The 144,179-nt window shown below is 38.7% G+C and overlaps 1 protein-coding gene across 21 annotated transcripts; it reads left to right on the forward strand.

Annotated features, from left to right (window-relative positions):
* The first annotated feature begins 24,369 nt into the window (after positions 1-24,369).
* On the forward strand, positions 24,370-93,344 carry LOC131080019 (transcription factor bHLH130). 21 transcript variants are annotated; one of them, XM_059218320.1, is made up of 12 exons: positions 24,372-24,520; positions 24,628-24,892; positions 25,154-25,203; positions 25,324-25,488; positions 74,401-74,537; positions 85,995-86,154; positions 87,788-91,344; positions 91,434-91,858; positions 91,963-92,133; positions 92,260-92,325; positions 92,439-92,510; positions 92,633-93,344. In XM_059218320.1, the coding sequence occupies exons 7-12, from the start codon at positions 90,627-90,629 to the stop codon at positions 92,696-92,698; spliced, it is 1,518 nt and encodes a 505-aa protein (XP_059074303.1). In that variant the 5' UTR covers positions 24,372-24,520; positions 24,628-24,892; positions 25,154-25,203; positions 25,324-25,488; positions 74,401-74,537; positions 85,995-86,154; positions 87,788-90,626; the 3' UTR covers positions 92,699-93,344. The 21 variants fall into 21 exon arrangements, with proteins under 21 accessions (XP_059074313.1, XP_059074311.1, XP_059074312.1 ...); XM_059218328.1 differs by lacking the exons at positions 74,401-74,537; positions 85,995-86,154 and having other exon boundaries at positions 24,371-24,520; positions 91,434-91,481; positions 91,584-91,858; XM_059218329.1 differs by lacking the exons at positions 74,401-74,537; positions 85,995-86,154 and having other exon boundaries at positions 24,371-24,520; positions 87,788-91,329; positions 91,434-91,481; positions 91,584-91,858.
* The last annotated feature ends 50,835 nt before the right edge of the window (positions 93,345-144,179 follow it).

Raw genomic sequence — 144,179 nt, forward strand, 5'->3', positions numbered from 1 at the left:
AACTGTCTTCTTTTCCTCTTTTCGGAGGAAGAACCTCTGGAACCGGAAACAAGGGATATCAGGCCAACAAACTTCCTCTTTACTATCCAAACTATTCAAATACCTAAATATCTACCTCACAATCGGAACACCAAATCCCCATATAACATTGTCTTTTACCAAAAGTGATCCCAAACAATACATGACCAAACTCACAACCAATGAACCAAACCGGAAAGGATAATTCTTCTCTTTTGACATCTTAACATTTTTCAACAACAATTATCTCAACAATTCACACAAGTTGAATGATTTGTTTTCTATTACAAGCATATGTGCCATATATACTGCAATTGTTGAAGTGACACATTTCCTATTCCTAAAATAAATTCTATAAGAAATGTCATAGGCAACATACCTCACCCTAGGGTTAATAATATTGTCAATGATCGATTCTCGCTGATCACCCTTCACACTGGTTAGGGCTTCTACTTCTTTGTTTAAAATTAACTTCTTAGCCAGAACCTCTCCATTATCGCACAAACCGGTGATTGCAGAGATAACCTCCTTCATGATTGGATATGGTTTATCCAACGCAATGTTGTCATCCCATACATGGCTAAGGATCATCCTAATCTCCTACGCATTGTCAAACCAAGGGAATTTTGTCCATAGATTCAGACATTTGCTCTCCAATTCCTTAATTCTTTGCAACTCAACATTATTCAAACCAACTTCAACATTTGTTAATTTCTCCAGGTCGAATTCATCTAGAAATACCTTGTCTAGAACCTAAAACTAGTTGCTACATTCCTTGACGATCATATTGCCTTCCATGAATGCTCACACTGCTCTCTTGCTTTGTTGTTTCTCTATTGTTCACAATATTCTTAAGCACAAATGAATTAAAAAAATCGATACTTATCTCGTCTAAAACTTCCTTTTAGGGTTTTGCCACCAGGAACTGTCTCATCAACGATGTCAACAAAATAACTTCTGTAGTCACACAAATCTGTCCAGCTTAATTAAATAAATAAATGCTATTTATTTGATTAAAAAATCCACTAGCCATCGGTTAATTAAATTAATATTTAATTAATTCATCTCCAAACATTCTTCTATTAATTAAATAAATTATTCAATTTATTTTAATTCATTCATTAAATCAAATTCAAATCAATTAAATAAATAAAATCTATTTATTTAATTAAATCCCCCTATTCCTCTTTTAAATAAATTAAATTAAACATTTATTTAAATCATTATCCCCCCCCACTTGCATTTTCCTACAAATGCAACTTGCACACATTTATTGAAATAAATGAATTTTTATTTTTAATAAAATCCTATTTTCCTTCACCCACCAAATCCACTTGCAAAATCTAATCCTCTTCTAGATTCTTCTAACCCCTTCCTAATTAGCCTAATCCATCCCCTAATTATTGTCACATTCCTAAGCAAAATGGAGTCACTTCTCAAAGACTTCAAAAGTCTTTGAAAAGCATTTAATGCTTTGTGTGTTCAACAAATTAACCCCCAAAGTCTTCCAAGACCACTAATGGCTCTTACATGACCATTTATGGCTCTTACATAACCATTTATGGTTATTTCAAACTTGTCCCCCCAAACATTTATTGTTTTGACCATATTCATCCATTTCACATTTGCACAAGAATTTATCCATTGGATAAAAGCTTTATTCTTTGAATAAAGAGTTTATTCATTCAACCAACCTTGACTTTAACTCCCAAAGTCATATCAAGCATTTAATGCTTATTCCCTCTCCTCTCAACCTATCTCACATTGACACTTGTCATCCTGGGATTGGATTGAAAGCCCTCACATGGATTTGAAATCATTCAATCCTGACCCTTGTTGAGATTGCTCAATCTCAACCATCCATTGCTCCATTTTTCCTATAAATAGAGCCCATTTCTTCATAATCCAGATCCTGAAAAACTTGTATGCATTTAAGCTATAGGCATTTTAAGAGAGCATTTTAGCATAATTAACTAATATCTTGTCATTTTGGATAAAATCAATCATTTTATTATCATCTAGTATTTTAGCTTTTCATTTTACATTTGAAGCAAAATACTCAAATCTCAATCCTCCATAAGCATCCATAGTGCAAAAAGTTGCTGAGAGCTACACTATTTTGGAACTTGGAGAGGAGAGGAACAAGGGAGAAGGAATTAAGAGCATGCTAAGAGGCATTTGGAGATGCCTCATTATCTTTGTTTCATTAGTTAGATATATTAGCATGATTTTAGTGTCTCTTTTGATATGCCTGTTTAGATTAGTTTTTGATTGAATAACACTAACGATGTTCTTGTGTGTCTTGTGTTGTTTATCTTAGACTAACCTTGTCCATTTTGCAGGGCATCATTTGGTGAACCCGACGTGAATCCAAGCACCAAAAATATCATTTTTAAAAAAAAATAACATGTTTGAATGTTGAAAATGTCACACAGGTTGCGCTTTGGCGCTATTGAACTCGTTCTAGCGCTCTTGACACTTATGCTTTTAGCGCTATTGTTCTTACAATAGCGCTATTGTTCTTACAATAGCGCTATTGTCTCAAGTTCAGCGTTTTTGGTACCGTTTTGGCGCGTTTGACATTATTTTAGCGTTATTAACCCCGTTTCAGCGCTTTTGCCTCTTTGTCCTTCCCTTTCTTTTAGCGCTTTTGAGTTAAATAGCGCTTCTGTTCAAACACAGACTAGCGCTATTGTAACAGAATGTCGTAAAAATCACCTTGTAACCAAAAAAAAATTGAAAATTTTAGGCTTGTGGAAGCCCCCCTTGGAAATAGATTTTACTAACAATTTGTTGTTTGTGCAGGTTTAAAAATCACCATAAAAAAAAAAAAAAAAAATCACAAACTTGTCTTTTTGGTGCTTTTAAAACTTGAACAAAAACAAATCTTCCTTGTTTTCTAGTTAGGGTCACTCATCTTTTGGTGCATTAAAAATTGAACAAAAGAAACATTTGCTTTCATTGCAAGTTAGGACTCATTTTCTTTTGGGGCTTAAAATCAACAATTTGATTTCCTTGCATCAAACTAAAGAATTTACAAGCCACACTTCAAATTTTGGTGCAATTAAAAACTTACAATCCACTTGTTCCAATTCTTACAAGCGATTTACTTCAAGCAAAACGTGCTTTTTGTTAAGTTGACCAGGACTTCCCATTTCTAGATTACAACATATTGTCTTTCAAGTTAAAAAGAACATCATGATTGTTGGAGCAACATCTCCAAATAGTTAGAACACTTTGCAATGGCAAGTTAAAAAGAACAAGTGTTTTCGTGCTTGGCACACTTGTGCAAAAAGTTGGTCGAGTGGTCCTACTTCTAAACACACACTATCCTCTCCCTTGGCTTTCGTGGTCCTAGGTGCAAGAGAAAAGTGTTAGTAACACTCAAAATTTATCTTTTTAAGAGAGGCCTGCCAAGGGATCGATACTCTTGGGAATGACCTCGAGCAGTAAATCCTTCGAGCCGCTATAGAAATCAGGTGAGAGTGAAAGCTGTAGCCTTGGGTATAGTTGTTCTTACAGTGTAACTGGCCGAAAGGACAAATGGGCCCCACCACCAGTTACAAGGCTCTTAAGTGAGTCACTGCAGAATGAACTTATGTCCAAAAACATCGAACATGACTAAACACCTTTAAGTAGTAGCCCACCTGTTCTATTGATTGAGGATATTTGTGATATAATTTAGTGCAAGAGCATAGATGGTTTTGCTCCCAAGATACTCACCATACATATTTCCTTGAGTATAAACATAGCTTTTTGAAAAGTCACTTGTGGCTTGATAAAAGTGGTGACTCCCCCATCATAGGGATCATCTATTTGTTATGCTCATGCAAGACTTAGTATATCACATCCTTACCTGCCACGACGGAATTCATAAGGTATGTAGTACCAAAGTCGAAGAAATATCAAGATGTGGGCTAAATTTATCACAATTGGCCATTTGACCTTAGGGATAAAAAGTGTTTGAAGTGTGTTCGTTTAGTCAAGACCAAGTGCAAATTGAGCCGACTTCAGGCTTTGGAAATACACCTTAAAATACATCTAAAGGAAGGGTCATACACAAGTCCAAGGATTGGGTTGATCTAGACCCATACTCATTTGTGCCTTTAAGGCAACATTCTTGTGTTTGTGTGCTTGCTTTGTTTTCTTGTCAAAGGAACATCAAAAGAAAATCACTTTCAAAACAAAGTATTCATCCAACCAAACATTTTTCAAAACAAACAAACACATCAAAAACAAAGTGCAAACAACAAAGAGTCAAAATTTTATGACCATTCTTCACATCTTGCGAAAGAAGAAGCGTCATCAGAATATCAACTTGAAAAGAAGACCATTAAGCTCAAAGGCTTTGATCAAAAGGAGGAAATTCTTTTATATAAATAGACAAATCTTTGTCTCACATAGAGTCTTTTTGCGTCACATGCGTCTCTACCTTCAAGGCAAAACAAACGAATTTCATTTAGAATCATTGAACCGCAGAGCTTTTATGCAATATAGAGCTCTAAGTTATCACAAAAACCAAGGAGGTAAGATTAATCCCAACTTTTTCCCAAACATCTGTATCACATACAACACAACTCGAGAAATACCACCAACACCTAAAAGGGAAGAGGTAGAGTTTGTCCCATTTGTAACACAAAGCTTTTATTGAAGTTGAAAACATTTCATCCATCATCTTATTCATCCATCATCACTTCATCATCAATTCATTCCAAACTCTCAAAACATTAAGCGGTTCTTGTCCCAAAGTTCTCTTTTAGATATTGCTTGAATCAAACACTTCACATCACTTCTTAGATTGTTTCTACATCTAGGATAAGCTCATCCTAAGAGACACATCTACGCAGGTTAAAACTAGTTCATGAGTGAATCCTCTCATTACTAGGTAGTTAAATATGTAACACATCTCAGATTTCTCTACACCTTATCACATCAAAATCTTATCAAACAAGCAAGCAATTCAAAGAAGGAATTTCGGTTACATCTACCTTAAAAGTGCTAGAGATCCACATGCAACACAATTCACCAATCATCAATCTCTCATTTCATCAAAAACTCATCATCATTTTCACTCAACTTCAACAAAGACTCATAAACAAAATGGCTCAAACCTGATCACAATCAAGGCAACGAGAAATGGAAATGGAAGAAGAAGAAGAAGAAAATCTCAATGAATTTCAAGAAGCACTTGGAGGAAATGCAAATGACGAAAACCCAAGTACTCCTACTCTTGCAACAATAGAAAGGGCTCAGCATAACCCTCTCTTTAACAGACTGTTTGACGAAATACTCAGGAGCAATGCGGATGGTCACTTCTTAAAACTTGCTCGAGAAGGAGCAAAACTCCCCTCTGACTTTGATCTTGCCCAATTAAGACAAGCATCAGAAAGACAAAGTCGCCATGAAGAGGAAAGAAGTAGAGATCCCATTAGATATAACATTCCTCCAGGTAACCCACCACCTCCTCCTCCAAATGAAATGGAGATGTTGCGGCAACAAGTCGAGAATCTCGCCCAACAACTTCATAGCGGTGTCAAGACTAACCAATTCTCACTCAATGACATATGTCCCTATCCTTTTGATAGGAATCTTTATATGCCACCCTTTCCACGAGGATTCAAAACACCCAAATTTGAAAAATATAGAGGAAAGGGGGATCCCCGTGATCATGTCAGAGAATTTCATTCCGCTTGCCTCGAAGTGGCATATGAAGACACCTACCTAATGCGCCTTTTTCCCCAAAGCTTGGGAGGAACAACCACATCATGGTTTTCCCGACTACCAGGTGGCATTAGAACATTTGAGGAACTTATCCAAAAATTCCTCGCTCATTACTCTCATAACATTGAGCGCGACATTACCATGGCTAATCTGTGCAACACTAAAGAAAAACCAGGTGAACTATTCTCAGTATTCCTGCAACGATGGCGTCAAATGTCTAGCAGACGTTCTCTTCAGTTACCTGAACGAGAACTAGTGGAAATATTCATTTCCAACTTAAACGAAGAAATGGAATTTCACCTGGATGTCAAAGACACAGACTCTTTTAATGATATGATCACCAAGGGTTTGAAATGTGAAAGGGCACTCATCAAGAAAGGACTCATCAAAATCTTTAATGAACCAAAAGATGGTCCTCGCCCACGCTTCAATAGTGATAAACCAAGCTTCTGGAACAAAAACAAGAATATCGTCAACGATGGGGTTGTGGATGCCCGGACTATCCAAAATGTACAACCTGTGGTTCGGTTTGCAGGACAAAATCCTCCACCTCAGAACAACACAAATGTTCCTTCCAATCAAGGTCGCATCACATCTCATGATGAACCAAGACCTCGTCAGCAAAAACAGAAACACACATACACTCCCTTAGGGGAACCCATTGAAACAATATTGCGACAACTCATTTCTCAAAATTTGGTCACTCTACCTAAACTATCAAACTATGAGCCTCAAGTCAAACCGGCATGGTGGAGAGATACTGAACACTGTGAATTCCATCAAGGAAGAGGACACAAGACAAGTAATTGTCACCGATTAAAAGATCTTATTCAGGATCTTATTGACCGAGGAGAAATTGAAATTGAAGGACATGACCCAAAAACAACAAATAATGATCATCTGATGTTCAAAAATCCACTTCCATCACAAGATCAAAGGGGTTCTTCCACTTCCCGGCGAGGCACTGATACCACAGATTATATGCAGGCTGCGTATAATTACACTGTAAATCATCTGTATGATGCCAGTGAACAAGTTGCAACCATAACCTTCAAAAATCCCAACTCAAATTTCAATGTTGTTACACGTCGCGGTAAGGTTACCATTAAGGCAGCTCCACAAGGCACCACCTCCATCCCAAAGCAGTACAATCTTGTGGAACAATTAGATAAAACGCCTGCGCTTATATCCATTTTAGAGCTATTGCGCCTATCGCCATCTCATAAAACTATCTTGGATCAAGCACTCCAAGAGGCATCAGTCCCTGCAAATTTGAATATAGACCAATTTCAAGCCATGGTTGGAAGTCTAAGTCATCACCTTGTCTCACTTTTTCCGAAAGTGACAACTCTTCCTTCCAGCAACCTCATAACGCTTCGCTACACATCGAAGGATTTATTAACCAGCATAGGATCAAGCGAGTCTTGATCGATAATGGAGCAGGCCTAAATATTTGTACACTATAGTTGGTCACAGCATTGGGATATGCGGTAGAATCAATGGATCCTCGTAAGAAGATCACAATCAAAGCCTATGACGATGCAGAGCGGTCATCCAAAGGAGCTGTGGTACTACCAATCTGAGTGGGCCCTGTGGTAAAGCACATCATCTGTTAGGTTCTGGACCTTCCTTTTCCATATAACCTATTGTTAGGGAGACCCTGGATACATGCCATGCAAGTCGTTCCATCTACCTACCATCAATGTATCAAGTTCCCACATAACGGTGTAGAGATCACAATCCTGGGCGATGCAAATCCCTTTGCATATTGCCATAATATCAACCATCAACCAGAGATTACCATTCCTAATAATAGAGAAGCCATTTCTTCCACATCATATATAAGTCCCGCCTCTCTTGCCAGTTCAAACACCACTATACCAAAGCAAGAAAAGCTTAAAATGAAAATAGCAGAGGAAGGTCCTGGGGAATACAACTTGAGTCAACTCTTTTATGTGGGACAAATGCCCACTTCTCCTAGAACACATGGTAAACCACAACAGGTACTCCAGCAACCACTAGTCACGCCAGCATGTGCTTTGACACCTTTCATCCTTGGAAAGAGTCAAGAAGAAGAAACCCAAGAGGAGGACTTAGCGGACTGGACCTATAAAGATCCCATCACCACCGATATACCACAAGTTAGACTTCCCACGGATCAGTATGGCAAAGGTCTCCTCATTATGCAAAGAATGGGGTATGATGGTCAGAGTGCTTTGGGATATTGCAAACAAGGACGACATGAACCTCTGCTGCCGGAATTAAAGCCCAAAGGTAATACAGGCCTAGGCTTTGAAAAAGAGATTTTTCCTAAATTAAAATTCAAAGGAAAACCCAACAAACCATTATGTCAGCCTATTGCAAAAAGGACACCTTTCATTATCAAAGTAGCATCGAGCACCATCACAACTGCCCCACTGAGGCTCAGAATCCCAACACAACCGTCACCAATGCCACTCATCCCACCAAACGAACCCGTAATCCCATCAGCAGCACCATTAGCAACAACAACTATATCAGAACCCGCAGTAGCATCCATGACACCATTAGTTCTAGCAGAAGCCACTGAGTCACCATTACCGATACTCCCCATACCATATCCTTTAATCCCCATCGACCTTCCTGCAGCACCGATCACTACAAAGGTACATCAACCAATCACACCTGCAGTATTTAACTCAAAAGACATCCTAGTATGGTATAGTAATCAGATGCTGGAAAGTGACTCAGAGATCGACTCACATGAGTGGGAATTTGATTCTGTACAGCTTAACACTTCAGATGAGGAAGACACATCACCACCTCCACCACGCAAAGACATCCCTGTTTACGGAGAAGCACAGATAAAGACCACTTGGGTTCCTGAACTGGAAACATCTTCCATAGACCCTACGTCTCATCCTACGCCTGATTATGACAGGGAGAGTACCATTAACGACCTTCACCATAACGTCTTAACCCTCACTGATACATCTAACGCACTTAACCTAATCGGTGAAGTAATGCCCATTATCCACCCTGAACTCATTGAATGGAACCAACCAAATCCCCCATGTCTTGACTTCTTCCAAAACGATGAGGCCATCATTGACTTTTTGGAATTAAGGGATAACCTACCAAGCGGGGATCACAAAGCTGGATTCGCCATTGAACTTAATAGCACAGCATACTTCGGGGCGGATGCCAAACCTTTCAGCTACAAAAATATAACAATAAAACATGGATCTTCCAGTGAAAACCACACTGTGGCACTGTTTGATTCAACAAAAGTAAAAAGAAAGAGCGTATCCAATGGTGAAAATCTCTCTGAGGCGCTTGAGGATGAAGGGTTTGACATTCTCCCTGCTAGTACACAACAGGAATGATCAATGATTCTCATCGAGGAAACCAAAGAATACAATGTGGGGACTCCTGAAAATCCTCATCTCCTACATCTGGCGTCTCTTCTCACTCCAGAGGAACAACCTAAATTTATAGAATTCTTCCAGAAGCGCCAAATCAACTTTGCATGGTCATATGCAGACATGCCTAGGCTTGATCCCGATTTAGTCATGCATCACCTCACTGTCGCAGAAGGAGCCAAACCTGTCAAGCAAAAACTTCGTAAGATGCATCCTTAGATTGCAGTACTAGTCAAAATAGAACTCAAGAAACTCCTAGATGTTGGTTTCATTAGACCAATTGATTATGCAGAATGGATCTCCAATATTGTGCCTATCAGCAAACCAAAAGGGGGCATCCACATTTGTACTGAATTTAGAGATCTGAATAAGGCCTGTCCTAAGGATGACTTCCCCCTACCAAATATCGACATCATAGTGGATCTGACAGCAGGACATGCCATGCTTTCACTCATGGATGGCTTTTCCGGATACAATCAGATAAAGATCGCACCAGAAGATCAACATAAGACAGCCTTCACTTGTCCATGGGGCACATATTGTTGGAATGTAATGCCTTTCGGTCTCAAGAATGCAAGAGCAACCTATCAAAGAGCAATGACCACCATCTTCCATGACATGATGCATACTATGATGGAAGATTATGTTGATGACTTACTAGCAAAATCACTCACCAGAGAAGGGCATCTCCACGTCTTAGATAAAATCTTTGATAGATTGGAACAATACCATGTTCGACTCAACTCAAAGAAATGTGTCTTTGGAGTAACCTCCAGGAAACTTCTAGGATACATTGTCTCAAGCAAAGGCATTGAGGTCGATCCAACAAAGGTTAAGACAATCATGGACATGCCACCACCAAAGAATATCAGTCAGCTAAGGACATTACAAGGGTGACTTCAATCCATCCGAAGATTCATTGCACAATTGGCTGATAAGTGTCACCCATTTACACACCTGCTACACAAGAACATCCGCTTTCAGTGGGATGCCTGATGCCAACAAGCATTTCAGACGCTTAAAAGCTATCTCATGAATCCACCATTGCCAATGCCACCAGATCCAAGTAGACCGTTGTTACTCTATATCTCAGCAACAAGTACAGCATTGGGTGTACTACTGGCACAACATAATGAAGAAGGAGAATAGTGTGTTGTTTACTACATCTCTTGCACACTAGTGGGCTATGAACTCAATTACACACTTATTGAGCGAGCTTGCTTAGCAGTAATCTTAGCAGCCACTAAACTAAGGCACTATCTGTTAACACACAAGGTACAACTCATTGCAAAGATTGATCCACTCAAGTATTTACTCAGCAAAGCAGCATTGACAGGTCGCTTGGCCAAATGGGTAATGATTCTAAGTGAATTTGACATCAAGTACATGGACCGTAAAGCTATCAAAGGTCAAGTTATTGCAGATCAGTTGGCTGATGCACCTCTCATAGGTGATCATCCTCTCATTTCCAATTTTCCAGACGAAGAGATATTCATGATCACAACAACACAACCATGGAAACTTTACTTTGATGGTTCATACACTAGACATGGCTCGGGGGCAGGCATCCTATTTATCACACCCCAAGGTGACAACATCCCGAAGTCTTATAGGCTCACATTTCCATGCACCAACAACATCGTAGAGTATGAGGCCTTGATCACAGGACTCAGGTTAGCCGTACAATGGAAATTACAAGAACTACAAGTATATGGCAACTCCCAACTGGTCATTCGACAAGCAATTGATGAATATCAAACCAAGGATGATAAACTCATGCCATATAAGCAAATGGTGGACACTCTAAAAACATCATTTACTACTATCACTTTTGAGCAGATACCAAGAGATCAGAATCGAGCTGCTGACACTATGGCTACCATCGCATCTCTCCTAGATCTTCCACATAATTCAACACGCTACGAGTTCTTGGTAGAACAACTTTGGATTCCCGCTTATGATATCCCTGAATCCGAAATGATATGTCATCTTGTCGGTTCTGAATCCCCATGGTATGGTGAATTCTACACCTATCTCCGTGATCACACCCTTCCTCCCAACCAATCAAATAACCAACGTAAAACCTTCATTCGCCAAGACGCGGTCTTGATGGTACTCTCCTTCGATGTCTGGAACAAGATGAGATAACAAAGGTCTTGGAAGAAGTCCATGAGGGAATTTGCGGGACTCACTCAAGTGGTCCGTCACTAGCCAAGAAACTCCTGTGCAATGGATACTATTGGCTATCTATGGAAAAGGATTCCTACTACTTTGTCAGAAAATGCAAGAAATGTCAAGTTCATGGAGACCTAATACATGCACTAGCACAGGAACTGCAACCAATCACAACACCATGGCCTTTTTGTCAATGGGGTCTTGACCTTGTGGGTAAGATTCATCCATCTTCATCTAATGGCCATAAATTCATTATTATCGCCACCGAATATTTCACAAAGTGGATCGAAGCTGTTCCACTTACCCAAGTCACCGGCAAGCAGATCGCCTCATTTATCCTCAACTACATCATTTGTCGGTATGGTGTGCCCATGTCCATCATCACAGATAACGGTCTTCCTTTCAAAAATCAGGATGTCTGCGAACTTTGTGAGAAATTTCATATCCAACACCACTTTTTCACTCCCTACTACCCACAAGGCAATGGTCAGGCCAAAGCATCCAATAAAAACATATTGAGGATCCTAAAGAAGACAGTCAATGATGTCGGTCGTGATTGGCATGTTCAATTGAATCCAACACTATGGGCATATTGAACTAGCATTCGAACCCCTACAGGCGCAACTCCCTACTCATTGGTCTATGGTGTCGAAGCTATTCTACCTATTGAGGTTGAGATACCATCACTACGGGTTTCCTTGCATAATCTGATAGATGATGAAGCTTACAGAGTCTCACGCCTCCAAGAATTAGAGTTACTTGATGAGAAGCGACAAGCTGCATACAATCACATCAAAGTCTATCAGCAACGCATGAGCAGAAGCTATCATCACCAAGTTAGATCTCGTACATTTGAGGTAGGTGATCTTTATCTCTGAGAGAATCCTCGCAACCAACCAAACAGAGAACATCAGGGTAAGTTTGAATCAAACTGGCTGGGCCCATATGTTGTCACTGCTGTATTCGGGTCTGGGGCATATCAGTTGGCTACCTCAGAAGGAGAACCGCTTGCAGATCCAATCAACAGCATGCACCTAAAATGGTTTTATACCTAAGCTGTACAAAGCATCAGGCTCCCTTGCATACCAGCAAATACCAAAAACATTCAGAAAAATGTCCTGAAAATACAAAAACATTCAAAAAAGTAAAGAAAAATCATGCATCCAAACGGTGAACAACCACTCTGGTGGCACCTTGGGTAAGTACGATGGTGAAAACCTGGCAAACAGGCACCACTCGTAAAGGCTATGGTTCCATTGTCTTTCAGACTTGTTGCGATCACATCTACTTCATACGTACATCCATCCGTCCAAAACCATGGCTTGTTATTTATCTGCAATTATGATAGTACTCCATACGTTTTGCATCCCGCTTTTTCATAGTCATGTCTAAAATTGGGGGCAATACCCTTAACCTATTGATGGAAGTGGATTCTACATTGTCTTATGATTCATTAAGTTCTTCATTCAAGCAATCATCAAAATACCAAAAACATTCAAAACAATTCAAAATCCAAAAACATCGACAAAAAATTGAAAAATCCAACAAAAACATGGCAACACTTTGTACATACTCATCCGCGCAGATACCAAAACAAACATTGACAAACTACTCACACGATGACCATTTATCAATCAAACCACACAATCAACATCAACACTCAAGAAACTGTCTTCAACAAGGATGCATCCTTCCTTACCAAAAACAAAGACAAAAAGTGACGTTTTCTTTGACAAGAAAATTATGTTAAGCTATCAAATACTTGGTTGATTTGTGAGTGCAATCATTCATTTATCTGTATCGGGATCTTTTAGCATTGTTTTGTATTGTTTGCGCATTATTTCCGATGAAGTTCTGGGGCATGTACTACTGGTGTCTACGTGGGAAGTTCACCAAGCTACGTGATCTTATGCTAAATGTAGTCATAGATCATTACGGCTTGCTGACTACAGCGTATACCTCGACCATATGGGCATGAACCATTACCAAGGATCCATATTCTTTATTCTTTATGTATATACTGTTTGTTTGCAGGTACAATGCTCATTCTTTGGTTCCTCCTACCTCATCCAAACTGGATAAAGGTTTTTATCTCTTAGTACGGTATGCACTTGTCTCGGGATATGATCAGCCTAAGATCAAGGAGGACGATCCAAGTCATGCATGAACGGAGATAATCCTTGTCTGTTCTGCAAGCAATACTCTGGTCGACTTGGCCCTTATATCAAGTCGTTTGTATTAACTTGCTATATAAAATCCATGTAAGGAATACTCAGGTCATCTTGAATCATTATGTCAAGATGCTTGTATTCTCTTCCAACATTTTAAAGCTCAATGATGAAAATAGAGCACTATGGATCATCATCTCATCTCATATGTATATATTGCATTTCGTTGCATTCCACCCATCCATACATTCATAATAGCTGCATATCATGCATACATAGTCATAATAATGCATACTCTATTTTACTCATCTTCTTCCATAGGACTTGGTCCTAGTCCTCCATATCTTCTATCTAACATCAAATCCCCCCTCACCCTCCCTATCTTGATCATCAACATCATCCTAATCCCTTCATCGCTTCCCATCCACACTCATCCACAAAATTAAGCCAGTTACTCTGTCTACACAGATACATTGACTCCCACACACCTAGACTATCAACAGATACTCTGATCAAGTATCTTCGGTTCTCAACAGGTAATCGATCATGGTAATCCTAGACTACATCAGGCATTTATTATAATGACCTAGTCTCAACGGGGTTGCCATGATTCCCCACAACCATCCATCACACACACACACTATCAATTGATCAACCAATCAAACACAATCCAACTGACAATTACATCAATTGTCTACGTCTCAACGAGTATTTTGCTTCATATACCTTGACTTCATCGGACAATTACATCAATGGTCTAAGTCACATCAGGTCACTTTGATTCACTTACTCAGACTTTATCATGTCCAAGCGACCAACTGACATCAACTGTCACGCTTTGACTTGACTGGGGCAATTAAACCGATTGCACCAGATTGTCCAACCAATTTTGATCAATTGTATAGCATCAATCCAAACCCCGCACTACATTTGCTATGTATCTCTTGCATGACCTCAGGGTACTCGCTGGCTTGTTGTTTCTTCATATTCACTCCATTTTCTCCCATTCTTTCATCATTAGTTCTAACTTTTTTTCTTTTAAAACCCTGCCAATTTTCATTCTTTTTCGAGAGATCGCCCGATTTTTCAAAAAAATTCGGCCCATCTCTCGAGGGGGCATACCACCCATTAAATTTACATTTTATGGGGCATTTCTTCACACCTATTTTTCTTTCTTTGAAACGACGCGATAAACCGCACCGTCTCAAAGAGGGGCAAATGTAGTCACACAAATATGTCCAGCTTAATTAAATAAATAAACGCTATTTATTTGATTAAAAAATCCACTAGCCATCGGTTAATTAAATTAATATTTAATTAATTCATCTCCAAACATTCTTCTATTAATTAAATAAATTATTGAATTTATTTTAATTCATTCATTAAATCAAATTCAAATCAATTAAATAAATAAAATCTATTTATTTAATTAAATCCCCCTATTCCTCTTTTAAATAAATTAAATTAAACATTTATTTAAATCATTATTCCCCCCCACTTGCATTTTCCTACAAATGCAACTTGCACACATTTATTGAAATAAATGAATTTTTATTTTTAATAAAATCCTATTTTCCCTCACCCACCAAATCCACTTGCAAAATCTAATCCTCTTCTAGATTCTTCTAACCCCTTCCTAATTAGCCTAATCCATCCCCTAATTATTGTCACATTCCTAAGCAAAATGGAGTCACTTCTCAAAGACTTCAAAAGTCTTTGAAAAACATTTAATGCTTTGTGTGTTCAACAAATTAACCCCAAAGTCTTCCAAGACCACTAATGGCTCTTACATGACCATTTATGGCTCTTACATAACCATTTATGTTTATTTCAAACTTGTCCCCCCAAACATTTATTGTTTTGACCATATTCATCCATTTCACATTTGCACAAGAATTTATCCATTGGATAAAAGCTTTATTCTTTGAATAAAGAGTTTATTCATTCAACCAACCTTGACTTTAACTCCCAAAGTCATATCAAGCATTTAATGCTTATTCCCTCTCATTTCAACCTATCTCACATTGACACTTGTCATCCTGGGATTGGATTGAAAGCCCTCACATGGATTTGAAATCATTCAATCCTGACCCTTGTTGAGATTGCTCAATCTCAACCATCCATTGCTCCATTTTTCTTATAAATAGAGCCCATTTCTTCATAATCCAGATCATGAAAAACTTGTATGCATTTAAGCTATAGGCATTTTAAGAGAGCATTTTAGCATAATTAACTAATATCTTGTCATTTTGGATAAAATCAATCATTTTATTATCATCTAGTATTTTAGCTTTTCATTTTACATTTGAAGCAAAATACTCAAATCTCAATCCTCCATAAGCATCCATAGTGCAAAAAGCTGCTGAGAGCTACACTATTTTGGAACTTGGAGAGGAGAGGAACAAGGGAGAAGGAATTAAGAGCATGCTAAGAGGCATTTGGAGATGCCTCATTATCTTTATTTCATTAGTTAGATATATTAGCATGATTTTAGTGTCTCTCTTGATATGCTTGTTTAGATTAGTTTTTGATTGAATAACACTAACGATGTTCTTGTGTGTCTTGTGTTGTTTATCTTAGACTAACCTTGTCCATTTTGTATTTGAAACAACTGATAACATTTCTTGTAGAGTTTACTGGATGAGATCTATATCTGCATGGATTAGCTTTATGACCATAGGCATTGCAAGTATAACAATAACTATGAAAGTTTTAATTCATCTTGTTTGCTTCAATCGAATTATAATTCTGACTCACAATATGATTTCTACAGTGATTTGCTTTATGACCAAACCACTTGCAAGTATAACAACAAATGCTTCTATAGTTTGTAGCCTTATGTCCAAATTTATTGCATTGAAAACAATAACCATTAAAATATGAGTACCTTTGTGCATTAGGTTGACAAATTGGTGGTCTTCTTGCATTAGAATTCCGATTCCAAGATTTTCCTTCATCTTTTAACTTCTTCTCAACTTCAACTTTGACCTCTTTGCTTTTGTCTTGACCATTCTGATCTGAACATCCACCGGGTTGAAAACCAAGTCCAGTCTTGTCCAAATTAACTTTTTGTATGCTGATCAAATCTTCCAAGAGCTTTCTACTATCAAGGACCTTGTTTTCTGCCTTCAGATTCTTCACTTATTGCTCTAGCTTTCCACATTCTTCAGATTTCAACTTGATTGTTTCTTTCTGGAATTTATTTGTCTTGTCTTTCTCCTCAATCTGCTGTATCAGATCTTTGATAGTCTCATTCGTCTGCTTCAACTGATTGTTAACCTCCTTATGCCTCAATTTGAATTTTTGGATTTTCTCTCTCATCTTCTGCACACATTCATTTGCTACTTTCACATTCTCTTTTAATTCCTCATTCTCTGATTCAACAATTTCTAAATCTTCAAGAGTTGCCTGCAAGTCTTCATTCAATTGAAATTCTCTGGTCATGCATATGGGTGCCATGATTCAACCAACAAAGATCTCCCTCAAGTGGTTTAGCTTTTAAGTAATGGACCAAAGCTCTGATACCAATTGTTGACTTGGTTGAAGGGACCAGAATACTAAGAGGGGGGGGGTGAATTAGTATTCCCACAAATATTAAAACTTTTAACAAACTTAAACTTTCCAATCAATTAACCAAATATACTTAACCCACATGAAACAAAAAATGTAAAACAAACATGAAAAATACAACCACAAAAGGAACGCTGAATTTTATACATGGAAAACCCAAATGGGAAAAACCATGGAGAGTGTTAACTCTCTGAAGAATATACCTAGTTATCTGGTGTTTTACAAAAGGGTGGCTCATTGCTAGATTAAAAAAACGGCTCATAGTCGGATTGCTCATTGCAAAGATACAAAAGATGACTTACTTTTAGAATGCTCACTATAATAGGTAGGATTGAACTGAAGAGAATTGCATTTCCAAATGCATGAGATCAGTTCCAAGATTAAGCTCAAATTACAATTCACAAACTCTACAACAAATCTGGTGAAAGATCTCTTTACAATTGTCCTGTAGCAAGTTTGGTGAAGGACTACTGTAACACTAACTACACTCTGACTCTACACCAACTGCTTTCGCTATCCGCAACTCACACTTCACACTCTTTTGCTATCTTCATTGCAATGTCTCTTTCACATACACACACCTTCATACCTCATACACACAATCACCATGTGTGTGTGTGTGTGTGTGTGTGTGTATACAAACACGAGATAGTGTGTTGGCCTAACTCAACACGTTATCCAATAGATCATAAACAAGACAACCACGTCAGCCTCTGCAAGATCTTTACACGCTTCCTTTTTCACACTTCATTTGCTAATGCATATACTGAGATTATTAGAATGGGAGAATGTCATTGAGACCCAAATATACTGACCCATTATCACAAAATTCAGTCACAACGTTTCCAAGCTCTAAAGATACAGATTCCACACATACCAAGAATACCTCGACATGAAACTTGAAGAGATACAACTGACATGACCAAAATAGCTTATACCAGAACATGTAATTGATATCAAGACCAGTTTAACCACAACATAGGAATCTAGAGGAAAGGATCTTTTGAAAATCACTACACTATATCAACTCCATCTTACTACACATCATAACATATAGGCATACCAAAACGCACATCACTTGCTCATATTGAAAAATGCACATATCGACTACATACAACATCCAGACAAACCGGGTAACATTGAACTGCATATATTGTCTAGTCCAACCCAGATAGTTGGTTTGACATTAATGACAACAATATTCACACCATTCCAAAACTATCAACAAGTTTTGAATAGTGCATAGATTTACTCGCTCTTGAAAAAAAGGGGTAACCAAAAATCTACTTGGGATCTTGCCAACCCAAATGCTAAGAATCCTACAGATTTCTCTCTGATTGTCTAGTTTAGTATTGAAAAATAAAACTTTTGATTTGTTCTAGTTAACCTTTTATCCAGATACCAAACAATATTTGTCTAGAGTGGATTTGATGCATCTTGCCTCCTGAAAAGAGGATTTCCCAAAGAGAAATGCATCATCAAAAAATTACTAATGTGCGGTGGCATCCATTCTTGGAGAAATTTTCACCCCTTTCTATTTCCCTTCAATTTGCATCTTATATATGCATTGTCTCAATGTTTTGGCCATAATAATGAACAAGAATGGAGATAAAGGGTTTCCCTGGTGAAGCCACCTAGAAGCTTAAAAAAACCGTGCATACTACCATTAACCGAAATAGAGAAATGGGGTGTGAAGATACAACTTTGTATCCAAGAAATCCATTCTTTGCAAAACACAAATCTATCAAAAACTTTTAGTAGAAAATTTCTATCCACCTAATCATAAGATTTTTGAATGTCCAATTTCACCATCATCCTATCTGTGTTTTCTCTCTTGATCGAATGTATGGCTCCATGTGTAATGATATGCAATGATAATACCTTCGACAAAGGATCTCTAAGGGACAAATTCACTTTGTTCTTCCGAAATAATAAGAGTGAGAATCTTCATCATCCTATTGATCATGACCTTTGCGATAACTTTGTAGATTGTGTTACATATTGAAATGGGTCTAAAGTCATCAAAAGTACCTATTTCAAACTTCTTAGGGATCAACGTCACTAGTGTGTTATTAAAATCCTTGAGAATGCAGGCCTTTGACAAGGATTCCTCCACCACCTCCTAAAGCTCATTTTGAATCCCCCAAAAACTTTTGAAAAAAGAACGCTTAATCCATCTAGTCCTGGAGCATAATCACCCTCCATGGAGAAGATTGTCGATTTGATTTTTGAAACCAAGATAGGTTTTAGAAGCATTTAGTTATGTTTTGTAGTTAATATTTTAAGGATTACCTCCAAGAGTTCTTCTACTAGGTTGTCATTACAATGTGGCCTTGTTGTCAAAAGACATTTAAAGAAACTCTCAACCTCCTTGTTTATCTCCTCCCTTCTAGACAACAAAACCCCATCACTGTTTTTAATGTAGAGAATCTTGTTAATAGATCATTTATCTTTTATTGAATTGTGAAAATATTTGGTGTTTCTATTCCCTTCCTTTAGCCAATATCCTCTAGATTTTTGTCTCCAATATGTCTCCTCCCTCGCTAAAATTTTAATATATGCCACATTTAACTTTTTTTCTTCAACAAATTCAATTTTATACATCCCCTGATCTATGATTCTACAAGGCATCTAATTTTGCTTCCAGATTTAGCTTTGCTTTAAATATATTTTTAAAGTGTTTCAAGTCGCATTCTTTTAGTTTGGATTTCAAGAATTGCAATTTATAAAAGAATATGGAATCTTTCTTACCCTCTACTAGGGGAGCATTGGTCCACCAGTGTTCAACAAATTTATACATCTTAGCATCCCAAAGCCACATCTTTTCAAATTTCAAAGGACATCAAATGGGAACTGCATCCATTTGAATAATGAGAGACACCAGATAATGATCTCATCCCATAACGGGTACAATATTTAATTCAAATATCCAATCAGGTTCAACCCATTTGCCTGTCACAAAAAAACCTATCTAACTTCTCAACAATATTTGCAAATCCAAATCTTCTCTTAGTCCATGTGTATTTCCCATTTTTGGCAACAATTTCCATCAACCCATTCTTGCTAGTGAAACTTTGGAAGTCCCTTTGAATAGTTCCCATCTGCCCAACCCCACCTTTTTTATCATGTACCAAAGTAGCGTTGAAGTCACCTCCAAGAACAACCGTAACCTCTTCTAATTTGTGAAAAACCTCCATTATTTGATCCCAAGTTTTTCTCTTCCTCCTTGTATTGGTAGGCCCATAAACATTCAATAACTACGAACCTTTGTGGTTATTTTCCGCATGTACATTCATCAACAACCAGCTACTCATACTTAAGATCTCTTCAATTTTAATTTTATTTAGGTTCTATAGGATACCTAGGCCCCCTAAAGTGCTACGTGCCTCTGAAAAATAGCCCTGCCACATTTTTCATTTGGACAATAAGGATTACCTTGTTACCTTATTAAGGTCCATTTCCTGCAAAAGAATTATATCCAAATTGGTTTGATCAAAGCCTCTTTTGATCAGCCAATGCTTGTCAATGACATTACAACCCATTACATTCCATGTCAATATTTTCATGGCCCCTTGGGAAGGGTAAAGCCCTTCTAAGAACTCAATTTTCTTCGTCCTTTGGCACATCCTGCCATTTCCAACATGACCTTGGCTCATTTTCTACCCCTAGTTTTGTGTTCCCCTAAATGGATATTTTAAGAAGTTGACAGGAACTTGTTGATAGTCTTGGTGTCCAAAATGTCCTCCTTCTCATCCCAAACCAAATATTTCCCAACATCCTATTCTTCTGACTTTGACACCTCTGAGTTGTTGTGATCCATGTCCTGGGTGGATATGTCTCATGAAAATCTAGTTTTATTGGAGTTATTTTTAGAGGGTGAAACATGGATATCTTTGGAATGATCTACATCCATGTCTTCATGCCTTCTATCCTCTTTTTGCATGAGGCTTTCCATATCATTTTGACACTACTATGTTGAGTGATTCATAATTGAAATAACTACTTCCATTTTTTCCAAAGCAACACCCACCAGATTTTTAATCTCAGTTCTACCATTAGGGTTTAGATTAAATCCTTCTAGATCCAATTTTGACAAACTCATGGAACCTCCCATACTTGTTTGCTTTTCTAAATAAGAGATATCCTTTTGTGCATCCAGTAGATCCTCCAACACTCTCTAGTCTCTTCTAGAGTAGTCCTTGTGCATGCTATTTACCAACACATTAGAAAAGTTTAGGAGAATGTTGTTGATTTGTTCAGTCCCCAAATGCTTTGAGATGTCGTTACCTCCTTCTAACTCTATATTCCTATTTGCCTCCTTACTGAACATTCTGTCATTAAACAAAGCCTCGAGTTTCCTTTCAATCCCTGCTTGCTCTGCCACTTTACCTTTTTTATTAACCACACAGTCTTTATTCAACCGCCCTATTGACTTATAGAGCTTGGATTGTTCCAAAACTTCCTTAACTTTTATTTGCTACCACCACACACCCTCCTTCGACTAGATCTTAATGGCCTTAGGATGGGGTGTTTGTGGTCTCCATTTAATGCATATTCTTGCATACATACTGAAATCCTTCTTTTGAATGGTTTCATTCGCTTTTACGAAGATCCCTATTTTGTTACCTATGATTTTGAGGGTTTGGACCATGTCCTAATATTCTCTAGATAAGTTATAAAGATAGATCCACATCGATATTTCTTTAATAGATGCTTTGGCAAGGTTAAAATTGGGGACCTAATACTTAATGTAGAAACCCATACCCCCCTGAAAGAAGGGCCATTATACAAAATCCTCTGCTTGTTTCTAGCATTATCTGCTATGACTAAGAAAAACCCAATTAGCATTATTTTTAACTCAAAGAAAGACCCCCAATCTCATCAAACCATTTTCTAACCCTATTGAAAGAGGGCCAATCTCTAGCCCATTTCAAGATAAAAGATTTCTCTCTCAAAAGGGATATCGTGTCCATATATTCAACATTTTCCAGATTAAAGAGACAACTTGGTTTTGAGCGATTTGAACACTTACCTTTGGCGTTTTCTCTACTGCACTCGACTCCTCCAGTTTCCAAAACTTTCTTGCCACTTTTTCATCCATTCTACCCAAATCTTTCACCGTTGTTTCATACCCTTTCCACCTGCTATGTTTACCACCACAAACCTGAGGGTGTTTCAATTATATTATCTTTGAATGTTCTAATCCTCCCAAGCCCAACTTGAGGGGGCAACATGTTGTCATCCTGCCACCACAACCAAACCCACCACAACCTCTGCCCAAATTTGATCTACCTCCATGTCTGCGATGAAACCCTAACTCCCCTCTCTACATCTTCATTAACATCAAATTGATAACTTCAACCCATTGGTCTTATTACTTACGACATAATGATGTCATTTGAACTATAATTAAACTCTCCCTAGTTGGTGACATCCCTACCATTGCATAATTTGGGGGAATTAATGTATTATGACCATCATAGCCTGACACAAGCTCTAGTTACTACCCTTTCTAGTTATTTTTCTCTTCCATTATGAATTTGACATTATCTTTATTGATTTTATTTTTGCAATAACATTTCTTATTAAAAAAAGTTAGCATTGGAAGATCAACAAACTAGAGCCTATATAAGTTTATCATTTATGGTTATGTAATTTCTCAACATCCTACTTTCCATTCAAAGCAAACATGTAGTTAGTAGGGTGTTCAAATGAATGAAATGACATGTGACTATAGTATTTTTGATATTTATAGATGACACATCTCTCATGGAAGATGAGTTGTAGGCATACATGTGTAGAGAAAATAAGCTAGTTTAAACATAATAATAGTTAGCTAGTTATTACGCCTAAAAAGAAGTTATTATGCCAAAACAACTAAATGCAACCTAATTAATTTTAGTTGTATTGATTTGCGCTATGGTTTATGTTTTATTTTGGTTTCTAGATAGTGTAAATATTGGTGATTGATAAGGAATGCATGGTTGTTGTTGGGTGATTTAGGTTTTATACACAAATAATTGCTTTAAGTGGCTCAAATAACTTTATATGAGATGATGTACATGCACTCCAAGCTCTCAAGGATGTGTATATATCTTATGCAATATTGATTATTTGAGCTCCTTTAATGAACAACAAAAAAAAGTGCTCATTGTTTATATTTTTAATGTTACTTCATTTGTTAGTATGCCATGATTCACCATCTCTCTCCATTTAAAATACATTCTTTCAATGTTCCGCTCCAACATATTTTTCCAATGATAACATTAGCAAACAAGTTGAGTACTAATGAAAAACTATCCTTGAGGTAGACTTCTTTGTAGCCATCAGTTTATCCAACCGCCTACAAAACAATTGGTTACATTGATTATAACTTAAACATTTTATTTATGGGCTATTAAAGTTTTGTTACAATTGATTAAGGATGTTTCTTTAACAAAATTATTTTACATTCATTTAAGATATAAAGACAAGAACATTTGGTATTTAAGATTTTGTGTGATCCAATAAAGGTGTAGAGTAAAAATTCCATTTATGATCTCTAGAATGATAATTATCTCCTTGAGTATCCTAGGCTAAACAATTTTTTTATTTTAGTGATAGTTGAAATAATAATGAGAACTAAATACATGACATTTTTATAATCGATTAATGTGAATTGGAGAGCTTTTGGGGGACAACAAAGATATAATTTTTTTTTAACACAATTTTCTACTATAAACACTCCAATTCAGATAAAGAGAACAACATTTGATAAAACAATGTAGGCATTGAATGAACACAATAAATAATAATATATTTGAGTGGTTCAACTCCTCTTTCTAGTGTGTCATGGTAATAAAAATAAGCAAGACAAGTTTGACCATGATCAAAATTGTTGAACCAATACAATAATATTAAAATACATTGCAATGACTTAGAATAACTAACTATTAGTGCATACAATTGTAATTGTCTTCTTTAATAACAACTATTTCACTATTATAATTCTTTGCATAACTTTTATGAGCTTACAAGATTCATATTTCAATATGAAAACTAATTTAAAAATATAATGCAACAATAAACAGATTATTAACAACACTTATTACCAACTTTAATTTCAAATATGTTGCAATGACAAAGATTAATCCTTTAGCTATACATTTACTTTTATATTTAAAAAATTACAAATTGGAAAATACATAAATTTTATTCCCAATATTACAACTCAAATTAAAAAAAAAATAAAATCAAATTTTAAAACACAATAATAAAAAAATCAATTAGAGAGATTAGATTTGGACAGACCATGATAATTCATATATTCTCTGGTGGATTTAGCTGTGTAGAACACTCTGTAATTCATCATTCTCCTGCAGCTCTTTCATTCTGATGTAGAATCACACGTGTCATTAGAATTGTTGAAGCAAAAGAATATATTAAAAAGAATTCAATTTTTTTTTTCTATACTGATTGACAATTTAGGTTTGTTCTTCCTGTCCGTCCTTATTATTAATTTTTTAATACATTTGAATTTCTATATTCAAATTTGTTTTTTTATTTTTAAATTAAATTTCAAGGAGTGCCTGTAGGGTCCTCTGTCAAGCAAAAGGAATAAATTCATGGGTTGAATTGAGGCCACGTGAAGAACATCCAATATCTTCTTCATGATTACAGTACTCCATAAATGGGATCCTTGCCAACCGTTGGATGAAATCGAGTGTGTTTAAAGGAAGCACGCAACACCTATTTACGCCTAATCAGTAACAGACATTCAATAAGGGTTTGTTAATGGTACTGGAATCCTGATTATCCCATTTGTTGCTCTTCACGACATTTTGCGCAGAACCGGACGATGTGTGTATTACGTCGTACCTATAGAAGCTTTGGTAGTCTGTTTTTGTTGTAGAGGGGCTGTTATTTTGGATGATTCAGGCTTTTAGAAGTTATATTTGTTAAGTGGGTTTAAATCTATTCCTTGAAATTTTCGATATTGTGTTTCAAAAATAGTTTTAAAGTTAAAGATGGGTTTGCTCATGGCCGGGGATGATATTCTTTTCGGTTTTTCTTTTCTATTATTCTGCAGTCAAACACCATATTGGTTTGGTTTTTGTGCAGGTGAGTAAAATAATTCGCAGGTTTTAGAGAGGATGCTTGCTTCTATGGAGGTGAATACCTGCAAATCCGTTTTCTTTAAAATCCTATTTGTTTCTATTCCGGAAAACGGCTGTAGTATAAAGGAAGTCACTCAATTCTTAAAACTATTTATATATTTTGCTTCTCAACAGCAAAGAAGGCAATTCTAGTGTTTCTAGTGATGACCTAGAGAGGTCTATTCCTTGGATCATGTCGCAAGAAAGCACTGGAATAATTGCCGACATATACAGTGCCTGGATTGTTTTGTAAGAAAACATTGGAAATAATGGCTGACGACTACAATCATAAATATTTTTGTAAGAACTATTCTTTATTTTGAAGTGCTTTATGTATTTCACATGTATCTCTCATCCAGTTTCTCTTATCTCAGAAGTTTTTATCCGTAAACAATTTTAATTATTACTGATACTTGGCAGGTTAACTAATCTACTAGCGACCTACTGGTCCAATAGAGAGCAGATTAGCAAATTAGCTTATCAGTGTGCCCTGTTCTTGTAAAATTGCAAATGCATGTAAATTGTCGTAAAATTGTATTTGCTTACTTTTCAAGCATGTATTTTGCTTGATGGTTGTTTTCAGTAATTGGTTTTATGAGAAATCACATAAAACTTGCTACTACAGCAAATGGAAAGAGTTCGCATCTTTCCCACAATTACATACAATTACATGTAAGAGCTGAAGATAAAGCTCAACACCCCAGACCACCTGCAAAAACACAAGAAACCTTCTACAAAAGAGTATGCAAGAAATGAGCTTGCTTGATGTTAAGATCTATGAGATATGATACGAAGTGTACATGAACTTTTTAATATAAACAAGGTGAGTGATAAAATTATATAAGACGTCGACATGTTTCTTAATCCTATGTTATGAGACTACCATTTAGAACAAATATTAAATGACCTAGGACACACGAAGTAAATGAGATACGTGATCCCATTATAATTAACTTCTAGAAAAGACACTTAGGACCTAAGTTAACTTAAGTTGTGAATAGGTCTATACTAAGTAAATGTCTCTCAAGTGCGCAACTTAGGGAGGAACAAAAGCAATGCAAACATGGGTCCCGGCTAGGAGGCTATTTTAGGTACCCACGTACAAAAGATGGCTCACAAATGGAATAAAGGAGAAAAACAATTTGGGAAAAGAAAAAAACCCTTGTCCAAAAGAGAGAATGCAAATGGGCAATCATGTACAAATGATGAAATGAGTGATGTATGGAGGAGTCATCAGTAACCCCTAAGAATAAAATCCATCACAAAGATATGATACAAAAGTCCCTCCATAGGAGAGAAAGATAGAGACTACACAGCCCTCCCATAATGAAGTATCTCCAAAGCCACTAAAGAATGTAGGAAGGCAAAAGAGAATCCAGTGCCTACCAAACAAGTAGTCTCCCCTTGGGAAGAAAGAAGTGCACTGTTGGATGTTGAAGAAACTCCATCTTCTTGAAGAAGCAAGAGGGAAGAAGCCTCCAAAAGTGAAACTCTGAAAAATGATCAAGTACAAATGCAGGAATACTTCCCATAGCAGATAAGAATTGAAATAGAAGCATGAAAAAGTATGATGATGGTGTCTGTGCAAGCTGCTCTAGTGTTTCCTTGTCTATGAAGGATGAAGATGCTGTCATGTCCTTTTCGTTGGGCTTAAATAAATATATAGTTTTTAAATAAACTAAGAGTGTTTTTAAACACTAGATTATAAAATAATACTAATGACAATTATTTTTTAATAATAATGTTTTGGGCCAATTTCTTGTTTTTTTTGGTGCCAAAGGAGGACATTCAAACTCCCAGGCTGACTTACTCTTGGTTTGGAATGTTGTATATATGTAGCTTCATTCTTCTTGTTTTAGGGAGGAGAGGTTATAAGTTTGTAGATGCTTTGCAACTTGCTGGATTGGGACTAAACCCCCACTACAATGGCCTTGGGTAGGATGGAAACCTGCCTCAAGTTCTTATATTTCTCCAAAGTTCATTTTGGGAGGATTGTACTGGATCTAACTGCATTCTCTTAATGCCCAGGTCTGCAAATTGTTATGCACATTGAGCAATATTGAATCACAGCCCAACTTAAGTCTGAGCGACCAGCATCATCCACTGGCTTCACCCTTCGTTGGACACCCAGTTTCAGAGGTCTACATTAAGAAAGAAGAGATGAACTGCATTAATTGAAGCCACCTTATATAGTAAAAGCAAAGGAGATGTCCTTGACACAAAACAATATCAAATGAGTAGCAGCGCAACACTTGTGAATTGAAGAAGTTGAAGAAATACAACTTCAGAGATCCCAAGAACACCTGCATGCAAATATCCGTCACAAGAGAAGAATGGAGGCACATAAAGCAAAAAAACATAAATGCTTTGAAGAAGAAGATTATCATTCAGAGAGGGAATCAATTTAATGAACAAGTACAATACAATCCTTATAAAAAGATAATAGCAACCCTAAAGAAACTCTAAAGGGATAATGTGTATTTAATAATACCTACAATATTTATTAAATGCCTAAGTTTAGCTTAAGCGTAGAGTTTAATAGACTAATAATTAAATAAATAATTATTAGCTAATAATTGTTTACATGGAATCTTGCACCTCTTGTGCCTTATTGCATGCACTACTTATAAAGTGCCATGAGGGGGTTGATGTTTGCCATCTTCCTTTGTCTAGTGAGTGTTCCTTCCACGACATTCACCTCATGATGTGTGTCAAGTGAGTGTTCCTTCCACGACACCATGTACTTTTCTCATATCTCTAACATGAATTCCGAGGTCACTCCAAAAACAACAAGTTGATTGGCGTTATCATTGTTACAAGCTGTAGGCCAAAAACTCTGTAAACTGAAAAATGATTAGAACTGATATCACCTAGTGCTACAGCGTTTAATCAAGGTCAGACAATAACCAAATAATTATTGGGTTTCTCCTGTGTACTTTCTGCACTATTGTTTAAATCTATAATGCACAATAGGGTGATCATGAGATGTTACAAGTTGATGTCGATTCAATGCTGTGGTTTCAATTTTGAGTTGTTAATTTTAAGTATGTATCTGTAAATTGATAAAATTATGTAATGTCACCTACTGGAAGGCTACCTATTTCCCAATAATTATTAAACATTATTATGTCTTAAATTAAGTTGTTGAGATTAGAAAACATCTAATTCCTCACAATACAATAAATACTAGTTATTTTAAGGGTTTGCCCTCAATTCTTCCCTAACCCTGACGGAGGATGGTGGAATTACTGTGGAATTACTGTGCTAGGGCGCTTGGAAACTGTCTACAAGTAGGCTCCCTCAAGGTTTCAGGAAGACCTGTTCATGCCCATCTTGGGACTCTCCCTCAAGGCTTTAGAAATATATGTCCTTACCCCATCTTGGGACTCTCCCTCAAGGCTTTAGAAATATATGTCCTTACCCCATCTTGGGACTTATCTGTCTTGTGACAGAATTACTCCACCTCTCCCTACACAAACCCCCTATCCCTACGTAGGCATTAGCGGAAGACTAAGGACTAGAGCATTAATATATTAATTGCTTTATGTATTATAGATGTTAATGCATACAATTGAAATTAAGTAAAAAAATATGAATATGCAAATAGTTGACAAGAATCCTAATATGTGATATAAATATAATTATAATATTTTAACTAATTATTTCTTATTATTGATATTTCAGATAATATATTTGCAGCTATTCCCTTAATGCATATTTGAGATACATCATACCGATATATCAATTTGCTGTCACTGGATTATAATGCCTGATCATCTTCTTTTAGTGTTATTCCTTAATCCCATTCCATGATGTCCTTGGATTACTGAGATGGCCTCCTTATATCCCCTTCTTCTTGGATAGTCATGTTCTTTCATTGGCTGGCTGTTGTGGAGTGTCGTCTCCCTCTATCTGACCGTTGCCCATTCATGTTTCACTTTGACCAATCGTTTCTCTTAACCTCTACTAATCTATAGTTTACAAATAAAATTGTGGCACATCTTTGATTACATGCTCTTTGCCTCTAACTAATCATTAAGGTGACCACACCACTCCAATGATTAATAACAACATTAATTAAAGTACACTTAACTCTTACCATTTCCTTAATTTATTCGATATTATGCTAGGATCGTTGCATTGTTGCTGATGTAGATTTTGAGAGGATCGCTGGCCTGCATCTCCTTTCATGAGAAAATCATAAGTCTCATAAATGAGACGATTTTCTGATTAATGGTATCCTACTGTAAGACCATTTCATGTGATGGGGTCACTGTCAAATCGGGGGCATGACAAATAATATTTGTCCATTGAAAGAAAAGTACTACCCTAGGGTTGGTATCACATTGGGGTTCTTACATTGACATCAAAGCCTGAATCCTGACAGCTTGTGAATCATTAGAAGTTTATCATTTTATGGTAGATTATATTCATTACATGTCATTCTTCTGTTGCTGCATATTGGAGTTTGATTTTTGCAGGCTAGGAAGATGAAGACAATTCAAGAATCCATGCTAGAAATGTTAGAAATATTACAGGAATTGCATGAATATTTGAGGATTCATTGTAAGGGTGGAGTATCAAGAGACAAAGAGAATGTTTTTGCAGGAAGAAAGAACAGATTTGAAGGAGATGGCTAGGATAGCAACCAACTGGTAGGAAGAACAACCTATGCACCCACGACAAGAGGATGAAATGGGGAGATATGACATTGATTTATTTTTGTGTATTTTGCCATCGATCGTGACATGTGTTTTGAGGAGTATTATGATATGAAAATAAGAAATGGGTGGAGGAGGTGAAGGTCTAGAGGATAGGAGCCAAAAGAATCTTTCTTGAAAGAGGGCGAACCTGAGATGATGGAACCTAAAACAGTGAAGGATACATTGGAGCCAAAATTGTAAGAAGTGGTCAAGAAAGAAGTGGTGATAATAGAGCAAGAAGGAAAATCGAGGCTAGAAAATACTATGGAGGAAGAACAATATAAAGAAGTTAAGGTTGCAAAACAACTTCCTACACTAATCTTGAGAGGGGGGTAATGAAAAAACTTCCAAATCTTTACAATAATTACAAAAATTAAACATAAACAACATAAATGGCATCCATACCATTACACAGTGAGTTATGTGGGGAAAATCCTTTCGGGATAAAAATCCCGCACTCCAAAAGCCACCCAATATATTACTCAGAAAACAACAACAAAATACAATATATTTGCAAAGCAAACTTTTTTGTAGGAGTATCACCAACCAAAAATTCCGGGGTAACTCAACAGCTAAGACTCTTACACACAACCTCCATCTCACACACCTAATATATAGGAGATACAATACATGAAACCGTCAAACGATATTACATAACCATGAGCTAAAACCACCCAAAAAATGGCGCTCAACTTATTTCCAGTTCAAAGATGCCCTATGATGTGTCAAAACCAACACTAACACATGTAACTTCCTTTTTACAACTCATTTATGTGTCCAACATGTTTTTATATTTCCTATTTCAGGAGACCCAACTTCCAGAGTCCATAACTTTTGAACCGGGTGTTTGATTGAAAATTATTTTGAAGTGTCGGAAAGCTTGCGATTTGCTCTATCAAGCTATAGCCTGCTACATTAGTTATGGACACTTTGAGGCTGTTTTGGAGCCTCTAAGGCCTTCAAAATTGACTTCGAAACTTTCGTTTGCAACTTTCAAAAACGAAAACTTTAATATCTCCAAATCTATACATGATCATGCAACAAAAATTTATGGCATGCTTATCTAGCAGAGCCGTAGCTTTGGGAAAAATTCAGACCAATTCGTGCTCAAATGTAAACTTACTACAAATAGTAACATTATGCAAATGCAAGGTTGAAACACCATTTTCCTAACATTCTCCCACTTGTTGAACACCTTGCAAAAGCAAAGGGAGTATTTACACCACAATTTAGTTGTTAGGGCCCATGAAGCCCATATACTCTGTTGGTGTACGTTTTTGTCATTCACCGAACATAAAATGGCGCTAGAAGGAGGGCCTAGAATAACAAGAAGATTATTCACAAATTGAGGTAGTAGACATGAAGCAGTATGGTGTTGCCACACGAGTTTCCTTTTGGTCTGCCGTTTGAGCAACCAAAACCAGGACAAACAAACATCACTGATCAGTTGTGTTTGCTTGCTTGGAAATCTCAGATAGATTCTGCTGAATTTAGACAAGTGAGTCGTGTTATTGCTAGAGAAGAGGAAAAGGGTCAACAAGTTGACGCAACAATTGAAAGAAAATTGGAAGAACAAAGATTCTTGGCCCTTTAGCAACAAATTCTTGAGGATATACAAAGACAAGTTCGTGAAGCTGCCTATCAATCACCAACTGTCCATTCCCAATAGATTTGAGTTCTGTTAACATGATGCGAAATGTGACTTCCAATCATTCCTCCTGAATCAGGTTGTAGTACAACCAGACTTGAGTTTCGACGATGAGCAAGAAAACGTCATTACAGAATTATACACTCTGGTGTGGAAAGTAAAAAGAAACTATCCTGATTGGCATCGAATGTGCTTCATTCTTGAGGAAGAGGAAGAAATAGTAGGGAACGCATAGTTGAAAGAAATCGAGCGAATCCTCAGCGAGCTTCTGTACAACCTCAGCTAGCCCCTGTGGACCCATAGCCAATACTTGCAAATCCTCACAAAATTGAGCAAAGTCACGCTGGATCGCATAAACTCTTTCTCCCCAGACAAATTCCGAAGAGTCCTAAGATCAGCTCCGAGCTCGTCCAAAGAATTTGTAGAACTAGAATCTTCCACTCGAACCAAGCAAAGGAAAAGAATAGTTGTGGCAAGTGCAGAAGAACGTCCATCAAATAAAGAGGTACCTATTGAAGAAGATATTTCCAACTTATTCCACATTTTAAGTCTGTTTCAAACCCCTACCACAAATGTTTCAATCCCAAGAGTTATCTCGGAAATCCCAGTGCTAGATACCCCAGTCCAAGAAACACCAATTCAAGTAGTTCCGCCATCAGTTATCCCATAGACTGCAGTCAGACAGGAGTACATCACACAAATGTTCCAATGGCGTGGCGCCCAGCTAATGCATCACCTATGACCTTTACTGTTTACCGTGACATGCCTAAGAACTCAGAACAATTTTGTTCCAAGTTTCATAGTGGTGACTTGACCCGCACTGTGGACGAGCATATTAAATTTTTTGAAGATCTCCTTCATAATAGAGATATCCAAGAAGAAGATGTCGCTTGTAGGTTGTTCCCATACACTTTTGATGAGGAAGCCTCGTATTGGTATATCCATCTGCCAACCGACTCTATCCGCAATTGGTAGAACTTCAAGGATGCCTTCTTAGAAAAGTTCAATGCACCAATTACTCCAACAGATTTATATTGGCAATTTGTGGAAGTTAAGAGGGAACAACATGAGCCAATCAACGCGTTCAATAACAGGTTCCACAAGGCCTACACGAGGTTGCGAGATCCTTACAACTTGGACAATGCAGCAACACTACCAATATATTACGCATCCTTGGATCGCCTTACCGCTATGTTTGTAAAATAAAAAAATCCAGCCCCAACCACCTTAGTGGACGTGTATGCTGCAACAGTTACAATCAACAACGATCTAGGAGTAGGTATTACTTCAGGGCCACTCAACTATTTGGGAAACCCCGTTCTTCATAACCAAATTCAAGATATCAATCAGGCATTGGCTCAGCATAAACTTGTGATGAATCCAGTTCCTACCCCAAGTAATCAATTGGTTCTCCATCCAGGGGCACCCGTTTCTCAAGTACCCCCACCACAGCCTATGTATCTTCAAAATGCAACGACTTCAGTCCGAACCCAAGAAGGAAAGGATGAAATGAAAGAATTGATTAACCAAGTCAAGAAGTTGTCAACTGAAGTTACATATCTGAGAAACCAAAACAATCAAATACAAGGTATGCAGAGGAACTATCAGTCACATCAAGGGAATTACCAAGGTCGATGTTCTTCCGGATACCAAAGAGATAATCAAAACTTTCAAAAGGACAATCAAAACTATCAGGGGAATAATCAAGGTTTTCGAAATAACAATCAAGGTTCCTAGAAGAAGGTATGGAAAACCGCGCCCAACAACGGCTCTGTATCGTCTCCCTTGGATAATCAACCTGCTGTTGACAATCATCTTGCAGACAAGGTGTTCTTAGTTGAAGTCGTGCTATCAGGATGGTGCAGATTGCACAATACAGACCAGCACTTTGAGCTGCATTGCCATGAGTTCCAAGTAGCAGTAGACATTTTCCGGAGTGAGAAGAGGAATTTAGAATCAGAAGATTCCTCAGTAATAGGGTATGAATTGGTTTCTGTATCAAGATATGATCAAGCCCTTGTTATTGAGAATGACAAGTTTTCACCCCAAAAGTGCTCGCCATACCAACCCAATCAAAGATTCCCACCCGCATTTGCAAATGGCCCAGTGGAGGCGCCGCAATGTCAGACAAGGCCAGAAACTCAAATTCCACCGGACCAACCAGTTACAATTAATGGCTACAATTTCCCTCCATTGTACAACAATGTGTTGGTAGAAGGAACCAGAGAAGTACAAGCATTCCAACAGACGTCCGGAAATCAACCTAGGGTATACTAGAGGAACACCCGCTATAATGAACCCTTAACCACATCCATTCCTCCAAATAATTTCCAGACCCCACCAAATCCCAATGCTACCAATACACCAACTATTTCCAGAGATTCTCCTGAGTACTGTCAACAAAATATCCAATCTAATGGGACAAGACCAACTACTGTACCACAAGTGGAGCAAAGGCGACCAACAATCCCTTAGCGAGAACAAGTTCAAGCGCAAACAAAGGATCGTCCCATAGAAGAGTTGAAAAGTTTAAGTTCATTTGTGCTGGAGGAATTTAAAAGGATAAAGGTTAGTTTGCCCTTGATTGAACTGATGAAAGTTCCCGAGATTCGGGAAACACTTTTGGGTAGTCTAACTGAAATTGTCGCTTCAATGACCCCCCACAAAACACAACAAACAAAGAAGTACTCAATGCCCCTGCAAATACCAATGTTGTTCAAGGCGAATCAGAAATGCCCTGCAACGCGTTAAATGTTACACAACAACCTCCTAATTTTGTGGGAATGATCCAGACATTCTTTGAAAATCAAAGAGATATGACACTAGAAGAAGTCCTCATGGACACACATATATTCCAAGAGGAAATTTTAACAAATGAGCTACCACAGGCTTCACAGAAGAAAGGACTTCCCTCTAGGACACACGAAGAAGGGAATCGAGAAAAACACCTAGTAGTCTTTTACTTAGGGTAAAGATGAACCTGCCCCATTCTTGTTGTCAGCTAGAATATTTGGCAAAATGTTACACAATTGCCTAGTAGACTTTGGTGCCTCTAGCAACGTGATGCCACTAGCCGTCTGCCAAAGGTTAGGGCTTGTTCCTGCAAGGACTAATAAGAATGTCACACAATTAGACAAAACATGAGTCCTTGTTATGGGAGAATTGAATAATATTCATATGCAGTTTGTAGCAGACCTGTGAGTACAAAGTTGTATTGACATTTCTGTCGTAGATATTCCTGATGGATACGGCATGCTATTAAGCAAAGATTGGTCGAGAAGGTAAATGGATATATTTCCACGAACTTTTCTCACATGTGACTGCCATGGAAAGGAGTTCCTAACCAAATAAAAGTTGATAGCACGCCAAGGCTCAAGCTAATGATTACAAAGTATAGAGAAAAAATGAAATATTGTTTCTCGAAACAAACTTAGGTTCCTACACACCTAGGGTGAATGAAGTCTTGATGTCGCATGCATCATCCATCGGAAAGGGCACTGAAGAACGATCAATAATAGAAGATCAAAATAATGATAAGAAACTATTTGAAAGTTTTAGGGACTTCATCTGGACAAGTATAAGCCAGAGAGTTGAATTGAAAAGCAGAATTCATGAATTGTTGTTGACCAACTGGTGTCGGATCCATGGCACCTCCCATTCAGAGCTCACTTGCAAAATCTGCCACAAAGCAATCAAGGAAGCCCGTCAGATGCATCTACAATTTGTAGATCCTGAAGAAGTTAAAGAAGAAAGCAATTTTGAGAGTAAGGAGGACTATCAAAAAAATGCTAAAGCAAAAACCAGACACATAATAGATGTGATCAAGATACTACTAATACACGGGCTCAATTATCTTCTCAGTCAATAGAACAAGTTTGGACCCTAAGGTTTGATGGATCCCGTTCGAAGAAAGGAGTAGGAGCCGGTTTCGAATTAACCAATCCTAATGGAGAAGCATACCTTGCAGCCCACATACTCTAGTTTCCTTGCACGGATAATGTCGCAGAATATGAATCACTGATTCATGGGTTATTGCAAGCCATAAGTAAAGGAGCCAAATTCCTGCATGCTTTTGGAGATCAGAGATAGTGGTGAAACAAGTAAGAAAACAGTACATCTGCCATGATAAGAGGTTGTTTCATTATCGTAAGAGGGTCTGGGATCTCATTGAGAGTTATGAGGCTTTCAATATTTAGTCGGTGAGCTGGTCAAACAATCAAGTTGCAAATTCTTTGGTGCAAGCAGCTAGTTCATTAGAGCCCCTTGCCATGGATGGCATGAACCAATTTACTGTGGAATTATCATCAATACCGTCAATCCCAGACAATATCACAAATTTTTCAGGTGTTTGATGATGATGACCATATTCGTGAATTTTTGACAAGTTCAAATGTCTTCGCAACATAGATAATTGACGAGGATGAAATAACAGAGGAAGCTGAGTTTGATGATGATGACATCATGAATTTGAAGACAAATGTCATTCCCAGAGGGATGATACAACTAGAGAGAATGTTCGATCAGGACTAGCTCAATGAAATAAAGAATCAAAAGACCGATGGTGACCAATATGAAAAGGTGAATGTGGGAACCAAAGATGAGATTAGAAATGTGTGCATAGGTAAAGTCTGTACACCAGAGGAAAAGGCTGGAATAATTCAAAGCTTGAAGGAATTTGCTGATGTCATAGCATGGAGTTATGAAGATATGAGAACTTGTGACACTTCTATCATCATGCATACAATTCCTCTCAAGCAGGAAAGTAGACCATTCAGACAACGCCAAAGGCTGGTCAACCCACTATTGGAACCCCTTATCTACTAGGAAGTAAAGAAATTGTTATCAGCAAGGATCATATTCCCAATGTGCCATTCAACGTGGGTCGCCAACCTGGTCCCTGTCAAAGAAAAATGGAGAAATCAGATTATGTGTTGATTTCCGAAATTTAAATAGAGCCTCAGAAAAAGATAATTATCCCTTGCCATCACTTGATGAAGTATTGCAAATTGTGAATGGATCACAAATGATATCCTTTTTGGACAGATATTTAGGGTACAATCAAGTGCTTGTTGAATATGAGGATAGGTTGAAGACAACATTCACAACAAAATGGGGGACATTTGCCTACAAAAGGATGCTCTTTGGGTTAATCAATGTAGGGGCCACATTTCAAAGGGCCATGGACATTGCTTTCAGGGACCTGATTGGAAAATGTATAATCATCTATATGGATGATCTGACTGTGTTCTCAAAGAGGAGAGAAGATCATATTGAAGACCTAAGGAAGGTATTCTAGAGATGTCGGAGGTATGGGATTTCCTTAATCCAAAGAAATGCATATTTGGGGTTACCGAAGGCAAATTGCTGGGGCACCTGATCACCAAGAAAGGTATATGGATTGATCCTAAGTGTATAGAGGCAATTTCATAATCAATTTACCAACCAATCAAAAGGAGTTGAGATCTTTCTTCGGGAAGATCAATTTTGTCTGAGAATTTATCACCGGTTTTGCTGAAATAGTAAAACCTTTAAATGAAATGTTGAAAAAGAATGCAAAGATGAAGTGGACACCACCGACGAGGAGAGCCTCTGAAGAAATTAAGCAAGCCATAGTTGATGCTCCTGTCCTGGTCAGTCCAGATTACACAAGACCATTTTACCTATATTCCTTTGCGTCAGAGCATTCTTGTGCTGCAATACTCACATAACGAACAGAGGAGAAGGATGAGCATCCTATAGATTTGATGAGCTCACCCCTCAAGGATGCATAATTGAGATACCCCAGCATTGAAAAACAGGGCTATGCATTGGTGAAGGCCATCAAAAAATTTAGGCACTATATTCTAAGAAGCAAAATTTTTGCCATCGTTCCTAATGCTGCTGTTAAAACACTCCTAATGCAAAATGAGCTAGGAGAAAGACAAGGAAAGTGGGTTGCAACTATCCATGAATATGATATTGAGCTACAACCAATGAAGCTAGTTCGCGGACAGGCATTGATGCAAACTATGGCTTTTGAAGGACCGGGCTTAGTCCAACAAACGTATGTTTTGATCGATACCTCGCCTGAGGAATGGTACCATGATATAATGTCATACCTGTTAAATCACAGATATCTTGTTCCAATGAACCCAATGCAGAAACGATCTTTTAGACTCAAGTGTCAACGTTATATGCTTCAAGGTTTGGTACTTTACAGGAAAAATCATGAAGGAGTCTACTTAAGATGTGTGGGAAATGATGAAGCTAAAAGAATCATGGAGCATTTCCACTCCAAATTCGGGACAGGCCACGAAGGAAGTCAGGCAACTGCTTTCTAGATCCTAAGAACAAGATACTATTGGCCTGCTATTTTTAAAGATGCTTATGAGAATGTAAAGACATGCCACACCTGTCAAGTTGCTGAAACACGAGAAAAGAATCCTGCTATGCCCTTATGACCAATTACCGAGGTGAAACCATTTGCTATGTGGGGACTCAATTTTATTGGCGCAATAAACCCACCGTCATCAACACAACATAGATTTATTCTGACTGCAATTGATTACTGCACTAGATGGTCTAAAGCTTAAGCCTTGAAGAATTGCACGACGGATGTAGTAACTAAGTTCCTAGAAGAACACATTATCACGAGATTTGGATGCACTAATGCTCTAGTGTGTGATAATGGTTTTGCTTTCACCTCTTTGAGATTTTCAAACTGGGCATTCGATTATGGGATCACCTTGAAGTTTTCCCTGAATTATTACTCCCAAGGTAATGGGTTGGCAGAGTCCACAAACAAGAATTTACTCAATGTCATCAAGAAATTGTTAAAGAAAAATCCGAAAGATTGGCATACTTAGTTTAGGTTTGCTTTATGGGCAGACAAAACAAGAGCCAAGAGGTCCTTGGGAACTTCTTTGTATCATTTAGTTTATGGACAGGACTCAGTCTTTCCAATCCAACTGAGGATTCCAACGCTAAAATTCATGCAAGAATACTTAGACCCAAAAGAAAGAGTTCAGATTTGTCTATCACAGTTACTATTACTAGAGAAACAAAGAGATCAGCCCCTCGAGAATTTTGCAAAACATCAGGGGTTAGTCAAACGATGGTTTGACAGTCGTGCTACGATGAAGGCTTTCAAAATCTCCGATTTGGTCCTTTGTTGGGACAAAGCCCATGAATGGAAGGGAGATCATGACAAGCTCGATTGCCTGTGGGAAGGACCATATCAAATTGTAGAGATATTGGGAGAGAATGCATTCAAGTTGAAAACTCTGACAGGAGATGACATTCCGTTGCTCGGTAACGGGCAGTTTCTGAAGCATTATTTCAAACCTTAAGTTCCGTGGAGGTGTTGGAGTAAATAATTCATACATTAATTACTCACTTAATACATTAATTCACTAAATAATCTATGCCTTAATTAGTAATTAATTATTGGCATTTATTATTTAGTTAATTAATTAATTAATTATATTTATCTCCATGCATAATGCAAACTAGGAAAAGCAAACTATGTTTATATTTCAAGAGTTTCATGCATTTAATTAGTCTATTATGCTATTTGTGCGTACATGACTGATTCTTGTATTCTTGTAAACTCCATTTACGGTTTCTATCTTTAGAGTTATATTTCTTTACAAGGATGTCATATCCTTCTCTGTAACTCAAGCAATTTCAAAGCAATTCAATCAATTTCGTTGTTATTGTCTTCAATTATTTTGTTGTTCAATTCTCTCTTTATGTGTGACAAGTATTCTTGCAAAAGATAACTGGGCTTGTGGGATCCACATTTCATGAATTCTAACATGGTATCAAAGCTCCATATCTAAAGATTCTTGTTCGCTTTTTTTGGAGATTATTTGCATACACAACAAATCTTTCATCTTGGGTTAATTTGGAGCACACCATTAGATCCAGAAGGCTTGAAAAAGTCAGAATCGCCGTTTGTTTCGTTGGAATCGGATACACGGAGTCCATTTTGCAAGGGTTCGAAGTTCAAGGGTTTTCTTTGTTCCAGAGGGTACCTGAAAATTCAGAGCGTTTTGGGCCCAAACAAACCTCTCCATTGTTTTCAGAAGGCCTTTTAGACGAATTTTGATATATAATTTGCCTATTTTTGGTGATGGGAGCATTAGTGGCAAAATTCTTCCCTTCTTAGGTCGTACAACACGAAGCTACAAAATTTTAATTTTTAAAAATTGTCAAAAAAAAAAATATTTTTTTTGGCTTTTTTAACGCCGACGGTTTCTAAAACTGCCAGTGGTCTACTAGCCGCTAGCGGCCCCACAGAGCCACAACGACACCGTCGCCTGCGGTCACCGCAACGGCTTGTGCACAAACCGCCAGCGGTTTATTTAAATTGTTGACGACTTTGCTACCACACAACCCTGCTCCGCCAGCTGCGTTGCCTCAGAGCCGCCCACGGTCCTCCGCCAACTCCGCTGGGCCGCTTAGCCAGGGAGCCACCGCCTTGCCACCAGGGGGGGTATATTTTTTTTCTCCAAGGCTTTTTGACAGGGGGGTGTTTATTTTCGCGATATCTTAAGCATACGGAGACGAAATTGGACAAACCATATATCGTTGGAAAGCTCTTTTTGAGCCCGATCTAGAGGTGTAGGTATTTTTTTCTGTTTTTTTTCATTTTGCAGGCTTTTTTGCTAGTTGAAGTCAGAAGTTGCTGTTTGCACTCCCGGGGGCATATCTTGTGCATTCAGACTCTGTTTTTTGCAAACGAAATATTGCCGGAAAGCTGATTCAGAGTTCTATCCAGATCTTAGGTCCTTTTTTGCAAATTTTTTACCAGATTTCTGTCTCTTCCTTCCGAAGTCAGTAGTGCATGTTTTGGTCCTATTCTGCCTTCCTGTGATCCGAGCTTCGCCATTCTTGTTCTTAGAGGAATTTTGTTCTGATTTTTCTTATTTCAGATCTGTACTCTTTCCAGCATCATGGAGAAAAGCAACATTCCTCTTCTTACCACTTCTAATTTTCTTGAGTGGAAGTCTCACATTGAGATCACTCTTAAGAAGTTGGGGTTATATCGAGTCACCATGGGTATAGAACTTGAACCAACAGGTGCTGCAGAAAAGAGGAAATGGTTCAACAGATGTGATGAGGCCTTTGACACTCTTTGCATGAGTATCTCTTCTGATCTCTTGTTTCATGTTAAGTACACCGCAGGAAGTTTGGGCACAACTTGAGCTTCTATTTGGTAACACACTCAGGAGTTATCAGTTGGAGAATGAGTTGATATGTCTTAATCCTTCTGATTTTGACACGATCCAGGACCTCTTCACAAAGCTTAAGTCCTTGAGGCTTCAGCTAAAACAGTCAGGTATCAAGAAGAAAGATGACTAGTTGATCCTTTCTATTCTTGCAAAGCTTGGTCCAAATTATTCTGTCTTTGTTTCTGCCTTCTATGCTACAAAGGATGCTATGGGCTCCAAGTACACAATGCCTTCTCTTGATGAGTTTGCCATTCAACTCATATGAGAATAGTCCAAGTTGATTCAAATGGGTACATTGAAGCCTTCAAAAGCTTCAGCTCTTATTACTACTCCACCTCAGACGGACACAAAGGCCCCATCTAGCAAAGGAAAGAAACAAAATCCAAAGACCACAGGGAAAGGAAAGGATTTGAGTTCACGGAACACCTCTGGTTCACCTTCTCCTAAGGGAGAATCATCGAAGAGAGAAAGACCTATTTGTGCTTATTGCAAAAAGCCATGGCTTGATGAGTCAATTTGCCATCAGAAGAAGTTTGATGGATATGAGAAACAAATTTCAGATTTGACTACTCTTCTTGCAAAGAGCAATATTCCTACTTCTTCTGACAGGTCTTCTTCTTCTCCTTCATTCCAGATAGATGGACAGTCCAATGGAAAGGGTCATGCATTATGTGCAACCATTAGTCCACCCTCGATGGCTACTAGATTCAAGTGTTTCACACCATATGGCATCTTCTCAGGATATTTTCTCATCTTTTTAGGCTTCTCCTACACCACACATCTTGATGGGCAACAACACTGTTATGATAGTATGTGGGAAGGGTTCTATCGACATTGATGACGGTACTTTCAGTGATGTACTTTGTGTACCATCTTTGTCTACTAACCTTCTCTCTATTTATCAGATTGCTCACAGTAGGACAGCGAAGACAGTTGAGTTTACATGAGATTCAGTGCACATCAAAGACAATGAGACTGGAGACATTGTTGCCATAGGAACAGTTGATCATTCTTCCCACTTGTACTCCTTTTCTCATTTTGGTCCACCTTCTTCATTGTCTGAGAATCACTCTTTTTTTTCAAGAGAGCATGTTGAGGTGAAGTCAGGTCACTTGAACTTATGTGTTGTTCCTGAGACCAGTGTTGTGACTTCTACACCTCTGTTAGCCGCATTATTGTATACGGGAATACGAATAGTTAATTAAGTCGTAATTGGGTTTGTTAGTTGGCAACCGAGGGGTGGCAGTTGCGGTGCGACGGTTGGCGCTCGCACCCCCTCGGTATCTTTATATACTCCTTATTGTAACTTGTAAAGGACACGAATTATGAATGGAATAACACATTTGATACTTGTCTAATATCTATGGCATTGTTCTGCACTACGTACTTCATGCTTTAAGTATTCACCTGAGAGGGCAAACATTTGGCGCCGTTGCCTAGACGTACTCGGGAACGGAAGACACGGATGGCGCACAAACACAATGGGCCTACCAGTTGGTGAAATAAACCCAGAGGCGGACGACGCGCAAACGGAACTTTACACAGGAGAAGACATGACAACGAGAGAATTTTCAATTCTACTCCAGGTAGCCATCCAGACCTACGTCCGACGAGAGGCGGCGGAGGCGGAAATCCCACCAAGTGCCGTGTGGACAGCTCTGGAGGTTAGCCCGGCAGTAAACCGGTTGATGAACCACCCACCCGGTTGCTTGCACAAGCATCGCTGGCACAACAGGCTCACCTGGAGGAGATTGCCCAGGAAGAGCAACGCCAATAGATCCTTTGCAACTACGAAGAAAACAGCCAACGGGAAACGGAACGGGATGGCGCCTGGCCAGGAGGGAATTGAACGTTGAACTTTTTATTTTTCAAATAAAAGTGTCATTGACACGAGTTGTATTTGAGCAGATGAATTAATAAAGACAGTTTTGATTTATGAATTGTGAGCTATGGAAATGTGCGACAATTAATGCCAAACCTATTGAATAAAGATAGAAATAAAAAAGCAGAAACGGACGAGTGGGAGGCCGCGCAGAGGGCCTTGATTCTGGAGCAGCAAGTAGAACGTAGATGGAGGCTGAGGCAACTTGCCGAAGGACGACCTTCCGAAGGGGGGCCTGAGGGGAACCAAGGAGGTGTCACGGAGGGTGCAGAGGCCGATGGAAATTTCTACGCGTCGCCAGATCATCGTAGGACGCGGAGCCACGAAGAGTTTCTGGAAGAAACAAGGTTACGGCGAAATCTAGTTGAGGAGACTTGGGATCAGTTCAGAAACTTATCCCTTACGCCACGGAGTGAAGATCACCAACGGGAACCAAGAGTGGGCGCGTGTGAGAGCGAAGGGGAGGGTAACCGTATGGGTGTAGGTGCCACACACGACAGGCAAAACACCGTACCTCCAGTCGCCCACGCAGGACACACCACCAACGCCACCAGAGGAAGCAGCACAAGGCCACAGACACAGACACAACCGCCCCCAAGAAGACGACCCAGGATGGCCAGTAAACAAAAATTACCAAAGTTCACAGGGGATGGCAAGGAAGACCCCTTATGGCACTGCCATACATGTGAAACCATTTGGTCTGCCAACGGAGTGACAGACCAGAATGACTGGGTACAGCAGTTCCCAGCCACGTTACATGGAGTTGCCATAGATTGGTACTCCGATGTAGATAAGCAAAAAGTGGCCACGTGGGCCAACCTACAGAAGGAATTCACGGAAGAGTTTCGGTTGCTCCGTGATGACAACGAAATTGTAAAAGAGATATACAGTACCAAACAAGGTACCAAGGAGACAGTATGGGCATACAACAAGAGACTGAAGGAATTGTTGGGTAAAATGGAAAGCCAATCGACTAAGGGCTTGAAAAAACGATGGTTTGTGGAAGGATTGAAATCCTCCCTACGGAAAAAAATGAAAATTGTACCCCCGACGTCATATGATGACACCTATAATAGGGCGATGGACCTAGAGAGCGAATACAAAACATCAAGGAAGAAGAAAAGGAATAAATATTCATCTGACAATGATAAAGATTCTGACGGGGAAAGCAGTAGCGGTGGCGAATTGAGTAAAAAGGTGCACGCTCTCCAAAAGGACATGGAATGAATGCTGAAATAATTCAAAGCCATGAAAGGGAGTACAAGTAAGACGAAAGAAAATGATGTGTGGTGTACCGACTGTAGGAGTGACGGACACACCAAGGGGTCCTGTCCCAAGAAGGCTTTCTGCGACATTTGTCAGATTGCAAGACATTTGACAAAGGAATGTCCCTACAATATGAAAACCAGGAACCAACAAGTCCTCTTCATGCAAGAGCAGCCGGCCGTCGGAACTTCGCAAACCGCCAACAATAATGCATCACTTGGCGGATACCGGAACAACCGGCGAGGGGGGAGGACTAATAATAATAATAGGAGCCGAATCCAATATGATGCAAAGGGACGGCCAGTGATCCAGTGCCGAGCCTGCAATCAATGGGGCCACTTTGCTAGAGAATGCACCTCAGAAGAAACTCCACAAAAATTATGCAAATGGTGTAGGCCTGGAGACCACGATGATGGAACTTGCCCAAAGTCTGGAGTGAACCTGGTCAACATCGACAGGACGGAGGAACGGGTATTGGCAATCACACGGTCACAGGCAAAGAAGGCCACATACTCGGACCCTCGCACGGAGAAGCAGCGGGCGCTGGAGGCCAAGGTGGAAGTGGCGAATGAAATGTTGGCACAAAGGAGCACCTAGGAAGCGGTAAGTACTTCCCGATTTGAGGTGGAGGAAAATATCTTGAAGCAAATGCTGCAGATTGAAGTGCCGGTGAAAATGAAGGACCTCCTGAAAACGATGCCGCAATTACGTACGACACTCCTACGTGCGGTCCAAGTAACCCCGCACAGTCAGGCAACCTGGAATACGGATGGTTCCGACAGGACACCTACAGACCCATTGGTCCTGACACTATACAGTGGCCGGCACCTGACGGTGGTAGAAATGGGAATACTGGGCACCATTTTGACTGACACTATCGTCGACGGCGGGTCCGGAGTGAATGTGCTTCCGGAAGAAACCTGGAAGCAGCTTGGCAGACCAACCTTATGGCCTTCAACCTTCAACTTACTGGGAGCGGATCAACATGGTATCAAATCCCTTGGAACGCTCATGGCGCAACAAGTGACCATCAGGACACAACCATTTGTCCTCGACTTCGTGGTGATTCCGCTAGCCAAGAAAGGATACGACGCCATTCTGGGCAGAGGGTGGTTGGTGGCAGCTAGAGTGAATCACAACTGGAAGCGTAACACGTTGTCAATGGAGAAAGCCGGGAGAAAATTTATTATCGACCTGAAAACACAACTTGTGAGTGAAGAACTCGCGTCAGAGTCGGAATCAGACGGCGAAGGCGGAGTTGACGGAGGAAAGTACGGAAGGGAACCGAACGAGGAAGGCGTTCTCGGAATCCAAGGATGTTCTGAGGACGAGACCGATTCCCTTAATGGGCTTTTCCACTGGCAAATGGAGGACTACGAGTTGCTGTATGGGTGTAACAAGTTGCAGGTAGACGAGGATCGGGACGAGAACGAATTTCCACCAGTGTACGGGGAATACACCGAAGGGGATGCCCCGGTCAACGAAGTACCAGCACAGGTTTGACATGACAAAACCAATCCGGTACGAAGAATCCGTAAAACCTACAAACCTCGGCACGGAAGCAGAGCCAAGAAACATCCTGGTTGGCGACGACTGGAACCCAGTCCTGAAAGCCGCTGCGTTTAAAATATTCATGGAATACAAGGATGTATTCGCTTGGACGTATAAGGACCTCAAAGGGGTGTCGCTAGAACTGTGCGTACACCAAATTTCACTCGTACCTGGGGCCGTACGTGTACGGAAGAGGCCATACAGAATGAACAAAAACTATGCGGCAAGAGTGAATGATGAAATTGAATGTATGCTCGAAGCTGGGATTATTTTTAAAGTGCAGACTAGTGAGTGGGTATCGCCCATAGTGATATCCCTTAAAAGGAGGCAAACCAGATATGAATCTGCATGGATTTTAGATGCCTTAACGCGGTCACCATAAAAGACCCGTTTCCAATACCATTTACGGATAGCATCTTGGAAGAAGTGGCCGGTCATGAAATTTATTCATTCATGGATGGATTTTCTGGGTATAACCAGATATCCATCGCCGAAGAAGACAAATTAAAAACCACCTTCATAGTGGAGGATGGCGTGTACGCGTATAATCGAATGCCGTTCGGATTATGCAATGCACTAGCGACCTTTCAACGGATAATCCTTCACATATTTGAAAAGATGTTAGTAGGGAACTTCAAGGTGTTCCTGGACGACAGGTCCATCTATAGTAACCAAGATACACATTTGGCCGCACTTGGCGAATGCATGGAGAGATGCAGGCGAGCTCGCCTAGCACTCAACCCCCCAAAATGCAGATTCATGGTGCCTCAAGGGAAGCTGTTAGGACACATAGTGTGTAAGGCTGGACTCAAGACTGACCCAGACAAGATTCAGGTGATAGTGGAAATGGAGGCACCCATAGATGTCACGGGAGTCAAATCCTTCCTAGGACACATAGGGTATTACAGGCAATTTATCAAAAATTTTGTTCGAGTATCCTGCCCTTTGGACAAGCTAACAAGGAAAGATGAACGGTATATATGGGGGACGGCTCAGGAGGAGGCCTTCCAAGAACTGAAGTCACGGTTGGTGGGTACGCCAATCCTAACATATCCTGACCGGGACAAAGAGTTCCACGTACACGTTGACGCATCCAACTTTGCCATAGGGGCCACACTGGCGTAGGTTGGCGACCACGGGCTAGATCACCCAGTCTACTTTGCAAGCAGACTCCTGTCGAAGGCAGAGAAAAATTATAGCACCACAGAAAGGGAAGCCCTCGGGATGGTGTACTCCGTCCAGAAATTTCGACATTACTTGCTAGCCACCCCGTTCACATTTTATGTGCACCATCAGGCTTTAATGTATCTGGTAAACAAGCCAATTATCCAAGGACGAATCAGCCGATGGCTGCTATTGCTACAGGAATTTACATTCAACATTATAGTAAGACCTGGGAAGAGCCATGTGATAGCTAACCAGCTGTCGAGAATCCAGTCAAGAGAACCAGCCGAAGGAGTGAACGAAGATTTTCCAGATGCTCACTTATTTCGCATTGCGGTTCTCCCTGCCTGGTACAAAAGCGTGGGCGAATATTTGTCGACATCACGGTTCCCGAGGGAGATGCCACCAGGAGAAAGAAGGAAACTTGTACTGAGGAGCAGGACATTCCAACTCATTAATGGCCTATTGTATAAAATGGGGCCCGATCAGATCCTACGGCGATGTGTCCTAAAAGAGGAAACTTCGGGCATCCTAAGGGAAGCACATGAAGGGCCCGCAGGTGGACACATGGGGCCCGACACCATGGTGAGGAAAGTTCTGTTGGCAGGACTGTGGTGGCCGACACTACATAATGACGCCAGGGAGTGGGTAACAAGCTGTGATTCATGCCAACGGGTCGTACGGCCATTAAAAAGGGATTTTATGCCCCTCAACCCATCGAATGCCCAGGAACTGTTTGAGAGATGGGGATTGGATTTCGTCGGACCATTAAAACCAAGTAGAGCTTGACGATGCAGATACATTGTAGTGGCAACAAAATACTTGACCAAGTGGGTGGAGGCACGGGCCTTACCCGACAATTCGGCGGTCAATACAGCAAAATTCATCTATGAACACATCATTACGCGGTATGTGATTCCAATCCAACTGACGAGTGACAGAGGAGGCCATTTTGTAAATCACATAATCTGACTGTTAACAACGGAGTTTAAAATCTTCCACTCCTTATCAAGCCCCTACTATCCACGGGCGAATGGGCAGGTCGAGGGGACCAATAAAATAATAATGTCGGTGATATATAAGTCTTGCGGAGTGGAGAAGGATGACTGGGAGGAGCGCCTACCGTTAGTACTTTGGGCATACCGAACAACTTACAAGGTAACTACTGGACAGACTCCCTTCCAGCTAATGTATGGACAAGAAGCCGTGGTGCCAGTTGAATTCATGGTGCCGAGTCTCCGGATTGCCATTGATAATCGACTTGGCGACATGGAAAGCCTGAGGGAGAGATTGTACGCTTTGAACAAATTGGATGAACGAAGGATGATGGCTCAATGGGCGACAGAGACAGCCCAGCAAAGACGGAAGGTTTGGCACGACAAGCATCTCCGGCAAATGAAGTTTACTCCTGGGCAGTTGGTATTGAAATTCAACGGAAGGAACGAAATCAAACCTGGGAAATTCAAAGTGTGTTGGCTAGGACCATTCAAGGTACGCGAGGTCAATACCAACGGGGCAATTAAGTTGTGGACGCTGGACGGGGAAGAGATACCAGATGCCGTCAACGGGTTGAAATTAAAAATTTACCATGAACAGAGGGAGCCCGGACCATGACGGATGCTTAAAAAAGACTCAAAAAAATTTAAAAATAAAATAAAAAATAAAAATAAAAAATATTTAAAAAAAAAAAAGTGGGCCCATTGTACGGTGGAACCACCGTGCGGTGGGGCCACCGGCGGTGGATGCCACCGTGCGGTGGTCACCGCACACCGCCAACTGCCAACCGCACAATAAAACCCCGTGGCACAATGGCAAAAAAAAAAAAAAAACTCCCGTAGCCTGCACACTCACGTGTCAAACACCCCCGCAGCCCGCACACTCCCGCGCCGCACACGCGCAACCGACACGCGCAACCGACATTCGCAACCGACACAAGTCCGCACGCACCAAGCCACACAAGTCTGTGCCGCTACGGCAGCCAAGTTTTAGTTTTGAAAAAAAGGATTATAAAAGCAGGATTGAAGAAGCAATCTGGTACTCATGGACATAAATAGGAACAAGGCAGATTGGCGGAAATGGTTGCAGTCGTTAGAAGACAAGTTGCAGGGAGGGCAAAAAGGAACCAGTGCAGACACAGGCAAACGAATTTTACCATCTGGGGTGCGCATTGCAGGTAGTCTCAGTATGACCACCAGTCAAAAAAGCAAGAAGCATCGTCCCAAACCCTTGGTGACAAAGGACAAAGATGAAATAACAGTAGATAATATTATGTTCGAGGGTTTGAATGGAATCGACTGTCAGAACTAGTGGGCAAAGACACCTCAGGATGATTTAATAAAGAAAAGCCTTCGCCAGGCACAGGTACACTGGGCCGTCCAGATGCCCGTTTTTCGATAAAAGACTTTGAGGTGGTTTTGCGTGCCATGATTGGCAGCTATGACAGACATCGCCACCAGTCGGTATTTGATTATCAACATCAGAGGATAACAGTGTCATTCACGGCAGGCGAGTTCACTAGGGTATTTGGCATATTAGGGATAAAAGGAAAGAAAATAGACACTTCACAGAAAATATCCCCAGAGAATCGTGCCACATTGCTCTAGTTGATGTCGCGCGATAACCTTACCCAAGGCGAGAAAGATAGCCTCAAGAGTGCAGGCAAGAGTCAGGGAGTGAAGAAACAATTTTTTGCCAAGGGAGTATGGCGATACCTGTTGTCGGTGGTGAAGAGTCGCCTCACAGGTGCCACCCGCGTGTCGGACATAGCCATTGCACAGATAGTGCTGATGAACGGGCTGCACAATGGAGTGGTATACGATTGGGCGTCACTATTGGCGGATAGGATGGACGAGTTCATGACGCTGCAATACAAGAAGTTCTACATGCCGCATCACGCCATTGGATTATTCCTGGACGCAGTCCGCACGCAGATCACCCCGGGCTCACAGCCATTGGAGCCACAGGGCCGTGTTGCACCAGACCAGCCACCCATATTCTATTGGTCACACTTAGACGTCTTGGCACATGGCACGGAGGCACGTTTGGGCACAAAAAGAAAGAAGGCTGCCATGTCCGATACGGAGTCTGACACGGAAGAGTCCGAGGCTGAGGATGCAGAAAGTGGCAGGGAGGAATCCGCAGACACCTCCCAGCTAAGCGGAGGGAGTTTCCGACTAGCAGGGAGAAGGGGCGACCAGTTGCCTGAAGAGGGGGTAGTGGAGTCTGCAGGTACAGTAGGGTCTACTGTAGCATCACAGGTGCAGGTCCACTTTACACCAGTCGGCTTACTAGAGACTTGTTAGTTGGCAGTGCCGCGGTCCTTCGGGATAGTGAGTGTAGTCACCACGGTACCAGTTCCTAGTTTCGGGCAGCCTCGGGCGACAATAGCCATGACACCACCACGGGTGGAGACCTTGGAGAGTGCAGAGGCTTCCATGGTGCACGGAGTGCTGGATGTGACAGGACAGAATGTGCCAGGGTTACTCGGATATATGCGGGAGGCAATGACGGCAACAGGCACTCTTCATGATGACCTCACTAGCTAGTTGAGCCGCTACCAGATGGCACCCATGGCACCGGGAGAGGCCACTCTATCCCCAGGGCGGACCACGTATTCCTTGGATGTCATTGATCTCGAGGAAGGGAGTTCCCCGAGCAGCAGGGCAGTTCGGAGGGTTGCTTCACCCCCTGCGGTGGTAGTAACCAGTCCGTACAGAGCAGAGGAGGTTCCAGTGGGAAGTCAGCAGGGTGGAGAGTTGGAGCAGTTTATTACTGAGATGACTTTGGGAGCACAGTGGCTTGTGTCATCTGCCATGCTCTAGGCCGATGCGACCATATGGTTGAGCGGATGGAAGGGTTGTTGACCTTTGCCCGCACGGGATGCCGAGTTGAGTTTGAGAGGTGTTTTGAGTGTGCTGGGTGGCCGGACACGGAGAGCTTGGCGATGCTGGAGGTTTGGCGCCTCACTGAGGGGGTTGGCAAAACCCAGATGCAGTCGTTGGTGAGAGAGGTAGAGCAGGCCTTCCGTGAAGGTTATCTGGAGCTTCGGAGGTCACAACAGACGACAACTACAGTTGAGGCTTTGAGGGTGGTAGCAGTAACAGCTCGGGAGGAGTTGGCTACCAGGTTTCGCGAGCTCGAGGCTACCATGGCACAGAACCAGGCAGCGGTGGACATTTTAGTAGCAGAGAAGTCTGCCTTGCTGATACAGTTGGAAGAGGAGAGGGCCTCGAGGGAGCTGTTGGAGACTCGGTTGGCCAGTGCCCTGGAAAATGTGGACAAGAAGGATAAGGAGGTGCTGGAGGCAGCCTATATGGTAAAGACTGCTATGGAGCGGCAGATGGTCGCAGAACGGGATCTCAAGAGGAGGACGAAGCAGGTGTATGAGCTCCGTTGGCGCTTGGCGTCCACTGCTACACCACCACCGGCGCCTTCTTCATTAGGGATGCCTTCTGCACTTAGTTTTTTTTTCTTCTTTTGGATTTTTGCGAGCTCCATGTATTCTCCATTTTGTTGTAAGTCGCCTGGAGACGACTTTTCTTTTTGGGGGGGATGATGTTAGCCGCATTATTGTATACGGGAATACGAATAGTTAATTAAGTCGTAATTGGGTTTGTTAGTTGGCAACCGAGGGGTGGTAGTTGCGGTGCGACGGTTGGCGCTCGCACCCCCTCGGTATCTTTATATACTCCTTATTGTAACTTGTAAAGGACACGAATTATGAATGGAATAACACATCTGATACTTGTCTAATATCTATCGCATTGTTCTGCACTACGTACTTCATGCTTTAAGTATTCACCCGAGAGGGCAAACAACCTCCATCTCCTATTGAGTTTGCATCTGTTCAGCAGGATTCCTCTTCAGCACTGCCTGACATTGTAGCTCCATACATTGAGCCCACTACTGCTGTTGTTGAGGACATATCAGAGGATGTTCATTCCCTCTCAGATGACAGATTCAACACATCGGTTATCCCACCATCATTGGAGCTTCCTTTACAAGATCATCATGTGTTCTCCTTTGATCAGCATCCATGCCTTCCAGCTTTGCCTTACATATAGGTTTTTCCTCTTCTTTGCCAATTGACTTTGTTTCCTCCACATTGGAGCCACATCGGTTTGATCATCGACACAGGGGTTCTATCATTCTGGGGGGGCTTTGGAGCCTCTATCCTCTCTCATGTGGGGGTTGGTTGTACATATGTTCTTGAGAGAGTCTCTTGAGACATTGGTTTTGTACTTTCTTTTTTGTTTCTCTTTTGGAGAGGAGTTTTGGTCCCACCGGGTTTTCTCCTTTGCTCCGTTTTTGAGAAACTTGCATGTTTGTTCATGGGTACCTCATTAGGCTTTATGCCGGGACCCATCTTGCATTCATCTTTGCATGCTTTTTTCCTACATCTTTTTTGCCTCTCCCCAATTGTGCATTCAGGGGGGGTGTTGGAGTAAATAGTTCATACATTAATTATTCACTTAATTGCATTAATTCACTAAATAATCTATGCCTTAATTAGTAATTAATTATTGGCATTTATTATTTAGTTAATTAATTAATTAATTAATATTTATGTCCATGCATAATGCAAACTAGGAAAATAAAACTATGTTTAGATTTTCGAGAGTTTCATGCATTTAATTAATCTATTATGCTATTTGTGCAAACATGACTGATTCATGCATTCTTGTAAACTCCACCATTTAGGGTTTCTATCTTTAGAGTTATATTTCTTTATAAGGATGTCATATCCTTCTTTGTAACTCAAGCAATTTCAAAGCAATTCAATCAATTTCATTGTTATTGTCTTCAATTATTTTTCTGTTCAATATTCTCTTTATGTGTGACAGGTATTTTTGCAGAAGATAACTGGGCTTGTGGGATTCGCATTTCATGAATTCTAACAGGAGGAACTTGTTTGTACATAGTTAGAGTAGTTTCTTTAGCTGTTTTTGTTTTCTTAGATTAGTTTGATTTCGTGTGTTCTCATTTGCTTTAGGTTAGTTTTGAATAAAGAGGATTCCCATTAGTGAAAGGGTGACGTTGCTTGCACACACACTCTGGATTGATCCTGCTAAGTTATGTTTGGAGTATTCCTTTGGTAAATATTTGTGGAAAACGTTTGAACTCTAGATTAATTATTTCTAAAGTATCTTAAAGTTAGGATTAGTACTTGAATAGAAAGGGAATCATCTATTGTATCTTGACACTGAATCTTTCAATCATTATATCATACACACTTAATAAATTCTCAGTCATTATGGTTTCCTAGGTGAAGTCATGGCAAATATGATAACAGAAAATCATCAAGAGTCTTACTTCAACACCACTATAAAGCTCAAGCCCATTGTGAGCTTCATTGCTTATGAGCCAAAGTGTGGAAATATGTGGAAAGAAAAGAATATCCAAAGAAAAGAAGAAAAGAATAAAAGATCAAAACACTTGGCTTTGGGTGTTTGGAAATCTCTATAGGTGTACCCTCAAGTAACCAAGAATGATAAATTGCCGGAAGTAGAGCAATCTCCGTGAGATTATAGAGATAACCTTGCCGGGGCTATGAACGTTTGCTGGCAGCAAGTCTCTATCCAAGGATGCTTTGGGAGTTAAGACAAAACACTTAAAACTACATAACTTGCCATGATGGAACCAAAGAGTCATCTTGTTCTTTTGAGACGGAAGTGAATTCATCTACACACACTTGTAATTGAAGGATGAAAGATCTTGATACAGTTTAGGATTCATCTTCCTTTTTGAGTACCCTTCTTGACCAGTGGGTAAGTTAGCTAGAATTAATCTCAGATTCCAGGTTGGAAATAGGTTTTATCTGAGGAATGTTTAGGAACATTCCCCACGCGGGTTGTGACCTTTTTCACACATCACCCCATTGAGAACGGGGACCCTCCTTTCTTTTTCTTTTTAGGGTTTTGTTAGAGTCTTGCAACCTTCCCGACATCAATTTTGTCAATTTTGAAAGGTCCAAGTTTTGAAGAGTCATAAGTTAGTTTGTGCAAACCATGGTTAGATCAGAGTCTTGACGTTGTTAGTGTGCCTAGAAAGTCCAAAAGACGAAGATTGCAATTGATTTGGGTCAATTTGGACAACTTTCTATTTTTGGAAAGTTTTGCTTTTTTGCTTTTTCCTAATTTTAGGGAGTTTCGTTTTTGGCACTTTGAGAACGATCCCCAAAATGGCTATTTTTAGAAAGTTTTCCTATTTTTTAGGGAACCTTGCTTTTTCTATTTTTTGGAAAGGGAATCTAGGGTTTGCACTTGTGACTCTGAGTTATATTGAAAATGATCGAGAATTTCACCCAAAATTCAAATTTTGTCCGAAAAAGCCAAGTTCCTAAATTTGTGGAGACCAGAGAAATCCAAAGGCATAATGGTGTGTGGTTTCAAAATTTCAAGATGATTCGAGTAAAATTGGATAAGATATAAAGGTTTCAAATCTGGCTTTCATGGAGAACAACCCTCTCCAAGTCCGCCTAGCAAGGATGGTCTTGATGCTCACGTGGTCAAGGTATCAATGAACTCCGCCTTGGAGAAGATTTAGCGTGGTCATGGTCCTAATCAAGTCCGCCCACCCTAGGAATACCTTCTATGAAGTCCTCTTGGCATGGTGCACAACTTCGATCAAGTTCGCCATGTAGATTGAGAAGAAGTTCTATGAAGTCCGCCCCCATGCCATGAAAAGAGGGAGGGAAGCAAGTGAAGTCCGCCTTAAAGAGATATACATGGTGCAAGGGTGAGATCAAGTCTGCCCAAGGGTTAAGAAAATAACAAGCAAAGAAGTGCAATGTGTTAATGAAGTCCGCTCTACAATATCACTTCATCAACTTGGCACAAGGAAAGAAGTTCTATGAAGTCTGCCCTCATTGGGGAGTGAATGTGACCAAGTCCGCCCTCTCACTTGCAATATGGATTGAAAAGCATAAAGTCCGCCCAAGTTACAAGGGAATGAAAACTACCAAGTCCGCCCAAGGAAACATACTAAAGCTTGAAGTGAAAGAATATTCTCATGAAATCTGCCTTGTTGTCAAAAGATTTGTCCAAGTTCGAACTAGGAAATCATCTTAGAAAGTTTTCAAATTGGAAGAAATTGAAGATTGAGTTCGATTCATGAATCAAATTAGAAACTTTCTGATTAGACTGAAATTCATAATCAGAACTTTCCTAAAGGATTTCAATTCAACTAAAACTGAAAATAGTAACTTTCTTTTTGAATTCGAAGACTGAAGCAAAGTTGGAAACAAAACAAGTTCGAACTTGGATTGATTTTCTGTGTTTCTAAATTGAAAATTCGAAATTCTTGAGGTTTTGTACAAATAACCTTTCATTCTCTCATTTTATTCATAATGAAGTTCGAACTTGAGAGAGAATTTGGATAAGTTTTGAAGAGTTTTATGCAGGTTTTAAAGGTTTTCAACAAGGTTTTGAAGAGTTTCACATAGATTTGAAGCGGTTTTTGAAGGTTTTGAAGAGTATTTCAACAATATTTCAAGTGCAATCACAGATTTTCTAAGGCAAACAACACCTTCTTTCTTCTTTCTTGTCTTATTTCTGAAGGTAAAATGGGTTTCTAAGGCAGATTATCAGGGTTTTTGACCTGATTTTTCAAAGTTTTAGAGAGAAAGAACTTGTCTCAATTTTATTCCTTTCTCTCTCATTTTCTGCCCTTTCAATTGGATTTTAATGCATACTTAGTGGAATTTGGGACTAGAATTTTCATTTTCAGGTCTGATTTTGATTAAAATCAATCCCAAAGTTCCAAGTTGATCCACATTTTCAGGTTTGTCTAAGAGTTTTCAGAAAAATCCAAGTGTTGAGAACCTGTCCAAATCACTAAGCATTGAAAAATTTGAAAATCAGAATTTTCTTAGTTGTCAAAACCCCTAGATACACACTTAAAACGAAGATTTTAACTTAATCTTTTTGATTTTTTTTGCAGATTTGGATGACCTCGGGGGGCCGGATCGTCAAGAAAAGTTCAGATGAAGTTTCAAGTAGACAAGGATTCCCCTCTGGAATCCAAGATGAACTCAAAGTGGAAGCAGGTTGGAGACACCAACCTTGGACATATCAACCTCCATGAATTCAAGAAAAGAATGCATGGCACAGATTCACAATTACCCACTCCAATTGCTCAGAGAATGATGAGGAACAAAATTGTGCAAGCTGCTGGTTTTCTTCCAGCAGTCCAGTGTAATGAGATGATCGCTGAGTGTTGCAAACACTACAACCCTGTGGAGAGAGAGATCGTAGCTCTTGATGGAAGAGTGCTGCCTAATATAGGAGAAGTAGCAATGAGAGAAGCCTTCTGTATCCCCAAATACCACAACACAGTTTATATGACAAGGGAGGAGGCTACTAAATTATATGAGGACAACACTGAAGAGTATGAAGCCAACATCAACCATTCATGGTTGGAGAAGCCAAGGAAGAGTGTGTCAAAAATGCCTAAGACCCTACTTCAAGGAAGACTATGGCGATCTAATTGTTTTGCTAAATAGAGTAATGGGCAGCCAGCAGGGTGCTCCATTTGAGCCATGGATGTACTACTTTATCCATGAGATTACAACAGGCGTGAAAATGATCAACTGGGCTAAGATCATCAGTGATAACTTCGATTATCAACTTTGAAACTTGGAGAGGAATAGGACCTTTTACATGAGTTCCTACCTGATATATTCCTTGGCCAGAACGTATAGATACAAAGGCCTATTTTGCAGAGGAGAAGTGGGGAACAAGGAGAACCAGTTCAGTGTATATGATTGCTACCCACAGTTGCACCTAGAAGAGAAGTTGCACTTCAAAAGGGTCAATGACGCCTTTCTTATGCACATCACAAGGACCCTTCAGGGAGGCATTCATGAGAGACTCTCTCAGGAGTCCAAGGATTTGATTAGCAGATTCAAATATTGGTATATCCTATTCCAAGGTGTGCACCCTTGGTCTCCTTGTGCTGTGTAGCGCAACGCTTGGGTTTGTGACATGGCTTAACCGCCTCTTGTGGATTCTATAAGTCTAGTGGCTGTATCAGGCATTGACTAGTCGATCTTTTGGTACAACAACAACCACACTTGTAACAAATGGTATCAGAGCTTGGTCATAGGTACAAATTCCTCGCTTGCGTTGGGGGGGATTGTTGCAAGGTGTGCGCCCTTGGTCTCCTTGCGCTGTGCATCGTAACGCTCGGGTTTGTGACATGGCTTAACCGCCTCTTGTGGATTCTATAAGTCTAGTGGTTGTATCGAGCATTAATAGGTCGATCTTTTGGTGCAACGACAACCACACTTGTAACAAGCAATACCCCAGATTTACATATTTGCAAATCCAAGGATACGCTGGACCCCCATACAAGCTTCCCATGTTTCCCACAAACAGGGTGATTTTGCTCGAAGTGATAAGGCAGTTGGAAACTTTCATGGTTGTGTAGAGAGGAAAGCAGAAGACAGGAGCATCTTTTCCCCTCAATATTGGAAAAGGTTTGGAGTCTTGTCCATCTGCTCAAGCTGCCACACATGCAAATAAAGAGATTTAGTGGTACCCATTCTTGCAGTATCAAGCAAGGAGCTATTTTGATCCGTTTCACCGAATGGGAATGGTGAATGGAGTGAAGTTTGAGCATAGGCCGGACCTTGAAGACTATTGGGCCAACGCTGTGGACAACTTCGATTTGAGAAGGAGACTGTGGTCCAAAATTCCACTCAGTTTGATCAGGTCATTTGAAGTCTTCCATATAGTAGATCAACTTGAGGAAGATAATGAATATGAGCAACCACACTATGCCAACCTGAAGAACGAGCCTCTTGCCCTAGTGGACTAGACAGATTCTGAGAGATCCAACTTGGGTGGTTTAATGAGACCCGTGATTGAATACTCTAAGTGGTGGGCAGCACAGAAGACAAAGGAGCTCAAAGTGAGGAATATCTCCTTCACTTACGATCTTATGGGGACTGATGAGTCCTTATCTTCTAATCATGGTGTGACATCCAACAATCCAAGGAACCCAGAAAGTGTTGGATCAAGGAAAAGGAAAGAACCCACTGAGAATTCAGTAAGGGCAAAGGGAAAGAAAGTCACTGGAGAGGAAGATGTAAGCAGGTGACAAAAGTCCAATGAAGGCCATTCAACTATTAGTGCTTCATCCACAGTTCCAGTCAGAATTTTGATTGATGAACATGAACTAGACAGTGAAATGGGAGGCAATGAGATGGAGATCCCTTCTCCCATCATTGAGGAACCAATTCAAGAGCCCATCCCCACTAAAGTTGTAGAGGCAGAGAATCCCGAACTTGAAGGAGGATTCCTGGATGGTATAATTTCTGCACTAAAAGTAATTGAGGATATTTTTGATGATAGCGGCACAGAGCAGTCAACCATCCCTGACTGGTTGAAAGAAAGGATGAAAGTTAATTTTCCTGAAGAAGTTCATCAAGAAGATAATACAACATCACTCTTGGCTAAGTTGAATAAGCCAAACGAAAAGAGACCATCTAAGCCAGCCAAGAAGTTTTCTTTGATCCAAAGGAACAATGCGGGATTCAGGTCTGTCTAGGTGGCCGTGCCTAAAGTAGATAAAGCTCAGGATAGCATCACTCCTAAGGAATATGCAATCACCACCATAAGCTTGGGTAAGACTACCAAAATTCAGGAAGTCCAGGAGTTTGATGATTCCTGCAACGCACTCAAGATGAGATTGAACAGGGAAGTCGAGAAGAGAAAGAAGCTGGAAGCTGAAAATGAGTAGCGGAAGAGGTATGTCCAGCATTTGACAAACCCCATTGATCAAGAGGAGGTAGCAGTTACTCCACCCTTGCCCCTTCCACAGGAGTCCATGAAAGATTACGAGGACATGAGAACAACTTTCAGAGAAGTCAAAAGATGGACTTCTAATGCCACAGAGCGTGCTGATATACTTGTTGAGAATTTAGTATCAACATATGACTCCACCTCATCCCTCTTGAGCAGAATCCAGGATATATCTACAGCTTGGGAGGATATTGAAAACATTCGGAACAGAGTAATCCCGTGCTTGAAATCCATTAGGGGGCTTCCCCAACAGGATTTAATTGATGGAAAGGTTATTCAGCCTGGTGACATATATGACTTCAACACTTGGCACTTTGCCTTGACTACTAGGGTTGAATCTCTTAAGAAATTAGAAGCTAAGTGTGTGGAGATAGAGAAGATTATCTAGGGTATTCAGGATAACGTCTTCCTTGTAGCAGTTGAGGTATTGAGGCAGGATGAGGTGCACAAAAAGCATTTATGTGTAGAGAATCTGAAGGCCAAGATTCAAGGAAATTTCTTTAACTTCACAAGGCCGATTCTCAAAGATGATCTCACCAAAGTTTCAAGCTTCTTGCTCATTGATGAGAACTTCTTAACCCAGACCGCTAACTGGGAAGGCACTCTCGCCACATGTATTGATGACATGGATATGATTGATTATCAAATTGGCAACTTTCCACATGTCACCATGGAGGAGTTTCAGCCACTTGCGTCCAGATACATTGAATTTGCAGCTTCCGGAAGGGAAAGTGGACGCTCACTTCCTTGAAAATAGCAACTTGTGCCACTTGTCTTGTTCTCTTTTGTTTGAACTAGTTGAGTTTTGGGAAACCCTAATTAGGGTTTTGTTTATTCGATCTGGGCCCTTGATCAATATTTGATCTCATCTGTTCAAAACTTTTGTGTGCCTATATAAGGTCTCCTCCTCTCAGTTGGAGTGTGTGAGGTTTTTGATAAATTGTTGCAAGATGTCATTTTGGATAATAAATTGCTTGTGTGCTTCTAGGTTTTGTAATCTCTATTATCTAAGTGATTAGCATGGTTTACAATTTCTTCAACACAATAGATTATAATTTGCTTTAAGTTGTTAAATGTAATGCGAGATTTTATGAGTGTTGATTCAAGGTGAAGCTATTTGCTCATACTTTTGATGAGTGGATGATTTTAATTCATCCTGCAAAGTTAGTCTGAGCTTGTCTATGTGGATGCTTAACTTCTATCTAAGTATATATTACTCAAATTGATGATATTTACTTTAGATGTGAAAATTACAAACACAAACCCTTGAAGATTGCACCCTGCTTTGTCTAGTTGATTTGGCGAACCAAAGTAAGGTTTCCTTTGCCTTAATCAACACCGTCTCTCAAATTTCCTAGGAGTAGAATAGAACCTCTAAACCCTTATCCTTTTTATCCTTTTTGAGGAAGTCTAAATCTGAAAATCACAAAAAAGAGAGAGCAATTATTGTTAAATCCATCTAAGTCAAAGCTTGTGAATGATATTTTTGAGCGTAAGTCCCCCTTGTATTTCAGCATACATAACCAAGGAAGCTACCCCACACAAAGTCACTTGTTCGCATACAAAAGCCTTGGAGTCGCGGTGTGGTCTTACATACTCCAAGCACCATTTGAACTTCTATGTGCTCACAATCTTAGTTAAAGAATTTGCAACATTACCCTAACCAGCTTCTCCTTGCCATCCTCGACCATATCTCTTACAAAATGATACTCAACATCAATGTGCTTTGTCTTGGCATGAAAAGTCAGGTTCTTAGCTAGGTAGATTGGACTCTAACTGTCACAATAAACTATTATTGTACCTTGTTTTATTCTAATATCTGAACACAGTTTTTTAAGCCAATTGTTTTCTTTACAAGCACGAGTAGTTGTCATATACTCAACATCAGTACTGGACAAAACAACCACAACCTATTGCTTACTCATCCAACTGATTGCACCACCAAATAAAGTAAACATAGAAGCACTGGTGGATCTTCTGCTATCAATATCACCTGCTTAGTGTGAATCCTCATACCATGAATATCAAGGGAAATTTCATGTCCTGTCAAATTATCACGATAACACAAAGAATACACAAAGAATACTCAGAGGTACCCTTCAAATATTTGAAGACTCTTTTAACTGCATCCCAATGAACTCTCCCAAGATTAGAGATATATTTGGGAAGAACTCCCATTGGTTGGGCAATGTTTGGTCTAGTATAGACCATAGCATACATCAAACTTCCAACTGCACTTTGGTAAGGTACTCTAATCATGTCTTCCATCTCTGATGGGGATGTAAGACAATTTGAAATAGATCACTTCGTTCCAACTATAAAAGGAACAGATAATGGTCTACGTTCTTGCATATTGAACCTCTGTAAAATTGAGTTTAGATACTTGCCTTGGCCTAGCCATAGCTTTCTGTTCACTCTATCTCTTCTAATTTCCATCCCAAGAATGTGTTTAGCTACACCAAGATATTTCATTTCAAATTTTAAAGTTTAGGAACGTGTTGAGACTTTAGTTCTGACCCTACTATTCTACTGTGTCTACCTTTCTGCTAACACCTATTTTTGTTTGCTAATTTTCTCTGTCCATGCATGTGAATAGAGTTTCTACCATAAATTTCAGATTTTTTTGCACATTGTTCTAAGCGCTCCATGCATTTGACTAGGGTTTTCTACCCCAAATTTCAGGCTTTTCTACCCTATGTTTTGTGCGCCCTAGGGTCTCTACACTTTTGGTACCCTCTGCCCATTGTACAGAGGGTTTCTAACTACTTTCAACCCACACGATTTAGAAATAGAGAGAGAGAGAGAGCGAGCAACACTGAAGTCGGAGTTTCCGAGCTACAATTGATTGGCTTGAGCTAGATTAATGTTCAAATGAAGAAAACTTTACTATTTTAGTTCAATCCATTGAGTAGGGAAGTGATTGGCTTTACCTCTAACCATTGATACTAGTGAATGTGAAAGACCTCACGACCTCATGCCCCCGCCACCAACACTAATTTACAACCTTCAGAACCCCACGAAAGTCCATGGCGCGCATCATTTCTGTGATATTTTATGATGTTAAAACCCTTCTTCTACACTCCAATATTTTCAGTGTCCAGGCTCCAGATGTCATCGAATCATTTTTCAATCCGTCGTCCTTTTTTTTTTAGGCATTGTAATGTCCCTGATGGCACCCCGACCATACAACCTCCCTGTACGATCAACAACAGCACTGGCACCTCCAATCGTGCGGCCACCTTCCCGTGCGGTCGACACCCTTCTTATCGTACGGACACACCTCCGGTCAACAACAGCACTGGCACCTCCAATCGTGCGGCTGCTTGGTCTACCTGTGGCGGTCGTTTTGCCCTTACGTGGCTGTGTGGATTGTGCGGGCTTGGTCTCTTTTTTTCTTTTTCCTTTTGCGGCTGCTGCGCATTGGTGTGCATAACCCTTGCTGTGCGTGTTGATCGGGCCGTGCGGTGCGTCTTCCTCCTCCTCTATCCCTTGCTGTGCGGCGGTGTTCGGTGTTGTGCGGTGGTCGGGTTGTGCTGTGGTGGGTTCATGTCTCGGCAACAACCTTCGGTGGCTCCCACCGCACGGTGTGACCGTTGCATGATGGTGTCACCGTCGGTGGTTTCACCGCACGGTGGTGTCACCGTCGGTGATTCCATCGCACGGTGGTGTCATCGTCGGTGGTTCCACCGCACGGTGGTGTCACCTTGGTCCCACTGCACAGTGGCCATTTTCCCTTTTTTTTTTTTTTTTTGACCGTACGGTCGCTGTCGTACGACCGTGCAATTTTTTTCAAAATTTTTTTTTTTAATAAATTTTTGATCGTATGGTCGCCTGTCATACGACCGTACGTTTCTTTCTTTCTTTCTTCCAACCGTACTGTCATCTGCCATACGGCCCCGTACGGTGGTGTTTTTTTTTTTCACAATTTTTTTTTTTTTTTTTTAAAGTTGTCTAGAGAGTCTTCGGCTCGGGTCCCCTGTCTCTGGGATCGCCCTTCATCCTTCTCGGTTTTCCTCGCCCAAAAGTCTCCTGCTTTTGTCCCGTGCCTCTCGAGTCGCCTGCCCGGCCTCTTAGGTCCCCTTCCATCCTCTCGGGTCCCCCTCTGGCCTCTCGGGTGTCTGTCCGGCCTCTCGGGTCCCCTACGCGCTTCGCGTGGTAGGGTTTCAATTTGGGCCTATTGGTGGCAAGTTTATTTTCCATGGCCATCCGAAGACCTGGAACCACAAATTCTACAGGGACCACGGTCTCCTTCCCGTACATAAGAAGAAGAATAATAAAGATTTTGAAGACTGCGGTCTTCCACACAGGGTTCCAATCATTGCCAACACTCTTCAGATTATCTACGTCGCCAGGGTTTGGGGCGTCTCCCTTCCAATATTCTTTGTATTCCGGCAAGTACACCTCTGTTGGTTGCTCTGGTTCCTCTACTTCGAGCCTATAGCTTTGGAACATTTCGTAATCCTCCATTTGCCAGTGGAAGAGCCCGTTAAGTGAGCATACCTCATCTTCAGAACATCCCTTCAATTCGAGCATCCCTTCACTGTTCGGCTCCATCGCGTTCTTGCCCTTGCTTTCATCGGGACCCCCTTCCCCTTTATTAGAGTCCTCTGAGTCCGAGTCTGAAGAGGCGAGCTTTTCGCCAACATCTTGGGTGTGTAGGTCAATGGTATATTTCCGCCCTCCCTTCTCCATGGAAAGTGTATTTTTCTTCCAGTTGTGGTTTACCCTCGCGTTGATCAACCACGCTCTCCCCAGGATGGCGTCATAGCCTTTCTTCTTCAAGGGAATAACCACGAAATCTAACAAGAATGGTTGCGTACCAATTGTCACTTGCTGGGCCATCAACAGGCCGAGTGGCTTAATGCCGTGTTGGTCCGCTCCCACCAGGTTGAATGTGGGTGGCCACAGGGTGGGCTTCCCTAGCCGCTTCCATGTTTCTTTTGGTAGTACATTCACCCTAGATCCCCCGTCCACAATGGTGTCCTTTAGAATGGTCCCACGGATACCCATTTCTACCACAGCTGGGTGTCTACCACTGCTCACGGCTAGTAACATCGGGTCAGTCGAAGGGCTGACGGAAACGTCCACCTGTGGTGTACTCTTCGAAGCGGTGGCGGGAACCCCTACCTGTGGTGCACTCGACGATGCGGTGGCGGGAACCCCTACCTGTGGTGTACTCGATAATGCAGTGCTTTGTACATTGGTGAGGATGGCAGTCCTCAATTGTGGCATAGAGTCTAGAAGGTCTTTTACCTTTATCGGCCGGCACCTCCATCTGCAAGATTTGCCCAATGATGTTATTTTTCGCTTCCGTACAGGATGATGTACTCGCCACCTCGTTGTCCCGTCGTTCGGTCATCATCTCACGTTCAATATTGGCCTTTGCCTCCCGTAATCTCTCCTTCTCCATACGGGGGTCGGGATAAGTGGCTTTTTTCGTCTGGGCGTGGGTGATCGCCAGTACTTCTTTCTCACCAGTCTTCTTAGCCTTCTCAATGTTGAGGAGATTAACCCCTGCCTGCGGGCAATTTGCGTCCTCATGGTCGCCTGGCCCACACCAACGGCAGAGGTGCTGAGGGGTGGCTTCCTTTGTGCAATCACGGGCGAAGTGCCCCCACTGATTACAGGCCCTACATTGGATAATTGGCCGGCCCTTGGTGTCATACTGGATACGGCTTCTGTTATTGTTATTGTTGCTATTCCTTCCGCCGCCGCGTCTGTTGTCCCGGTATCCTCCAGATGATGCCGTTGTGTTAGTATGTTCGCCGGTACCCGCTGGTGCGGATGTTGTGGCCTGTTCTGTGAACAACACCTGGTTCATTTGCGTACCTCGGGTTTTCATGTTGTATGGGCACTCCTTGGTGGAGTGTCCCATCACTTGGCAAATCTCGCAGAATGCCTTCTTTTGGCAAGTACCCTTTGTGTGCCCTTCCTCTTTGCACTCAGTGCACCATATGTCCCCTTCGTTCCGACCAGTGCTTCTCATTATTTTGAATTCCTTTTTCATTCGGTCCATGTCTTTTTGGAGCGCTTGCACCCGTTTGCCAGCCTCGTCATCGCTACTGCTTTCCTATGAAGAGTCATCATCCTCGGATGAGGATTTATTACTTTTCTTCTTCTTTGATGTTTTGTGTTCGCTCTCCAGGTCCATCGCCCTATTATAAGCGTCGTCATATGACGTAGGTGGTACAATTTTCATCTTCCTCCGTAGGGAGGATTTCAACCCTTCAACGAACCATCGTTTCTTCAATCCATCTGCGGGTTGGCTTTCCATTTTACCCAAGAGTTCTTTCAGCCTCCGACTGTATGCCCGTACTGTCTCCCTGGTACCTTGTTTGGTACTGTATATCTCCGTTACAATTTCATTGTCATCACGGAGCAACCGAAACTCCCCCGTGAATTCCTTTTGTAGATTGGCCCACGTGGCCACTTTTTGCTTGTCCACATCGGAGTACCAATCTATGGCAACTCCTCGTAACGTGGCTGGGAACTGCTGTACCCAGTCATCCTGGTCTGTTACTCCGTTGGCGGACCAAATGGTTTCACATGTACGGCAGTGCCGTAAGGGGTCTTCCTTGCCCTCCCCTGTGAACTTTGGCAATTTTTGTTTACTTGCCATCCCACCGCTGGGTCTCGCTCCTCTAATTCCTTGTGTGCTTGTACCTGGCGATCCTCCGCCTCCTGCAACTGAACCTCCACTCATGGGTCCTCCGGAAAAAGTTGCTGACACCGAACCAAACAAATTGCCTCCCGTACGGTACCCTTGTGCTCCCTCGGCACCTTCGGTCATATCGTCACCTTCCGTTGTCTCCCTCCGGTTGTCCTCTGAAATGGACAAATTCTTTAGCAAGTCTCTGGTAGCGTCGATCAGGTTTAGACTTCGCCTTGTTTGTTCCACCAACTCTTCACAGCTTCTTACCCTACGGTGGTATTCTGGCGAACTGTAGAGTTCTCCTTCGGCACCCTCCGTGACTCCTTCTGGCAGCCCTACAACAATGTAGACAGTGTAGTTCTCTCCGTCTATCTCTGCCTCCGCAACCTCCGTGACACCTCCTGGGTTCCCTTCGGGCAACCCCTCGGCCGGTCGCCCCTCGGCAAGCTGCCTTAGCCTACGCCTTCGTTCTATCTGCTGTCTAAGATTCAACGCGGTTTGTGCCACTTCCCATTCGTCACTCTGTATCTTTTTATTTTTGTCCTTATTTAGTCTATTGGGCATAAGTCACTTCCATACACAACAAACACACGCCATGTACACAAATAAACTTTTATTATTTTTATTTTTATTTTGCCTTTCGGCCACAATTTATATCAGCAGTGTGTCGGGATTATTACAAGGTTCAATTTCCTCCTGGCCTGGCGCCATCTCGTTCCGTTACCTGTCGGCTGTTCTCTTCGTAGCGTTGCAGGATTTGTTGTCGTCGCTCTTCCTGGGCAATCTCCTCTAGGCGGGCCTGTTGTGCCAGCGATGCCTGTGCAAGCAACCGGGGGAGGTGGTTCATCAACCGGTTTATTGCCGGGCTAACCTCCAGCGCTGTCCACACGACACTTGGTGGGATTTCTACCTTTGCCGCTTCTCGTCGAACGTATGTCTGAATGGCTACCTGGAGCAAAATTGAAAATTCTCGCGTTGCCGTGTCTTCTCCTGTATAAAGTTCTGTCCGCGCGTCGTCGGCCTTCGGGTTTACTTCACCAACGGGTAGGCCCATTGTGTCTGTGCGCCATCCGTTCTTCCGTTCCCGAGTTCGTCTAGGCAGCGGTGCCAAATGTTTGCCCTCTCAGGTAAACGGTTAAATGCAGAACGTAAATGCACAGAACATAATGGAAATATATTAAATAACCAGCCTCTGTATTAATTCCACAGTCCATGTACAATAAGTGCTTATAACATTACATCTGACACGACTAACTTGATCCTACTTCAAAGAAAAGGTACACCATATATAATACCCGAAGGGGCGCGACACAACTTTCGCGACTCCAACTACCTACCCGTCGGCCAACTAACTGACCGCCGTAACTCATTATTACCGACGACAACATAAACATAATATAACAACATAACATAATGATTATTCCCGACAATAGACCATAAGTCAATTCCTTGCCTTGGGTGATGTACCTCATCACCTAAGTCGATTAGAGGGGACCGGCTAGATCCGTCTCTTCTTGGATGAACTTGTCAACCAAGCCATTCATATATGCATATAGATCATCAGTATATATATATATATATATATATATATATACTGCCAACCAGGGATTTGCGTATCCCTCCATCAGGCTTAAGGGAGTTTTCCCCCTACGGCCTTCATTATTTAATCATATTTATATTGCATTTGACAATTTTATTATTATTTCCATTTCGTAATTCACATTATTAACATATATTCTTAACTATTCATTAATACGTATTTGTTAACATATATTTTAAATATGCCTAACTATCATCATATTGTTATTAATTTCCTTAATCAAATCTGTATTAACATGTTCATTCCCTAATGTGTTAATTTGTATATTATATTCATTAATAAAGTAAATAACATTAACATGCTAATTACCTACGTTCCTTGATATTAACACATTACTTATATTCCTTATTTAAATGAAGCCAATTGTAATAGCATACTAACCCCTATATTCCATTTACATATATTAACATATTAATAACATTACGTGAAAAACATATAACACGTACCTGTTTGTACACAGCCAATGTATCTCCCTTCCTTTCCAACGCTGGTCCTCCCTTCCTTGCCTTCTCCCTTCCCCCTTATTATTTGTATCCTGTGAGGGGTTGTACCCCTTCACGGTGCCCTTCCGCATGGAGGGGTGTGGCGGTGATCACAGCCTAGGCTGTGATTACCATCGCACCTCTTGTGCGGAGGTAATCGGGGTGGCGGTGGGGGGGGGGGGCATTAAATACTTTCGTTTAATTAACTTGCTTTATTTTATTTAGTTTTATTTGCTTTTTCTTATTCGGTTTAGTTTTTGTAAAAGAATTATTAAATATTAAATAATTCACTTTTGTCATATTTAAATGTATTAAATATTTGATTGGCATTTATTATATATTAAATATATTTTATTAATTTAATCATTTATTCATTTGGAACTTATTTAATTAATCTATAAATATATTGACATTATGTAAATACTTTTACATTATGTGATACTTTTACAATTGATTGGCTTGAGCTAGATTAATGTTCAAATGAAGAAAACTTTACTATTTTAGTTCAATCCATTGAGTAGGGAAGTGATTGGCTTTACCTCTAACCATTCATACTAGTGAATGCGAAAGACCTCATGACCTCATCATTTCAGCGCTTTGGAGACGACGAGGGCGACGATAGACGATGAGGGCGTTGCAGACAGAAGATGAGGGCGTTGCAGACGAGGGTGGTGCAGGTCTCAAGGGCGTGTGGATGGAAAAATAAAAGTGGGGCTCAGAACACAGGGTTTTTGGGATCTTGGAACCAACAGAGAAGGGCCCCATCTCCAATACGTAAGGCTTTCAAACTCCCAAGGTTTTGTTGGGCCCATGCAGTGACAAGGTGTGCCAGTATCGGTCCCCCTATTTTATTTTCTTTTCCTATCTCCCGCTTTAAACTTTTTTATTTCTGCATTTTGCTTTACTTTGGGGTAAAACAAAACTGGTCTCCAATAAAGCAACTGTACACGAAACTTCACCCGGTTTAATCAATAAAACAACAAACCATCACGGGGTCCATTAGTGGTGAACCAGAGGGAAACTTAATAGTAGTTTGTCAGCAAGCCCGTGGGCAGCAATTTTTTGTATCATCCAGGGTTAATGGTGGGGGCAGATAATAACCTACACGTTCAGTTAATGAGCTCCATGTTAAACCTTTGTTGTCATGAGGGTTGGAAACCTCCTACAACCCTACGTGAGGCTCCTCAGCCTGTGGCAAATTTCAAAGGTTTAACAAGGTCCTGGGGGTTTGTCATGGCAGATTTTCTCCAGAGACAGGCATACAACACAGATGAAAGATTGATACTAGTGAATGCAAAACAATATAAAGGTATATTAAGATGTAGGCAAACTCGAAGGTTAAGGCAATCACATAAGAAACGATTTGCAATGATTTGGCTGAGGGTGAACAATATTTCTGACAAGACTTTTCAAACCAGTATGGAACAAGAGGGGCAGAAAGAGAACGATAAGCTAAGGTTAAAAGAACAAGCAGATGTTAATGAGATTCACAAATCTAATTTGTTTCAGGCAGAAGTATACACATCAAATAAAGAGGACAGCATGGAAGATAGGCAAGATATAACGATTTTTTATAGCCCAACTTCAACACCATTATTATGGTCCTCTGAGTTATGCGAAGAGGAGCTTATAGAAGTAAAATGGAGGTTCGAGGTTCTAAAAGAAAGGAATTGGGAAGAGGAGAACAAAGTATACGAAGCAATAGAGTATACAAGCAAAATAGACAGAGAGAACAAAAACCTTAAAGAGCAAATCTCAGACATGTAGATCAAAATGGAAACAGGACAGCAAGAGTTGGAAACCATAAAACAGGAACTAGAACAACTGAAATTGATTAAAGATAGGGGATCAGAACTGATAGAAGGAGAGGACACGACACAAGTAAAAGAAATTCAACTGGCATTAGCTGACTTGGAAACGAAAGAGTCTAAATTAAGGGAGCAGATAGAAGAGGCTAAATCTTGGTCACAAGTGGTAAGTGGATCAGCAAACAAACAAAAAGGTATTATTGAGCAGCAAATCAAAATACAGATAAAGGAAGAACAAGACAATTTTGGTAAGGCTACAAATATAATTATCAAAGGAATCAAAGACATCGGAGAAAAGGAGAGAACCAACATTCTAGCTAGAGACTTTCTTAGAGATAAGTTGGAATGGACATGGGGTATTCAACAAGCAAATAGGGTAGGAAGGAAGATAGATGGAGGTAGAGATAGGCATATAAGAGTTACTTTGAGAAACATAGAGGATAAAAACATGATCCTCAGAAATAGAAGGCTACTTAGAGGTTCACAATTCTATCTAGATGAAGATCTGACTTTTGTGTAGCAGGAGGAACAAAGGAAGGAATGGGATAAAGTTAAGACAACAAGAAATGAAGGAAAGTGCGCATGGTTGAAGAATGGGAAAGCGCAGATTACGCAGCACTTCTTGAATAAGAAATAGGAAATAGGGGCCCCATGGGACTGCTTAAGTGTAGTGAGTCTGCAGAGGTTATCCTTGGAGAAGAGGTCCCGGGGTGGGGTCCATAGCAGAAGGGAAAGATATTATCATTTTTGTTGAAACACATGAGCATGACAGCTGTAAGGTTCCGAATTTTGTCAATTACTAAAAATTTTCAGTTTGGAACAAAGGGAATGGAACAGGTAAAGGGCATGGGGGAGTCATAGTACTTATAAATGAGAAATGGTATGGCATTGTTAAAGTTGAGAAAGAGGACCCAAATAAACAATACATTTGGCTGCAAATAACAGTAAATGAAACAATTTTCAGGTTGGCCGCTTGTTATTTCGCTCCTAAAAACTCCAAGCTCTACAAGAGAGGTAATTTCGACAATGAAGATCCTTACACATCATTAAAAAAAGATATCTCCTTATTCAACACCTTAGGAGAGAAATAATGCTAATAGGTGACTTTAATTCAAGGACAGCTAATAACCAATCTGTACAATTGAACAATGATGAAAAAGGAGAAAATAATCCTCTATGGATGGAAGAAGGTGAGGGTCAATCTTGGGAAAGAACTTCACAAGATTACAATGGGGATATCTCACACTTTAGGGCATAATTATTGGGGATGTGTAGTTTGTTTGGTATGGTTATTTGCAACGGAATGAGGAGCTAGCCGACATCAAGGAATATCACTTGCAAAACATACAATGGTCAGAGTGTGGTTGATTACTTGATTTTCTCTCAAAATCTTATATCTAAAGTGTTGGAGTTTGACATTGGTGACTGCCCTATATAATTGAAATCCGACCATATGCCTCTTTTTGTCCAAATGGACTTGTGCTACATGCAATCCACAAATTAAACAAGATCTTAACATACAAAAGAAAACAGTTGTTGAAGGCAAAATCCTCATAAATCAAGGAAATAGGGGCATCTTCAATGCTGTCCTTAAGCAGCAATTCTGTGAACTAAATAATATGATGGAGGGGGAAAGACTCGATAAAGAGGATGATCATGTTCATAGCAGCCTGCTGATACCTATTATACACAAAGCTTTGAGTGCTTGCAAAAGGACTTGTAGTAGAAGAGGGTCGGGAATTCTTTCCCGGCAAACCCGTGGTATGACGAAGAGTGCAAGGCAGCCAAGAGATTTTTGAAGGGTAAAAATCCGAGCAAAGAAAACAAGAAGAAATACGCAAAAAGTTGATTCAAGCAAAAAAAGAAGAGTATGTAAATGCGAGAAGGAAGGAGTTAATCTCTCTTTGGTAGAAACAACCCCAAAGATTTTTGGAAGGAATTGCAGCAATAGAGAAAACAAACTGAAAATAGTATTACTGATGCCCAATGGCTTGATTATGCAAAGCTTCTTTATGAGCGGATTCACGAGAAGCACTCTCCTCCCATAGTAACACATCGGTGGAGCTATTCACGGTAGAGGATATCAAAAAGGGGATAAAGAGTTTAGCAAATGGTAAGGCAAGTGATATTGATGGGCTTCAAGTTGAATTTCTAAAGTGGGGAGTTGAGCTCCTCGCTCCTCACATAAAGGGTATATTCAACAGTGTCATTCGAGATGGTTTCCCATCGGATTTGACAACTAGTGTGGTTATCCCTCTCTTTTAAAGTGGGGATACCAATAATCCATCTAATTACCGCACTATTATGGTCAATCCTCTTCTAGACAAACTTTTTGGGAGCATGGTAGAGCGTAGAATCAGTAGTTGGGCAAAAGGTGAAGGCATAAGGGCCAAAGGTCAGGCTGGTTTCAGACCTAGACATTCTACCATCGATCACTGCATCACTCTCCGGCATTTGATAGAGAAAATATGGGACAATCAAGGGCAAGAGGCATATTGCTGTTTTGTAGACTTTAAAAAAGCCTTTGACACGGTGCCTAGAGATAAGTTATGGAACAAAATGGAAGATTTGGGTGTCCTTGACATATATAGAGCGATTGTCCATAGGCTATACTAGAAAGTTAGAGAAAAAATTAGAACTAAGGAAGGAATGTCCGAGTGCTTTGGCAGTGACATTGGTGTTAGGCAAGGGTGCCCTCTATCCCCCATTTTATTTGGTTTATACATTGATAAACTTGAAACATGGTTAAACAATTCGGATGGGGAAGGGGTTCATCTTGCAAGATATGTGGTGAAATTACTTTTATATGCTGATGATCTCATCCTAATTTCTAAAACGGCTTAGGGTCTGATGGATCACTTAAGCGCTCTAGAGCATTTTTGTATGGAGGTTGGGATGCAAGTGAACATTTCCAATACCAAGATCATGATTTCCTCTTTAAAGAGGAAAGAAAAACAAATTACCTTTCTTTTCGAAGACAATCTGTTTGAAATTGTGAAAGAATACAAGTATCTAGGGGTTGACTTCCACTATAAGCTTAGTCGGGAGACTTGTAGAGCGAAAAGGATACAGGGAGGATGGAAAACATCATATCTACTTCAAAATAGGTGCAGAAATGCTGAATTATGGGATTGGCAACCAAAAAAACTCTTTTTGGTTTGCTGGTCACACCGGTTGTTCTCTATGGTTGCGAAGTTTGGGGAGGCAACATGTCAAAGTGTGGATGGAGACAGTTAGAAAGAATTCAAAAACACCTAATCACAAGCAATCTCAAAGTTAAAACATCCGTGCCATATGAAATCCTTTTGGCGGAAGCTGGTGCTTTTCCATTGGAGGCATCAGCTTTAACTTGGTTAATAAGTTGTCTAAAGAAGGTTGAAAACATGGATAACCATCGGTGGCCCACGATTGCGATGGAAGAGGGTCTTAACCGTAGGAAAAAAACTTGGATGAAACAAAACATAAAGTGGCTGAATAAATGGAACATCAAACTACACGATTGTCCTAATACCAACAAGGAAATAAAGAAATTTGTCATTGAAAAGCTTCAAACTGCCATGTGAAATAACCACATTGGGCGCAAAAAGGCATATTACATTAAAGAGTTTAACCCAACTGGGAACATGGAGAGAAAGCATATTTAGGGGCAGTTATTAAAGGGAAAGCTAGGCTGTTAGTGGCACAACTGAGGACTGGTTTGCATCATCTCAGGTGTGAAACGGGTAGGTGGCAAAGGCCCAAGGAGTTATGGGAAGAGAGAACTTGTTTGTTTTGTGGGATGGGAGCAATGGAGACTGAATGGCACTTTCTTACTGAATGCACAACGTATGAAGATATTCGGGCTCAGTATGAGATCATTTTGAAGGCCGACAACATGCATCAGTTATTTGACGAGGACAAGATCAACCAAACGGTTAGCTTTCTAGTCAAGATTCATAGCAGGAGATCAGACATGGAAAAATATATTTAGGGGGTTTAGTGTGTGTTTTCTTGGTCCCATAGACTGTTCAGTCTCATGGACGTCAGTAAAATCATTCATTCATTTCTTGCCCTACTTGTGCTTGATGTTTGCTGCAACAGTTGATACACTCGGTCTTCTATTGCCCCTCATAATTGTTGCCATCTGGAACAGTTGGCCTTGACCAGTCAAACATTAGGACCACAAACACACAAAAAGGGTTGAAAACATTGGAAATCCCATTGATTCGCTGTGGGTTAGTGATTTCCAGACCAGATTTGCCTGGGGGATTGCAAATCAAGAACCCTGTTTGCCTTAGGCAATTGAACCACATACTCATATCTTGAGAGAATTGGACCAGAATCCAGGGCTGCTGGTTTATAAATTGGTAACAGTGTATTTGAGTAAAGGAAAAGACATTCATTAAAGTCTAAATCTTAGTTGAAGAGTAGAAGAGCGGATGGTTGCATCTGGGCTAATATTTCAACTAGTGACAGAGGATATAAGCCCAGTAAATGCTCTAATTGTAAATTAAATGAAAATAAATTCATTCTTTGAACTTTAAGCAATGTAATCAACATCCCAGTGCTTTTGTACTTTTACTCCACACTGCATAAATGTATTCTTTGCTGATTTCCTGATGAATCAAATAAACAATGAGGAAGCAGGTCACATATTCTTTGGTGATTTTTAAGCAGCATTTAAGCCTTAGTGCTTTGTGCTTTTAACTGATTCTCAATTTGTCTTATCTGTGAGGGTGTTTTGGCATTCTTTAAATACTGACAAACTTGGTCTAGTTTTCTTCTGGCAAGTGAACAAAATAGTATAGGTTTTGGAGAGGATGTCAACTTTTGTTAGTTAAAGACCTGCAACCCTGCTTTTGAAAACATGCACTTCCACTGTTTTTTACATTATGGTTTACAGAGAGGCCTACTGATTTTGAAGTGCTCATGTTTTTGTTTCATGCTTTTTAAGATTTATTTAATGACAGTACATGCAGTACTAAATCAGTTGCCTTTGGTGACATGGTTAAAATTTTTAACACTCTAGCGGGGCAAAACATCTTTTTGGCATTTGGCTTGGTGATTAATTAACGGACCCATTGGTAGAGCTTTGCTTTCCCCAAAATAAATTTCTAATGGCAGAATTCTTCTCCAAATTTTGGGGCAAATAAAACTCCAACGACATGGCTGTGTTCTGATGCCTTTTCTGAAGTGATTTGCTTGTAGCAAGACTAGAGCACAGGTTTTTACATTTAATCTGCTCAACAAATATTGCATATTTTCTCTGCAATCAAAATACTTTGTTGATTCTCAGTTCAGTAGGTGTAGAGTAGGTCAAAAACATACATTTGATATATTGTGACATTAATATTTGTGCTAACTTTTTTATTTCCATGTTCAACAATATGTCTATCGTTTTGCTATAGTTACAAACATCAGACAAATAAATATAATTCTGAAACTCTTTTTCCTATAGGTGAATACTCTACTTGAAAGCCTTATAAGTGATCCCTTTCTAGCCTGGATGGAGGAGATACTCATGTCTCCAGTTTTCATCTCTCACATTTGCATGGGTAAATGCAAAGAGAGTATAAACCACATTTTGTTGATAGGGTAAGAGATCAAACATTTTGACATTTTGTCAAACATTCTGTGGCCTTTCTCAACACTCAATAGGGGATTACAGATATTTCGAGTAAGAGAACATTGGTAAAGATATGGAGTTACAAATCAAATTCTGATTGATTTGATCTTTGACATTTTGTATTGTTCTTTATTTCAAGTTGAATCAGGTTTGGGCATCTTTTCATTCAGAGTTAAACTTTATGCATTAAGGATTGATCCATTCCATTTGCTTTTCACATGTCATTCTATTAAATATTAATGTTTAGGTCAAACTTGAGACCAATAAACAGTGTTTAGCTGTATCTCAAAGACTGCATATGTTCTCTTTGTAGGTTCTCCTCGACATAAATTCAAAAAATGGAAAGCATTCAAGCTTAGAAGATCTTCCTCGTAGCTTTTCTTTTCAGTTATTCATAGAGTCCTCATCTTTACTAGTATGTGCAGGCACTATTATATTGGTCTTAATTATGGGTTGGATTGGTGCTACCCATGTAAGAGCACGTGTTTCTGTTTTTCCCATATTAGCTATGGAGGTCATGGTAGTTAGCCAAGAGGGCTAGTTGGACCTTGTCGAAGAACCCACATTTTCCTGTACAATAGTTGTATGAGTTATTTAGCAGTTGCTTTTAAACAGTTTTGCTGATCATTACTTATAGTATATACAGTCAATCATATTCTCTGTGGTAAAATCTAATTATAATTTGTCACAACTAACTCCATGGCACTTAATTTAAATTATTTAACTGCATAAGCAAATGCTAATGTGAAGGTATCGCCCAAACCATTTTTCTTCACATCCATGGCACTTAATTTAAATTATTTAACTGCATAAAGAAATAGGAGTTATTATTTAACTCCTATTTGTGCCCAATCAAATAATGAATTTGTGATTGTTTGATTCTTAGATGTCTGTAGTTGATTGGATATTGTCTAAAGTTACAGAGCAAAGATGTTTTTCTTTTCTTTTCTTTTGCTTATATTTTAGACATCAATTTTAGTTTTAAAATTTTCATTAAATATTATTTTACTATTAAATGTTTATGAAAACATTTAAATACTTATATTATTAATTTTTTTTTTGTAATATAAAAATGAGCATTTCAAATCATAATAAAAGTAATTTAAAAAAATTACTATTCATGGCATGGTGTGATGGTTAAATTGTGGCATTCTTGTTGGAGTCATCAAGGTTCAAACCCCCGCTCGACCATTGTTATCACAGGCATTGTGCACTCATTGATTCATTGTGCTTGCGGGTGTGAACCTTCACATTGATGCTATTGAGGTTCATATTTGTGACTTAGTGCTCCAAGGTCTCATTGTGACTTTGTGCCCCTGCCAGGCTATTGTGCTTGCAAGTTTGGATTACTTGCATTAATGCTATGTGTTGATGCTGGGGATGAGGTCCTGTTGGTTCACGTTTTATCATTTACCGAACATTAGAATAAAATATCCAAGGATACTCTACCCTCTCTTGAACAAAATCACTACGTGTGCCAAGATTGCGAGAAAGACCACACGACGACTCCAAGAACGGGCGGATGTATGTGTTGGATAGCTTCCTTGATTATGTATGCCGAAATACAAGGTGGACTTACGCTTGGCTTGTTCAATTTACAATGGAGATTTATTGTTTGAGTTTTGGATCATGGATTTCAAGAAAACTGAAAAGGGGATAAGGGTTTAGAAATTCTAATCTATTCCTAAGAATTCAAGAGACGGTAAAGATTGGGTGAAACTAATAACAACACTTTGTTTTGCCACACTTAGGACAACTACGCAAAGCATGTGCAATCTTCTAAGGTTGTGCTCAAGATTTTCACACTTACTCAAAGTATAAGTTAAGCATCCACATCAAAGCTCAGGCTAACTTTACACATTGATTGAAAATCATCCATCCAAAGAAAGTATGAGCAAAGTTTCACCAATTTAAACTATCAAATCCTTCATTCATCTAACAACTTGAAATAAAATCTAAACTATGATGAGGGATAAGAACCATGCAAACTCCAAAATAAGGGAAGTAATCACCATCAATTCGAACAATGTATTACTTATTACTTTGGCAATCATAAGCAACAATTACTTATCTCAACATGATTTGCAACATGCTCCCATGATTTACAAATGAGGGGTGAGCCAATTTATAGGCTCCCCAATTACAACTTAATGGCTAGGATTGATTTCAAATCAACGGTCAAGATTACAAAATAAAATCCTAATTAGGGTTTGGTACAACTAACTACCTCTCCACCAATGAGAAAATTACATCTGAGGACACTTGTCCTTCTTGCTAAATATAAACCAATAGTAAAATAGAGGGTTGTTGCATTGTGAAGTGTGCCTTCTTGTAGCTTCTGGATAAGTCAGGTTCATTGAACCTGGACATGTTGACTTGGAACAATCTGACTGTTGAGTGTCCTCCTTGAATTCTCCAACTTGTGCTGAAAAATTGCCCAAGTATGGAAATTTGTTTGGAATAGTCCTCTTGCCACTATCTGATCTTGATTGGGAGCTTGTCTTTGACTCTTTAGGAGATGAAATCCTTCAAGAAGTTGCCCTGGTTGCTTCAATAGGTTTGGGATTGTAAATGAAATCCTCTGAGAAGTCTGGAATTTCTTTTTATATTTTTTTTTGCCAAGTTTGAAGAATTTTCTTTCTTGATGCCTGGAGACTCTTTCAAGTGCCTAGGATTTTGGAGAAGAATTCCCTTGTGCCTTCGCCACAATGAAGGAAATTGGAACTTTTTTTGTGAAGTATCTCCCATACTTAGCCAAATTTTGGCGAGTCAATTTTATTTTGTGGCACCTTCATGTGGATCCTTCAACACCTAGCCAAGATGTTCACTATTTCTATGTTCAGACACTCTTTGCCTATGGATTTGCCTTCAATTCTGGATCTGGCTTGTGCTAAGTATAACAAACTTCGCCCTTGGACAAGGATTTTATGTTGGCATTGTGTTGTCATTGATGTCAACCGGTATAGGATGGCAACCGGTATGGGAGATGTATGCGCAGTACCGTCATTGATGCATACCAAATGTGATGTCTTTGATGTCACCTAGCTTAGCAAGTCACCGGTAAGTGAGAGAATGTCATTCAGCACAATGGCCATTGGAGTCATCGGTACACAAGTTAGTGTCTGACTTGTGTTGAAGATATGGATAGGAGACCGAAATGATATAACAACTGGTAAATGATGACATCTGTAAGGGAGCAAGATGCTAGTCGATTGATTGTGATGAAGAGGGGGAATGCTATCTAAATCACATCAACACCGGAGGTGAAGTATGTGCAGGCCACCGATATGCTATGTGGATGAGAAATAACAGGACTCCCACCGGATAAAGATGCAGTCACCAAATGAAGAGTTGATTGACAGTGAATGTGCCAACCGGATCACATGTGCCTGTTTGAAGATGTGCTGCTCAAACAGGGAAGCCACATTGGTACATTGCAAGAAGTAGATGACAAGGATCCACTCCCACCGGTAAGTGGAGCTTATCTCCTATTATGCATGGAATGCATCATAGTCCTCCGAGATAAGAGAGAAGAGTAGAAGGCAGGTAATTGAAGGCTCACACCGGATGAACTAGTGAAACACCAAATTGCCTTAGGTGCATGAGATCAAAGATATGCACTGGACCGACATAGAAGGCATGATGAGGTACTGAGACAGTTGAAGTGTGAGGGGTTTGCCACTTAGACAAATGAGTCTGTCACCTTTACAAACATGTTAAGAGGAGAACCGGTCAAATGATGACGAAGGCAAAGTTGGAACAGCTACAGACATAGGACATTGCGGATTGAAGATGGAGTTTGTTGAAGGTTGATGGCATGGTGTCATCAAGGTGGTTACCGGTAAGTATGTCCACCAGTAAAGCTGACAAAGTGCAGATGCAAAAGGCTCTCATCTGATGAAGATATGCATAAGGTAGGTTAGCAAGTGTGCTGACCGGTTGAGTGTTCCACCGGAAGAGAAGCAGAGTGCAAGGTTGAAAGCAGACCGGTTAGGGTATAACCGACAGGGTCTGCGAATCGGTAGATGAACTCGGTTATGGGGTTGGTCAGTGATCCTATCTAGACCGACACAGATGACCTAGCAAAGGTGGATGTCGACAAAGTGGCCACGTGGAGTTGAAGTGGCAAGCATGCGTGCATAGGTTGGCGTGGTATGTTGGTGAAGTGTTTGTCGGCGTGGTAGATGGTGGTAGGTCAACATTTATGTTGACTGCGTGATTCATGGGATGTGTAGCAGAGGTTTGCAGCTTGAGGTCAAACAGACAACAAAGATCCTGGATAGACTGATTGACCAGATCGAGGTAGGTGAAGGAATCCGCCAAACCATTCTTGGTGATCGACCAAGAGATCTGCCGTTAGATTAAATGCAGACTGCTAAATATGGAAGGCGTGTTTTGGAAGGCACGTCAATGGTGGTGCTGACTGATGAGTTGCAGATCATCAATCAAGGCGATCAGATTTGACGAGATCGGATTGGATTTAGTTTGCCTCGGGGTCGATGAAGAAACCCTAACCGCTTGAAGTTTGAATTGGTTTTTGGCGGGAAGACTTGTTTATAAATATGCAAGTCTAAATCGATGAAGTTGCTGCTGCTGAATGATAGTATGGTGTTGCTGGTGAAGAAGTAAAATCAGTCAAGTGCTCAACGAGAAGAAGAAGAAGAAGAGACTGAGTGTGAGAGAAAACAGGGTTGAAGAGTTCAACCGGCAACTGTGTGGCAACCGGTAGTTTGCCATTGAGTCTGAGAGAGGAGTATACCGGTGGTGATTGAACTGGCATAGAAGAGGCAAAGAGGATTGCAAAAAAGAGAAGAGCATAGTGAGAAACATAAGAGAACCGACAAGCTGAGAACCGGGAGTAATCAGATAGTGGATATCTGACTGAGTGAAGAAGACTGGTCGTGATAAGCAACAGTGTAACTAAGAGGAAGGAGAACCTGAAGAGAGCAGAATTGACAAAGAAGAAGAAGAGGCTGAATTGGTAAGGTTGCGTCAGTGAGAGGGTGAGCAAAGAACCGACAGTGAATTGGATAGAGGATCCGGTGAAGAGATTTGCAGAAGAGTTACAAAGTTCATTTGTAACAAGGCTATTACTTTTGTAATTGATTATGTTCATTAAAGATCACTGAGTTCGAGCTTGGTGCAGGGGTTGGTGCTCCTTGGGTTGGTGCCCTAAACATTGTAATCAAATTTCCATTGTGAGGCTTGATTGGAGCAGTAGATTCCAACAACATTTCTCACCGAGGTTTTTCCCATCTTAGGTTTTCCTCGTACATTTGGTGTTATGTGATGTCCCTTTTATGTGTGATTGCATTTGTGTTAGTCTCCCATCTAACCAGTAAGTTTGCATTTTGTTAGATTTGTTAACCGGTATACACACATAGGATAGAAAAGGGAAAAGTTTGTAAATCACTGATTCACCCCCCCTCTCAGTGGCACATTGTGTCAAACATTTTATTCATCTTCTCCTTACTTTCCCCTTTTATTCTTCTTCTTTCTTCCTGTTTCTTCTCCAACAGTCAATTTTTTTTTTTTTTTTTTTTGTGGAAAATTCCACACAGCCATTTTTCATGTGTCAAACTTTATTTTCCAACCCATTCGTTTGATTGACCCTTGATTTCATGTGCTTATTTTGTCAAATTTGTTTTGCCTCTAGCCATTTTCTTCCTTTGCCATGGCAAGTTGATCATCTTCATGTCTTATCCTTGAGTGATAGGCGAATTTTTTTATGTCTTGCTTAGGCATCTTCACATATTCCATTATGCCTAAGCAAACTTGGAATATCTGTGTCTATCTATCTTGGCAAACTTTGTGTAATACGTCTTGCCAACTTGTGTTTGATCAATTTAACTTGGGAAATTTCATCTTTTCTTTGGACTTTGGATAGGCACATGTTTGGATGTCCATCTTAACTTCTTTCCATGTGCATTGCTTTTCTTCTTTGCAACCTTGTCTTCATGGTGGACTTGGAGTCTTTTATGCCAAGTTGGACTTGGCCAATGTTTTGCCAACTTCAATTTCTCCTAGGCGGACTCTTGACTTCCTTGGACGTGCTTTACCTCTTGTCTTCATGGCGGACCTTCATGTGGACAAGACATGGTGGACTTGTAGAGTCTCATGCCATCTTCCATCTAGCATGGGCGGACTTTATGGATATTAAGACAATTCCCTTCTTACCATCCTTTTGTGCCTTGTCTTGGACAATTTTAACCATGCTTTTGTCTTTGCCAATGTCCTTTTGCTTTTAGCGGACTTCATCTTGCATATGCCTTGCACTTGGATGTGCTTTATCCTTTATCTCTTTGAGGGCGGACTTTGTAGAAGTTTGGACATACTTTATATGTCATGTCTTCGGTGGACTTGGACGAAGCTTGGACATGCTTCCAAGTTGATCAAGCCATCTTTGTTTAGGAAGGCGGACTTTGAGCTTGATGTGCCATGTTGCTTTATGCCATGCCTTTTTAAGTGCCTTGGTGGATTTGGAAGACTATTGGACAATTCTCTTATGCATGCTTGTCTTGCTTTTCCAAGGGCGGACTTGGACAGCCTTGTGCCAACTTTGTCTACTTGAATATTATTTTGTTTCTTCCTTAACTGTGAGTAGGGGTTAGCTTAACCCTTGCCATGCTACTTAACTGAAGGTAGGAGTTTGCCAATTGTTTGCCAACCTCTTTCCTTGGCTAGGCGGACTTGCCTCCTCTTTGGGCAAAGTGGAGTTGAAGGATACTTAGACATGATTTTTTTGAATTTTATTATTGATGAATTTGATTCAAGGTTTTCCCTTGTCGAACTCAAAAACAAATACAGACCTTGTGACTTAGGAACCAGCTACCTCATTGACATGAAAGTTGATTTGTTTATGTTACTTAAGGGCTTGGATCTTGTCATTTGATAATTTATAAAATAGAACAATTTGGGACTCTCCTACCATAAAAATTTAGTGGGTACCCCTGCTATTTGAAGCTGAGCCTATATTATGCATTTCTATTTCATTGTCCTGTTCATGTAAAATGAATATGATCATCATATAATATCGGTATCCCAAACACATGGACATGCACAGAAACATTCTATTTTTTCCCTTGAAAACAATTATTGTTAGTGAATACTACTACTGCTTACCAAATTACATGTAAAATGAATGGCAAAGATGATAGCTCTTGCAAATGGCCTCCTTGTGATCCTTATCTACATACCATTGGGCTTCTTATGCTTAAGTATTGACTCCAATTAATTTTTGCATGCAATCTTGACCGCTACATACATACTTTGGAGATAGTAAAATAGTAGCAAATACAACTCCTATTTGCTTATGCAGCTAAATAATTAAATTAAGTGCCATGGAGTTGGATATGCAGCTCCTATTTGGTAAAACCTCTCACACAACTTGGATTCTCCACATAGATTTTCTCTTTGATGTTTTGAAACAAGAGGAAATTCGACCTAACCTCCTAAGATGGCATAAGTTAAATGCATTAAAAGCCCACCTCTTTGCTTTTTTGACTACCCAAGACCATACTTTGCAAAAGGTTTATGAATTTATCAACTGATGCCTTAGGACTAAGCGTGACCTAAGACTCCCTAACACTTTGAAAGAGCAACATGATGACTTGGTATGACTATTTAGATTAATGGGCGAAAATAGGCTAATAGATCTAATGAAATTTTCCCATGTGCCTAGGTGCATTATTCATGGGATGGATACGTGGGGTCCAAAAAAATATGTTCATAGGGAGCCCAAACCAACTTTTCCCTTAGTAGTGCTCACATGGGTCATCTATCCCATTCTGGATTAGCCATAATCCACTATATAGGCTCCTACTTTTCCAGCATTCTCTCTAACAAAATTAAGTAACTTGCATTTATAGGCTTTACAAGTTTGAAGAATTCCTTGATTTTTGTTTGAAGAGAGCATTTGAGATCTAGTGGTTGTAATAAATGAATATTGAAGTATCTCTAGCTTCTACCACCACTCTCTTCACCCAATCTATCTTCCCCATGTCTTTCAATGCATTGTTTGTTACATGAACACAACACGAGATCCAAAATATGTGCTTGTAATATGCATACATGTGCCATATTGATGATTACTTGCACAACATTTGAGGCCCCAACCTCTTCAATAGCCTTTTTCAAAACCTAAAATTGAAAATTCGCATCTTTGTGCTTACGTGAACAATCAACAACTCAAAGGAAATAAGAGTTGGTTGCACATATGTCTATGATGTTGATGAGTAGTTGATGTGTAATATTGGCCTACCCAATGATAATAGAGCAACCTATTCTCAATCAAGTCTGTCTCATCTCCATCGTAACCAAATTCACCTTAGAATATGCTTTATTAAGGAGGCTAGTGCATAGTTTATGTTTTCTAGGGGGGTAAAAGAGAGGACACCATAAATTGCATCTTTGAACATTTGTTTGAAATAAGTAGAACATACCACATAGAATAGGATGGCATGGGCAATTTGGTAGTGGAATAGTTTACAACCTCTCAGTATCATTAATTGACTCTTTAGTTGTGCTTCTTTGTGGACAAACTTGAATCCCTTATCCAGTAAAAAAAGATAACTATATACCTTAGTGTAGCTTCCTCTAAAGTCTTTCTTGCAAATATGATAACCGAATTTTACTCCCCTCGACCTTTTCTCTTTTATCATTGTCTATAGCTTTTACAAATTGCAAAAGAGGTTTAGCGGCTTTGAATATCCCCTTTCAATATTTTTTTCATGAGGGTGGAAGGGCATAAAAATGGATTGTGAGATTGTCATCCTTCACCCACACCACTTCTATAACTTCATGAATCCCCAACTAGAACTCCTATTTCTACAAATCGCAAAAGAGGTTTAGAGGGTTTGAATGGGCACTTTGCATATTTTTTCAGAAGGGTGGAAGGGCATTCAAATGGTTTATGAGGTTGCCCTTCACCCAGAACACTCCCACACCCTACGAACTCTCAGCTGAAAATCTTATTTATTGTATGCCAATTGTTTCATCTTCTCACTATTATCATTCATGTTGTTTAGTGTTTTGTGACAAAAATGGAGTGCAACTTCCAAGTGTACATTGAAAATGAAAAAAAAGGAAAGTGAAAAAATATTGAGCATGAAACTTAGAAAAAATTTAGGGGAGAAAAGAAGTATTGCTACTACGAATAACACTTGCCTTTGTCCTCCTCCTTAGTCCTTCGTTGATACTTTTGCTTGAATTATTAATAAACTAAAACTCAAATTGAACTTAAGGTTTTTTGTTTTCGCTTTCAAGTGACTGTGACTACTTGTCACTAATTGGGATGAAGAATGGCATTGGAATGAATAATGGTTGTGTGTAAGGTGTTCAGAGCTGATTGTGGTGTGGAGCCTAGTGACAAACATACCATTTTATTTTTTATTCAAACTAAGGCTTTTTTTGACTTTTTGAAGGTGGTGATGGCCTTGACTAGGATGGCCAGCCATACTCTAGGTTTCTTGTTAGTTTCTAAGAAAAGGTGAGGTTTAGGGGACAATGGGAGAATATATCCAAGGCATCCTCATGTCCTTGGAACCACAATTCGTACACTTGGTGATTTGCCTAGTACACATTAAAAATTCACAATCTTGATTTTTTGCAATTTTATTAACTCACCAATTTTTTGCACTAGGTTGGTTCATTTTTTTCCTTTCTTTCAAGCATACGAATCTATAAATAATTTAAAATTTGTTAATCATGTAAAATTTACAAATTTAATTACATTTAATTGATTTAATTATGTAAATTTGTTTGCTGATTAAAATTAAATGATTTACAGTTACACAAATTTATTTGAATCAAATTTATTTTTTTTGAATAAAGGGTTTATGTTTTAGGGGTCAAAAATATTATTTTTGTCAAATTCATTAATTCAATTACTGTTCAATAACCATATCATAGTATTATATTTCAAAATTTCAAATGCATTGAAATTTGACATGATTTAAATTAAAATTGTGTGCAAATTGTTGCATTTTTTCAAACACTATTTTTTGTTAATGTTGTGGGTTATTATACAATGGCATCCAAATTTGCATTAAGTTTGGATTTAATAGGTGGGATCATCCTATTGGAACTAAAACCCTAGGAAGCTATGAGCCTTGTTTGAAGCATGCCATAATGGGATTGGTTGCATGAAGAAGCTTAGTGGAGCCATCAATTGCTTCAAATACCCTCTTGCAAGCATTTCTAATCACAATTCTAAGTCATGTATAGAGGCCCTAGAAGAGATGAAATGAGAGATGAGAGCACTTCTTGCTTTACTTGATGAAAATAAATTGGAGATGGTGAGGGCACAAGCAGCCATAGAAGTAGCCATTGCTCCTAATTTGCTAAGAGATCCAATGTAGATATGATAGGCATTGAGAGCTCTAGACATCCAATCTAGACATCAACCTCACCCAACTTGAGTAAAGCTCAATCACAAGGATTTTTTGTGACTACAAATGTACATGGAGCACAACCTTTATTGGAAGGTATAGGGTGGAATAAGGTGGTGCTCGAAGAAGTAGATAAGGCATGCACAAATTATTGGTATTGAAACAACCTTTTCTTCAATTTGGCAAAGAGTCTATATTGGGAGTATTTGGTTGCAATGTTGACAATAGTAGGGAAAGGGTATAGTGTGCCATCTCCAAAAGTTTTAAGTGGGAGGTTGCTCGAAGGTGCTATTATAGATGTAAAAATAGTTGTAGAAGATCAAAAGAACCAATGGTGAAAGTTTACACGTACAATTCTTAAAGATGGGTGGATGGATGAAGGGATCACACCCTCATCAATTTTTAGTGGTTTCAAATGGTGAGTTGATATTCTTGAACTCAATTCATGCCTCCAACAAAATAAAATTAAAAACACAAAAACTTTGAACTTGACATACAAAATGTTTTGCAAGTTGTCACTAACAATGCAACAACATACATGGCGGTTGGGAGATTGTTTCAAAAGAGGCATTCAACACTCTTTTGGTCCACTTGTGAAGCCCAATGCCTTGACCTTCTTTTGGAGGACTTAGGAAAAATTGATTATGTGAGAGTATTAGAAGGTGCAAGGAACATAGCAAAATATATTTATAATCACTCTTGTGCTTTTAATTTGATGTGTGGTTACACCAAGGGGAAAAAACTTGTGCGATTGGGTGTCAAAAGGTTTGCAACTCATTTTTTAATATTGTGTTGTATTTCTAGTTTATTGACATCTTTGAAGTAGAGGTTTGTGAGTCAAGTATGGCTAGGCTCAACATATTCAAACAAGGCTGATGGGGAAAGGACCACAAAGATAGTTTTTGATGATTTCTTTGCCAAGAGAGTTATAGAGATTGTCAAGATAACTTAAAATTTCAATTTCAAACTGAATTATCTTTTTTTAAACTTAAAAAGTATTTAGTATCATTCTAATTATAATTTCTTTGTACTTTGTAGGTATTGTAGCCATTGGTGAGGGTTATGCACTTGGTTGATGGGCACCAAAACTTAATGGGATACATTTATGAGGCCATACATAGAGCCAAAGAGGCCATTCAAAGCTATTATAAGGGGATGAAAGTAGATTTGCCCCTATGTGGGAGATAATTGATTAAAGGTGGAATAGTTGACTCTACCAACCCATTCATACAATTGTGTATTACCTCAACTCCAAGTTTTTCATCTTAAATAGCTTCACAAATGCATTATGGAGAGATTCACAACATGCATTGAGAGGTTGATACTTGAGGTTGAGGTTGAGGTGAGAGACCTCATCATTTAAAGTAGCAAAATTGTAAGCAAGCTAGGGAGAGGTTATTTTCTTCACCACTATCTCTCTAAGAAAAATCCACCCAGATACTAGGTAAGAAAAAGTGAAGTCATATATTTTGCAAATTTCAAGTTACAGTTTTAATAAATTATTGTTTATTTACAAACTCTTGAATATCTTATTTGCAGGTTCTTGGTGGGAAGACTAGGGTGTAATTACCCTGAATCTCCATAAGCTAGCCCTTTGAATTTGTAGTGCTTCTAAGTGTGATCACAATTGGAGTTTGTTTGACACCATTCACACAAATTGTAATAAATTGACTGAGCAATGCATGAATGACCTAGTTTTTGTGCAATACAACTTTTGGCTTCACACAAAAAAGGTGGAGGACAAATCAGATCAATTTATTGACTTAGATGATTGATCTCTATAATGATTAGATTGTGCAAGATGATAAGGCCTCCTTGCTTATAGAGGAAGACATTGCTGATTTTGAGAGGTAGGATATGGAGGATGTGGCTAGAGCCAAAATAGAAGAGATTGGGTTGTCACTGGATGACATCGATGTGGTGCATGAGTCATTGTCATCTAGTAGCTGCAAGGTGGAGATTGTGCTTTCAATGATGGAGTTGCACATTATTCTAAGTGATTTCTTTGGTGCACAGATTCCATGACTAACAAACACAATTTTATCTGAAGCTCCTCCCTCTGATCAATGTCTGAGTTGATGATAAAACAATGGCAAAATACCAGTGTATTTATACACCATTCCCATCAACATTTTACAATTTTCTGACAACACTGGAATAAATTTAATGCCTGCAGGGGATTTCATGGTCTCCTTGGGTTGTCATGCATATTTTGGAGACATCATGATGGCCCCCTGAGGTCTCCTCTGCGAGGAACATCCCAGGGAATGAACCCCATTGGAGAGATGTCCCCAAACCTGCATAAAAAGGGGGACATGTAGGCAATGTTATGTTCATGTGCCCCTTACTGTGGGACATTCATAACTTAGTAAAAATTCCAGGAATACAGCCCTGGTGAAGTCTTAAACTGAGTAGATTTTTTTTGTATATTTTGTTCTTAATTTTAAAAAATTACCTAATTTTGCATTAATTAAAAATAAAATTGCACTTAAAATCGAAAAAAAGAAAAATCTAAAATTTGAAGAAAACTGTTAAAGCTCAAAATATGCACAGATTTTTATTTCTGTTTTCCCATGAAACTTATTTTCAACAGTTTGCAGTCTCCACGTGCATGACCTCAGAAATAAACCCACAGAAAATAAATCAGAGCATACTTAACCCCTGATATTCTTTACAAAACTGTCTTCAAGGCACTGCTTCTCTTCACTTGCTTTTCTTTACCTTCCCTCTTATTTTCTTTGCTTCTTGCACATGAGACATACTATTTTAACTTTCTTTTGGCTAGGCGTTTGCCTGAATTCCCATACTGATTGCTGATAATAACTGCACAGGTTAACTGTCAGTGTTTACTATGCAGTGATTCTAAATGTGGTTACTGCTGGTACTATTGGAGGAGTGACATTGCGTTTGGCTGTAGACTGCTTTCCTACCATCGACTGACTAGGCAGAGACAAATGAGAGGCTATGCCAGACTGGCAGTTGCAACTGCTTTTGTTAGATGCCAGGTCAGCACACTAAATATATGCTTAATGCATTCAGAAGGGGGGTTGTCTGTTTCTTGTCTAATATGGATGTGGTGGTTTTCCCATGCTTTGTCTTGTAGGTGTTGTGGACCTAGATTTTCTTGCCTCTCTTTTAGGGAAACTGAGTTATGTCATGAAACTTAGCGAAAATATTGTGGGTAGTTTTACAAGAAAGATGGAGGGATGTTTGGATTATGATAAAAAAGTGAAGTGTAATATTGTCCAGACAGTACAAAAAGGTTTCAAGAACTTACGCCTTTCGTTATAATGCTTTATAAAAATTTGAAGATTTGTTTTTCAATAAATTGTCATTTATGATGCTTCCTAGGTTTCCATAGTAATGTGAACTTTTTGCGGGGTAAAATTGTATCTTGTATGGTGTTGATGTTTGCTTTCTGAAGAATAGCTGCAGTAGAATTCATGAGAATCTCTATTTTGTGCCTGTTAAATACCTTCTACTTTTCTTCACAAGTTTTGAAGCCATGTATTTCCTGGTCATTGTGAATCAGTTAAGGATATTTTGGTACTTAGTCTTATTATTTTAGATGGCTCAAAAGTTGAAAACAGTAAATCTGCAAGATGTATAGCTCAGATTGTATAAATAATTTAGCTTTTCCATATATTCTACAGTCTCAAGTGGGTGTTAATAAGAACTAAAAGAGGAAGCTGCTTTGCAAAAATGTGGAATAGGGACCTATGGCAGAGGAAATGTTTATTTCAAACGAAGATGATACTCCTAGTTTTCAATAGAAATGCAAACATTTTGTAGGTTAAACTTGGATTTTGTCTGATATTTGTGTTCTGTTAATGTGAAGAAGAATTGCAGAAGGCTTCAAGAATCTCTGATTATTCACCTGTACACAACCATATATGTTTTTGATCTGTGAAGATTCTAAATTTATCCGCATGTTCTTAACCTCTAAATTTATCCACATGTTCTTAACCTCTCATTTCCCCGTCTTTGGCAGTTAGCTAAGGATCTTCTAGTACTTAGGATAATGATTCTTCATTTTAGATAACTCTGTAGTTGAAATCAGTTAATCTGAAAATGCAAACATTATGGCCCAGATTGTACATGTAATTTTGTGGTACCATAAATTCTACAGGGTCTCCAGTGAATAATGTTTAGAAAATATTCATCAATTGATTTCATTTTCCAAGTGCTTGGTGTTTACTTCAAAGGCAGATTAATCTCAATTTCCACTCTATATCAGTCAGTACTCATAGAGAAGGCGATCTATAGCTTTATTGCATATATGCATGATAGAAAAATATATGTAGTTTGCAGAGTTTTATATGAAATCTGATGTTCTAAAACTATGCTGGGTTATGCAATAGAAATTTTGGATTCAATTGATCTGGATAAGTAGTTGTGAAATTTTCCTGAAGAAGTCTTTATCTTCTATGTTAAAAATTATTTTGCGCTGTGTAAAAAAAAATAGAAGAGACACATGTTTTAATTTTTAAACAAGGTCAAACTTCTAACACTATATTGCAATTTAAAAACAAACAGAACATCATAGTGAAGGAGATCAAAGTTCTGTTCTACTTGTTAAAAAATACTTCAATATTGAGAGATTTTCACTTAACAGGAATTCCAATTGTGTGTTTCTTTGGTTTCAATCAATTGTTTACCCATTTCTGTTAATGCTTACTGTTTCCTTTCTGCCGATTATGCTGTATTTCCCTTATGTCCCATTTTCCAAATCCAGCAGAGTGAAGCAAATTTTTATGGTTTGGGTAGGCAAAGTCATAATGTTTGAAGCAATACATACTGATATTGCTCTTTTCAATCTTTTTCCTTCCTTTCCACTGTAAATTTATAGAGCACAGTGATTTTGAGAGTATCTTGCTGTGTTCTAGTAATCGTTGATATTTTACTACCATCTATTTGATATAATCATTGATAATGCTCACCATCTGTGATACAATCCAATGGCGATTCATTCTGAACAACATCATGAAAAATTATTATTTGTGGAATACATTTTAAAATATCATGACAAGAGGCCTAAAGTACAATGTAAACATTCAAGTAACATAAATGATTCGACATATTTGAAATGCAATTTTCAGCACATGAAGTGAGAAGCAATACTTCTCTTTTTTTCTAGGCTCCTTTATGATTGTAGGCTACATCAGCATGAGTTTATATGGTTTTTTTCATAACTACCTGTCTGTCTCTAGAATGTATGCAAGGAGAATATGCTTCCTAGACTTCAGAAATGTTATGAGTTGTGGTCTTTACTAATGCCTGAGAATTTCATTGATTAGTACTATTAGTCTAGCTTTAAGTGAGATTATTTTAACTTACATGGTTGATGCCAATTGTAACGTCAGATAGCAGTCTTCAAAGTTCATAATAAATTGTGCACCTGCAAAAGATTAACTTTTTTGAGAGAAAACAGCCCCTAGTTTTGATTTTTTAACTGTACAGTAATTTCTTGGGATACATATAAACCAGCTCTCACATTTGCTTCAAATTTGAGCTTCAATTTGTGACAAACAGTGTGTTGTGGTCAACTGTAGGTTTTCTACGCAAAAATGTTTAACTATCAGTACAAAGCATTAAATCTTAGACATACCATCAGGGTGTCTTGGTCAATCTGATTCAGAAGGAATCTAACTACTGTTCTCCCAGCACACTATGGATTCAGATAAGATGCCTCCAATTCAGCAGGGCAGAAGTAATCTGGATTTTATAACATTTGATTATAAGCCATCAATTTGCAATGTAGCCCATGTTGATGTTATGGCATCAATGGAAACAGGCTTGTCAAACAATTTCCAGGGCTCATCGGGATTGATGCGTTATCATTCTGCACCAAGTTCATATTTCTCAAGTCTAGAAGAAGAGGAAAACAATAATATCATATCACAGTATTTCTCTAATGATTCTTCCCTTCCATCGCAATCTAATTTAAAAACAATGCAGCAACGTCAATCTAGTGTATCAACCTCTCCTCTTGGGGAGAACGAGCCAGCAAAGCAATGTGGAGAATGCAATGAATATTTGAAAGAGAGTACACATCAGCTTCCTTCCCTTAAGAGAAGTGCAGGACATGATGTTAAGGAGAATTTGGGCAAGCATCATCATCTTGTTGCAATCCTTGAGAATGTACCTGATGTATCCCATGATAGTTTTGGCACCTCTCAGATGTCATTGATGAGCCAAGCTCAAAATTCTCATCCAGTTGGACAGCAGATAAGCACATACCAAACAAACTCAGTTTCCTGTGAGCCACTGGGAGGAATGACTAATGCATCCTCCTCATTAGCCAAGAGTACACTTGTTCGACATAGTAGCTCACCAGTGGGACTACTACCGAGAATAGTTTCTGAGGCCCAAGGTTCCTTTGAAAGTGGTGTGAATCATGATGAGCTTCTTGAATGCTTTGATGATTGAAAATGAGAGATGTTTATTTCGTTTTTTGATCTTAATCATATTTTGCAGGTTATCCAGATCAAAAAATCACTAGAACCATAGGTTTAGAAAGCTCATGTGGGTATATCTTCCCTCCAAACAGGTTTCAAAGTAAATTCAGTTGTTTGCGGCAGAATAGTTCACCTCCTGGGCTGTTATCCCATCTTTGCATGGCTGTAGGTGTACCTGAAACTGGTGGCAGTCTGAACATGCCTATGATTGGCTCTTCCACTGACAATCAAGCAGGGAGCAATTCTGATGATGGTAGTTTAGTCAGTGGGAATGCACGACAAGGATATGTTGCAAATTTTTCAGTTGGGTCATGGGATAATGCAATAATGCAATCTGAAAAACATGCTGGCAAGCAAAGTTATTCAAGTTTTGCTGCAAGAAAGCATTTGAAAGAATTGGATGGGAAAAGAATACTACATGGTCTGCAAAGCACAGATGCCCAGGTATAAAATTTTTTGCTTTGATTTTTATAAAAGGTGCGTTTATTAAAGTTTTACTAAATGTACATGTTGTATGACTACTTTCTTTGCTAATATCTGTACATAAGAAAGTAGAGACAGAAAATTGGGATGCATCTGCATTAATCAATCACCCAGGGAATTTGCCAAGATCTACATCTGCTGAACTTGCAATGGAAGAACTACTTCAGGATTCTGTTCCCTGCAAGGTTCGTGCAAAGCGAGGTTGTGCAACACACCCACGAAGCATTGCAGAGAGAGTCAGTAACAAATAATTTATTATTATATTTGTTTGGTTCAGAATTAAGGTTGTGGATGGTGGTATGAAATATGCACAGAATCAGAATGTGAATTGTCATTTAATGTTTTTGTTTAACTACTACTAGGTGCGAAGAACACGAATCAGTGAACGGATGAGGAAATTGCAGGAACTTGTGCCAAACAGTGACAAGGCAAGAAATTAAATTTAAGTTCTATTGAAGTCTTTTAGTGAGATATGTGCTGAGTTCTTTGTTTTATATTCTTGCCTAATTGGAAATTTTTTATTATTGTTGACTCAATGAAGCAAACTACAAATATTGCTGACATGTTAGATGAGGCCGCTGAATATGTGAAGGCCCTTCAGAAACAGGTTCAGGTTAGTTTTAGGTAACCTAATTCTAATAAGTTATAGGCTTATTGATGAGATCTGTTGAATCTGTTTTCCATGACGTCTCTTTACAAAGCTGAAGCTTACAAAAGAGCTATGAACCTTGGCAGGAGCTTATGGAAAAGCAAGCCAAGTGCACATGCATACATAGACCAGATTGTACATTCAAAACATAATTCTTTTGTAAATACACAGTCTTTATCTCTCAAACAAAATATTTGTAATTTTGTTTTCGATACTGTTTTTGGCATATGACATTTTCCTTTGGAGTTTGTCAGTCTCTGGAGTCCATTGGGAATATCAGATGCATTAAGCACATTCTTGGGCAAGTACTGCACAGTTTTTAATTTTTGAAATATAACCTCATTTCTACAGCAGAGTTATTGAGGTGTTGCCTGGTTACACACTGTTCTGATCTGACTTTTGAGCTTATCAGGGATGTACGAGGCTGCACCGTGCATGGCTTCTCTACATCCTTTGTTGCAAAAAGTATTTGACAATCAAATCATTTGGAAAAAGAGGCCGCATCCTTGAATTTGGTTCTATTTAGCTCACTATTTTTGAAGGCAAGAAAGAGTTCACATGATTCTCTGGGAGAAACTGATGGTGCATGTGCTTTGAATTTGTCAAATTGCTGGTGTACATTAGCTTTCTGTAACCAAGTTAAATAAAAAATTAAGATGAAAGGTTTTTGTTCGTTTCTGTTTTGGGTGCTTTTGGGCCTCTTCTGTTCCTTCGAGATGCCCATAACAGAGAGGCATTCCTGTGAAGTACATTATCTTACCATTTTTCATAATGAGAAAAGAGTAACTGTTATTTTGACATCTGTGTCAAGAAGTGGCTTCTCTTAGGTTTCATGCATTCCCTGAGGAATTTGAAAACTTAGTTGAAAGCTTCTTTATGGTTGAAATTGCTATTGCAATCAGATTGCAACATCTGTATTAAGTGTTAAACCCCTGTAAAGAGTGACCTGAGATCTTTAGGTAAGCATAAATCAGTATTCTTGGCTGATGTTCATTGTCATTATAGGTGTCCTTTACCGAATGCAACTGTAAAGTTTTGATGTATTACGACTGGAATTAATCTGTAATATTTTATACGCCTGTAAAGCTGTATCAGATAGCACAAGACAAGTGAACTTTATATCTTGTTTTTTTGTTTAATTTCTAAGGTGACCATGTAATTTTACAGAATTTAGAATATTTGATACCTCTTTCATTAAACAGACAGGCAACTTCATATTTTTCATTTAAATTACATTTCCTGGCTATTGACTCTGGTCTTGATCATTCTCTCAAGGCATAACTAGTACATTTGAGTTGGCACTGGTAACGTTTTAATGGCTACATGCTTTAGTTTGATGCAAGGTAGGTGCTAGCAAAAGTATGAGCATTTTTCATATTGTACTTTCTCTTTTTTTTTATTACTTTATTATGAATTTCTTCATTGATGTAGACTTACAAGGTAATGGCAGTAAAACAATAAATAATTTATTACATTAATAAATAAATGTCAGTGTATGGAAAGAGTAAAATTGATGTCACTGTCATGACTACGCTTATTCTTGTTGACAAATTATTACAACATTTTCAAATACCTTATTCTGAGATAAATTTGTTTTTTGTATCCATATGAAATATTTCCACATAACCCCAATAGAGAAAATCATGTGAAGTTTCTAAATTCACAATGCAAAAGAATAGACAAACATAGCATCAAGTTAACACGATATACATTGGGAAAAGTAAGGAAAAATCCTAGCCTTCAAAAGTAACCACACTCAATGTATTATGCTATGAACAAAGATTACACTATATTTGTGTAGTCTCCATGAATATGACTGAAACATCACTCTTTACATGAATCCCATGTGAACAAACAAATGAGAATCATGTAACTACATATCTAAATCTATGTTTCCTTTTTTCACATGTACAATCTACAAGAGTTGTTCAAACTAGCTAACCTCAATTACTCATGTTTTCTTTTATAGAAATAAGCCTGCACAAAACCATCAAATGACATTACATAAATCATGTGACTAATACTATGAGCTTACAAAATGATTTCACCTCTCATTTATTTTTTTGTAATTTTTTTTTTTCAATATTAAACGTTTTTGTAATGTGCAAATGCACATTAAATATCTATCTTAATGTTATATACAAACCATAAAGTGGTCCCAAGTATGTCTAATCCATATGATATTCATCCCTAGATCTTTTAGGTGAATTGCAATAATATTAATCTTACCTTATAACATTGTGCAAGCTGAGTAGCACATTTTTCAACATTTTTCCATATGTTGTATACATTGCATAAGGGGTAAAATTAAACTCAAGCATCAAAGAACAATCCCTATAATCAACATGTACCATCAATACATCAAAAGGTCCATCAAGATACTTGCAATAGTAATCAAGATGACCACTATCTTAAACACAAATCCTCTTATTCTCCATCATGTCAATGCACATAAAATAAGATTTGGTCCAAAGAGATGTTACACTATAACATAAACTATAAGTCTTGTGTCAAACTGATATCAAAACATAAACATAAAATCTAATGGTAACAAAGAAGTGTCAAAAGTTGACAAGAAATCATCACCATGCTGAAATAGCAACCATAACTAGTTGCTAATGCATCCAATTAACCATACCTCAAAACCAAGGAATAAACATCATAATAGGTATACCTCGTGTCATCAACATATCCAACACAATATGTAATCACAAGTTCACTATCTTGGAACTTCAATGGAATGACTAATGTTAAATTTGAAAAATGATCAAGGCACCCAAAGTTTTACCAATAGGATTATCACATAGAAAATGTAATCAATATCATGTAGTATCAAGAAAAATCCACAAAGATATGCAAAGCTTGGAAACAAATTTACAACACTACTCTTACCACTAGTCTCTAGTCTTTTTTACTCTCCCAATTCCCAAATTCTCTGCAGGTAACAAAATAAATTGATCAAAAAAGGTCTATGCTATCACTTAAAAAAAGGGAGTACAAACATAATGGTCATCATAGCCCCACATAAACCTCAACTCCAATGCCATGTGAATATAGACATCTACAAAGAAGAACAAGACCAAAGAGAGAACTTGTGAACCAAAAGATATAACTTCGTCCTTGTAAAACCACCTCTAAATGCTCAAGCTATGAAAAAAATGACCTCCTTTACAACCCCAAAGAGAAGAGCATTATCCACATATAACCATAAGCAAAATGTAAGCCTCTCAAATAAAAGAAAAACAAAACAAGATAATCCATTCCTTAAACCAAGTGAATATGCCTAAAACATCATATACAATCCTCAAATAAGCTTTATATTCATTCCCATAAGAAGACAAAGGAACTAATGATTCATGCCAAACAATCCTCAATTAATCTTTCTAGAATCAACATCATAGCTCAAGACTCGTTCCCATGAGAAAACAAAACTCAAAACAAAATGCATTTGAAAACAAGGTGGGCAATACCTTACAAATGATTTACTCTCAAGATTACCAAGAGTGGAGAATGAGAATGCTCCTTCCAGATAACCAAGTCATCACAAGAACAAGAACAATCTCCTCTATAACTCCATGTTGAACTCACACCCAACCCATATGTTTGCTCCTTAGTCTTTTTACTGAAATCTCATCAAAGAGTATTCCTTATCAAGGTCCTCATATTAGATAGAGGAGGAAAGTATACCTCCAAATAATTTCTATATATCTATAGGAATGAAGGCATTAAGGGAGAGTTTACAACTAGCTATATTCCACAATATAATGGAATTGTAGAGAAAAATAATAGGACCATTATGGAAATGGTAAGAAGTATATTCAGCGATAAGGGGCTTCCAAATGAATATTGGGGTGACACTTTTGCAAAATTTGCATACCTACTAAATAGATGTCTTACAAAGGTTGTGCATGAAAATTTTCATAACAAGCGTGGATAAAATGTAAATGGAGTGTGGAGCACCTCAAAGTCTTTGGGAGAATTCATTAATTATCAAAGAAGAAATGGTAGAAATTAGATGATAGAGGAGAAAAGTGCATCTTCATATGCTATAATGATTGGACTTACAAATTATCTAACCCCATCACTAAGAAACTTGTAAACAGTAGGGGTGCTAAGTTCATAAAAAAAAACGTAGGATGGCATGGTGGACAACTCAGGATAGGTATATTAGCAACAATATTAATGCCCATAGATATGAAGAACAATAAAATAAATTTTAACCAGGTATATCTACAACAAATTTGAAGCCAAGTAGCTAGCTTTAGAGATTACTTATACAAAATCTAGATCCTAAAACTCTGCTCTAAAGATTATCTACAACAAATTCAAAGTCCACTAGTATATTCTCGAGATTTACATAACAATAAAGTATCTCTAACAATGAGAATTCATATCCAATACTTGTCTCTCTAACACTAAGAAAGGTAAGTAGCTTGAGGGACATTTACAAAAATGTAAGGCATGATGAATTGATAAAAATATGAATTTTGCATTATTTTTTATAGTAATATAGCATATTTTGAAGAAGCTGTAGAAGAAGAGAAATGGTGTGAGGCTATGGATGAGGAGATAGCTCTAACAAAAATGAATAAGACATGAAAGCTAATAGATGTAAGTATGGAAAAACAAGTTATTAGAGTCAAGATGGTCTACAAGATCAAGAGTAATGATGAAGGAAGAATTGAAAGGCATAAATCAAGGTTAATTATAAAACGATATAAAAAATAGCCTAGAAGATAGTATAAAGAGACATATGCTCTCGTATAAAGAATTTGGACTCTAACATTAAAGCTTGCTAGTATGGTAGTTATATTCTATGAAAGTTGCATTTTATTTATCTACGTTGAAGAGAAATTCAATCATAGAAAATATGTGTGAGATCTTAGCAATAGTAGACCAACACAAGTGGAAGGTGTACCATATGGATGTGAAATTTTTCTTTTTGAATGGGATGTTGATGGAAGAAGTTTATGCTGAACAACTACCTAACTTTGAAGTCCTAAGATACAAAAATAAAGTGTATAAGCTAAGAAAACACTTACCAACAAAGCAAGTACATTAGCTATTGTATACAAAAGTTGTCTCATATTCATTGATTAGTAGCTTTATCAAAACCAACAATGAGGCCACACTCTACATCAAGGAAATTCATGGTGAGATTTTAATCAGTGTCTTGTATATAGATGATTTATTTTTTGTGACAAGTAATAATAATTCCCCATCGGAGTTCAAGGAATCCATAAAAAGAGAGTTTGAAATAATAAACTTAGGTCTACTAAAATATTTCCTTGACATTGAGGTAAAACAATGAATCATGAAATTTTTATTTCTCAAATGAAGTATGTCATATAAAGTGTGAATTTTTTTTATAATGTTGAACAACAAGCTTGCACCAACACCAACAACTATAGGTCTAAAATTAAGAAATATTGCATCAATAATGTAAACCCAACTTTTTACAAGAGAACACATTAAAAACTTGATATATTTAACAATAAAAATTTTTGATACAATGCAAGTAGTAAGCTTAATTTATAATTTCATGGAGACACCAAACAATACACATTACCAAGTAGCTAATAAAATCATAGATCAACACCATCAAGGCTATGGTATTTTCTATACTACATCAAATGACTTTGAGTAGGTTAGATATACTAATAGTTACTGGACAAAAAATGTAGAAGACACAAAGAACACATTGGGATACGTGCTCCTATAAAGTTCAAGATTTATTTTATGGGCATCCAATAAAAACCCCATAGTTTCTCCTTTCATAGTAGAAGTTTGATTGTATTCATAGTGGATATAGCATCTTGTTAAACTATTTGGCTTAGGAAGATCCTAGCAAACATAAAGGATGAACAAGAAGATGGTACAATCACATATTGTGATGATGTATAATCAATATCCTTAACAAGGAACTCATTTTTCCATGAACAAAGCAAGCATATAAGATTTTTTATCATTTTATACAGGATCTTGTATAACATTGAAGAAATTAAATTTCAATTTCACAAATTTGAGCAATGTTTCACAAACATTTTCACTAAGGGACTCTCAAAAGATAAGTTTGACTGCCTAAGAAATAGTTTGGGGATCATAGGTATAGTGGAAAAATCTAAAGCCTTTGTGGTTATCTTTGGAAGTCGTCTACAATTAGTTATAGAGATTTTCAAGTTTCTCCAAAAAGTAATCTCTAAAAATTAGCTCTAGAAATTTAGCTTCAAAAAATCATTAATAGTCAAATTTGGAGATCTTCATGTTACTCTAGAAATTCAAATCCCAAAATCAACTCTATAGATCATATACAACTCTATAGATCTTCAAGTTAGTTCAAAACTCAAATTCAAAAAGCTTTAGAAAGTCAACTCTAAAAATTATATATAATTAGCTCCAAAAATCTCAAGGTCACTTAAAATTTTTATTTCAAGATATTTTTTCTAGAAACTTAGCTATGGGGGTCACGCTACAAAAATACAATTTTTTATCTAAAAATATACAATTAACATAAATGATAGTCAAGATTAAAAGGGTGTTAGAAATACAAAATCTTTTTCAAAGAATTTTTTTTATGATGTGTCTTTAATTCCTGCTCGACCTCTCTTGGATCTAGACACAACATCTATCAGAATTCATTTATTTTTGGGGGCTCATTCTTTTGTCCCGAATTTGAGTCAATTTTTTTAAACAAGAAGAATTTTTGGTAGGAAATCAATCATTAGTAGGTGTAAACTGAAAAGGGCATAACACAAAATATAAGAATGAAGTTGTATGAGAATAGGTTAGAGTTGAAATGCAACTACCATAGAAAATAATTGAATAGTTATAAAAAGAAGACAAAAAGAAATAGTAACAAGTCCAAGAAGATGAATACACTCGAGAACTCTAGAGTGAGCATACAAAATGCAAAATTTCCAAACTATTTATAATTTTTTTGTAATTTATTTATAATTTATTTATAGATAATATATTCCTAGAGTTTAAAGAATTGTCTCCTTTTATAGTCTCCATAATCTTTTTTTCAACATTTGGTATCAGAGCAATAGTCTTTGTGGTTGCTTTTTTAATATAATTTAACTTATTCTATTAGTAACCATATTAACTCTAATGTTTCCTTAATTTTATTTATAAGGTTGCATTTATGTGTGATTTAAATATCTATGCTACCTTAAATCTACAATAGCATGGACATAAAATATTCCCATGGACATAAAATATTCCCATGACCTACCTTTGTTAAATGGAATTCCACACCCACCTTGAAGGCACCAACCTAGTATGAAAAAGAGAATGTAGGTATATTAGTAGAGCACTTATTTACTCCTATCAATTGTAACTGCATTAAGTAATATAACATATTGATATGTTGAATTGAACACCTTTATACATTCATAAACTCCATTCAATTATAATTCATTAAAATGCTTCGATAATTTAGACCATCTCTAGTGCCCTGTGTTTCTTCTGTACCAACAATCATAGAAAAAAATAATGTTGGAAATGGCTATAAAATTTATCTTTGCATCTATAATTTATCAACACATGGACATCCGAAGCTCACTCCATTCTAGTAAATATCATTGTTGGTTTTGAAGCTCCCATTTTAGCATAGGTCATCTAAAAAATATGGTTACAAATACTAATGTATCTTATATAGCTTTATACAATTCTCTAACTTATTTCAATGTACATAATATGGAATAATGGTGTCTAAACATATCTACATATTGCGAAGTTTCTTCAGCATTTTTCTTTGAATTTAAATATTATAACGATGGAATAGTGAAATGTCCTAAGAGGTAAGATTTGTTTGTGTAAGAATTTATAGTCAATGCAAATTTTTGGATTATAAACCCTTCTAAAAATGTTATCCTAAATAGATAAAATCCATAAAAGATTTCTCTACTTTATATTTGTGTCTCATAACACTCCCCACTTTGCTTCTATAAAAAATAAGGAACCCCTTTCAGGCTTTGTCCAAATCCCTAGTAGCAATAGTTTCACAAAGCTTAAATATGATTAAAATTCTAAGAGCAATAAACATAATCAGATAAAGATGATTAAATTTTGATAAGCATGTCCTTTGGACCCAAAGGGAATTCATTTAGGTGGCAAATTTGTCATAGGAAGTGTTGAGCGCATAGTTATAGTGAGAGGGGGGTGTTCAATCAGTATAGCAATTACTTTCTCAAACTAAAATTTTATTATCACAAATATATCAACTATTCAAATGCATTGAGCACAAGAACACAATATATATGTGGAAACCCTAAAAAGGAAGAAAACCACGACAATACAATTGCTTTATATAAATAATAATTCATTTACAACTTTTAGAGGCACCAACCTTTGATTTGTGAGAACCAACTCACTAGAGGCACCAACCCCTCATTCAAATTTCCACCTTTAAACAAATGAAGGATGACCCTATTCTTCACAACTTATACTATAATTATTCCCCTCCAATTTTCTCTATAAATGTGGTATAAATCTCCAATACTTTCTTCTTCAGATTTATGTAATGGAGCTTTCTGTTTCACCTTTAAGTTCACCACAAAGTAGATTATAACCTTCTCAAAAATATGCTATAGACTCTCCGCACTCTTCTCCTTAAACCTGAAAGTACTTCTCCTATGCAATGCCTCTCTCAAATATGGTGTGCTATTTGTCCTTTTGATTTACACAAAGTATCAAACACACTCCTCAAACTCCTTTCTAGTCTCTCTCTATATATTTTATCTTTAAGGGGCACACTTTTCTGAATTAAAGAGACATATCTCTCTATTTTGTTAATGGTTTCTTTTAATAATTGTATCCTTTCAAAAATCGCAACTCTTCTCTAAACTACACCTTGGTTAATATCTCATTAAATCGTACCTTAATGTCTTTCTATCTTTTTAGTTTATGAACCGTTTCTTATTAATAATTGTTTGTTTATTGCCTTGTCTGTAATGAATCACACCTTTTAGTTATTGTGAATAAGACAAAAAGAAACCACCTTTTTGAATATTAATCAATGCCACACCTCTTGACTGATCTTAAGATCAAAGTTCCCAGACTCGGACTCGGCTCTGACTCGGCAAGGCTGACTCGACTCGTGACTCGGCTCGGACTCGACAATGACTCGGCAAAATAAGAAAACCCTTGAAATTTAGAGATTTTTAACGATTTAAAACTTGTTTCATACACCCATTATTGAATTAAGCTTAAAGACACTATAACATCATCAAATAGAAGCTAATTTGATCACATACATAAACATACATCCATCACATGCGTAGAAATGTAAATTGTAGTTGAAGGAATTAGAAAACATAGATATATAGAGTTATAAATGTTGTCCAATATATATAAAATCCATGACTTCAAATGTTCCCAAACATATATGTAACTCTAAAGTGTAAACAAAAACAAGTCTATGGCTCAGGCTCTAGCTCAGCCTCGTCTATCTACCTCCTAGAAAGGCGTCTAAGGTAGGTCCTGGATGACTGAGTAGCCATAGTCTCTACCTGTGATGTGCCAGTCTGAGTAGCCATAGGTGTTGTGCCTGATCGTGCTCTATCCTCCTCCTCTGCCATAGCCATAGCCTCAGCCTTTCTGTTTGCCTGGTCAACCCACTCAAGGTCCTCATTAGTGAAGACTGGATCGGTGGACTCAGTGAGCCAATCGGACTATAGTGTTGCCCCAATGTGATTTGTGCAAGCTTTTTACCTCTTCCTCTCAGCTGGTTGCAAAACTATGGCTTCCTATTTTTCCAGTGTTCCACGGGCGTTGGGGACGAGGGGATGCGGGGATGCGTTTCCAAGACGGGGGGACCAAGGGCCTAAGTTTGGGGACGGCAGGGGGACGACGACGAGGGGGTGGCAGGGTGGTGGTGCTGATATAGTTATACATATACATATAGTACTTGAAAAACTAGTTTTGAAAAGATGCGTGACAGTATTACAGTATAAGAATTACATTTTCAAATGAGACTATAGGAAATTTGAAATACTAAATCTAAATACCAATTACCAAGATTTCTAAGTTGTGTTGTTATATGGAGCCTAATCAGACTCGTAGGTTAGATTTTCCCTACTTCTATCGGCACGGTTTCCCCCTATATTTTTCAACGGGGGTTTGGGGGTAGCGCCCCCAAGTTGGGGTCAAGGGGCATCGCCCCTTGCGGGGTCAAGGTTTTTGTTTGTTTGTTTTACTGCACTTTTTTAAGTGACTCTGGCCGGGTCATGACCCTCAAACTCGGCGAGTCAGGGAGTGACTCGCTGACTCGGCGAGTCAGGCGAGTCACACCCCCTAACCCGTCCGAGCCCGGGTCAAGGTCACCGTGACCCGGCAGGGGTCACCCGACCCATTGACTCACGTGACTCGCCGTGAGTCACGGAACTCTGCTTAAGATAATTGATATGTCTTTTGAATGTTGTTGCTTTTATTATTATTAATTCCTGAAGTGGATCATTAAAAGACAAGTATATCTATACCCATGACATCCCTTTCATTTTGTCTTATATGTTGTGCTAGAGGTCCTTCTCTTAATCCTCTATTTTTTATTTCAAATTTGACTTTTGGCTTTTTTTTTTCTTTTTTTGTCTTTTCTTGGTGCTTTTTTTTTTGTCATTTTTTAGATTTCCTTCAAGCTATGATATTCTTCTTGCTAGAGACATGTCTTTTTAATTTTGTCTTTTCTTGGTTTGTCTTATTTGAAATTTTGACATTATTGGCCCTATTGTTCTATAAGATCTCAACATTCCATTTAAAACATAATAAAATTGCTTTTCTTTAGATCATATCCTTTTCATCATTGTCTAATAGTCTAACTCCAATTGTTGCAGTGTTTAGGCATTAATTGCATATGCTATTTGGTCTCTTAGGTTTTTCAAGTATGTTTGTTGTGCATTATTATTGTTCATAATCAGAAAGAATGTCATCATAACTAATCATAAACTGATGCAATAGTAATCTTCTTGATCATGATCTATGATCTCTATCATCTTCAAATCTAATCATAGTGATTAATGTCAACATTTCTATGACATCAATGACAAATCTCAACGAGAAGGAGAAAACTTGCCTAAGCTTTGTGCCAAGCCAGTATGATATCTGAATGAAATTTAAAATACCACAACATCTAGTTGAACTTAAAAACCCAATAGGACCTCAAAATCATTTTAAAAACTCTAAAATCAAGCTTTCATAGATCAAATCCCCAACTAGATAAATGTGTTCAAGATTGCAAAAATTTAAATTCCAACCTAATATTTTCAACCAAATATGAGACCATTTTGCATCCACATGCAAATTAAATCCTTGCAAAGTCTACAAACCTATATGTAAATGGAAATCCCTATACATTCAAAAGTAATCAAGGTTATTTATAAATAATTTTGTGCAAATTTGGTTCTCAATTAGATATTTCCAGTTGGATAAAAGGTTTCACTAAAATATATATGTAGACAGAATATCTACAAAACCCACATGCAGATGAAACCCTCATAGATTTGTAAAAAAGGAAAATATTTATAAGTAAAATTATAGAGATCTAATATATAATTGGATATTTCCACCCATATGCTTCTAAGTAAATAGTTCTTGGCATGGTATAGTAAACTGCATACAAGAACACAAAGACTTTATACATGTATGAATATAGATCTTCTATATATATATATATTAAAATATTGGTTTCAAAAATTCTTGAAGTGTATGAAATATTTCATAAGCTCAATATCAACATACACTTAACCTTCATTTTCCACTAATTTAGTTGAGTCTAAAAATCTCATAAATGTAGAAAGTTGACCTCTAACAAGATAAATATAGAGCTAATAAAGAAAATTTCAAGCAAACCTAAGTTCCACGTACAATGATGTTTTGACTTCATGAGGATAATAAAGTGATATCTTTGTTAGTCACCAATGGACTCAATCTCTCAAGATCACCTACAAAAACAAATATTACCATCTACAAGAGATCAACAAGAGTAAAATATTGCTTGATTATGGTACATAATGAATTATAATCTACCATGTTAGAGATTTGAAACAAATGAATAACCAAGATCTTCATATGAGAGAAATAAGCTATAAAAATTTAAATGAAATAACACATATATAGATTTGAGATTCCAAGAGATATGTGAATTTCAATATGACAATAATGCATTAGGAGATCAAAGAGAAACTCCAAGATAACAATTTCATGCATAAATGTACATGAATGTCAATGTTTGTAAAGGATTACAAAATTATGAAAATACAAGCTAATAATAAGTATATAGAACGAAGGAAATGATGGAGGTGGAAAATTCAAACCAATAGGGAGTGACCACCAAGTGATCTACAAATAGTAAATACTCCTCACTTTTAGGATGGCGACACCTCATAACATTTTCTACTAGTTATTAACTAATTGAAGTCACTTTTATTAATCTTAATGAAAGTCTAGGAAAAAACTAAGACTAAGGGAAAATAAATATCCCAAAAGGAAAATAAAAATATACACTAACACCCCCCTTAACCTTTACTTAGGTGGATGAAATGATGATGGATCTTGACAAATGAATCTTGATAAGGTATCCATGTACATAGAAAAACCCCCCCAAATAAGAAGGACCCCTCTCCCACAAAAAGGAAGTATGTCTTCTATAATAGAGAGAAAACATGGAAGGATTAAGAATCTCACCCCCCCACCCCCCCCACCAAAGAGAGCCTATGGTAGATGCTCAAAATAAATGTATAAGATGATCCATGATAATTAAATAACGTTCATCTCATTAGGAAGAAAATAAACCAAATATATATGAATGGTGTCTTCCCATTCTAGGAAGGGATATGTCGAAATCAAGGTAAAATGAATGAATTATTTGAACTATGTTCATGTGCCTCCATATTGATGTTGAAAGTTTCTATTACCAAGTTAGGTGTTCCAAGCCACCATAATGAATATGACAATCCAAAATCTACTCGAAATGGATGTAGAACATGATCTAAAGGTAAATATGTGTCCTCCAAATGTTGTTCAAGAATCTCCATACCAATGTCAAATTGTGACAAATGATCATGTGGAGCAAGAAGAGGAGGGTCTAAAGGTTCCTCCTTTGAATTTAGAGAAGAGGATGCAAACCCATAAGGTATAACATAAAAGATGATATGAATATCCTCAATAGTGTCCTCAAAATCTGCAATATAAGACTCCATAAACAAGTTTAAAATACTTGCAAGAAATCATCCCACAAAGTTGTATTTGAAAGACAATATATTTATTGATGTAAGAAGTCACTAAAAGCTCTCAAAGAAGAAACATTAAAATTTGAAGTAGCAAAAGATGATGGAGATGTTATCTTGATACGAGACAAAGAAGCAAAGTCTCTATTTCATCTAAACATTCAACACCTACATTATACTTAATCTCTTCTAAAGTATCATCATCAAAGGGAATGAGGAAACCTAAAGTAGTATTATCTAGGAATAGAGAGATACGAGGGTCTCTAAAGATCTCTCAAATATTAATCCAAAGTGTGTGAGGAAAATCAATGTCCAAAATAGCCCACATAGTATCTTCGTCAACATTAAAACAAATTATTCATATACATGATGAATTTTATTACTTCAAATTGATTTCCTTCTAGGTGTGTCTAGTTCAAGTATGAGCCCATAAAGGTAAGGAATTAAGCCATCTACAATGTCTTGGGATTCCTTTTTCTCCAGACTCATAATTATCCTTATCCAAGATTAACATAGAAGGGTGAATATAAAAACCCGAGATACAATCTTTAAATGATAAAATGACTCCCCTTCCCACTAGTTTTAGAAATAATCTCTTAGAGATTATAATGTTGGCACTTTATTGTTAGTGTGATTTATACAATTTTAATAGATTTGGAATGCTCTCTAGGACCATAATGTCTAAAAATGTAACTTTTGATACAAAATGAATCTGATACAAAATCTAGAAAAATATTTTGTAGATGTGCAGTTCTCTTCAATATCTTTCCAATTCCTATTTGTTTATGAAAAGTGGAGCTCTAACACAAAAGTTATGGCATGTTGAAACAAAAAGAAAAAAACCAACTTCAACATATAATATCTAGTAAAAAATGATAAAATTTATGATTAAAACAATGAAAAATTCTCGTCTTCAACTTTTTATTGATTGTGTTACATTTGTGGCAAAAGTTATACAAAATTATAAAAAAGAGACCCAATTTGGACTAGTAGGAGGGTTGCCATGGCCCTTTGGAGGCTTGTAGGTGGTGTCATTAATTGAAGAGGATGTTGCATGGAAGGGCAATAGAGAGTTAGCGGCGTGGTCAATGGTCTGAGCGAAGTTGTTGGGATTAAGATTTTTGGTCACAATTAGCAGCAATAGCTGCTTGTCGCTAGTATTTTGTAGACCAATGAATGGATTTTTAAGCCATGGTTCTACAAATCACGTGATGTCTAAATCCCTATAGATTTGATGCTTAGGTATATAAACCTTAGTGCTTAAAGTGCTCAATTTCTTTCAATTTTTTAAAAAACTGTGAACTCTTTTACTTGTGAAACTACACAAAGGGGTCATACAACCTTCCAAGAAAAGAAATTCCTCAAAAATGTCCAACACATATTCTAATGATTTGGTAGTCAATACTTATTTTTTGGTCCTTTTGAGCACAATAGTAAGGGCCCATTTGGGTTGGAAATTGCAATAAAAAGTTGTTCACCATATTTAAGCTTCAAACCTCTATATGCTATCATGTCATACAATGGATAAATTGTGTGAAACAAAATTTGAATTTGAATTTCTCAATCATATTAGGCACACTATAACAACCAAATATATTATCAATATAATCAAAATAACTACAATCATTAGGTCTCACAAAAAATACACATGCAAATATGAGATTAAATGATCTTTTAAATTCCTTTTAGATTCTCTAGATCATATGAAACACAAGATAACAACACACAGGAATTTACAAGATCTTACAAAAAAATCAATCCCTTAATCATGACTCAAGTACTCAAAACTTTCAAAACCAAATCTATATACCATGTTATAAATTTGAAAACGATAAATAACCAAGATCTTTCTATGAGAGAAATAAACTATAAAATTGTAAATAATGAGATAACACAATTAAAGATCTGATATTCCAAGAGATGTGTGAATGTCAAGATGACAATATTGCATTAGGATCTCAAAGAGAAACTGCATGATAATAACTACATACATCAATGCACATGAATGCCAATATAAGGGAGAGGATGGAGGTGGAAAATCCAACCAATAGGGAGTGACCACCAAGTGATGTAAAAATAGTAAATGATTTTCCCTTTTAGGATGGTGGTGCCTCAATATCTTATCTACTAGTTATGAACTAATTAAAATCACTTTATTAACCTAAGAAAACTTAATTAAAATGTAGAAAAAACTTAAAACTAAAGGAAACTAAAAACCCACACTAACAAATTAATTTCATATAAAATATTTTAAAATGATAAAAATATTATGTCTAGGTGCCTATTAGGATAAATCTTTTCAAAATGATAGTAGTAAATGTTTACCCACCACATTCGGTATTGAATGCACATTATAATAAAATAAAACAAACTCATTCCAAAGTAAAATTGAAAGTAATTATCAGTGTTTCTAAAGGAGAGCATGTGCTCTATAATAGTAGTGACAACTGCTTAGACATCATTGTGAAAGCCAGAGAGAAAGTTATGTAACAATTTAAGTTTCAAACACAACAAGTATCTAAAGCATCATTTTGTTCCTATTAATTTATCTGTTCCTATTAATTTATCTTTTCCTCTCTATAATAGGATAAATAAGATAAAGAAGGAAAATGGTAAATAAGATCATGATTAAAAAAAAAAAAACTAATCGAAAAAGGTAGCCCAAAACATCATAACCTAATGCAAATGTAGATACATAGAAAGTTTCCATATGCATAGGTATAAATATTTATGTTTGAATTAGAACTAAATTGACATTCCCTTTAACCATTCATCATCCACATATCTTTATCATGTTTATTTTATCATTATTATATTTTAATTTTGTTGTAATCTTAATTAAATATTAATTTATTTATATTTGTTTCTGTTTTGTTTGTATGATGATCTTAATGCTAATGCTAATAGTTATGTGTCAAAAGACAAATTGTATAAAAGACAAGACATGTGCATTAATAGTTATGTGTCAAAAGACAAATTGTATAAAAGACAAGACATGTACTAGACATGAAGTAATTTTTGAGATGCAACTTCTATGGAGCTTTGATATTTTTGAAGAATATCTAGAACTACCACAAACAATATCTCTATAGAAGGAACTAGTAGTGAATGACACCAAGATTTTAAAACTTCTAAAATTGAAATCCTCATTCTTGAATAGTTATTTCAAATAGTTAAATTATTTTTCAATTAATGCAACTCGGATTTTTAATTATGAAATTTATGTAATAGACATTTCATGAATAAGGCATTTCACCATGATGCTTGTATCTAGGGAATGGGTTTTGGTTTATAGATACCTTCTATTATTTAGGAAACACATCCCAAATTTCATTTCATATATTTACATTTATAATAATATAGAATATATATTTATGCTAGAACTTGTGAATGTTCATTTTAAGTAATGTTGCATGTTACAAGTAATTATCAGAAGATCCATCCTCTATTGGGTTGTCCACTCAAATAAGTAGTTTAATTTTTTATTAATTCCTTGTGTCAATAATTGTTTTTATGTTCAACTCATCTTGTAGTATTAATGTGTTGTATGTTATCCATATTATCAATGTATTTTTTTTCTATTCATTCTATTAACGTTTTGATATAATAATTATGTTTATCCCTCATTCTGTTGTACATGTGTTGTGAATTTTGTAGCTACAAAAGTTTAAATGATTATTATAGTTTGTTCTCTATTTTAATTAGGTTCAATTGTTATTAGAAAAATAAGAAAAGCAATCAAATCATTTGGACTTTATGTCACACCATGCTATGAGGCCAAGAGGACTTAAACAATAAAAGCAATGAAAATGCGAATATTTTTCTTTTATAGATTACATTATAACCATGCAAAGAGAGAAATTCAACAAAATAAATACAAATACACAATTAACATCTAGCAATCATCCTCAAGACCCCATAACGATGTAAGTCAAAGTAGAACATCATACAAATAACCCAACAAGGAAATGCTAACCATTTTACAGCATCGTTCAATACATAGGTACATGATACATATTACATTGCTTTGAGAATATACATAAGATCATTGATTACATTACAATGGAACCATGATGATACAATCTCCAAGGGTCCCATGATGGGATAAATACATAAATCTGGAACATAATGAAAGTCTTCAAACTTCTCACGAGCCTCCTCGAACATGATACAGAAAGAGCCAAAACCCAATGGGTGCAAATAGCACTCTACCCAACCATGTGGTACCATAAGGTCCACCCCCTGTGCTAGGAGATATCAACCAGACCCACAAGGCGTAAGCATAACATACAAGGGTACCAACATGACACACAAGAGAATCAATAAGACTACTCACAAGAAAATCAATAAAACTGCACGCACATGAGGCTCACAAGAGAAACAACAAGACATAATACACATGAAGCTCACAAAAGAAACAACAAGACTGTATACACATGAGGCTCACAAAAGTAGCATCACAGGAGTCACAAAAGTTAAACAACCAACTTCCAGAAGCTTAAAGCAAACCACACGAGGATAACAAAACATAAGTTGCCACTAGGCAACAATAAGGAAGAGTGTCATCACTAGGTTGTCAAGAGTTACCCTGGTAGGTCTTCACTAGGTCCCGACCCCTATCCTGGGTTACCCTGGTGACCTCTCCCGACCCCCGGCCCCCATACAAACACTAGTGGACCACACCAACCTTTTGAAGGGACAAGATTGGTGGATGCCATTCCAGGCCTTCTCTAATTACCCCAAACCTATACGAGCGTTTGCGGGCAAAGAGGCAACAAAATTATCTTTATTAATGTGAACTAACTACCCACCCAAGTTCATTAATTAGGTTTTCACTTTATTACAAAACTCCCATTGAGTTACCCTAGCGACCACTTTGGGTCTCGACCCCCAATGAAAGCCACTCCCCCTACACTTGCACCTAGGAATCCAAAACAAATCACAAGGCCATGACACCCAACACATAAGGTGACAAGGTTCTAACCATAGCAAGGATTAGCCCACTTGCTGTAAAATGATAATAAACAAGAGTCTAGACCTCTCTACCATAGCAAGGTTGACTGACTTGCTAGAACAAGATAACAACAAAGAGGATCAATACAACAGACATAGAGAACACACAAGACACAATTCTAATTACATTTAATGACGAAGAATGACATGCACTAGAAGAGCTCAAACATAGGCCTAGCCTCTGAAATCTAAAATCATTCAAACAACATGATCATAAAGTCCACAATGATAGACAAGAATTTTAAACAATGCCATGGTCTCAAAAAGTCAAACATAAAGGAATACAATTAATACCCAAAAGACCATATTAACTTCTATATCTTCATTAATTCAACTTTAACATTAATTTCTAATATCTCAAATTCAAATCACTACTATTCATTCTATTTCTATAAATTTTCACAATAAAGTTATCATTTCATTATTCAATCAATAGCAATAACGAAATATATTTTTACCATTTGACTATCATGATTTGATCATAAACAATTAAGGAGAGAGAGTTCATAATTGAAGATAGAGTATCTACACACACACACACACACAATTACAAATTATATACACAAATATATAAATAACAAATTACAACTAAAATGTAAACAGAGCAAGATTTGTATATAATTAACTGAAACTGCACAATACCTTAGAAAGTTATAAACCTATACATACATACATATTATAAGTTTAATGTACAGTCACAACTTAATGCACTCAAACCAATCGCAGACGACATAGGGTTAACACAAACGTGAAGCAACATATATATAAAGTGGGGTGGCTGTGGGGTTTCACTCACGGCTATGGGGATGACTCACCATAGTCGTGGGTAAGCCCATGACTGGGGGATAGGTAACCCACATCATGGGTGGACTCCCATGGATCCACCACAAAGCATAATCAAACAAAATAAGAAAATTAATATGAGCAGTACATATTCGATTAAATTTTGATTACGAATGATTCAAAGGATAAAACATCAATGTGAATGTGTGTGTGTGTGTGTGTGTGTGTGTGTGTGTGTGTGTGTGTGTGTGTGTGTGTGTGTGTGTGTGTGTGTGTACATATATGTAGTCACATAAATCTGTCCATTTTAATTAAATGAATATTTGTTATTTATTTGATTAAAAACCCACTAGCCATCAATTAATTAAATTAACATTTAATTAATTTCATCTTCAAAACATTATCCTATTAATTAAATAAATTATTCAATTTATTTTAATTAATTCATTAAACCAAATTCACAATCAATTAAATGAATAAATCTTGTTTATTTAATTTAATCCCCTTTCTTCTTTTAAATAAATAATTAAAAACATTTATTTAAAATCATTTATTCCTCCCCACTTGCATTTTCCTACAAATGCAAGTTGCAACCACAAATTGAAATAAATCAATTTTATTTTAATTAAAATCCTATTTTCCCTCACCCACCAAACCCACTTTCAATCCTAACCCCCTTCTAGATTCTTCTAAACCCTTCCTAATTAACCTAATCCATCCCCTAATTATTGTCACATTCCTAAGCAACTTGGAGTCACTTCTCAAAGACTTCAAAATCTTTGAAAAGCATTAAATGCTTTGTGTGTTCAACAAATTAACCTCTAAAGTCTTCCAAACCACTTATGGCTCTTACATGACCATTTATGGTTAACCCCTAACTCAACCCTCATGTGACTCATGTGTCTCCTCAAACATTTATTGTTTTGACCATTGTTATCCCTTTAACCTTTGCACAAGAGTTTATCCATTGGATAAAAGCTTTATTCTTTGAATAAAGAATTTATTCACTCAACCCAACCTTGACCTTAACTTCCAAGTTAACTCTCAGGTCATGTCAAGCATTTAATGCTTATTCCCTCTCCTCTCAACCTATCTCATATTGACACTTGTCATCTTGGGATTGGGTTGAAAGCCCTCACATGGATTGAATATCATTCAATCCTGACCCTTGTTGAGATTACTCAATATCAACCATTCATTGCTTCATTTTTCCTATAAATAGAGCCCATTTCTTCATACTCCAGATCCTGAAAAACTAGTATGCATCTAAGTTATAGAGAATTTTAGAGAGAGTTTTAGCATAATTAGTCATATTCACTCTTTTGGTTAAAATTAACAAATAGCATCTAGATAACTCATCTTTCTTTGGTTATTAAGCTTGCATTTGCATACTTTTCATAATCATCTACAATCTTGAACCTCCATAAGGCATCCATAGTGCAAAAAGCTGATGGGAGCTACACTAATTTGGAACTTGGAGAGGAGAGGAACAAGGGAGAAGGAGCTAAGAGCATGGGAGAAGGCATTTGGAGATGCCTTGTTGTATTTACTTCCATAGTTAAATATTTTATCATGTTTTTAGTGTCTCTTTTGGTATGCCTGCTTAGACTTGTTTTTTGTTGATTAACACTAATGTTTGTCTTTGTTTCTTTTGTTTTTGTGTGTTATACGACTACAGGCTTTTGTCTAACATTGTCCATTTTGCAGAGCATCATTTGGTGAACCTGATGTGAATCCAACAACTTTGTTTTTTAACAAACTAACTTTTTGACTGTTTAGCTTGACACACAGGTCGCGCTTTGGCGCTTTTGTTCGCGCTTTAGCGCTATTACAGTTTGATCTTTTAGCTCTATTGTTTTTAGAATAGCGCTATTGACTCAAATTTAGCACTATTGTCCATATATTAGCGCTTTTGACTCTTAAGTAGCGCTTTTGTCCATATTTTAGCGCACTTGTATTGTTGTTTAATTTTTTTACTATAGCGCTTTTGTCTATACTTTAGTGCGTTTGTGTTAAGTAGCGCTTCTGTTGTCACACAGAGTAGCGCTATTGTAACAGAACGTTGTTAAAAAATGCCTTGTAACCGATAATATTATTTTTTTAGGCTTGTGGAAGCCCACCATATTTTCGGATTTTACTAACTTTTCGTTTCGTGTGTAGGTTTTAAACTAACCCCTTTTTGTTACTTAACAATCAAAAATGCTTCTTTTGGTGCTTTAAAAAATCACAACACAATTTTGTTTACTTGCAAGTTAGGAAACAAACTTTCATTTGGTGCTCTAAAAATCACAACACAACTTTATTTCTTGCAAGTTAGGATTCATTTTTTTTTGGTGCTTAAAATCAACAACACAAAAATTTGATTTCCTTGCATCAATCTAGAATTAAAAATTCACAATCAACACTTCGATTTTGTCCAAGTAAAAAGAACAATCAACTTGTCTCATTTTGCAAAACGATTTTACTTCATACAAACATGTTTTTCATTAAGTTGACCAGGATTTCAAATTCTAGTTTACTCAAACATATTGCCTTTGAAGTTAAAAAGAACATCATGGTTGTTGGAGAAACATCTCCAATTAGATAGAACATCATTGCAATGACAAGTTAAAAAGAACAAGTGTATTTTGTGTTTGACACACTTGTGCAAAAGAGTTTGTCGAGTGGTCCCACTTCTAACACACACTATCCTCTCCCTTGGCTTTCGTGGTCCTAGGTGCAAGAGAAAAGTGTTAGTAACACTCAAAATTTTATCTTTTTAAGAGAGACCTGCCAAGAGACACATCATTCTTGGGGACGACCTCGCGCGGTAAATCCTTTGAGCCGCTATAAAAATCAGGTGAGAGCGAAAGCTGTGGCCTTGGGTATAGTTGTTCCTACAGTGTAACTTGCCGAAAGGACAAATGGGCCCCACCTCAAGTTACAAGGCTCTTAAGTGAGTCACTGCAGAATGAACTTATGTCCAAAAACATCGAAAATTACTAAACACCTTTATGTAGTAGCCCACCCATTCTATTGATTGAGGATATTTGTGATAAATTCAGTGCAAGAGCATAGAAGGTTTTGCTCCCAAGATACTCACCATACGTATTTCCTTGAGTATAAACATATCTTTTTGAAAGGTTACTTGTAGCCCGATAAAAGTGGTGACTCCCCCATCATGGGGATCATCTGTTTGTTATGCTCGTGCAAGACTTAGTATATCACATCCTTACCTGCCATGACGAGATTCATAAGGTATGTAGTACCCAAGTTGAAGAAATATCAAGATGTGGGCTAAAATTATTGCAATTGGCCATTTGACCTTAGGGATAAAAAGTGTTTGAAGTGTTTTCATTTTTGAGTCAAGACCAATGCAAATTGAGCCGACTTCAGGCTTTGGAAACAAACCTAAAATACATTTGAAGGAAAGGGTCATAAAAAGTTCAAAAGATTGGGTTGATCTAGACCCATACTTACTTGTGCCTTTTGAGGCAACATTCTTGTGTTTGTGCGCTTGCTTTGTTTTCTTGTCAAAGAAACATCATAAAACTAAATCCAAAACAAGTATTCCTCCAACACAAACATTTTCAAAAAACACAAAAGATCAAAAACAAAAAGCAAGCAATCAAAAGTATCAAACTATATGACCATTCTTCACATCTTGAGAAAGAAGAATCTTCATCAACGCATCAACTTGAAGAAAATACCATTAAGCTCAAAGGCTTTTATCAAAAGGAGGAAATTCTTCTATCTTAATAGACAAATCTTTGTCTCTCATAGAACCTTCTTTCGTCACATGCGTCTTTACCTTCAAGGGAAATCAAACGAGTTTGATCAAGAATCATTAAACCGCAGAGCTTTTACTCAATATAGAGCTTTGAGTTATCATCAAAATAAGGGAGGCAAGATCAATCCTGCCTTCTTTCCAGATATTTGTATCACATATAACTCAGCTAGGGAAGAACCACCAACCCTTGAACAAGCAGAGGAAGAGTTTGTTCCTTTTGTAACACAAAGTTTCTATTGAAGTTAAACATCTCATCCATTATCATATTCATATCTCATCAATCCATTCCAACTCTCAAACTATCAAGAGGTTTTTGTCCTAAGTTCTATTTTGATATTGCTTGAATCAAACACAAATCCATCACTTCTTAGAGTGTCTCTACATCTAGGATAAACTCATCCTAAGATACATTTCTACGCAAGTTAAAACTAGTCTCTGAGTGTATCCTCTCATTACTAGGTAGTTGAGTCTATAATACATCTCAGATTTCTCTACACCTTATCACATCAAACTTTGTCAATCCAACACAACAAGCAATTCAAGAAAGAACTTTGGTAACATCTAACTTTAGTGCTAGGGATTCGTATGCAAAGCACTTCATCAAACATCAATCTTTCATTTCATCACCATCTCATCGTCATTTTCATTAAACTTCAACAAAAACTTGTAAACAAAATGGCTCATACCAGATCCAGGTCTAGACAACAAGAAATTGAAGAGGAAGAGGAGGAAAATAGAAATGAATTCCAAGAAGCCCTTGGAGGAAATGTAAATGATGACAACCCAAGTATTCCTACTCCTGCGGTAATAGAAAGGGCACAACACAACCCTCTCTTTAATAGAATTTTTGACGAAATACTTAGGAGCAATGCTGATGCTCACTTTTTAAGACTTGCTCAAGAGGGGGCTAAACTACCCTCTGACTTTGATGTTGTAGAACTAAGACAAGCATCATAATGCCAAAGTCATAATGAGGATGAAAGAGGTCAAGATCACATCAGATATAACCCTCCTCAAGGTAATCCCCCACCTCCTCCTCCAAATGAAATAGACATGTTGCGGCAACAAGTCGAAAATCTCGCCCAACAACTTCATAGTGGTGTAAAAACTAATCAATTTTCACTCAATGACATTTGTCCCTATCCCTTTGATAGGAATCTTCATATGCCACCTTTTCCACGAGGGTTTGAAACACCCAAGTTCGAAAAGTATAGAGGAAAAGGAGATCCTCGTGATCATGTTAGAGAATTCCATTCATCTTGCCTTGAAGTGGCATACGAGGACACATACCTAATGCGACTTTTTCCCCAAAGCTTGGGAGGAACAACCACATCATGGTTTTCCCAATTACCCGGTGGCATTAGGACATTTGAAGAACTCATCCAGAAGTTCCTGGCACATTACTCACACAACATTGAACGTGATATCACAATGGTTGATCTATGTAACACTAAACAAAAACTAGGTGAGCTATTTTCAGTCTTTCTGCAACATGGCATCAAATGTCTAGCAGACGTTCTCTTCAGTTACCTGAACAAGAACTAGTGGAAATATTTATTTCCAACTTAAATGATGAAATGGAATTTCACCTAGACGTAAAAGACACAGACTCTTTCAATGACATGATCACCAAAGGCTTAAAATGTGAGCGGGCTCTCATCAAAAAAGGGCTTATCAAGATATATAATGAGCCAAAGAATGGCCCTCGCCCGCGTTTCAATAGTGACAAGCCTAACTTCTGGAACAAAAACAAAAATGTTGTCAACGATGGGGTTGTGGATGTAAGAACTATCAAAAGTGCACAACCTGTGGTTCGATTTGCAGGACATAACCCCCCACCCAAGAATAACACAGTTGCTCCTCCAAATCAAGGCCGCAACACATCTCAAGAGGAACCCAGACAACGTCAACAAAATTTTAAACCAAAATGAACATACACTCCCTTAGGGGAACCCATCGAAACCGTGTTACGTCAGTTGGTTTCTCAAAATCTGGTGACCTTGCTCAAAACATCAAATTATGAGCCTCAAGTCAAACCTTCATGGTGGAGGGATACTGAACATTGCGATTTCCATCAAGGGAAAGGGCATAAGACAAGCAATTGTCACAGATTGAAAGATCTTATTTAAGATCTTATTGACCGAGGTGAAATCAAAATCGAAGGACATGACCCAAAGACAACAAACAATGATGATCTCATGTTTAAAAATCCACTTCCATCACAAGATCAAAGGTTCCACTTCAGGGAGAAACACAGACACTACTGATTATACGCAAGCCGCGTATAATTATACTGTGAATCATCTATGCGATGTCGATGAACAAATTGCAACTATTACCATAAAAAATCCCAGCTCCACTTGCAATGTTGTTACAAGTTGTGGCAAGATCACTATAAAAGCATCTCCACAAGGCACCCCATCTATCCCAAAGCAGTATAACCTTGTGGAACAGTTAGACAAAATGCCTGCACTGATATCTATATTAGAGCTATTGCTCCTATCTCCATCCCATAAAACAATCTTGGATCAAGCTCTCCAAGAGGCGTCCGTCCCTGCAAACCTAAATATAGATCAGTTCCAAGCTATGGTTGGAAATCTAAGGTCATCACCTTGTCTCACTTTCTCTGAAGTGACAACTCATCCTTCCAGCAACCTCACAACGCCTCACTCCACATTGAAGGGTTTATCAACCAACATAGGATCAAGCAAGTCTTGATCGACAATGGACCAGACCTGAATATCTGTACACTACAATTAGTCATAGCTTTGGGATATGCAATTGAATCAGTGGATCCTCATAAGAAGATAACAATAAAATCCTATGATGATGCAGAGCGTTCATCCAAAGGGGCAGTTGTGCTACCGATCCGAGTGGGCCCAGTGGTCAAGCACACCATCTGTCAAGTTCTGGACCTTCCTCTACCATACAATTTATTGTTAGGAAGACCTTGGATACACGCCATGCAAGCCGTTCCATCCACCTACCATTAGTGTATCAAGTTCCCGCATAATGGTGTAGAAATCACAATCCTGGGCGATGCAAACCCCTTTGTATATTGTCATAATATAAGTCATCAACCAGAGATTACCATTCCCAACAATAGAGAAGCCATCTCATCCACATCATACATAAGTCCAGCCTCTCTTTCCAGCTCAAACATCACTATACCCAAGCAAGAGAAGCTCAAGATGAAAATAGCAGAGGAAGGTCTTGGGGAATACAATCTCAGCCAACTCTTTTGTGTTGGACAAATGCCCACTTCTCCTAGAACACATGGTAAAACTCAACGGTTACTTCAACAACCACTGCTCAAGCCAACATGTACTTTGATGCCATTCATCCTTGGAAAGAGTCAAGAGGAAGAGACCAGAGATGAGGACTTAGCAGAATGGATCTATAAAGATCCTATCACCACCGATATTGTACAAGCTAAGCTTCCCATAGATTAGTATGGCAAAGGCCTTGTCATTATGCAAAGAATGGGTTATGATGGTCAGAGTGCTTTGGGACCTTGCAAGCAAGGATGAAATGAACCACTGCAGTCGAAATTAAAGCCCAAAGATAACACATGACTAGGCTTTCAAAAGGAGATCTTTCCTAAACTCAGATTCAAAGGGAAACCCAACAAACCACTATATCAGCCTATTACAAAGAGGTCACCTTTGGTTATATCAGCAGCACCATGCACCACACCAACTGCCCCATTAAGGCTAAAAATCCCAGCAAAACCATCTACAACACCCATCATCCCACCAATCAAACCAGCAATCCCATCAGCAGCAACAATAACATCAATAACATGATTAGCAGCAACAACTGTATCGGAACCCACATCAGTATCTACGACACTAGTAGTTCCAGTAGAAGCAGCAGAGTCAACACTACCAATACTCCTCGTATCGTATTCATTGATCCCCATGATCCTTTCATCTACAAAGGTACGTCAACCGATCACACCTTAAGTGTTTAACTCAAAGGATATCCCCGTATGGTACAGTGATCAGCTACTGGAAAGTGACTCAAAGATTGACTCACATGAGTGGGAATTTGATTCCATCCAACTTAATACTTCAGATGAGGAAGACACATCACTACCTCCACCCCGCAAAGACATCTCTGTTTATGGAGAAGCATAGATAAAGACCTCTTGGGTTCCTGAGCTGGAAACTTCTTCCACAAACCCTACATCACATCCTAAACTTGATTCTGACAGGGAGAGTACCATCAATGACCTTCACTACAACGTCTTAACCCTCACTGACACATCTAATGAACTTAACCTAATCGATGAAGTAATGCTCATTATCCATCCTGAACTCATCGAATGGAACCAACCTAATCCCCCATGTCTAGACCATTTCCAAAACGATGAGGCGATCATTGATTTTTGGAACTACGGGATAACATGCCAAGTGGGGATCACAAAGCTGGATTCACCATAGAACTTAATAGCGCAACATACTTTGGGGCGAATGCCAAATCTTTCAGCTGCAAAAATATAACAATAAAACATGGATCTTCCAATGAAAACCACACTGTGGCACTGTTTGATCCCACAAAAGTAAAAAGAAAGAGCGTATCCAATGGTGAAAACCTCTCTGAGGCGTCGGAGGATGAAAGGTTTGACATTCTCCCTTCTAATACACAACAGGAACGATCAACAATTCTCATTGAGGAAACAAAAGAATACAACATGGGCACTCCTCAAACTCCTCACCACATACATCTGGCATCTCTTTTAACTCCAGAGGAACAACCTAAGTTTGTTGAATTCTTCAAGAAGTGCCAGATTAACTTTGCATGGTCCTATGCAGACATGCCTGGGCTTGATCCTGATTTAGTCATGCATCACCTCACCATCGCAGAAGGAGCCAAACCTGTCAAGCATAAGCTTTGTAAGATGCATCCTCAGATTGCAGTACTAGTAAAAGAAAAACTTAAGAAACTCCTAGATGTTGGTTTTATTAGACCAATTGATTATGCAAATTGGATATCCAATATTTTGCCTATTGGCAAACCAAATGGGGGCATCTGTATTTGCACTGACTTCAGAGATTTGAACAAGGCATGTCCTAAAGATGACTTCCCCCTACCAAACATCGACATCATAGTAGACCTAACAATAGGACATGCCATGCTTTCTCTCATGGATGGCTTTTTAGGATACAATCAGATAAAGATCGCACTAGAGGATCAACATAAGATGACCTTCACATGTTCATGGGGAACATACTACTGGAATGTAATGCCTTTTGGTCTAAAGAATGTAGGAGCGATCTATCAAAGAGCAATGACCACCATCTTCATGACACGATGCATACCATTATGGAAGATTATGTTGATGACTTATTGGCAAAATCACTCACAAGAGAAGGTCATCTAGACATATTAGAGAAAATCTTTGACAGACTGGAACAATATCATGTTCAACTCAACGCAAAGAAATGTGTCTTTGGAGTAACCTCTGGGAAGTTTCTAGGATACATTGTCTCAAGCAAAGGTATTGAGGTCGATCCTGCAAAGGTCAAAACAATCATGGACATGCCACCTCCAAAGAATATCAATCAGCTAAGGACATTACAAGGACCACTTCAATCCATCCAAAGATTCATTGCACAACTGGCAGATAAGTGTCACCCCTTTACACACCTGTTACACAAAAACATCCACTTTTAGTGGGACGCCATATGCTAGCAAGCATTCCAGATGCTTAAAGACTATCTCATGAATACACCATTGTTGATCCCACCAGCTCCAAGTAGGCCTTTATTACTCTATATCTCAGCAACAAATACAACATTAGGTGTACTACTGGCACAACACAATGCAGAAGGGAAAGAGTGTGTTGTTTACTACATCTCTCGCACACTGGTTGGCTATGAACTCAATTACACCCCTATTGAGCAAGCTTGCCTAGCAGTAATCTTGGCAGCTACTAAACTAAGGCACTATCTGTTGACACATAAATTACAACTCATTGCAAAGATTGATCCACTCAAGTACTTACTCAGAAAAGCAACATTGACAAGTCGCTTAGCCAAATGGGTGATGATTCTAAGTGAATTTGACATCGAGTATGTGGACCGTAAGGCTATCAAGGGTCAAGTTATTGCAGATCAGTTGGTCGATGCACCACTCATAGGTGATCATCCTCTCATTTCCAATTTTCCAAATGAAGAGCTGTTCATGATCACAACAACACAACTAGGAAACTATACTTTGATGGTTCTGTAGCGTCCTAAAATTGCGACACTTGCAATTTCGACTGCATTTCGGTCTTCACGATGGCGACGCAACACGCAACCTGAATGGAGACCCCGAAACTTGCTCACGACACTGAAAACTGTATTTTTCAAGCACCCTGGCCTGAACCTCCTTGCACCCTGCTGTCCTGGGAGGTGGGACCAGAGCGCCCAGCGCCCTGGTCCCTGGGTCCTATTTTGGGCCCGGTCTCCTAAGGGGTCTTGGGTCTTTTTGTTTGCAATTTGGAAATTAACTTTTCTGGTCGGCCTAAGGTCGGGAAAATCAGTCTATCAGCCCTAAATGACAAGTATATAAACTACATTTTTCTCTCTCATTTGGCATGAAGAGGATATATGTAAAAGCTTGGAAGCTATACTCAAGTATTCAAGCATTCAAGCATTCAAGCATTCCTTCAAGCAATTGATCATTTCAAGTCTCCATTCAAGGCTAAGTGTTGCATTCAAGACAAGGATTCAACCATTGAAGAGGAGATCACATACTACATGCTACAACATACAACATACAACATCTATACCTTCGCACATAAGGATACAAACATCCTTAGAACAAGGTATTAGTACTTGTTTTACAGTCATTTACATTTACAGCACTTGCTCATTTCTTGGTTAATTCCAAAACCGGGGTTTGACCTAAAGGCAAACCCCAATCCCTAACCCCCCAATCGTCTTCGCTTTTTTGTGTGTAGGTTGCAGGTACGCGGCTGAAATTGAAGATTTGGAATCCTTGTGCAGAGACGAACAGATCCCCCTTCGTTTCGCGGATTTTTCGGAGGACCGTGGCGCCGGGCACCATCGTCCCGACAACTTTTGCTCAAATTTGCAGGACAGCGCCGTATCGACATTTTACTGCTAATTCCAGGTCCGCAGCTTCATACTGTATTCCTATCTCAGTTTATAAGCGAATCTTTATCACTTTCTATGCATGCTTAGCTTAATTCTTCTATCAACATTCTTTACAAAAGAGGGTAGCCTTGTTGTCTTAACCCTTGAAACACATTTAGCATCCAATCTTGCATTGCGTGGGATTGGATCTTCTGGGTTTCAACCCCTCTTTTGAATGTAAAGTCTCTCCCCTAAGTGAAAACCATCGAATCCTAGCGAACCTCCCTTCTCTCTCCTCGGAGTTGGAAGAGGAGAGAACAACTAGGGTTCGATCGCGATTTTCCGCTTTACATTTTGGTGAACCCGACGTGAACATCCTTTCTGATTTTTCATGCTTAGATCTGAAAAAATTGATTACATTTCCATGTTTGATCTTTTGCAAAATTTTAGAGGTGATTGCATAAAAACCCTAAATTTTCTTTTTAGTAATTAAACTTGCGAAATGTCTAAATGTTAATGCCTGTTTCAGATCTGCCCTTCTATTACAAATTTTCAATTCATATTTGTGCTTTAATTCTGAAAATTAAGTGGTTAAGTGTCAAAACCCTAATTTTTGAAACCCTCTTGATTCAACCTTTGTCCGACAATTTCACTGATCAAAACATCTCCAAATCAGCTGTAACTTTGGATTCCGCAATAAAATCACAATATCTTTCATCCCTAAAAATTTGGAAAAAAGTTGCGAGGATCGTGGCGCCGAGCGCCATCGTCCCCGACATTTTTTCCAAAATTTCGGGAGCGAGATCTTACTGTGTTTTCCTGCTAAAATTCAGAATTTTGGCTGATTTTATCAATTATAACACCTTCAAAATTACAGTCAAAGTTGGTCTTGTGATTGCTTGGATTAAGGCTTCTAAACATTTAAAAATCATTGAAATTGAAATTTTGTGTCAAAATTGTGTTCTTACTGTCCTAAATCTGAAAAGTGTGTTATCATTCATAAAAAATTTCAGTGCTTTATTCAAATTCTTGCAATTTGTGACTTTTGAAATTAAGTGCTTAATTACAACAACTTTGATTTCCGCTTTCAAAATTGAATTTTGCGTGAAATTGAGTCAATTTTCAAATTTCAAAATTTGCATTGCTCTTGACATTCCCTCTAAAATCATAAAATTCAAAATTTCAGTTTCCCTCTCTTTTTCAAAATTCAAATTTTGCATTTTTTGACAATCTTGGTAGGGTTCAATTTCGAAATTGCAACTTTAATTTGGCCTATCTACAGATCGTAAAATCACTCAATTTTTTCAGATTAGCTCTAAAATCATCATACCTTTCATCCCTGCAAATTTCGAAAAAAGTTGCAAGGACCGTGTTGCACTCCGGGCGCCACAGTCCCGGACATTTTTTCCGAAATTTCGGGAGACTGTTGTGATTGCATTTAACAGCTTAAATCCAGAAGATTAGCTGATTTTACTGAAAATTGCTACCTCTAAATTCAAAATCTTCTCTCTCTTTCTAGTGCATGAGTTTTACAACAATAAGCCCTACTTACACTATTCCCGTTAGACGAAGCCGTAGAATTAAGTCTTTCCGAGGTTTAACTACTGAGGAGATGGAACCTAATTTGAATAGCCTTTTTAACGAGGACATGGGTAATTCCTCTAATCCTCCTAATGATGAAGAAGCTCTCCATGAGGTTTCTGTAGAACAACTTTCGAAATTGGATAACCAATTTGACGATTTTCGACAATGGATGTCTCAAGAATACCCTGATAGTCAAGCTCTTCCTTTAATTGAGGGTCTAAAACGTATGCTTCAAAGTGATAAGAATGGAATTGATATTTTGCGTGGTATTGCACACATTGTGGATTCGAATGTGATGCCTATGAAGAGTTGTGCTGAAAATTTGGGTTATACACAACCTCCTACTCAAGTCAATCATTCTGTTCCTTTGACAACTTCTATTGCTAGCGTACCTACCTTTACATCAAACATAATGGCTACTTCTACACAAGACATTCCTCCTGTGATCACCAGTCATGGGGGCAACCCTTCTTCTTCAATTAACCCTCTTCCTTCATTCAATCCGACTTCTTCATTCATTCCTTCGATGAGTGTGCCTATTATATCACCACAAATGAACATGACGCAAGGGGGCAATTCATTTAACCATTCCATCCCTCCTTGTAGTATTCCTCCTGTCCAATCATCTCCTATGACTAATTATCATAGAGTCTCACCACCTTACTCTTTACCTTCTTTCAATAACATAACACCTCCATCTCAATCTAACACATCTAATATGAATTCTTCGACTGAAGCGACCATTAATAATCTTGCACAAACTGTCTCTTCTTTACAGCAACAAATTGCCTCTATGAATCAATTTAAGTTTAGTGTGCCCACATTTGACGTTGCGAGCCCACTTTCTCTTGACATTGTTCGAGCTATCCCTCCTAAACATGTTGAAATCCCGCATTTGGAACTTTATAATGGTAAAGGAGATCCTCTAACACATGTTAAGACTTTTCAAACAATATGTACCGATTTTGCTTATGACCAAAGGTTGCTTGCAAAACTGTTTACTAGAACATTAAGAGACAAAGCCCTACAATGGTATTGCTCGTTGCCTTCTTATTCTATTACTTCTTTCGAACAACTTGCAAATGCTTTCATTCAACAATTTCAAAACAATATAAGTCCTAAAGTTACTTTGATTGATTTAATGCATTGTAAACAAGGTGTTAAAGAAAAAGTGACTGATTCATTGGTAGATATAAGCATTTGTATGCTCAAATTTCTTTTCCAGTGCCTGACAATGATATTCAAAGAATCTTTATTTCTAATTTACAAAAAGATATTCGAGACAAACTTCTGTTTTCTGAGTTTACTTCTTTCCAACAGTTGTGTGCAACTCTTCACAATTATCAACTGATTGTGAGTCAAATGGAACAATCACATCCTATGGCTCCGAGTGATAAGGGTGATAGCAGTCAACAACCATTTGGGAAGTTTAAACCGAACAGAGATTCCATCAAATTCAATGAAAACATCATCAACAACAATGTGAATGCAGCATCAGGTGTGCCTCCTATTTCTAAATTTTTCAAGAAAGAAAGAAAGTATACTCCTTTGAATGAATCACTGCATAGTATTATGAATAAGTTATTGGAACAAAATGTGCTTACTCTTCCTCCTATAAGACAAATTGATCCTGCAAAGATTACTTCACCTTATTTTGATAACAAATCTTTTTGTCAATTTCACCGTCAGCCTGGGCATGATACTGAAAAATGTTTTTCTTTAAAGGGTAAAATTCAAGATTTGATTGATAACAATACTATCTCTGTTTCTGGAGTGAATGATAAAGGCAACACATCTGTAGCTCCTCCTAACCAAAATCTTCAGATTTTCACTGATCCATTGCCTTCTCATACCTCTAATGCAATTGAGGCTAATGATTCCTCTCTCTCATCTGATGGTCTTGTGTCTATGACTCCGAATGTGATTAACTTTGTAGAGCAGCAAGAAATCCCTAAAGAATCTTCCATCACATTTGATTCTAGTGAAACCATTAGGGCACCTGATGGTCCTTTATACATAGTTGCAAAAGTTAAGAATACACCTTGCCGTGGAGTGCTTATTGATCCTTCGTGCATGATTAATGTGATTACTGAAGAATTCCTTTTTACTTTGCAATTGAATCAAGTGATATATGACAAAACAGATGTGATTGTGAAATTATTTGATGCATTTTCTTCTCCTGCAATTGGTTCTATTACTTTACCTATTGAGGTCCATAACAAATCTCTTGATGTGAACTTTGCCATTATTCCATCTTCCGAACAATTTTGTGTGAAGCTTGGCTATCCTTGGCTATCTTCCATGAAATCTATTGCTTCTCCTATTCATAAGTGTTTGAAATTTCCCCATAATGGTGAAGTTGTTACTGTCAATCATAGTCTCTTTAAACCAGCTGAAAGAACTTCTAGCGTTCCTCTTGATTACTTTTGGCCTAAACAATTCCAATCTCTTCCTCCGCGAAGTGATCATCTTTTCAAATCTTATCAAAAGTGGAAAACAGATATGATCCTATCTCTAAGTGAACCTAGAACACCTAAACTTGATATTCCTATCATTCTTGAGAAGGAAGTTCTTCCTTTGAAAGATAAAACTAATGTCTTTCCTCAAGAAGATTCCCAACCCATCCCTATGGATGTGACTATGTCTATGCCTAATAAACTTCCTAAGAGTAGACCTATACCTCCTCGTCATGATGGACTTGGGCTTCTCCCTAAACCAAAAATTCCTCCTTTATATGGAGCAGTTCCTCCTCCTTCTTTTTATAGAGAGAAGAGACCTTCTTCTTCTCCTATTATCCAGCCTAAGAGACCACAACCTAAACACCCAAGTGCTAAGGATGAGAACATTCCTCCTCCTCAATCTTCTCCACTTCCTACTAAGACTAGACGAAATCGTTCTGCACGTGAACACCGACGAAAGCGTCGTCTTAGAGCTCAAACTTTGCAATCTCCAAAAACACCTTCAACAAGCATTATTCCATTTTCTCCTCAGCCGGACATTGAGTTTAAATCTCCTAAACATTAGATGCATGATGGTCTTGATCCTGTGCGAGTTAAAGATCCTATTTTTATAAATCTTGATGATGATATAGATGAAAATGTTATTCCTGATGAAAATGTTACTCCTCTTGCTTCTGATAGTGAATATGAACTTGTTGATATTGATAACCATTTATCTAATGAATTTTCTAAAGCACTTATCCTAGCTCCTAGACAAGAACAATGTGGCTCGGAACATGAACATAGCCCTTGTTTGGATCTTGTGATAGCTCCATCTGCTGTGTTGGATGTTCCTCCTCCGGCGTGTTCCCTGCCTTCCCGAAACATTGATCAGCAAGATCGGGGGGTAGATGACGTGCTAGACTAGTTACATTAGCATAGCAGATTCTCTCCTCCTCTCTTTCGTTACTTCTTCCATATGTTATTCTCATTCTTCTATTTGTTGTCCTTAGTGTTGTTTACTTGAGGACGATGCAAAGTATTGAGATCTCTCGATCTCTCTCATGTTGACTCAAAAGACACATGTGTTCCCTTCTTCTAGGTGACCTTCCTTGATTGGGGAATGAAGAACAATTATACATACATATGATATATATACATGAATTATCATACAGCATACTGACCCCGAGGAAAGCGAAGTCACCTCGTGCTTTGTCTTTTGTGTCTATTATCCTTGGGTTTATCTCACACTAGGGGGCTAAATCCTTGCGATAACGTGCTCCTTTCCTTTCTCATTTCTTATGTGTATCACTACATTAAAACAATCACCCCCGGTGAGGCGTGTGCGATCGCTTTAACGTAGGGGGGCATACATCCCGTTCATATCTTTTCAAGATACTTGAAAATTTCTTGGTAAATTTAGCCTTGCCTTGAAATTTTTTGATATCTTTCTTGCATGACTCATAGTGAGGGAACCTTACTACTGACAGTCATGGTTCTTCCTCGTGATCTTCCCTTTTACTTTGTCAATCGAAGTCGTAAGATCCTTAGTTCACTGGGGGCTTGGTGTATCTTGCCTCCTTGACGTGGTGAAAGTCTTTCAATATTGTTTCCTTGTACTTTACCGGAAGTATGAGCATACATACTCCCGCTAAAGTGGGGGCTAAATGTAGCGTCCTAAAATTGCGACACTTGCAATTTCGATTGCATTTTGGTCTTCACGATGGCGACGCAACACGCAACCTGAATGGAGACCCCGAAACTTGCTCACGACACTGAAAACTGTATTTTTCAAGCACCCTGGCCTGAACCTCCTTGCACCCTGCTGTCCCGGGAGGTGGGACCAGAGCGCCCAGCGCCCTGGTCCCTGGGTCCTATTTTGGGCCCGGTCTCCTAAGGGGTCTTGGGTCTTTTTGTTTGCAATTTGGAAATTAACTTTTCTGGTCGGCCTAAGGTCGGGAAAATCAGTCTATCAGCCCTAAATGACAAGTATATAAACTACATTTTTCTCTCTCATTTGGCATGAAGAGGATATATGTAAAAGTGTGGAAACTATACTCAAGTATTCAAGCATTCAAGCATTCCTTCAAGCAATTGATCATTTCAAGTCTCCATTCAAGGCTAAGTGTTGCATTCAAGACAAGGATTCAACCATTGAAGAGGAGATCACATACTACATGCTACAACATACAACATACAATATCTATACCTTCGCACATAAGGATACAAACATCCTTAGAACAAGGTATTAGTACTTGTTTTACAGTCATTTACATTTACAACACTTTCTCATTTCTTGGTTAATTCCAAAACCGGGGTTTGACCTAAAGGCAAACCCCTAATCCCTAACCCCCCAATCGTCTTCGCTTTTCTGTGTGTAGGTTGCAGGTACGCGGCTGAAATTGAAGATCTGGAATCCTTGTGCAGAGACGAACAGATCCCCCTTCGTTTCGTGGATTTTTCGGAGGACCGTGGCGCCGGGCGCCATCGTCCCGACAACTTTTGCTCAAATTTGCAGGACAGCGCCGTATCGACATTTTACTGCTAATTCCAGGTCCGCAGCTTCATACTGTATTCCTATCTCAGTTTATAAGTGAATCTTTATCACTTTCTATGCATGCTTAGCTTAATTCTTCTATCAACATTCTTTACAAAAGAGGGTAGCCTTGCTGTCTTAACCCTTGAAACACATTTAGCATCCAATCTTGCATTGCGTGGGATTGGATCTTGTGGGTTTCAACCCCTCTTTTGAATGTAAAGTCTCTCCCCTAAGTGAAAACCATCGAATCCTAGCAAACCTCCCTTCTCTCTCCTCGGAGTTGGAAGAGGGGAGAACAACTAGGGTTCGATCGCGATTTTCCGCTTTACAGGTTCATACACTAGACATGGCTCGGGGGTAGGCATTCTGTTTATCACACCTCAAGTTGATAGCATCTCGAAGTCTTACAGGCTCACATTTCCATGCACAAACAACATAGCTAAATATGAGGCCTTGATCACAGGACTCAGGTTAGTCATACTATGGAAGTTACAAGAACTACAAGTATATGGCGACTCCCAACTGGTCATTCGACAAGCAACAAGACTTAGGTTAGCCATACAATGGAAGTTACAAGAACTACAAGTATATGGCGACTCCCAACTAGTCATTCAACAAGCAACAAATGAATATCAGACCAAGGATGATAAACTCATACCATACAAACAAATGGTGGACAAATTAAAGACATCATTTACTACTATCACCTTTGAACAGATACCTAGGGACTAGAATCGAGCTGCTGACACTATGGCTACCATTGCATCTCTCCTAGATCTTTCGCAGAATTCAACATGCTATGAGTTCTTGGTAGAACAACTTTGGATTCCCGCTTATGATACCCTCGAATCCGAGATGATATGTCACCTTGTCAGTTTCGAATCTCCATGGTATGGTGAGTCTACACCTACCTTCGCGATCACACCCTTCCTCCTAACTAATCGAATAACCAACGTAAAACCTTCATTCACCAAACTGCTCGATATACCATTATTGTTGAAACCCTATACCGACGCAGTCTTGATGGTACTCTCCTTTGATGTCTAGAACAAGATGAGATAATAAAGGCCTTGGAAGAGGTACATAAAGCAATTTGTGGAACTCATGCAAGCGGTCTATCACTAGCCAAGAAACTCATGCGCACTGGATACTATTGGCTATCCATGGAAAAAGACTCCTACTATTTTGTCAGAAAATGCAAAAAATGCCAAGTTCATGGAGACCTGATACGTGCACCAGCACAAGAATTGAAACCAATCACAACACCATGGCCTTTTTGTCAATGGGGACTTGACCTTGTGGGTAAAATCCATCCATCTTCATCCAACGACCATAAGTTCATTATTACCACCACCAAATACTTCACAAAGTGGATCAAAGTTGTTCCACTTACTCAAGTCACCAACAAGCAGATCACCTCATTCATCCTTAATTACATCATTTGCCAATATGGTGTACCCATGTCCATCATCACAGATAACAGTCTTCCTTTCAAAAATCAAGATGTCCGTGAGCTCTGTGAGAAGTTTCATATCCAACACCGCTTTTCCACTCCCTATTACCCACAAGGAAATGGTCAGGCTGAAGCATCAAACAAGAACATATTGAGAATCCTCAAGAAGACAGTCAATGATGCCGGCCATGATTGGCATGTTCAATTGAATCCAGCACTATGGGCATACCTAACTAGCATTCAAACCCCTACAGGCGCAACTCCCTACTCACTAGTCTATGGTGCAGAAGTTATCCTTCCTATTGAGGTTGAGATACCATCTCTATGGGTTTCCTTGCATAATCTAATAGATGATGAATCAAATAGAGTATCACATCTTCAGGACTTAGAGCTACTTGATGAGAAACGACAAGCTGCATATAATCACCTCAAGGCTTATCAGCAGCGCATGAGCCGAAGCTATAATCATTGGGTTAGACCTCGTACATTTGATGTAGGTGATCTTGTTCTTCAAGAGAATCCTCGTAACCAACCAAACCGAGAACATCAGGGGAAGTTTGAATCAAATTGGTTGGGTCCATATGTTATCACTGTTGTATTTGGGTCTGGGGCATATTAGTTGGCTACTTTAGAAGGAGAACCGCTAGCAGATCCGATCAACAACATGCACCTCAAATGGTTATATACATAAGCTATACATAGCACTAGGCTCCCCTACATACCAGCAAAAACACCAAAAACATTCAGATAAATGTCCTGAAGAAAATGCAAAAAAATCAAAATAGTAAAGAAAAATCATGCATCCAAACGGTAAGCAACCACTCCGGTGGCACCTTGGGTAAGTGCGATGGTGAAAACCTGGCAAACATGCGCCACTTGTAAAGGCTATGGCTCCATTGTCTTTTAGACTTGTTGCAATCACATTCATTTCATCCATTCATCCATCCGTCCAAACCATGGCTTGTTATTGATCTGCAATCCAGGATAGTATTTCATACGTTTCGCATCCCGCTTTTTCATGGTCATGTCTAAATTAGCGGCAATGCCCTTAATCTATTTGATGGAAGTGGATTCTACATTATTTTGTGATTCATTGAGTTCTTCATTCAAAACTATCTCACAAAATCCAAAAACATTCAAAACAATCATCAAAATACCAAAAACATTGGAAAAAATATCTCACAAAATCCAAAAACATCATAAAACATCAAATCAATAAAAAACATGGCAATGCTTTGTACATACGAATTCAAGTAGATACCAAGCAAACATTGTGAAATACTCAAACGATGACCACTTATCACATCAACCCAACAAACAACATCGACACACCAACTGTCTTAACAAGAATGCATCCTTCCTTACCAAAACAAAGACAAGATCACATTTTCTTTGACAAGAAAATTCCGTTTAAGCTATCAAATACTTGGTTGATTTGTAGGTTATTCATTCATTTATTTATATTAGGTTTTTACGCTACTCTAGGATATCTGCAAGTGATTAGAGTGGTCGGGATGGTTCCTACAGCATTGTTTGTATGTCTTCTGTGAATTATTTTGATGAAGTTCTGGGGCATGTACTAATGGTGTCTAGGTGGGAAGCTCACTAAGTTACATGATCATATGCAAAATATAGGCATAGATCACTACGGCTTGCTGACTACAACATATACCTCAACCATATGAGCATGAACCATTATTGAGGGTCCATATTCTTTATTCTTTATATATGATGTTTGCTTACAGGTACAATGCTCCATCTTTGGTTCCTACTACCTCATCCAAGCTTGATAATGGTTTATCTCTTACTACGGTATGAACTTGTCTTAGGATATGATCGGCAAAAGATCAAGGAGGATGTTCCAAGTCATGCATGAAAGGAGATAATCCTTGTCTGTTCTGCAAGCACTACTCAGGTCAACTTGATCCATTATATCAAGTTGCTTGTATTGACTTGCTATATCAAAATCCATGTAAGGAATACTCAGGTCATCTTGAATCATTATGTCAAGTTGCTTGTATTTTCTTACAACATTTTAAAGCTCGATGATGAAAATAAATCACCATGGATCGTCATTTCATCTCATTTGTTTATATTGCATTCCGTTGCATATAGCCCATCCATTTACTCATTCCTTATTCATATGCATAGTTTTGTATGGAAGTGTGAACAAAGTTAATATGAGCAGTTATGTGAAAATTGAGTTGGTCTTGGATACAATCATGACAGAGTACTCTGATTCATCATCAGTGCATCATGCAAAGTCTGTACAACCTTGCATTCATCTATCATGATCGTATCTTCATCATTACATTTAGTTGCATTTGCATCGAGTGCACTTCATATCATTTAGTTGCATTTAACTACATATAGTTCATATCATTTATTGACATTAGTCTCATTATATCATTTCATCATTGCATAATCATGACATTTTAGGTTCATTTATATATTGCCCTTGTTTGCATTAACTATCATTATTAGCCATTACTATGCATTCATTTAGTGTCAAATACCGATCATCATTTACCATTATTAAAACACTTGTGTACCCTGCATTTGTTTAGATTTCCATAGTTGCATACACTTATTTATCTATACATTAGTTAAGTGCATTCATTTATCCATTTACTATATTCTTATACTCATTCATTTCATTTCATTTAGGATTCATTACAATGCATTCATTCTCCTTTTTAATTGCATTAAGGTGCAGTTATTCATTACTCATAAGTTGCATTATCATTACATTATCATTTCACTTCGTCATATTTTTCGCCATTTAGAATCATAATAAAACCATTTGCCTCAACATTGGTTCATACATTATCCATATGCGTTCATTTAGAAATAATCATTTAAACATTTGTACTTTACATTTGTTTATTCGTATTCCACTCATCTAATAAACATCTAGATGCATTTACATATATAAATCATTCATTTAGTGCATTATATCATAACATCATTGTATATCATTATCTCATTGTCTCATCAAACAGACAATCCAAAGTACCATCATCATCATCATTTCATTATGCATATATAATCATCATAGCATTTACATACATGAGACATTAACATCATACACACATATATCAACCTGCATCCACATGTTAGCATCCCATTCATAAACAAAAATGCATATAGACATCATGTAAGAATAAATCATCATAAAACATGCATATAGGAATCATCTCATAAACACATACACATAGCAAGTACAACTATCCATCTGAGCATAACATCATAAAATCATCATCCTGCATAAGCATCCATACATGTCATCAAAATGCATATCAACACAAAATATGGGATCTCCTCATATATATCATATCATATCACCAAAAACATACATGTATCAGATTACAATGAAGTCCAAAATATCGGCTACCAAGAGCCATCTAAGACACAGTCCAAAATGAAAATGTAAAAACATGCATACAAAACGCTCTCTCAGATGCCACTCTGATCGGATGCTACACCACCATCACCACCTGCTCCCCCACTAGCCCCTGCACCACCTGATCTATCTCTCCATGGAGGACCCATCACAGCACCATTGCTCTGCATCCTCTGAGACCGCTCTGATCTCGCCCACCGCATCTGTGAATAGCTAAGTACTCGCTTACTAGCTAGCACCACCTGCTCATATAACCCCCGCCAATAGTCTATCTCCTCTTGTGCTCGTCGCATCCCCAGTAGGACCCTGCGCTCCTACTCCTGCTCCCACCCGTACTCTCTCCTGCAATGCTGCAAATCTCTCCATGGCCTCATCCCTCTCCCGCAACACTATAGTCAACTCTTACTCTCGTGCAAACAACTGCATGTCTCTCGCTTCTACCTCTTCCTCCATATCCTCAAGCCAAGTCTGCAAAAATAGTATCATATGGTCTTGTAGATCTCCACCTGTAGCTCCCTCCCCCATATCCATAGGTGCCTCTCCAGTGGCTCCCTCCCCTATATCCATAGGTGAATGTCCCTCACTTGCATCCCTGCCACCTAATCTCATACCTCCCTGCATCAAAGGTCCTTGAGATAGCCGCAAAGGCTGCCCACTTCTCCCACTCCGCTGTAATCGTCCACCACCCCCACCTCCACCTCCAAATCCACCACCCCCTCAAAAACCTCCACCCCCTCCTCCTCCTCCTCCATCCCCACCACCACCATCCCCTCTCCCTAGTCCACCTACTACTCCGTGACCTCCTCTCCTCCTCTGTCTCTGTCCCCTATCCTCCTCAAAATTTGGAATCGGCTCTGCTAGATCTAATATCCGAGGAATCAGATGTGCTGCAATATACTGCGTGTACTCCTCTGACACCCCAACATCTACTACCCTCGACTTCATCTGCCATGGTCTCACCTGTAAGGTGTGAAACTTTGCCAATGCCTGATCATATGGTAGCACTAGCCCCCATAAGTACCTCTCTTGTACCACCCGTGCATACTCTCCCGGACCACAAGGAAATCCCTGTCTCCGCCCAAACTATCTCAACACCATGTCAGGAAACTATCTCTCCACATTGTAGGTTGTCCTACCAAAGAGGTATCGTGTCATGAACACATACGACAATTCCTCCGCATCATCCTCCCATAGCTCACACTCAATATACGGCCTCCAGATCACTGTATCCAAGTCATCCAATGCCTGCTGCCACCACTCTAACTTCCCCAGGTGGGGCTGACTCATCATACCACCATACATGTATACATATGGTTGATCCACTGCTCAAAATCTCAGACTAACTGGTCGGGTAATGGGTAAGTGCTCCCACGCCCAAATATGTAGCAGTGTGATACCCACTCCCAATGAGCCCCTCCCTTGGTATGCTACCTCATGTAGATCCCGATATAAGTGTGATAGTGTAACGTCGTAAATTGTATGCACTTGCTAAAGCAGTACAATTTCACACCTAGTTTAGCACCCGCCGAGGTGCATTATGCATTTTGCATTGCATTTCTCCTTTAGCACTTAATTAATCGAATTAATTAGGTCTAAGGTTCTATTTCATCATCTTCCACATCATAAAGTTGGGCCCTTTTCATTAAAGTGTGCCCCTTTCATTTTATTCCTCCAATACATTATTTAATCAAGAACCCTAATTAGGTCCTATTTTGAACTTGGGGGCTTGATTTCAGGGGTCAAAACATCTCGAAATCACCTGTAAATTCGGGATTCTCTCTAAAATCATCATATCCGAGGACCCTGAAAATTTGGTGAAAAGTTGTCGGGACCATGGCGCCCGGAGTGCACACTGCCCCGGACATTTTTCCCCAAATTTTAGGAGAGCGATCCAATCATAAAATAAAGCTTAACCCCAAGAAATTGGTGGGAGATTCAATCTCTAGGTCGGCCAAAAGTTGAAATTAAGACCTAGGGTTTCATATATAAAGGCTCTCTTTCTTCATTTGAAAGGATCCGAACTTTGGTTTCAAGGGACCTTCTATGCAGCGAAAGAGAAGATCTTTGAAGACTTCAACAACATTCAACATCCATCCATCAAGCATTCATCAATTTCATTCATCCATTTAGGGCTTTGAAGGCATTGAAGAGCAATAAGGGATCACTGACTGAAGATTGGCTTGTACCCCTCCCTTGGGGTTGGATAGAAGTGCAGGTTTCGGGATTCGGACGATGCCGCAAGTTGCAGATCTGATGGAAGCAGACAGAGACTACACTTCACACCAAATTTCAGAGCAAAAGACCAGGACAGGGGCGCTAGGTGCCCTGGTCCCTGGGACAAGGGCACTGGGCGCCTTGGTCCTTCTGTCAGATAGCAATTCCGACAGTTTTCCAGGTTGCAAAATAGCAGTTTCAGGTGCAGTTTCAGGAGCAGAATCAGGACAGTAGCGCCCGCGCTCCCGGCCTGAACATTTTCACTCAGATTTTAACTTTGGCTATGCATCTGCATTCTTGTCTTGTCCTTGTATTTGCAGCTTTCCTTCCCTAACCCTGAGTACTTGATCAAATATTTTATTTTAATTAAGTCACACATGTATCAATTTAATCATGGAGCATTGAAAAATCAATCACATGGAAATTAAATTCAGAACACACATGTACATCTACCAAATGTATTAACTTTAATCAAAATACACATTGTTTTAGGCATTAAAGATAACACGTTTGAGACAAAGAAGCATGTGTATATATATATATATGTGTGTGTGTGTGTGTGTGTGTGTGGATCAATATACAAAAGTAGGTCACTATACATCCAAAATGTGACCTATCCTACATCATGAGATCATCTCCTATCCCTAGGGCTAGTGGCTGGAGAGTGATGACTAGACACTCCCTCCTGCTCTGACCGTGAAGGTGAACCCATGGGTGTATAGCGTGATATAGATCGCGAATGACTCCGAGAGGAACTCCTACGATCCCTATCCATAAGGATCGCACGATATGAGGTAGCCTCGGCCTGAGTTGCTGCTAGGTCACGCTGTGCCTGCTGAAGGTCCTCTGATAGAACTCTCTCTCTCTCTCCCTCCATATTTCCACCTGTACTCAAAATGGGGAAAACAAGTCATCATGCCGACCCGCGTTCCCTTGAGGTCTATAAGCAACCTATGAGGAACTAGGGATCTGTGCCGTCATGGAAATATCTATCACTGCTTGCTGGATCAAGGAGCGCCACTCCTGCACATTAGCTATAGCAGTAGAACAGATTTTGTATTAGTACCATTCTATATCATCAAAAAATTAATCAATCAATATAAACCTACTATACCTGGATCTCCCTCATGCCAGTAGGGATTGTGATATGGTAGCATCTGTGACTGGGAACTATTAGGCTCCCCGCGCTCGAATGATCTGTGCACGATGGGTACAGGTCTCTGTATCGCCTCATGTTCCCCCTTTTGGGGAATGAGAGGAGGCTCTAAGGCTATGGTATCATCTCCTGAATGGTGGGGAGCTGCATCTGACTCCTCCTCATCATCTCTATCGTCCTCCTCCTCATCATCCTCATCCTCATCTGCATCCTCATCTCTATCTGTGTTATCCTCCTCTCCTTCCTCCTCCTCCTCGGCACTAGCCTGATCTCCTATGGATGGATCAGGATCTCCTGCCTCCTCATGACCCTCTCCCTCCTCTTGCTCCTCCGATCTGGATCCTTGATCCTCATCTCGGTCTCCATGTCTCCATGGACCTGGATGGCCTGTCGAGTGATCTGGTGGAAAGATAGGCCCCGGGTATGTCCTCACAAACCATGAGAGATACCTGCGCTGCGCTCCGGGATCTGCAGCATAATCAGTGACCACATCCTGATCGGACCCCTCTATATCTGTGATCTCGATATCATCTATCGTAGGTCTCGCTACTGCTCTAGGTCTGGGAAGGACTCATGAGTGTCGAGTGTAGATGGGTACATCGGCTGGAACACACTGCTCTAGCCCAAACTACCTCCGTACTCGATCAAAGTAGAATGGGACTATGATATGTGGGTATCGTCCTCTCAGTAGGCGGTTCCTCTGTAAGCATGCTAGCTACCTCTCCATTCCATCCCATCTGTGCATCCGCAGATATGGTCTCCATACTGTCACCTCAGCTGTCAACCTATCGAATGTCACTCTCCAATATAGTAGATCCCCAAATCTCCACTCGCTGGTAAGCGGATAAGAAAACACCTTAGGTCGCTCACTAACCGCACTCATCGGATAGCCGACAAGCCTGGTGCATGTAAAGTGCTCAAATATCCACACCTGCAGAAGTGTGCATGTCATCAAGCTACAACCCTGTCCAAAAACATACTCCTCGAGGTCGTGATAGAGATGTGCAAGCATACTCCGACCCCAGGCATATACTCTCCTATGTCTCTCCATAGCCCTGATGCACCATGTGAGACCCCCATGCATGTGCGTACCTCACCCATTAGGGCAGAGAGCTAGTGCAATGATGGCAATCATAAGACGTCTCATGAGGGGCACCTCTCCTGTAGGATGTAAGAGCCAACTAACCATGATGTGACCTCTCATCTTGCTCGGCATGACTCTCCCTATGCAGTATACCTGCTCCCTCTGATGGTCCTTTGCTGATCAATCGGTCGCGTATGTCAGGGTAGCTCCTCTAATAGGTAGGCGAAGTATGCGGTACACATCCTCAAGTGTCACTATCATCTCCCCAAATGGAAGCTGGAATGTACATGTGTCAGGATCCCATCGCTCCATATGTGCCATCAGCATCGCAGGATGGAATCAAATGGCCGGCATAAGAATCATATACCACAAACCTACTATAGATAATGTATCTCTCTCTGCCTGAGTCAGCCGGGGAATCTGATCTCGCAAGCTATGAAGAATCTGCCCCGTCGTGTGCTCTCTCATGTATGGGAGACCCTGCAATACAAAAACATCAGTGTAATCAGTACTCAATCATCACAATCATCTATGCCAAAAATAAAAACTATCGAACATTGAAAGCTAACACTTGCCAAGTCCTGATTGGGACCATGGCGCCCTGAGAGGACCATGGCGCCTTGGGAGGACTATGGCGCCCCACAGGTACCATGGCACCCTGAAAGGACCATGGCGTCCTTAAGGGACCATGGCGCCCTGATAGGACCATGGCGCCCTGGGTGGGACCCAGGGTCAGATTCCAGGGCCCACATTCGATCACAGAAACTCAAAGTCAACAGAAATGCAGAAAGTCAAAGTCAAAGTTCAGTCAACTCACCTCGTCCAGTGGCTCATCACCGATCACGGCCTGTTGCATGATCTCTATCCTCGTGGGACGCTCCGGTCGTCGTGAAGGCATGATGATGGCTATGTGGGCTCCGCTGCAATGAACAATACTCAGAAATCAACAAACTGAAATGCAATAGTCACTTTCGAGGTATATACTTTCATTCCTTTACCTTTACTTTCAAAACCCTAATTTTCCTCTATCACACATTTCATCATAACTTGAGTTTGGGAGATGCGATTTTCGAACTGTTTGTTGCGTAGGAATCATATTTTCGTTCCCTTACTCCCTTGATGTTCCAAATTGTGCTCTGATGAAGCCTCTTTAGTGAACATCTATCAATAATCTCTCACACAATTTGTCGTAAGTAAACATGCTACCCTGTTTCACCTCCCTAATAAGCAAGCTGAAACAGGGGGGGCATATAACAACTCGCAAATTTCATCACTTTCCTTAGTAAGCATTAGGTGATTTTGTGATCTAACGTGTGTTTTGTAGGGTGTGGTTCCTAATTGTGTACTGCAGATACCGCTGGGGGCTTCGTTCGATGGACTTATGGATATATCCTTTTTCAAATAATGTTTACTTTCCTGTACTTTAGCTTGCATATGCACGTAGTACTCATATGACTGCTAAAGTGGGGGCTAAATGTAATGTCGTAAATTGTACGCACTTGCTAAAGCAATACAATTTCACACCTAGTTTAGCACTTGCTTTGGTGCATTTTGCATTTTGCATTGCATTTCCCCTTTAGCACTTAATTAATCGAATTAATTAGGTCTAAGGTTCTATTTCATCATCTTCCACATCATAAAGTCGGGCCCTTTTCATTAAAGTGTGCCCCTTTCATTTTATTCCTCCAATACATTATTTAATCAAGAACCCTAATTAGGTCCTATTTTGAACTTGGGGGCTTGATTTCGGGGGTCAAAACATCTCGAAATCACCTGTAAATTCAGGATTCTCTCTAAAATCATCATATCCGAGGACCCTAAAAATTTGGTGAAAAGTTGTCGGGACCATGGCACCTGGAGTGCACACTGTCCCGGACATTTTTCCCCAAATTTTAGGGGAGCGATCCAATCATAAAATAAAGCTTAACCCCAAGAAATTGGTGGGAGATTCAATCTCTAGGTTGGCCAAAAGTTGAAATTAAGACCTAGGGTTTCATATATAAAGGCACTCTTTCTTCATTTGAAAGGATCCGAACTTTGGTTTCAAGGGACCTTCTATGCAGTGAAAGAGCAGATCTTTGAAGACTTCAACAACATTCAACATCCATCCATCAAGCATTCATCAATTTCATTCATACATTTAGGGCTTTGAAGGCATTGAAGAGCAATTAGGGATCACCGACTGAAGATTGGCTTGTACCCCTCCCTTGGGGTTGGATATAAGTGCAGGTTTCGGGATTCGGACGACGCCGCAAGTTGCAGATCCGACGGAAGCAGACAGAGACTGCACTTCACACCAAATTTCAGAGAAAAAGACTAGGATAGGGGCGCTAGGTGCCCTGGTCCCTTGGACAGGGGCGCTGGGCGCCCTGGTCCTTCTGTCAGATAGCATTTCCGACAGTTTTCCAGGTTGCAAAATAGCAGTTTCAGGTGCAGTTTCAGGAGCAAAATCAGGACAGTAGCGCCCGCGCTCCCGTCCCGAACATTTTCACTCAGATTTTAACTCTGGGTATGCATCTGCATTCTTGTCTTGTCCTTGTATTTGAAGCTTTCCATTGTTTAACTTCAATTCTGCAATTTTGTTATTAGTTCATACTTGCACTCTGAGGTTAGGAATTGAACTTGCATCATTTTATCTTTCAATTACAACAAAGGAATAGAAACCCTAATAGGTAGCCCGTGGCTCTCTCTTTCACAAAAAGAAGTAGCCAATTGTATGATACCTCTAGGCTCTTTCGTATTCCACAATGTGTGTCAAAAGGTAGGATTAGGACATGTTAACCTAGTCTCGATTTTTCCCCTACACATTTTGGTGAACCCGGCGTGAAACTTATTATTGCTTTCTCTTTCATTGCATTTGTTAGATCTAGATCTAGATTTAGTGTAGTTTCAGTTTCAAAAAAAAAAAGAAAAAAAAAAAGAGTGTGTTTCTTTGTTTGTTTGCATTGTGTGTTTAAATTTTATGCAATCTTTATTTCAAAATGTCATATTTTTATTTGCAAGATGTTCATATTTATGATGATGTATGCAATTATGTCGATTATGAGTATAGCCAAGATGAATTAGATGAAGCTTTAGATGAGTTTTTGAATCCTAAAGATGCCAAACCTTCATTTTACCAAAGACTCATAAACCTTGTTACTACGCCATTTCATTGTGATGAGAAAGATAAGTCGAATGGTTCCTCTCAAGGGTGCATTCCTATCAACTCTTCCACTGAATCTAGTAACATGGTTGTTTCAATGATCCTTTCTATGAAGAGATATCTCCTTTTGAATCAAAAGATAAACTTTTTAATCGATATGATCATGCTTTGTTGGATGATGCTCTTGATGACCTTGTGGCTTTGTTGAAATCTTTAAACAAGAACAAAACTTCTAAATTGGTTAACATGATAAACCTAAAAGAACATAATAAGCCTCTCTTTGAAGTCCAAGGTGCTTATCCTTCTCCCACTTTTCATGTTCCTAAGTCACCTCTCCTTACTATCCAAGGAGGGTATGGTCATGATTCCTTTCTTACTCCGAATAAACCTATTATCACTGTGCAAGGAAGAAAACCAATGAGTCCTTATAGTTATGCCAAGCAATTAACTAGAGAGAGTTATCATGCGGTTGCCCATACTTATCATACTAGAAATAATAGGCAACCTAATCCTCCTCTTGTTACTCTAGTTTATCTTCCTAATCCTCAACCAATTCTTCCACAAGCTCCACGTATTTCACAAGTTCTTAGTAAGGAATATGATCTCATAGAACAACTTAAAGCTACCCCTGCTAAGATATCCCTTTGGGATTTGATTCAAACTTCTTCTGCTCATCACGGAATGTTACAAGATGCCTTGAAAGATTTGAATGTTCCTCCACCAAATACATCTAGTAATATAGTGTCTTTGGTTAACTCTGTGATGAATCCTAAAGCTCAAATTGTGTTTACTCAAGATGAATTGCCTACTAGTGAAATTCAACATCAATATGATCCCTTGATGATTGTGGTTATCATAAATGACACTGCTATAAGACGAACACTGGGAGATAATGGCTCTGGCCTTAATGTGTGTAGCATTAATCTATTGCAGAAGATGAATGTGGATACATCCCTTATTGAGCCTGACTCTCGTCCCATTCGAGGCTTTGACAATGTGGCTAAGTCTTCATTAGGTATTATCACCTTACCCCTCACAGTGGGGCCTGTTACTTTGCCTACTCCTATCCATGTTATGTCGGGAAATCTAACATACAACTTGTTATTAGGGAGACCTTGGATTCACAGTATGCAAGCTATCCCCTCTACATTGCATAAACAAGTTAAATTTATTTATAACAATAAGACATATACCTTGATAGGTGATACTAATTTCCAAACTTGTTTACAAACATCTACTACCAAAGGGGGTTCTTCTAAGCCTTCCTCGTCTAGTGATGACTCTTTAAACAAGATACCTATGGATGAATCCTTACTCTTTGATGATCAAAATTCTTTGGATGAGTCTAAAGCTCTGGAAGAAGATCCTTCTCGACTTGAATCTACACATGAGAAGGCTTTTGATCCTGAGAAGGTTCTCACAGAAGATGATTGGGGATCTCTTGATTTTAATCCCACCTTTGTAGGTGAATATAAGGTTCCTCCTAGAGAGCTTAAAGTTGAAAAGAAGGAAGAGGCTAAAAATCAATCAATCTTGCCTGAACCGATGAGCAATAATTTTGTGGCCGCTTCTCAAACTTCTTCTCCTCACACCTCTAATTCTGAAGGATTTGATTCTCTGTCTTATGAAAAACCACCTTCTCTTTCTGAAATGGCTGATCGTTATGGTCGTGGTTTTCATATCCTAGCTAAGCATGGGTATCATGGAAATGGTTGTGGCGCTCATGAACAAGGAATAAAGGTTCCTCTCGAGAATAATCTTTATGATGTGACCTTTGGACTTGGTTATAATCCCTACAAACGTACTAAAGCTTCTAAGAGACCATGTATTAGTGTTAATGTCATTTCTATATCTTTAAAAATGAGACACCCTAAGTATATTGATGGGGATCCTTCGTGTGCATGTGCTTTGGATGTCTTTCCTACCGATGATGCTTTAGCTGAGTTTTTAGGGGCATATGATACTCTTCCTCGTTATCATCACAATAGGGGATTTCCTTATTGTTTGAACACTGAAGCTTATTTTGGAAAAGAGATTGATAATGATGAGATTGTGAAAGAATTCCCTCAGTTAAAGGATACTCCTCAACAAAGTAATCTTCTTATAAGTGACACCATTGATGTTAAGATGGATCCTTGCAATGAAGAAAAAGTTATTAGGATTGGGAAATGTTTGGATGAAGAAGCACAAAAACAATATGCGGATTTATTGCATGAATTCCCTGAGATCTTTGCTTGGACATATTCTGACATGCCTGGTATAGATCCTAAGATTGTTACTCATAATATTGTCTTAGTTCCCGATGCTAAGCCTGTGAAACATAAGATTCAAAAAATGAATCCTAAGGTAGCTTTGCTTGTTAAGGTTGAGATTGAAAAATTATTGGAGGCTGGATTTATCCGCCCTATTGATTATTCCCCGTGGATTTCAAATATTGTCGCTGTGGCTAATTCAGATAATAAAATAAGAATGTGCACTGACTTTCGAGATTTAAATAAGGCTTCTTTGAAAGATGATTTCCCTCTCCCAAACATTGACATGATAGTTGATTCTACAGCAGGACATGCTTTGTTATCCTTCATGGATAGTTTTTCAGGATACAATCAAATCTTTATTAATCCTCAAGATCAATTCAAAACTGCTTTCACCACTCCTTGGGGTACGCTCTGTTGGGTGATGATGCCTTTTGGGCTTAAAAACGCCGGCGCAACTTATCAACGAGCGATGACCCTTATCTTTCA

This window comes from Cryptomeria japonica, chromosome 3 (genome assembly GCF_030272615.1).
Source record: "Cryptomeria japonica chromosome 3, Sugi_1.0, whole genome shotgun sequence".
In the NCBI taxonomy this organism is placed as follows: Eukaryota; Viridiplantae; Streptophyta; class Pinopsida; order Cupressales; family Cupressaceae; genus Cryptomeria; species Cryptomeria japonica.

Bases quoted from the DNA above. Each gene is read 5' to 3' on its own strand.
- LOC131080019 (XM_059218321.1), top strand. From the start codon at position 90,627: ATGGATTCAGATAAGATGCCTCCAATTCAGCAGGGCAGAAGTAATCTG. The intron at 91,345-91,433 runs GTGTGAATCATG...CATATTTTGCAG, and splicing joins CCAAGGTTCCTTTGAAAGTG to GTTATCCAGATCAAAAAATC. The intron at 91,859-91,962 runs GTATAAAATTTT...TCTGTACATAAG, and splicing joins TGCAAAGCACAGATGCCCAG to AAAGTAGAGACAGAAAATTG.